Source organism: Trichosurus vulpecula, chromosome 1, assembly GCF_011100635.1.
Source record: "Trichosurus vulpecula isolate mTriVul1 chromosome 1, mTriVul1.pri, whole genome shotgun sequence".
Classification (NCBI taxonomy): Eukaryota; Metazoa; Chordata; class Mammalia; order Diprotodontia; family Phalangeridae; genus Trichosurus; species Trichosurus vulpecula.
In genome coordinates this window covers 142,517,953-142,662,131 of record NC_050573.1, presented here as the reverse complement: position 1 = coordinate 142,662,131, position 144,179 = coordinate 142,517,953, and the positions used below count along the sequence as shown (strand labels likewise).

General features: G+C 38.6%; 1 protein-coding gene across 1 annotated transcript; it reads left to right on the top strand.

Moving 5' to 3' along the window:
• Positions 1–60,143: 60,143 nt before the first annotated feature.
• ATP6V1C1 (ATPase H+ transporting V1 subunit C1) lies at positions 60,144–123,336 on the top strand. The gene is made up of 13 exons (XM_036736409.1): positions 60,144–60,304; positions 91,137–91,304; positions 92,211–92,278; positions 93,875–93,960; positions 95,238–95,332; positions 98,472–98,563; positions 101,539–101,637; positions 103,498–103,566; positions 106,742–106,834; positions 106,918–107,011; positions 115,028–115,125; positions 116,292–116,418; positions 122,387–123,336. Exons 2-13 carry the CDS (start codon positions 91,173–91,175, stop codon positions 122,480–122,482), a joined length of 1,149 nt encoding a protein of 382 aa, XP_036592304.1. The 5' UTR covers positions 60,144–60,304; positions 91,137–91,172; the 3' UTR covers positions 122,483–123,336.
• Positions 123,337–144,179: the final 20,843 nt, after the last annotated feature.

The window sequence follows — 144,179 nt, the reverse complement described above, 5'->3', positions numbered from 1 at the left end:
TTACATGCACACACACACACACACACACACACACACACACACACCCTTGTTCAAAATTAAGGTTATACACACTTTTTACAAGTTATGACTGATCATAATTTTTATGTGGAGAGTGAGGCAGCATTAAAGTACTAATTAAATTGGAAATTATCAATAGACTTACAAAGTAGAGAGACTCTGCCATGGGGTAGGAGTGGGGTAGAAAATTAAAGCTTGTCACCATCCTTCTTCCCAGAGAGAAATGGTTCAGTATTTTCTCAGTCTGTTCCAGCTACATCTCTTATCAAGGACCTGGCAGGGAGAGACAGCTGATGGGACCAAGCAGCAGCACTCATCCAGCTACCCTTCCTTCACTAAGATGAAACAATTTTCCTTACCCCATGCCCATCTTTCAGTTCAAAAGCCTCTTGGAGTCCCATTCAAACTCCTAGGCTGCAAGCCTCTTCAGCTGTCTTTGAAACTGAGTTCCCAGAGTCTCTCTCTGCTTAATTGAAAAAAAATCTCACCAGTTCAAAATTCCTACCACTTGCAGTTCTTCTCAAAGCTCAAGATACTTTTCAGTCTTTCCTAAGATGGAACGAAACAACTCTATTTCTTTGAAACTGTGTTTCCAAGAAACCAGCAGTTAGGCTCTGAAAGATTCCTTTCATTGCCTACAGAGCAATGTCTCCAAAAGCCTGCTACAATACCATTAGTATTAATACTAGTCTTCATGCCATGACCAAGTTATAGAGTGTCAGTAAGGTAGAAAGGACTTAAGAGATCCAACACTCTTCATTTTACACATTTAAACATTTTACACACCAGAAAAATGAGGTGATGACTAAAATCACAGAACAAATAAGTAGCAGAAGCAGAAATTAAACTCCCTAGATTTCAAGGGTAGTATATTTTTTTTATTTTGAGTGCATAGCATTTCCATTTTCACTAGAAGCTGTGATGCACAGCATGACTGGCTATAGTGAGGTACAGATTCATTTTCTTCACATGGCCTGGATCTATTCATGAATTTACTTTGTCATCACTTATACAGGGCCTTTTTTTTAAAGCAAAGAAATTAATTTATCCACATTGATGTTGTGTTCTTGCCTCAGTACACTAGTTCAAAAGTGTAAAATATTTATTGAAATTAGATAAAATGTAGTACAACTTGTTACATATTAAAAAAGGATTAGTCCTTGTGGGAAAACAGAAATATTAATGCGCCACTGGTGGAACTGTGAAGTGCTCCAGCCATTCTGGAGAGCAATTTGGAACTGTGCCCCAAAAGCTATTAAATTGTACATACCCTTTAACCCACAAATACCAATACTAGGTCTGTACACCAAAGAGATCAAAGAAAGAGGAAAAGGACCCATATGTAAGGAATGTTTATAGCATCTCTTTTTGTGGTGCCAAAGAATTGGAAACTGAGGGAATATTCATCAATCAGGGAATGACTGAACAAGTTATGGCATATGAACGTGATGGAATACTATTTTGCTATAAGAATTGATTAAGGACATGGCTTCATAAAAACCTGGGAAGCCTCATATGAATTGATTCTGAATGCAGTGAACAAAAGCAGGAGAGAACTTTATATCATAGTAATATTGTAAGGCCAAACAAGTTTGAAAGACTTGAGCACACTGATCAACACAATCACCAACCACAATCCTTCAGTACTCAAGATGAAACATGCTACTTACCTCCTGACAAAGACTAATCAGAGACTGATGAATTCAGGGTACAAATTGAGGTGTGTGTGTGTGTGTGTGTGTGTGTGTGTGTATGTGTGTGTGAGAGAGAGAGAGAGAGAGAGAGAGAGAGAGAGAGAGAGAGAGAGATAACGTGGCTGATACAGGAATTTGTTTTGCCTGACTATGCACATCTGTAGCATGGGTTTTGTTTTTCTTGCTTTCTCAGTTGTGGGGGAGGAGGAGAGGAGGTGAGAGGGAGAGAAGGCAGACATGAAAGTAAAATAAAACTTAATTTAAAAAAGAATCCATTCTAACTTGCTTGCTCCACTAAGAAAGGCAGGAATATAAGAGGAAGAGGCAGCTAATTCTAAAATACTTTTGCAGAAATTTTGGAACAGACAAGAATTATGTGCCTTATCAGGTATGTTTTACATCTAATTTCACGACTCAGCTCTTGTAAAATTAAAATATCCTTGTATCAAGGCTGAAAGGTGGGAGAATGATATTAGACCATGAAGAAATACTTATATTAGACAATAACTTTACTATAATGAGGTGATTGAACCCACAAGATGTTCCCACCTTATCAGTTATCTTTTATTCTCCTATGTCTTTCTGTGCCTGCCAACTCGAGCAATTTCTCAAAAGCCAAAGCTTTCTAGGAAAATGCATGTGAACTGATGCAAAGTAAAGTAAGAAAAATTAAGAAAACATCATACACAATAACCACAGCAATGTAAATAGAAACAACGCCAAAACACAGTTATGATTACTAACTCTATTTCCCTTGTTTATCCTTCTTTCTTTCTTTCCTTATACCCCATCCCTCCTCAAAAGTGTTTTGCCCCTGATCACCACTTTCCCCAATTCATCCTCCCTTCTATCAGCATCCCATTTCCCTCATCCCCCTCTTCTCCTACTAACATTTGGTATAAGATAGATTTCTGTATTCAGCTGAGGGTGTATGTTATTCCCTCTTTGAGCCAATTCCAATAAGAGTAAGGTTTAAGCATTGCCTGACACCCCCTCCCATCTTCCTCTCCACTGTAAAACCTCTTTTGTGCTTCTTTTATGTAAGATAATTTACCCCATTCTACCTCTCCCTTCCCGCTTCTCCCAGTGCATTCCTCTATCTCACCCCTTAATTTTTTTTTAATATCATGCCATAATAATCAACTCACACTGGCACCCTCTGTCTATGTGTACTCCTTCTAACTGCCCTAATAATGATAGGAGTTACATCTCTTTTGTCATTTCTTGCAATATAATAATATTTCATCATATTTATATACCACAGCTTATTCCTCCGTGACCCAACTGGCTAAACCTCCTTAAATTCAATTTTTTTCTTTTTTCTTTTTTTTTACCCACTTTCAGGTCCAGGAAGTTTGTTTTACTTGTGTCTGTTCTCCCCAAACAGCTTGTTTTGTTTCTGCTTGTTTCCCTGCTTGATGTCTTTTTATACAAACTATTTAACTTTATGTGTGTATGTTCAAGTCTCTTTTGTCTATTCAGATAAAAGTGAGGTTCATCTAAAATGCCCCCTCTCTCTATTCCTTCCTCTATGTCTGTATAGTCCTCTCATACACTGTAATTATGAGAAATAGCAAGCTCCACCCTCTACCTCCTCCTCTCTACACTAAGATATTCCTTTTACTCTGCCTTCTATTCCCCTTCTTACAACCCTGAGAACACAACCAATCCACTCCTGTTTTTCTTACTTTGAAGACATTAAAGTCTGAAGAGACACTTGTTTCTTTTTCCACTATTAAAATATTAGCCCCACAACATCATACAACTTTCAGTTGCTCAAATAAATTCACCTTTCTAGGATTCTCTGGTCCTCTATTCCATTAAAGATTCATTTTTTCCCATTAAAGGTATACTCATATCCAGTAAGAGTTTAACCTTTTGCAGGGTTATTCTTGGTTGTAAGCCTCTGTCTTGTGCCTTTTATAATACTGTACCCTAAGATTTCATTTTTAGTAGAAGCTACTACACCTTATGTGATTAGAGAGGACAGGAATGAGAGTAATATATACTGAGTCTGGGACCAGGTTGTAAAGTGTTTCACAAGCCAAGCAAAGACATTTATATCTTATCTTAGAGGCAATAGGGAGTCATTGAAATTTTTGAATAGGGATCTGACGTGGTCAGATTTGTTCTTTAGGAATATTGGTTCATTAGCTTGAATTGGAGTAGGGTAAGGGATGGTAGAGATTTGAGAAAAGAACACTTAGGAGGCTTTACAAAGAGTCCAGGAAAGAGGTGATGAGGGCCTTTACTGATAAAGAGACAGATGTGGAAGACATGTGAGAGACATTAAAATGACAAGGTACAGAAACACTGTGCCTTTGGGGTGAAGGAAAGTGTAGAATAGATGTTAGTGGAGGTTGAAATCTGGGAGATTAGAAGGATGCTAGTGCCATCAACAGAAACAGGGAAGTTTGAAAGAGAAACAGACTTGACAGACTTGGAAAGAGCTCTTTAAAAAAAAGCCCATGTTCCTAGGTTGGAGAGTAAAGTAGTAGATGTTTCTGTGATTGATTTATAGGTATAGATGATATGAGGAAATGTGGAACTGGTCAAATGTGTTTTTCCAATGAAAAAACTAGCTTTGGGAACTAGTTTTAAGAAGCTTGCCAGAGTCACCTGCATAGTAGCTGTTAGAGCCAGGGTTCACACTTAGATGCTGATATGCATCTGGTCACACATACTTTGTCATATATATGCTTTTGTAGCCCAACGTGAGAAAAAGAGACCATAGCTAAAGCTAATAGGCTTTTTCAAGTATCTCCAGAGCCAACCAAAGATCATCCTCTTCAATATGTGGTTGACTGACCCGAAGTAGCTACAGAACATCTACACCTGCTCCATTCTCTCCAAAGTACTTCCTTTACATATTATCATTGTTCTGGAAACAGTTCCCTAGCATCTGTCATTCATGTAGAAAGATACCATCTCAGATAGTATAGACATGTACCAAAACCCCATTACAATGACAACTACTACTAATACTAGTACTATTGCTGCTGCTGCTGCTAATTATCTAGCATTTATATGGGGTTTTAAGTTTTGCAAAGCACTTTGAATTTATTATCTCATTTTATCATGACAACAACCCTGGGAGGTAGGTGCTATGGAAATTGAGTCTAGATGACTTTAAGTGACTTGTTCAGGGTTGCACAGTTAGTAAATGTATAAATCTGGATTTGAACTCAGGTCTTCCTGGCTCCAGGTCCAGTACTCTATATACTACACTACCTAATTACAGTGTATAAAGTGCAATATATGTGAATGATATGTATGTATGTGTATTCTTTATGTATTTATTATATCTCTTTATATTTTAATATATGTATAAATCATATATCTTTGTATGTAATATATGCACATATATTATATCTTGATATCTTCATATATAATATATGCACATATGTATACATACACATTTTAAAAACCAAGCTGTTCATAATACAGCTCGTCAGTGTCATTTACAATCCTTTTTTTTCCTGTTCTACTGTGTACATGGCAATTCTAATTTTATCTTATGTTTATTAAGTTCTGAATTCTAAAAAGTGAAATTGAGAATTCAAAAAAACCCAGTAAAAATAATACTATCTCTATGAACCATAAGTATGCCTTTTGTGGTTAGATTGTCAGCTCCTTCAGAGTAGGGACTGTGTGCTCATAGCCTGCTCTTGATAAATTCTTATTTACTGACTAATTTTGACAGAGTGGGAAGAGTACTGAGCTTGGAACCAAAAGACCTGTGTTCAAGTTCTAGTTGTCATTTATCAGTTGTATGACCACAGCCTTGTCCAGTGGTGTGCTGGTAAATGTTTACAAACCAGCCCTCAGAAAACCAGGATACACATTTAAGTTTGATCTCCTTTATTAACATCACTTTCTTAGGTCTAGACAATCAACAAAACAATAAATCAAGACTTGATTTGTAGTGTTTGTCAATTTCCCAATGTGTAAATGCTGACACTGAAAATTTAATAACTGGTTCTCAGAGCTCTATGAACTGACTGTAGCACACCCCTGCATGTCACCCAACCAGTCTGAGCCTCAGTTTCTTTATATGTAAAACAAAAATAATTATACTTGCGCTGTCTATCTCACAGGGAAGTTGGGTAGAAACATTTTTATTATCATAAATGTGCTGTATAAATGTGAGTCATTTTCATTATATACTTTATAGGCTTGTTGTGAGAAAAATGCTTTGTAAAACTTAAAGCATTATAGAAATAGAAGATATTATTAATTACCTCTGCCTGATCTTAGATAACAATGATTTTGTAACTCAGGGCATTTTAGGTACAAAAGAAAGATTTTTCTTTTCTATGAGTACATACAGTCAATCTGGCATCAATCCAAAATGAAAAACAATATATACGATTGGGTGTATGCTGAGAAAATGAGGAAGTATTTTGGTTACCCTCTTTACATATTTCTAAGAGTACTGGTTGTTCTGAGTAACTTAGGAACTAATTATAGGTTGGGGAAGCAGAGGGATAAAAGAAGGGGTAGCATTAAGTTTAGTCTGTCAGCCAAAGTTTAGATATATTACTTTTTTTTTCCTAGTTAACTCCCGACTCTTTCCTATGTAGAAGGCATTGTCAATAACTAATTAATAAGGTAAACTCTTTCAGTAATTACACAGCTGAAAGGCAGCAAGAGGTAGTGAATAGAAGGCTAGCTGTGGAGTCAAAAAGACCTAGGTTCAAACCTTGCCTCTGACACGTATCAGCTGTAGAATTATGAACAAATCCCTTAACTTCTCAGAGTCCCCAAGCAACTAAGACTCTATGATGTAGAGGATTTTCCTTTTTGCATTGTTGGAGGGACTTTCCACTCTAGAAGTCTACTGGCTCCATGAAATCACAGGTCTGACCCTCCCTTCCCCTCTCTCTCCCTATGCATTCATTGTTAAAACAACACAAGGGGCAAATCAGGGAAAGGACCCTGGCATAGTTCCTTGCAATGCATAGAAGGGATCTGTCCAGCCAGAAGCTTTCTGTAGAGCTGGAAGTGACCTCATGAAGCAGTCATTTTAGTGCATTCTCCTCTCTAAAGGAAGGAAATGGGCATTGATTAAGCCAGACAGGCACTGTGCTGAGCACTTTACAACTATGACCTCTTTGACCTTGACAATAAACTTGGGAGGTAGGTGCTATTATTATCCTAATTTTACAGATGAGGAAACTGAGGCAGACAGCATGACTTGCTCAGGATCACACAGCTAGTAAGTATCTGAGGCCAGATTTGAATTCAGGTATTCCAGGCTTAGCAATAATGGCCTCTGTTAAATTAACACTATTCTTGGAGTGGGAAAATTAAATCAAGGCAGCAACATAAAAGCCAGGTAGCAGTGCACTCATGACTACATAGAACGTGCAGAGCTATTGATTTCATATTGTAGGGAAAGCAAATGTAAAGCCTAAAACACTGGAATTACCGGGAAAGGCCCATCACATGTGGCTATCTCCAAGGGACTTGGCTGCTACTTATGTTAGGATTCCATACATAGCACAGAATAATCCTCAGTTGATTTATTTGTCCAAACGAATTAATCACCACATTGAAGTCAAGTTCGCTTTAACTTTCTAGCTCCCTTCATTGCTGCTCACAGACTATTCATTTCTGGGTCACAAAGTAAAAGATATTTTCTTTTAATAAGAACATGATATTAGATTTGGATTTAGGATTTCACCAAGACAGGGAGACCATTGTACACAGACCCAGATATTTCTCATGAGGTTGGGCTGTTGGACAAAGCTGTCAAGGGTAGCTAAGTGCTACCATTTTCCTACCCATTCTCTGTAATTTAAAAAAAATGTATATATACAGTCTGCTGAGCAAATGCCTGATTGTTCTCTGGAGGATTTATATAGATATTTATATAGCAGTTACCTATAGTACTTAGAATTTAGAACTGTAAGGGATCTTTGATCCCATAACCCAGGGATAGGGAACCTGCACTTGAAATTTGAATTCAGTCAAAGGGCTGCACTTGAGGACCTAAAGACCACATGTGGCGTTGAGGCCTCACTCCTGCCATAACCCAATTTCTAGCAAAATGAACTCACTAGCCCTTCCAGTCTCTATCAGCACCTCTTCTTCAAGCTTCCTATTCTCTTTGGCTCTAAAGGCTTCAAGCTCCTAAGTAACTTTGTGTAAGTCATAACTTCCAAATAGAGATATAAGACTTATAAATTTATAAAAACAAATTGAATTGGTGAGAAAAAAGAAATAAGTACAATATCTTTTTCTTTAAAAAAAAATTCTTTATACATCCACAGTCACTTTAGTTAAAGAGCATATAAGTACTGTATATAACATGTATTTGGATCATAGGATCATTGATCTAAAGCTGTAAGGGATGCTAGAAGTTATCTGGTCCCACCCTATCAGTTTTACAAATGAGAAAATTGAGGCCCAGACAAGCTAAGAGTCTTGTCTATGGGAATAACTGGCAGAGCCAGGACTCTTTCCATTACACCACACTGGTTTATATATAAAATGATTAGGTCTAGTATATTTCTAAATGTGAAAAATGAGAAAAAACACCCAGGAAATTTTTTGAGAAACTTTTTTGGAAAATGGTATTTTTTTTTCAAATTTGGACAGAGGAAATTCCCTCTCAATGTTGTTTTGTTTGTTCTGTGGCTACCATTTTACTTAATTTCATTTATTTGTGTATTTGTTTGATTATTTTAAAAATACTTTGTTAATGCCTTTTTGTTTTTATACAAACACTTCCTAATAATCTATCTTTTCTATAATAATAATAATATGTCAAGCAAAACTGATATAACTGTAATTAACAGAGAGGTGTAACATTTCATAGCTGTAGATATCACCTTTCTACAGAAAAGAAAGAAGAGTGTTTCAGCGTTAGCTATTTGAAACCAATATTGATCATTGCCTGGTTTGAACTCCTGATGGTTTGAGTGGCATGGCACTACATTTGTACATTAGGCAGCTAGGAAGCACGATGGATAGCTGCTGGCCTTAGAGCTAAGAAGATCTAAGTTCAAATTTGACCTTCGACACTTTGTCGTGTGACCTGGGACAAATCATTTAACATTTCTCAGACTCAGTTTTATATTCACTAAAATAATGACAACAGTAGCATCTACCATATGTAAAATTCTATTTATTAAATTAGGTAGTACCATAATTTTTGGCATCTCATCTGAGTATAGTTGCTATTTGAAATATCCATAAGATCATAGATTCAGAATTTTAAGAGACCTTAGTGATCATTTTGTTCAGTTTCATTTTACAGATGAGAAAACTGAAACTGAAGCCAAGTAACAGAGTCATTGCTTTAACTTTCAATGCAGTGCTCTTTCTTGTAACCCACACTACTCTTAGACCTCTACAAAGTTCAGGTTCCTAAGATCTAAAAATGGATCTAGGGTTACCCTTTCTTTAAATACCACTAAGTACATGAAGAAAAGCAGAAGTCACACCTGTTAAGTTTTGTATGTTGGCAGTCTCCATGAGGTTTATAAATTCGTCCAGTGATTTTTGCAGTGGGTTGGGATTTGAAATCATTGAAGCCTCCTAAGTTCTAGGGCCATATTGAATGGGTTGGCTATTGCTCTGTATCAGTGTAAAAGTAGTTGCTACTACTTCTAAAAGAAGTTTAGTATTAATGAAGCCCTGAGTTCAGAAACCTGTGTTTGAGTCTTAGATCTGCCACTATCTGACTGTGTGTATGATCTTAAGGAAACAGAGGGCCTGTGAGGTTATCTGTAAAATGAAGGGTTTTGGCTTAAACAATCTCTAAGGTCCCTTCAACTGTAGCAACTTATGCATCTGAGAAGCTGGAATCATGAGAGTTAGAAGCCTGATTAAAAGCAAGGTGTGTTTTTGGGGGGATGGGTGGGCAGGGAGGGGCTTGGTATAGTTGTTAAAGCCCTGATTATCCTTCCCTATTTTGCTATGATTTTCTTGATTTTCTTGTCAAACAAGTATCATTGTGAGCAAATAGTTCTGAGGGCCCACACCTCCAGGAGGCTGAATGTATCTACAGCAATGCTTTGAACTGCCAATAAGATAACTTAGCTGGGGGCTTATAGCACAAAGGAATGATGCACCTGCTGCCTCTTTTAAATCATTTCTGGAAGGACTGTTGTGCATCTAGGAGCCTCTGGTTTGGTTTTACAACATAACTCTTTGATAAAATCATGTATAAGAAATCACTAAAGGCTGAGAGGCATGTCTGATGATGTCAGTAGCATGTGTGTCAAGGTATTTTACAAATAACTTTACAGGGTCTCAGTGGTACTTGTCCTTTAGCAAGAGGCCAGGGGGCAGCTCACAGAACTGCTTGGGTAAGCAGTGGGCAAAGGCTCATGCTCAGCTCCATGGGATATGCTTCAGTCTATCTCCCACTACACTTAATTTTAGCCACCTTATTAATAAAACAGCCTCTATAATGAGTTCTTGATAAGAAGTATGCTAGGCTGTTGAGCAGCTTAAAAACTAGTGCTATCTCTAGGAGAAACGGACCAGCTAATAGAGATCATTGGTGGAAGGAGAGTCACACCGTGGAGAGAAGAATCTAAGACTTAGACGAATTGATAGAAAGTAAAGTGAGTAGAACCAGGAGACCATTGTACACAATAACAGTAATATTATATAATGATCGACTGTGAATGACTTAGCTGTTCTCAGCAATACAATGATCTAAGACAGTTCCAAAGGACTCATGATGAAAAATGCTATCCATATCCAGAGAAAAAACTGATGGAATCTGAATGCATATCAAAGCATACTTCTTCTTTACTTTTTTTTCATTTTTACCCCTTTTGGACTGTTCTTTCATAACATGACTAATATGGAAATATGTTTTACATGATTATACATATATAACCTTTATCAAATTGTTTACTTTCTTAGGGAAGAGGGAGGTGAGGGAGGAAGGGAAAAATTTGTAACTCAAAATTTTTAAAAATTGAATGTTAAAAATTGTCTTTACATATAATTGGGGGAAATGTTATTTTTTTTTTAAAAAGAGAAGAATCTAAGGTACAGAGAGATCTCTGTTGCTAAGTCACCAGCTCTGAACAAGTGGTACTATATAACTCAGTATATAACTCAGTGTCCTACTAGGAACCTATTCCTCTGGACTTTTGAAACTTGGACTGGTTTTTAAAATTTAATTTTATTATTCTTTCAAGTAACAACAATTTATTTTCTCTCCCTCTAACCTAACCCCACCCCATTCAACACAACAACAAAAGAGTCTCATGATAAATATGCACAGCCAAGCAAAACAAATACTTGCATTGACCATGTCTAAAAATATGTCTCATTCTGAATTTTGAGTTGATAACTGCTCAGTCAAAAGTTTAGTAGCATAGTTAATCTTCAGGCCTTTGAAATCATGTTTGATAATTATATTAATCAGAGTTCTTAAGTCTTTCAAAGTTTGGGGTTTTTTTATGATGTTATCATATAAATAATTCTCTTCTCCTGCTTCTTGTTACTTCACTCAGCATCTGCACACAGGTCTTCCCAGGTTTCTCCTAAACCATCAATTGCATCATTTCTTACATTGCAATAATATTCCATTACATTCATCTATTCTAATTTATTTAAATATTTCCCAACAGATGGGCACCCCCTCATCTTGCATTTGTTTCTACTACAAAATGAACTGCCATAATTTTTTTTAACATCTTGATTTTCCCCTTCCTTTTAAGAAATATTTTTGAGGATATAGGCATAGCAACTCACCTAGACCTACTTGAGACCCTTAGAGAAGTCAACTCAGGTCAGACCCTGGAGCCTTCTTTGAGTTAGAAACATAACACCAGTTGGATGCTACTGTGAACATGAGCTATGCCTCTGGTATGCAGCAAGCTGGTACACTGATCCAAAATATGCTGCAAAAAGCTTTGGCTCCCCTTCTGAATGTCATACAATTAACTCTCAATTATTTGCAAAAAGACTATCTATTTCCTGGATTATCTACTATGATCTTTTCATTCCAGGTCATCTTCAAGTCATCTTTTCTCTACTATGAAATTTCCTTCCAGGCTTCCTCCTTTGGCCTTAAGGATTTGTGTGTTCAGGGAATTAAAATTCATTTTAGTATCAGCTTCATGCAAACATTGCTAGAAGGAAGAAAGGGAACAAACATTTATGAAGTGCCTACTGTGTGCTAGGAACTGTGCCAAGTGCTTTACAAATATTATCTCATTTGATCCTTGAGAATAGGGACAATTTAACTTTTGTCTTTGTATGCCTAACACCTAGCATGGTTCCTTGCATATAGTAGGCATTTAGTAAATATTTGTTGAATGGAATCAAACTGAACTCCATATGTAGCCTTTCTGTGTCATGAGACAGTGACCTTTCTCAGAAGTTGTCACCTTACCACAAAAGTAACATTGCCAAAATGATCATTTCCATTATACAATAAAGAACAGAAAGATTTTAAGCAAACATTCAGTTCTGAATTCTATTTGAAGATAAGGATTCTTAGTATTTATGTATAGCTCTCCTTTTGCTCAAGGGGCTGAATAAAACAGGGATGGAAAGCTCCTGGGCAGAAAAAAAAATCAGTGTGTTCTGAACCAAGGACCACTGGGGGCTGTGACTGCCTCAGGATAAGACAGTCTTCCTCTCTACTCATCTTGAAATATGTTGAGAATGGAAATCTTACAAGTGGCAAGAGGTGAGAAATAAAGATGTGCCTCGTCTGTTCTATGAATGAGAAAGAGAGAGTACAGCTAAGTAGCTACCGCCCATTATCTCAGCCAACCACCACTCTACTCTGGCTTCACTGATGGTTAACTTTCAGGAAAGATAGAACTGTGACAAAAAGAAGAAAGCTCTTCCCTGGTTCCTGAAAATAGGACTATTGAAATTTGTAACTCCTCATTTCCTACTTTGTGGTATTTCTCTCACTAAGCCTCTTTTCCATTTCTTGTTTCTTAAAAAAAACAAAGAAAAAATCCTCTTAGCTCTCTGTATTTGTAAAGTGTTCTTAAAAATAAACTACTTTCCCTAAGATATTGTTCCTCTGTGTGTGTGTGTCTGTCTCTCCATCTGTCTCTCTGTCTGTGTCTCTCTCTGTATCTGTCTGTTTCTGTCTCTGTCTCTCTATCTCTGTGTCTCTGTCTCTCTCTGTCTCTCTGTCTCTGTCTCTGTCTCTCTCTGTGTCTCTGTCTCTATCTCTCTCTCTGTATGAGTAGTTTCAGGAGACTAAAAACAGCAGCAGTAGAGTGAATATTTACACTCACCCCGGGGACACACAGAGAGAAAAGAATTCTCTTTCCAAACCACTGGGGAAGTTCTCTAGCCTGGGGACTCAAGAAGAACCAAAGAGATCACTGAATCCTAAATATTTAGCTCCCCCAAAGTAGAGAAGTTCAGGCAAATCCGAATCTAGGCAATGAATGAACTAAGCATTAGTGTGGGTGGAGTGGAGGGAGCAGGCTAGAGAAGCTTTCTCTCTAGGCCCTTCTGAGGTCAATTGCTTTGAGCAACTCTTTTGACCATTGTTTGATTTCCTGGGCAGGTTCATGGAAAGCCTTCTCCTGAAGGGCTGAGTGATGGCATCAGCAGAGGAAAAGTGAAGCCATGAAGGGAAGAACTAGGAAAGAGTAACTCCACCCACAGGACATGGGGGGCGGGGCACCCAAAATCTAGTAGTTAACTTTCCTGCTAAAGCAAACAAGTTCAACCCCAGCCACTGTTAGAGATACATGAAAGGAAAAGGGAAATTATTTAGATTAGAATTCTTGGCTTAAAATGCTTTCCTCAAAACAATTTCCTAAAGCCCTGCCCTTCTTGCCTGAGAGGTCATTCTAATTCCTCTTTCTTTGTTTCTGAGGTTAGTCATTCTTTCTGGGTTCTCCCTCTAGGCAGTTATAATAGTTGGCAGTCTCTGGTAGGTTGAAAGTCTGTGTATCAAAATCTCAGCTACCTGGAAGCTTCATGGGTGGGAGCGGCTAATTGGATGAGTAGCGTCAAACTCAGATAGAAATAGGAGCCACTAAACCATGCATAAGGATCCCTACAACAGCATATTGATTAGAAAACTACATCAACATCATTTATGTTCTAATTCATTTTTTATTAATTTTATTAATGATTTCCTAATTACATTTTAATCTGGTTCCAGTGTGTTTGACACCTCAGGTCTAGATTACCTGAAGTTAACCCTCCAAGGGTTGAACCTTTTGGTTTTGACTTTTAAAACACTAAACTATTTCCCAAATGTATTAGAGGGAGCTTGGGGTAATAGATTGACAGTGGACAGTTAAGCTTGGAATCAAGAAGATTGAGTTTCAATTCCAGGCTCTAATACAGTGTAGCTCTAGTAAATTAATTTCCAGACTCTTCAGGCAATTTCCTAGGACTTACTTGTTAAGTCAGAATTGTGGTCTGAGGCTCTTGGAGAGAGTTTTCAGGCCAGGAGCCCCCGCTGATGAATATATTCAGCTACACTTCCCTTCCTTCTGAAACAGTATATACTGGATGTAATTTCACCTTTTCTTATCATCTCAGGGTCTTTATGAACATCAGTTATTGTAACATGCCAGAAACACAGATGCAGCTATAGATGCAGATGGTGTGGTATGTAGAACCGAATAGATACTGATCTCAGAAAGTACTCTGGAGTTTGTTTTCTTTAAGTGTCCTGTTGTAACATTGTAAAGACAATTTTGAAATTGTATAATAGAATGTGTAATTGTATATAATAATACATTGTATAATACAATGACCAGGAATTATTCTAGAGAACCAGTGATACTGCTCATCTCCTGACAGAGGGGTGATGAGCCCAAGATGCAGAATGAGACATACATTTTTGGATGTGGCCAACGTGGGATTTTGTTTCGCTTGACTATGCATGTTTGTTACAAAGGTGTTTTTTGTTTTCAATTGTGGGGTAAAGGTAGGAGAGAAAGAAAACAAATACCTGTTAACTGAAAAAAGAAAATAAAATAAAAGTTACATTAAAAGGAATACCTGCTGTCATCTTAATTCTTTTTATTTGTCTCTTTCTCATAAAGGTGGAGTGAAGTATATGACATGTTGGCCAATGTAACCTGACTGTCTTTCTACAAAGCTCATTAGGGATCCAAAGGATGAAGCTGCCTTCTTGCAAGTGATTTTTTCACTCTCTGGAAAATCATCTTTATTTTGGTAATCAGTGTCCTTTTACTTGTCAATATCATTCAAAGCATTACCCTTCATCTTTGCATCTTTAAAACAAGAGATGACATATACCTCTTAGTGAGCTTCTACCAATTGTTGCATCTCACTAAAAAGAAGCATGTTTGTAGTATGGAAAGGAGAAGCATCTTTTATCATTTCTTGAATTTATGTCAAGGTATTTTGGAGGAGGGCTTACCGATTTTTCTTTATCACTAAGTCAAAATATGCTCCAACTTCTCCTAAATATTTGATATTTAACAGTCATTTAAAATGAGATTTCAAGCACCATATAGTACCAGCAGGATTGATCATCTTCCCACAAAATTTCCCCTGTTGGGATATTTCACTCTGAATAATACCCTTGTCCATAGGTTGCATCATGAGGATAACAGTAGTGAACAAAGAAGTGGTTTACAAAACAAATTCCTATATACCAACACTGCATCTTTCTTGTAAAAGCTAAAATTGTCTAGTAGTAAAATAGGTTTTCTATACTCGAGAAAACCTGAGGTTTGAAGTGGTTTCTCACTGAAAGTCCAAGGAGATGAAAAAAATAAAAAATGGAGTGGGGGGTGGGAAGGTGGGAGGCAACAAATGGTAGTAGAAAGAGGGATAGCACTGGATTCAGAGGACTGGGTTAGAATACCAAATCTGACCCTTTCTATCACTTGTACAGTGTCTAATCTAATAAGTGCTTAACAAATTCTTGTTACTTGACTGATTAATCTTCCTGGATCTCACGTCCTTCATCCGTGAAAATTAGGGGATTTGGATTCTGAGGTCCCTTCCTGCTCAAAAGCTATAGTCCTATTCATTTACTTAGGCTCTTTAATGAATAGGTAAATATGTGAAGCCTTGGAAAAATCTGGCATGATACTTGTTTTCATCTCCAAAGGGCCTGCTAGTACTGTTTGGTACTATATTAGTAGGGGCCTGAAACATTGGCACAAATAAGAACAGTCCTAATTCTGCTTAAGCTCATAGGGCACTTGAATCACAGGCACCTGCTAGAGTAGGCATTAGCAAGAACCATGAAAATAGATTGGATTCATCCTCACTATAAAACTGTTCACTGACTATATCTCAATGTCTGACACAATCACGCAGTTTGAAACATCCCGGATCAGGTGATGAGGCTTAATCAATTGCAAATACTCAGAAAAATCCTTTTCCTTTTCAGTAATGATTAGACCAGAGATAGCAGCATTATTAGACATCTAAGAAACACTCATAAAAAGCATGAGCTAAAAGCTCCAGCTGGTAGAGTCATAATATGGAACTGGTCCATGGTTTGGGGTGACTCAGAATCTGAAAAAAAAAATGAGATTAGCTGCCCTGTCTAAGCCCTGATATCACACTGGTGGAGAAATGAATTTTTTACTGAGTTCACTATGAGGCCTGAGATTGTATTAGAGCTAAGCAGTACTCTTCATGAAGCAGGTACTTAGAAATGTTTGTTAGAAGAATGAGTGAATCCAATTAAATCCAGTTTAAATTCAATACACGTTTATTAGATGCCTACTACATGCAAGATGCTAGGTACCAGGGATACAATGATGAAAATATTCCCTTCTCCCCATCTCTTCATGTGGCATATTATATTCTACTGGGGATGGAAGAAATAAAACATATTAATATACCACAAAGAAGGGAGTGGCAGAGCAAAAAAAGAACACTAGACAAAGCATTCTAGGAATATCTGAGAAGGAAGAGGACATTGTTGGCTCAGAAAATCAAGATAGGCTACATGAAGAGGGTGCCATCTGAGCTGAACTTTGAAGGAACATGAGGATTCTGAGAGGCAGAGGGGAGAGGGTGTGTTCTAGACAGGAGGGTGCAAATGTACAGAGGCAGGAGATGTCATGTCAAGTTGAGGGACTAGTTAGTGGTCCAGTTTGGCTAGAATATCATGTGTGTTAAGAGTAGTGATATCAAATATGAATGAAAATGTAGATTGTTTCAATTACTGAGAATGCCAAGCTAAGGAGTTTGTATTTTATGTTGGAAGTAATAGAGTGCCATTGAAGATTTTCCATCCTAATAGTGACATGGTCATATCTGTGCTTTAGGAATATTATATTATAGGATGGATTAGAGAGGAAAGAGACAAACCAATTAGCAGGATATTATAATAGTCCAGGTAAATAGCGATGACACCTTTGTTATAGTGGTGTCCATGTCATTGGAGAAGGGAAATGCTGAAGAGGTGAAAATTGACAGGATTTGGCAACTAAATGGATACAAGAGGTGAGAGAGCAGAAAGAGACAAAGCTGAGTAAGATTTTGAACCTTGGTGACTAAGAAGAGGATGGTGCTAGAAAAAAGATTGGGAAACTGGGGAAGGAGCAAGTTTATTGGAATGCCAATTAATTAAGAGTTCCAGTTTAGAAATGTTAAATTTGAGATATCATTAGGGTATATCCATGTGGAAATCATAGGTCCATAGCTATGATATTTGACTTTTCTTGCTTCTGTAGTGATTGTTTTTGCTTTTGCCTTATAATTTAGTAAATGTTTTGTGTTTGAATTAATGGTATTGAAATATTTATAGTTACACATTTGTGGTAGCAAAGAACTGAAAACAGTATATGCCTATTGGTTAGGTAATGGCTTAACAAGTTATGGTTCACAAATGTAAAGAAATACTGCTGTGCTATAAGAAATGACTGATGTGACGAACACAGAGAGACAGGGAAAGACTTATATGAACTGAAGCAAAATAAACAGAGTCAAGGAAATAATATACATAATGACTCCAACAATTTAAATGGAAAAATTGACACTCACAAAATAGTTTTTTTAAAAAAGGATCTTTCAAAATTACAAAGGACAAGCCTGGGAAAGATATGAGAAGACACCTTCCTACTCTTGTATAGATGTGGAATATTGTATATGTCATCAGATTTTTTTTCAGTTCATTGTTTGTTTTACTTATTTTTTTCTCTTTTTTCTCTTCTTGTTTTTCCATATAAAATATTTTTTAATATGGGATAGCTCTTTAGGAGGGGGAAGGGAAGAAAGAGAGATAGAGGAGGGAAATTAGGTGATATAAAGAAACCCCTAAGAGATATTAAAATATATTTTTAAAAAGTTAATGTTTTCATTGTGAATGGTTTTGTGTTACTGAGAAGGAAGGAAATAAGCATTGATTTAAGCACTTGCTATGACCAGGCTCTGTGCTAAGTGCTTTACAAATATCATCTCATTTGACCCTCATAATAACACTGGGAGGCTATCACCCACATTATGCATTTGAAGAAACTGAGGCAAACAGAGGTTAAGGGTTACATGGCTGGTAAGTGTCTGAAGCAGGATCTGAATTTAGGGCTTCCTGACTCTAGTCCCAGCTCTCTATCTTCTACATCACCTAGCTACCACTAATGGATACCAGTGAGAGCTCGGGAGCTACAGTGGCGGGGAATTGAAATATGTCCCCACAAACCAGGATTACCCCTAGGGCATAGAGAGAAATTGAGTTGAGGCCTTGAAGCATCCCTCCTGCCTCCCCTGCTGGGAACCCCAGACCTGCCAACTTGGGTTCAGGTTCTGTTGATGAAGTCAGTTCCAGGGAGCAAGAGGGAGAAATCGGTGTCACACTAATCTTGCAGACATACCATGTCCACTGTGCTAAAATACACACACACACACACACACACACACACACACACACACACACACACAGCATTGGTACCAGTGTACTGCACTATCAAATTAAGGGATTTCCTTTCCCCACTCCTAGCATTTTCTGGGTGGCAGGCAGGTCATGCCAAGAGCATGTACCTCACAGAGATATGAAGAACAAATGGGATAATGTATGAAAAATGTTTTATGAATTTTAAAGCACTGTGTAAATTGTTGATTACTACTACCGCAGCTCTTCAATTAACCTGGACCTTTTGTGGCCCTGGTGTCTCAAGCAGAAGTATGGCATCAGTTCAGTTCTTCCTTAATCATCTTTCTTCTAGTGGAATGATCATTTTCATCAGGAAACAAGTAACTCTTTTTACATCCATTGAAAAAAAATTTTTTTACTGATGTATTTTGTTTTTAGATTACCTACAATTCCAAATATATCCTTTCCCCACCCCTGCTCTGAGAACCATAATGATTGTCCCTGCTCTCAAGGAGCTCACATTTTTCTAAAAGGCAAGACAAGCTGCAATCAGCTATGTACATATAAGATATATGTAATGGGATGGAAAGCAATCACAAATGGCAGACACCAGAAGCTGGGGGGAAGTGTAGAAGGAACCTGGAGAGATTTCTTACATAAGGTGGACTTTGAGCTGAATTTTAAAGGAAGCCAACAGTAAGCAGGAAGAGGTAAGGGGGGGAATATTTCAGGCATGGGAAACAGCTAGTGAAAAGGCAGGTCATCCTGACTCCAGACTCAACCCCAGGCCAGCATTGTATCCACTGTTTCACTTAATGCCTCTAGGAGAGTAAAGGATTAAAAAAAAAAACTGGAAAGGTTGAAAGGGACCAGGTTTTGAAGAACTTTAAAAGCCAAACAGAGGAGTTTATGTTTGATTCTGGAGGAATTAGGGGGCCATTGGAGTTATTATGTGTAGTGGTGGTGGTGGTGGTGGTGGTGGTGGTGGCAGCAGTGTTGGGGTGACTTGGTTAGACCTGCACATTGGCAGCTGAGTGGAAGATGGACTGGAGTGGGGAGAGAGTTGAGTCGGGAAGACCAACCAGAAGGCTACTTCAGTTGTCCAGGCATGATATGATGAAAGAAAGCACTAAAATGGAGGTCATGTGAGTGAAAAGGAGAGATATCTAAGAGGTATCAGAAAAGTAGAAAGGAAAAGACTTGACAGCAGATTAGCTATATGGGGAAAGTAAGGAGTCTAGGATGACACGAGATTGTGAGCTTAGATCACTGGGAAGATGGTGGTACCCTCAGCAATAAAAGGGAAGCTAGGAAGAAAGAAGGGCTGGGAGGAAAGATATTGAATTAAGTTTTGGACATATCAAGTTTAAATGTCCATGGCACATTCAATTAGAGGTGACCTATAGGCAGTCAGTGATTGAGACTAGAGGTCAGGCAAGAGATAAAGTTTGGATAAGTACATAGCAACGGCTATACAGCCAGAGAAGAGATTCACCTGTCTAGAGACAGCCACAGAGCTTAAGAACTACCATTAATATTTCAAGAAGGGATTCTGCCTTACTCCTCCAAGGAGCCTTCCTATTTGGAAACATCAATTTGGCAGTGGCTTGTGCGTGCAATTTTTTCTGAGCTGAATATGAAGGTCCTAGCTGCCTTTCCAGTACCCAGTAAAGTATTGCATAGTCCCGAGTTTGTGTGCATGTTCCTCTGGTTGAAATCCTCCACGGGTTTTATTCTAATCTACTCCCAGCTGTTGCCCTCTCTGCCTTGAGACTCCCTTTGATGGTGGCTATTTTGAGTGGGCTGCTTCTCTGCATTTTTCGGTTTGCAGCAACTTGCTGCTTTCCTCGCTGCTCTCTGCTGCACCCTACTGGTAGATTCCTGGTATTTCTCTTTGCAAGGTCCTCCCTGTGGGGTCATTTCTGATTGCAGCTTCTCAACCATTAAAAAATCACATGATCATAGGATTCAGAGTTGGAAGGGACCTTAGAGATCACTTAGTTCTGCCCCTTCATTTTATAGAGGAAACAGGGCTCCAGAGAAGTAAAGCTACTTGCCCAAGGTCACAAAGCTAATAAGCCAGGATAGTAAGCATAACCAGGATACAGGCAACAGCAAATAGTCTGGGGCCCTCTATTTAACCTGGCAAATCTATGTGAGTTTACCAGGGTAAGAGGAAAATAAGGGAGGACTAGGGGTACGGCAAGTAGTGAAACAGTTCTCAAGGAATAGCAGAAGGGACAGATAGGTAATTTTGGAATAGCAAAGGAGGTAAAGGTTTGGTATCACAGATTCAATCATTCTATCTATGGGAATTTATTAAATTAATTACAATAATAATAGCTGGCATTTACGTAAAGCTTTAAGGTTTGCGAAGAATTATAATGTGTCTGTATATATATATATACATGTGTGTGTGTATGTATATATATATATGTATATGTAGATATTCTCATTTGCCTGGCAAATTGGCAAAGATGACAATAGATCATAATAAGAAATATTGGAGGGGTTGCAGGAAGGCCCTTCACAACCATTTTGGAAAGTAATTTGGAATTAGGCAAATAAAGTGGCCAAAATATCTGTATCTTTTGATGCAGAGATTCTGCTGCTAGGCATATATACCAGAGGAGGTCATGGACAAAAAGAAAGTCTTCACATACATAAATATATCTACAGCTTTTTTTGATAGCAGAAAATAGAGAAAAAGTAGATTCACATTTCTCAGGAAATGGCTAGACAAGTTGTAGTATGTAATGGAATGTTACTGTGGGATAGTAAATGACCAACACGATGAATACAGAGAAGCACAGAAAGACTTATATTATGCAAAGTGAAGGAAGTAGAACCAGGAAAACAATATATAGAATGACTACCTATTCAATCATGTCTAACTCTTTGTGAACTCATTTGGGGTTTTCTTGGCAAAGATAGTAGAGTGGTTTACCATTTCCTTCTTCAGCTCATTTTATAGACTTGGAAACTGAGGCAAGCAGGGTTAAGTGACTTGTCCAGGGTCACACATCAAATAAATGTCTGAGGCCAGATTTAAATTTAAGAAGACTAGTCTTCTGACTGCAGGCCCAGCACTCTATCCACTATGCCACCTAGCTGCCTATTACAAAATGACTATGAAAACGTAAATGGAAAGAACAACTAAAAGCAATGTCACAATAAGCTTAGTACCAAAGAAGATGTATGAGAAGACTCGTCTCCCCACTCCTTTGCAGTAGGGGGCAAGGATTGGAAAGGAGATTGTCTACAAGTGCAGGAAGTTGTACATAACATTAATTGTTGCTGTTGCTTTTAAATATATGGATTGGTTTTGCTGAATTTTTTCTCTTCTTCCTCTTATTTTTTCTTTTAAAAATTCTTTGTCATAAGGGATGGCTCTTTGGAATGGGAAGGGAAGAATACAAGGGGATATCTAGACAAGGTAACAAAATATATCAATAAAATCTAACTTTAAAAGTACAAAAAAATATTTTCTCATTTGTCTTACAAGTCTCCAGTCTATTCCATATCCATATTCCACACAGCTTCCAAACTAATCTTCCTAAAGCACAAGCCTGACCATGTTCCTCTCCTATTCAAGAAATTTCAACGGCTCCCCACTGCCTCTAGGATAAACTATAAACTCCTCACCTTAGTGTTTATTACCCCTTACAAAATGGTTTCCAAGCTGCCTTCCTAGGTTTATTTCATATTATTTCCTTTCACAAATCTGGTTCCAGGCAGGCAACAGGTAATAAACATTTATTAAGCATTTACTATGTTCCAGGCATTGTGCTAAACCCTGAGAGAAGTAAGGAGGTTACATTCTAATGGGGAAGACAGTACATAAAAGGGAACTGAAAGGGGGAGGAACCATCCTTCCTGGTGTAGAGGAGCTATCATGGTAAAGTTTGAGGGGTCAGAAGTACACTGAGGGGGGGGGAATAAAGCATCTCCTGCCTGGGCCTGTTCCCAAAATGGAGGCTGCAGAAGGAACTCACCAATGGTGGAATGATCAGCATGACAAAGGAGATTGCTGAGTCACGGTGCAAAGGATGAGTCCAAGAAGTAGAGCCTGGCCTGGACCCAAACACAAAATGGAGGCGGGAAGGAACTTACCAAAGAAGTTCCTGCCAAAGGAGAATATACTTGCTGTTCCCTGAAATTAGCACTCTATCTGCAATCTCTTTCCCTTTGTTGGTACTCTTCCTCATGCATAGAATGCATAGCTTCTTTAGCTCCATCAATTTGACTTCTTAGGGGTGTATTGAATCAAGCTTACTTTTTAAATTTTTAGCACAAATAATTATATTTGGGGAATTGCTTCAAATCAGGGCTTGATATATTGTTTTCATTTAAAGCTAAAGTGTTTTCATCACTAAGCTAAAGCAAGTGATGGAGAAAGTGTTAATAATGCAGATTAAATAGAAAAGTGAGTCCCACAAACACATATTTTTGAGAGCCCATTGTTAAAAATTTACCAACACATTCCTGCCTGTCTTCCTTCAAGAATCAGTTCCTGTCATCTCCTATAGAAGTCTTTCTTGAGTTCCTTAGTTATTAGTACTCACTCACTCTACAAATTATCATGCATGTTTATCTGTTTACATGTTGTATCTCTCTAGTACAATACAAGCTCTTTGTGGGGCAGAGGACTATTTTTCCCTTTTTTTTTTTTTCCTTTTCCCAGTTCCCAGCATAGTATCACGACTTTGGTTGGTTGTTTGTTTGTACTTGAACTGCAATTACAATGGCTTAAGGAACCTTCCTAGCAAATTTCCTTTATCAATGCAAATCAGCAGCTCTCTACTTGCACTTGCTGTAGCTTTAGAGACTTGTTTGGGTACACTGAGAAGTTAAGGGACTTGCCCTGTTGTCATCTGCTCAGTTATTACCATCATTAGGTGGTGTTTTTTCCTAATCTGTTAATGTTCTGATTGGTTTTGCTGAATTTTTTCTTCTTCCTCTTTTTTATTTAAAAAAAAAATCTTGTTGTAAGGGATGACTCTTTGGAATGGGAAGGGAAGGATTGGAGTGGGGGGGGGGGAGATCTAAGCAAGGTAAAAAAAAACCAAACAATCCAAGACTGAAGTAGGACTTCAACCATGTTTTCCTGATTCCAAGGTCAGCTCTTTGTCCCCAGGCCTCTTTGCCTCACATCTTGAAGCTTCTTAATAATTAGCTACATAATTATTCAATACATCTCCTATAAATAATAGCTTACATAATACAGAATTAGTTACACAATATATTAATAAATATAAATAATAGTTTATCTTACATAATGCTATTAGTACATTAAATATGTATGTGTATATGTGTATGTATACATGTATATGAATGAGATAAATGATTATAAACAATGTAATATGTATTCCATGGCATTTAATATATGTTACATTTTATGTATTACATATATGCGAATGAGATAGACGACTAATAAGTACTTGTTGCATTGGATTGGATTGAATTGGATTTACACCAATCTGGAAGCCCAAAGACCTTTCCCTTTTTACACTCTTCTTGATGTAACACTTGTTTCATTGACCTCTCCCACAAAGATTGTAGATATTATTACTCTATTTCTAAGAGCCAAATGTAATGTTACGCAAAAGGAAGTCTGTGCCAGCAGATGGGGAATTACAGTTGCAAAATGTCTTTCTGTGAGGTCAAAGAGAGTAGAGTGTGTGTGTGTGTGTGCGTGTGTGTGCGTGTGTGTGTGCGTGCGCCTGTACTCATTTTGTTTTTTTGTTTTTTTTTTGTACCTCAGCTGTGATTACTTTGGATTAAGGAACTTTCCAAGGAAATTCCTTTTGCCAATATAAATCAATTCTCTTCTTGCAAGTTGATGGAATCTTAGAGAGTAGAATATTTGTAGATATGATATATACACACCAATTATATATACAACTGTACACACCCCCACACCTTGATGCCATTTTCTCCAAGAGAAAATGATGTAAAGGTCAGCTACTGCACAGAACGTAAATTATTTAACTTGAAAAGGCTACAAGCCAAGAGTAAAGTGGAGGGAGAGTTAGTGTGCCTTTTGTTCACAAATGACTGTGTACTCAGTGCAGCCTCTGAGGCTGAGATACAGCAGAGTATGGATCAATTCTCTGCCACTTGTGCTAATTTTGGCCTGACAATTAACACCAAGAAAACAAAGTTCTCCACCAACCAGCATGGCACCATCCATACATGGAATCATCAGTTAGAACAAATGGAGAAATTTTGAATACTGTGAATAAATTCACTGACCTTGACAGTATAGGTTTCAGGGGTGTACACATGGATAATAAGGTTGATGCATGCATTGCCAGTTAGTTCGTTGTTTGGGAGCCTCCGAAGGAAAGTGTGGGAGAGAAGAGGTGTTGGGCTGCTTACCAAACTGAAGAGCTGTTGTGCTGACCTCATTGCTGTATGCCTGTGAAACCTGGACAGTCTACCAGCACCATGCCAGGAAACGGAATCACTTCCATCTGAATTGTCTTAGGAAGATTCGGAAGATCACCTGGCAAGATAAGGGACCAAGCATTGAGGTCCTTTCTTGAGCTGAACTGCCAAGCATTCAAACTCTACTGAAGAGAGTGGAACTCTGATGAACTGGCGACATTGTTCAAATGTCAAATGTATGTTTGCCTAAAAGACTATTTTCTGCAGAACTCACACAAGGCAAGAGCTCACATGGAGGTTAGAAGAAGCCATACAAGGACATTTTCAAAGTCTCTCTGAAGAACTTTGGAATTGATTTTGAGTTATGGGAGACACTGGCCTAGGACCACTTAGCATGGTGAGCCCACATCAAAGAAGGTGCTGTGCTCTATGAGCAAAGCAGAAGTGCAGTAGTTCAAAAGAAAATTGAGATGAGCAAATTTAGAGACATCTCTGCTCCAAATGTTCATGTGAATTATTTGGGCCCAATCTGTGGTAGAGCCTTCTGAACTGGTATTAGTTTGAGCAGTCACAGTCAGACATACCATACCTTGATCCCAACTTAGTGGTGTCATTTTGGACATCTTCAAGAATGGAGAACAACCACCAACACACACACACACACACACACACACACACACACACACACACCTATTAAGAATAATAGCTTAATAGTGGTACTGTTTCTTGCCAAAAAGAATGGGGGAGGGGGGAGGGAAGGAGAGAAGGGAAAGGAGAAGGAGAAGAAGGAGGAAGAGGAGGAGGAGAAAAGAAAGAAAAGAACATCATTGAACCATTTTTAAAAATGCGCAGAAGAGAACAGATGGAATTCACAGGGAGTACAGACAAGCAGAACAGTTTTGAAAGGAACATGTTGAATATATTCTATGCTTTTTTAAAAAACATTGACCTCACCTACCCAGCAAAACTGAGTATCATGTTCCAAGGCAAAATATGGATTTTCAATAAAATAGAGGACTTTCAAGCTTTCTCAGTGAAAAGACCAGAACTGAATAGAAAATTTGACTTTCAAACACAAGAACCAAGAGAAGCATGAAAAGTTAATCAAGAAACGGAAATTGCAAGGGACTTACTAAAGTTGAATTGTTTTGTTTACATTCCTACATGGAAAGATGATGTGTATGATTCATGAGACCTCAGTATTAGGGTAGTTGAAGGGAATATGCATATATATATATATATATATATATATATATATATATATGTTTATGTATATATATAAGTGAATGTGTGGGTATGTATATATCTATGTGTATGTGTATGTATGTATATATATATATACAAATATATGTATATATATGTATATATGTATACAAATATATATATATATGTAAAAGAGAGAGAGCAGACACAGGGTGAGTTGAAGATGAAGGGAAGATATCTAAAAGAAATAAAATGAAATTAAGGGATGAGAGAGCAACATACTGAGAGAGGGAGATAGGGAGAGATAGAATGGGGTGGATTATCTTGCATAAAGGTGGCAAGAGGAAGCAGTTCTGTGGGAGGAGGGGAGAGGGCAGGTGAGGGGGGAATGAGTGAACCTTGCTCTCATCAGATTTGGCCTGAGGGGGAATACCATACATACTCAGTTGGGTATCTTACCCCACAGGAAAGAAGAGGGAGGAAGATAAAAAATAAAAATAAAAGGGGGGGGATGATGGAGGGGAGGGCAGATGGGGGTGGAGGTAATCAAAACAAACACTTTGGAAAGGGGACAGGGTCAAGGGAGAAAATTCAATAAAGCGGGATGGGTTGGGAAGGAGCAAAATGTAGTTAGCCTTTCACAACATGAGTATTGTGGAAGGGTTATACATAATGATACATGTGTGGCCTAGGTTGAATTGCTTGACTTCTTAGGGAGGGTGGGTGGGAAGGGAAGAGGGGAGAGAATTTGGAACTCAAAGTCTTAAGATGTTCAAAAACAAAAAAAGTTTTTGCATGCAACTAAAAAATAAGATACACAGGCAATGGGGCGTAGAAATTTATCTTGCCCTACAAGAAAGGAAGGGAAAAGGGGATGAGAGGGGAGTGGGGTGATAGAGGGGAGGGCTGACTGGGGCACAGGGCAACCAGAATATAAGCCATCTTGGAGTGGGGGGGAGGGTAGAAATGGGGAGAAAATTTGTAATTCAAACTGTTGTGAAAATCAATGCTGAAAACCAAATATGTTAAATAAATAAATTTAAATTTAAATTAAAAAAAAAGATTAGCAAAATGATATACCTGCTAGAGACTGGAAAGGAGCAGTAAGAGGTACAGAGCAGCAGAAGCATAATACCCATCACATAACAGAGATGCATAATCCAGTGGGAGAGCAGCAATAATGCAAAGAGATAGGCATAGGCCCAACAGATAGTATGGCCTTGAAGGAAACAGATTCAGAGAGTACCACAATGACAATAGCAAAAAAAAAAAAAAAATGCTAGATCTGCAGCATGGGATTATGCAGACCTTTCTAGACGCTTTGATCACATTTCTTGTTTATATCTGTATCACCTCATGCATGACTCCACCTCATACAGTGGCCACTTTTCCTGTTGATATAATTTGCTTTTTTGCCAAGGTGTGTCCCAGATATGTGGGAGGCAATGTTTGATTGCTATATTCAATGTTTTTTCAAATTGCTTGCTTTTGAATATATTTGGTTTAAACAAATTGTGTCAGCTAGCTGATAAAGAAAAAAAAATAGTAAATACATTGAATTCACGAGCAAAAAAAAAAAAACATTGACCTGCATATAATAGAGATTTATGGTTCCACATATAAATTCCCCTTTCTATTCTATTTTATATATGAAGACTTATTTGTTTAGTGTTTAAGTTCAAAATGTAATTTTCTTACCAGTAAAAAGGAAAAGATAGCTTCTTCCTGATGACAGGACCTGATTTCATCAAAGGCTGGAAAAAGACAATCTTTCTCTACCCTAACATAATGGTGACTCAAAACTGGTTCAGGAAGGGGGAAAAAGATGATAGCTCTATAAAAGTTAAAAAGAATCTCATTTTTGCTGGAGAGAAGCTGGAGAAGACAGGGAGAAAAGAGGTAGAAAGATTTTCTTTTCTGGTGAAGCTGTTTTTGCTTTTATCTTGCGAAGAGGATCTTTGAAAAGAGACTTTACTTGAGATAAACTGAATGATATAGGACTTTTCAAAAGTGAAAAGTCACCTGCTATTGGTAACCCTGGCTATGATGTTTCTCATAGTCAAAATATTACAAATAATTATCTATGAATTTATTTTTATTTATTTAATTCATTAATAAATTATATATTTAAAGATTTAAAGCATAGAACATTAATAATAATGTATTATTTTGATAATTTCAATAATTATTTAATTATGTAGAAATAAGTAATTGCTTATTGGGAAAGGAGGTTTTTCCAGATTGTTAAATGAATATTTAATATTTATTATATATATAAATATACAAATAGATATTGATGTTTAATACACTGGTATGGGGACTTAAGCTAATTAATGAAGGGTTGCAATTTTATTAATTAGAAAGAAAATATATACCATTGGATTTATGTAGAGCTCTGAATAATAAAAATTAAACATGGAAATGAGTACAGTAGTAGGCTGAGGGAGGTTACCTACAAGTGAGCTATGATATTCTTTTATAGCCTGCCCTTTTATAATTTTGAGAAGATATTTGAATGAGTCCTTCTTTCCGTAATCTCTACTCATCTTTCCAGAGGCTGACTTGGGAAATATAGGATCTTCTGGTCAGCAACTCCTGTTACTAATATGTGGTTAGATTATACCAAAATAAAACAATTTTCACATGAGAGTCATGAGTTATTTCAGAATAAATGAGTCACATACACATAGCTGAACTAGACCAGCCTCTTCACAAGGACATGAAATTGTTGTCAAGGACTACACTGACACAGTTATAGAGTTGGGAGTAAACATAGAGGTTGCATCCACTACCCACCTCATTTTAAAGATGAGAAAATTGAGACCTTGAGCAGTGAGGTGACTGCCTCGGGTCTTATGGTTGGTTAATGATGCCACTGGAAGCAGAATCCTGGTTTAAATCATAGTATCTCAGAAATGGTAGGGACTTCAGAGACCCACCTATGCCTAAACAAGCTTCCCCTCTATAACATACAGAAGCATCTATCCAGCCTTTGGCTAAAGGCCTCAAGTAAGGGACAACCCATAATTTCAGAGGAAACATTTCACCTTTGGAGAGTTCTAATTATTGTGAAGTTTTCCCTAGTCCTCTCAGTTGTCAACAGTTTGTCCTTAAAATATTGCTTCTCACCTTCATAGCCTGAAGGCCAGACCATTTTGCCCCTCTCTGAAGGGTTCTTCAGTACCCTTAAGGAGGATTGAGTGTGACTAGGCTGTCTGCCATTGGATCCTGGCAAACCACTCCAGTATCTTTGCCAAGAAAACCCCATGGACAAAGTCGATAGAGTCAAACAACAACAATAGTGAGAATAAACATACAAATATCCTCTCAACACCTGGGAACTTAATTCCCTGCCCTCCTTGTGTCACCTTATCCTCTGGGGAAGGGAAGAAAAAGGGTTAGATTCACAGTTTAGCTCAGTTCCTAAATAGGACAGTCCCAAGTTCCAAGTCAAAAGCCTCTCTTGGACTTGATCCCCAGGTATCCTGGCTTCTCAGGGCTTCTCTGCTGGACTGGTTTGCAACAAATCTGGCCTAGCTAACAGCAAATCTGGCCTGAAATCCTGGCTCCAAGGTCGCCATGGCTCAGTCTCCTAGGTTCAGTGGGGATTCAATCTCCTGTACTTAGAAGAGTAAAGTACAAACAGAACAAACCAAATCGAAACCCCAACTCCAAACCCATTTTTTGGGGTCACAAGATAGAAGGTAGCTCTTTCCCCCAACCCAGTAAGTTCATGGCTCTCATGCTGTGGGTAAGTTAGGGTGTGGGTGGTGGTGGTGGAAGAGTGTCCCAGCCTGGTCATTTTAAAGATGTTTTAAAGACAGCCTGTTCTAGCTACACAACCAATGGAAAGAGGCTATCCCATTGACTTGGTAGGGGAACACTGGGTGTCTTCTCCTTGAAGTAGGTCCCTGGCTTTCTTGATTTTAGGTGATCTGGGCATGAGCAAAATAAACTTCCCATTATACTTAGATGTTTGTATATTTGTTTATTCCTTCTCAGGAATGTGTTGAAGTCGGGGGACTGGTATGTTTGTTTGTTTGTTTTCTATTTCTGCATTTGTATCCCTCATACCTACTAACATTCTTCTCTGTTCCTAGTAAATGCCTATTCAATTGGACTTAATTAGATCAAATCTAAATTCACCCTCTCTGTAACTTCTAACCAATACTCTTATTTCTGCCAAGTAGAATAAGCGTAAAAACCTCTTTCAGATGAAGATCCTTTAGCAAACGTAATAATGACTTTCATTTGTATAACACTTGAAAGTTCATAAAGCAGTTAATATCTATGAATAATAATGACAGCTACCATATAGAGTTTCAAATTTTGCAAAGCATTTTACAAATATTATCTCATTTTATCTTCACAACAACTCTAGGAGGTAAGTACTATTTTTGCCCTCATTTTACAGATGCAGAAACAGGAAATTTGGAGGTTAAGTGGTTTGTCCAGTGTCATGCAGCTGATTAATATCCGAGTCTAGATTTGAATCTAGGTTGTCTTGACACTAAATCCAGCACACTATCCATTGTGTCTCCTAGCTGCCTATATCTTATCTCATTTGAGTTCCATAACAACACTCTGAGGTAATTATCATTATCCTCATCTTACAGATGAAGAAACTGAAGTTTAGAGGGCTTAAATGTCTTGCCCGTGGTCACACAATGAGTGTCCAAATTAGGATTTCAGCTTAAGTCCAGGGCTAGTTTTAGACACACACACACACACATACACACACACACGTGTATCTACTATATTATATATCTATGTATATCGTATATCCATATCCTACATCTACATGTATATCCAGATCTACATATCTATGTATCTACTATATCTACGTATATGTCTGCTATGTCATGCTACCTCCTGAAAACATAAAGATGGCTATCTGTTCTCCCATTAACTCTTCTCTTTTCCCCTGTAAATATCCCTCCAGATCTTTTAACTGACCTCCAGATGGGATGATACCAATGACCTTCCAAGGGTAAACTGGACTCAAAGCAGTTCTGGAGAACTGATTGTTAAATTTTCAGTGAGAACATTTACACCTGGGAAATTAGCAAATGCTATAAATTGGGACTGGATTTATTGTTTTGTTGGTTGTCTGAATTTAAGAAAATGATGAAGAAAATGTTGGCGATGCAGACTAAACTCAAAAGCAAGACAGTTGTATGTTTTTAGGGGAGGGGTGAGCTAGTTGTTAAACATTTAGCAACCTATCCATGTGCCTTTACCATCTTAGTTATGTTACACTTAGACACTCTTCAGCCCATTAATGTCTTTTCTGAAATGTGGCACCCAGAACTGAATATGGTACTTCAGATGGATCTGACCAAGGGAGAATAAAGCAGAACTCCAGTATTCCCTAGTCTTAAGACAGTATGACTCTTTCTGTAGCCTAAAATTGCATTAAATCTCTCAGCTCCCTATAAATGATGACATATTAATGACACAACACTACCTCTTGTTAAGAAGGAGAAAGATGATAACCATTGCACAAAATGTCTGACAATAGTAAATGAGTATAAAGCAGAGGGATATAAAAAAAAATACTTCAGAGATGCAAAAGTCTATTGTCATTACTAAGGAAAATTCTTGAACTGTCATTTTCAGTGTTATTAGCATTAAGTGAATAGAATTCACAGTAACCCAGATTCTCAGAGATGGAAATGACCTTATCAACCATGTAGCTCAAACTATACATGAAAGGGAATTCCTTCTATAACATACTTTTTTTTTTTTTGGTGAGGCAATTGGGGTAATGACTTGCCCAGGGTCACAGTAAGTGTCTGAGATCAAATCTGAACTCAGGTCCTCCTGACTCCAAGGCTGGTGTCCTAGCCATTTCACCACCTAGCTGCCCTACATCATACTCTTGAAATGGTCATTCAACGTCTGTTGGAAGACTTTCAGTGAGGAAGAACACACAACATCCTGAATAGTAGGCACATTCTATTTTGGACTAGCCTTAATTGTTAGGAAGGGAGAACTGTTAATTTGCTAGTGAAGGAAATGGGGCTTTTAAATTTTTATTCTATAAGCAACCATTAAGAAGCAATGTGATAGTGGAGTGGAGTGGAATGGAGAGCTGACGTTAGAGTAAGGAAAACTAGGGTTCAGGATCTGCCTCTGACACAAACTGCCCATATAAAGCTGAGCAAGTTACTTAACATCTCAGTACTTCTAGACAACTCTCTTAAGACAAGGTTGCAGAACAGTTGTTGATCTGCATTGGCAATGATAATAGTAGCCAGCATTTGTATAGCATTTTAAAGTTTGCAAAGCATTGGTTTGGAATTTGAGCTCAGATCTTCCTGACTCCAAATGGAATGTTTTTTATCTACTGTGCTACCTGGCTGTTAAAGAAAGTTTCTTTACCAGGTGCTTCCTACACCAACGAAATCAGAGATCCAGTTAAAAAATCCCCAAACTTAGCAATTGTTTGCTGTATTTTCATGGTATTTAACCTATTTAAAGTAAATTATCCCTTTTCACCACTACAATGTGATACTATTTAATTAGCACTAATCAGTTATGGGAAAGTGATCCAGTTAGGAAACATGGAGTTTCAGAGGACCCAAAGGGATTTTAAGAACATGGAAAGATATAGGATGTGCTTCATATACAACTGACTGTAATACAAAGCATCATTTAACAAGAGCTATAGAAGAGGTACCAAGTTCTGTGAGAGTAAAGAGGGATAAGTGAGTGAACTTATCTGGCTGGGGTGAACAAGATGGAGGAGGTGGCATTTGATCTGGGCTCTGAAGGCTGGGGTAAGGAGAGATTGGCAGAAGATGAAAAAAAAATTTCATGTAGAAAAAACACAAGTGAGTTAGGCAAAGAAGTAGAAAATTTCAAGGTATTTGAGGAAATGGTGGTCTGGTTGGGCTGAAGTGTAGGACATTGGTAGGGAAGTACTGTGGATAGGGTTGGAAAGATAGGCTGGGGTGAATTGTCAGGCACTTAAATTTGAGGTTAAGGAGCTCAGTGTTATCCTGCAGGCAATTCTGTAGACAATGGGGAGTTGTTGAAAATTTTAGAGGAAGGCAGTCAGTCATCAGATTGGTGCCTTAGGAAGATACGGTATACAGAAGATTGGACTTGCAGTTGAGAAGATCTGAGTTTGAATCTGCCTTGGATACTCACTAGCTATGGGGCCCTGGGTGAGTCATTTAACCTTTCAGCTGAAGTTTCCTCATCTTTAAGTGGGGATAATGATAGCATGCACCTTACAGGGTTGCAAAGATTAGATGAGATAATACATGCGTAAAACACTTTGTAAGCCTTCAAGCACTATATAAAATTAGTTATTATTACTTCTCTGTAGTCCCTTCCAGTTTTAAATCTATGGATCTACAATTCTATAAACTTTACATGTAAGCAGAACAGGTGGCTGCCTGTGTTGCCTCAGACATGAATTGTGTGACCCTGGGCACGTCCCTTATCCTTTGCCTCACTTTCCTCATCTGTAAAATGGGAATAATAATGGCACCAACATCACAGGATTGTCGTGAGGGCAAAATCCCTTAGTACAATGCCTAGCACATAGTAGGTACTTAATAAATGCTTATTCCCTTACTATTTGTGGGACCCCAAAAATCTCCTATCCAAAATGTCTCTCCAACTGATTTGCTATGATATTTAAAATCCTCAGCACCAGTCACTCCATTGGGTTAAGACACCTAAAACCCTAAAATGCAAATCTGTTACCTGGGAAGGATTAAGCCATTAACACTATTTTAAAAACTAATTTAGCCAAGGAACACAGGTAACCTAGTACTCTAAAGCAAAGATCACTGATTTTGAATTCAGGAAATCTGGGTTCATACACTGAGTCTGAGTTAATTGAGCCTTCGTTTCATCATCTATAAAAATATGTGATAGAATTTGTGTCTCACAGAGTAGCCCATTAGAGGAGAACCAGCACCTGTGATTTCATTGGTGTATAGAACACTTAGTGAGGGGACATCTACTAAAACAGATCAGTATCTGCTCTGCCACCTTAGAGTCTTAGAAGAGTTGCCTAGTGCACTAAGAAGTTAAGTGACTGTCTTATCAGTGGAATTTGAATCTCTGACTTCCAGACTCTGAGGCCAGTTTTTGATCCAATAAGCTGCTTTTCCCTCCTAAGATCATTTTGTATTTATATTTATCTATATACATATGTATTTCCCCATTAGTATGTAAGCTCCTGGAAGACAGAAATGGTTTCCTGTTTTGTCTTAACATCCCTAGGACATAGCATAGTACAGTATACATTCATGGTAGACTAAGCCGATACCTGTTGAGTTTAATTGTAAGCAAAGGGCTCTGTAAGTTAAAAAGCTCTATATTCAGGGCCCTAAAAGAATGAGATGTAGGAATAAGATACCTCAGTTTTGGTCATAGGGAGGAAAAGGAAAACTCTGGAAAAGGGAAAGCTACTGGAAAAGGTAGGCCTAGGCTAAGACTGCAGAGAAAGCCTCAGATCCTGGCCAAGCAAAAGGCCTTTGTGTGCTTGGGTGTTGGATAGTGAATGAAATGAGAAGACTGGTAAAGACGGGAAGAGGATAGATGAATTATAGGGGGGATAAACCTTCTGCCCCCAAAATAATTGTGAATGGAAGGAAGGACACCTCCAGAGAGGGTTAGAGGTATACAGTGGTGTTTGAATTATTTGGGATAATAGTAATTTTAATGTGGTTTCACTTTGTGACAGCAGTGATCAGGCCTGTGTGCTTCTGGTGAAGCTAGGCTGACTCAGAACATTCTAACCTTGATTAGATGAAACTGAAGGGAGTGACGTGAACAACAAGTTAGTGGACTAGACATTTTCTCTGATCCCTATAATCTCTCAATTATCCCCCAAATGGAAATTATGTACCAAGATAAAGCAAGTTTAGCTGTCTCCTGGTCTAGAACAACCAAAATCCAGAAGGTTAAAAAAAAACCAACAACAATTCACTGACCCTGAGCTTACTCAGCACCCCTCCCCCCTTTCCACACTACTGTTAGCAAGGCTGCACTAGCAGACCAAAAAACAACACAGGCTTACATAAATCCCACTCCTGCTCCTTGTTTCCTACCCCCACCCCCTTTCTAATGCTGTGGAGGCCCTGGTTCCAGCCTGTGGAGATTTGCTTGGGCCTCAATAACCAGCTTAGCCAGAGCCCTTTAGGAGCAAAAGTCTGGCAAAAGAAGCAATCTGGAAATACTAGCACTGCGAAGTTCTGAACTGCTGGTGCCAGGGGTAAATGAGCTCTGAGGTACTAGAGCTGTGCCAGAGAACTGAGGAACAGAGGGAGGAGTGGGACAGGTCACCAGTACATGTATGTGGGAGACTGTGCAGCATTCTACCAAGCCTGAGGGAAAGAACACAGCATCTAGCTGGGGCCAGTTCTGATTATCCAAATGTCATTTGGGACAGAGATCAGGCTGGTGAATCATTACTGCCCAGTGTGAGAGGAAGCTGAGATACTTTGGAATTCAGCCACTAAGTAAACCACAGAGGGGAGGGAGTCAGGAAGTGAGTGATAAGGAAAATAAGGAGGAGGGGAGAAGTGGGGGAGGGGGAGGAGAAGAAGGAGAAGACTGAAAGTACCAGAGATTTCAGAAGGAAGAAAACTCAAAGACTTTGAACACATTTGGAGAAATCAATAGGAAAAACAGTAACAACATGAGGAAATATGGTCTTCAGATCTAGCTAATGAGTTCAGGCATCTGTGAATAAATACTGCAGAACAAACAAAAATGATCCAACAATTGATGAGACAGAGGTCCCTGTGTAATTTGAGGAGAACATGCAACCACAACACACCATTCCTGAATGGCTTAAAGGAGAAATAATTATGAGAACAGAATTTTCTGTGCCCTGCACAGCAAAAATAATGAACGTAATAGAAAATCTTGATTGAATGCAAATACGCAGGAGAGGACAGCCTAGAAGACAAGCAAAAACCAAGAATATTAACAGATGTGCTCACTGTGCAAGCAAAACACACACTTTGAAGATAAGATGCACAGAGATAAGCTATGGATCAGAAGACTACCACAGGACAAAAAATCCTTAACACCATAATAAAGGAAATAATAGAAGAGAACCATTCAGAATGTGGTAAGCATAGAAAATGAAATTCCAATGGAAAGAATCCACAGATAGCCTCTAGAAAAAAAAATCTAAGGTTGAAAACTTCAAGGCATAAAGCGGTTAAATTTAACAATTCAATTCAGAAATAACTAGTCCTATAAGCTATCAGGAGAAAGATCTTCAAAGATGAAGGAAAAAATATTAGAATAATGCAAGACTGTTCTAAATCTACTTGAAGAAGGAGAAGGAAATGGAATAATGTGTTCTGAAGAGCAACAGAGCTCTGGATGCAGCCTGTGGTCAAGTATTCTGTAAATCTGAGTTTTCTCATATGGGACCAAAGATGGACATTCAATAATAAAGAAGAGTTTGAAATAGTTTTAGAAAGAAAACCAAAACTGAAGAGTTTATTTGCCTCTCAAATATCTTAAACAGCAGAAATGTAAGAGGAGTAAATAAATGCAGCAGATAAGGAGAGTCACAGCAACAGAGTTAACAACAGAGAGACCAGTAACAGACTTCTTTCCACATGCACACAAGGAGACAGAGACAAAAGTGGTGATCTGGTAGAAGTAATAGTAAAGAGGTGGTCAGGGGCATCATGGACAGAAACTGGTGAAACCCTGCCAACAGGTAAAGGCTTCTTTTGTGGGACTGCATTACAACATGAGAGGGTACATAAAGGGGGAGAGTGAAGCAAGGGGATAAAGAGGAGTAAGAGAAGCACTAGGGTCAAACTGAGGGCTACGATGAAGTGACAGAAAGAGAAGAGCCTACAAGAGAGTGGGTAAGTGTGTTGGTAAACAAAATGGGCTCTTAGCAGTCAGTTCAACCAAGTGCTCTTGAAGAGTTTGGCCTTTGTTTCCTTGATTAGATTTGGGAGTCCTTGGAGTCCTCCTTGCCTCAGAGGAGGGCCTAGTTTACACATGAGTTTGAGTGACATGTTTGGGATGCCAGAGGCTTTTAGACCATGTGGGTTTAAGTCACCTCTTTGTGACAGTTTTAGGTCATGTGGGTGAGTCGCATGTGTGATTCACCCTTGACCCTGAAAAAGAAATAAAACCAGGGGTTGGCTTTCTTTTTTTTGGAGCTCTTACCCACAGCTGTGGTGGTGTGCATGACTCTGGGCCAGCCCTTGTTATGAGCTCCCAGGCTGAACTTAGATGTTGGTAACTATGAATTGTATTTGGTCTATCTGTCAATGTTTGTAATTCATTTGTATTTGTTCTGAAGTTCAGAGTGCTGGCTTTTTCCCCTGGACTAAGTGAATGGTATTTGTATGCTGAATTAAAGTAAGCTTGACAACCCCTTAACGTTGCTTTCCTTAGTAAAGCAGATCAAAAGAACCTGGGCTTTTGCAGCATACTGGTAGCATGCTTGTTGTTGGGCTTGCGTTGGTCTTTCACCCCCACAGCAGCTGCTAGCCAGATTGTTGAAACAGTAAGGAGAAGGGAAAGACTGAAAAAGGAGGAAGGAGATCTTACTTTGGAGGTGGGTGGGGTTCCACTGATGAATGAAGAGAGATGATTGGTGAAGGGAGGAGATGGATCCTGGGGGATTTTGTGCTTGAAAGGTCTACTTCTCCTGGGCGGGGGAAGGTTGGAACCCCTGGGGGCAACTGGCAACTGGAGGAGTGGGAGAGCACGGACACAGGGAGGAAATTCTCAGGCAAACATAACACCTTCATAGAGGTGGGAGGTCCACAAGTGTTATGTTGTACATGTTTTTGGACTTTTTCAATGTATTGATCAGTTGTGCTAACTTTTTCCCCTTTCCAAAAACTTCTGTTTGTCATATAGAATGGGAAGCACAGAGAGGGAGGGATACATGGAATATGGTGAAGCAAAAAGTATCAATAAAATTTTTTTAAAAATAGACTTTTACCACTATTAGTGAATTCTCACTAAACTAAGGGCTTGGTGTCATGCCTTACTGGTTTCATTGACTCTTTTTATTGTCTTTTTAAAAAAATTCTATGGCTTTAAAAATTGTTATTACTTCAAGGAAATATGCAACAGTTGTCACTCTTAAAGAACATCCTTCAATGACTATTAGATTGCAGCAGCTGTGGGTGTGAGTAGGACAAGCACTTCAATGATGGTCCAAGGTCACAATTCAACAGGATTAGCCATACCTAACCACAAAAGAGCTTCGAAAACCAACAGCCATGAACTGACAAGAGTTGTGTTGACTCAACACAGCCTCAAGAATCCTTAGAAGATAAGTAAAGACTTTCGGAAGGACATGGCAGCTCTAGAAGCTGTTACTGATTCCTTTACAATGCAGTGTTGGTTGGCTTCTTGAAGTTAGAAGAACAGTAAGATGAGCATTTTAAAAAAAAGACAGCTGCTAATCACTGTTATGAAGAAAAAAATGCTTGTAATGGGCAAGACAGTTCAAAGGAGGGAGTACTGAAGATTGAAAAAGAGGTAATTTTTGCTGCTTAAATTAACTTTTTCATTCAAGCTATGCCAAAAACTGTTATCAGAATAGATCTAGGTAAGCTTTGGAATCTTGGTCAGACTGCAAAACAAACATCCCTAAAACACCATAAAAATGGTTTAGCGATTTTTGACTTCTAGTAGGGCTGAAAGTTTTATTTCTATTGAAGGAATGATGAACTCTGATAAACATCTAGAAGCAGAATTGTTCCCGAATTACAGAAATGCCCAAATAGAGAGTGAATATTTTGATACCATCTTCACCCTGCCACATGTCACAAAATATAAAGAAACTTATCCTAGAGATAGACATAAAATGCATCAATAACCTGGGTATCCACGTGAACAATGGCTTGAATCAATCAATCAACAAGCATTTATTAGGTGCCTATTACGTGTCAGGCATTGTGCTAAGAGCTAGGGATATAAAAACAAAACTGAAAACAGTCCCTGACCTTTCAGAGTTTACACTCTGATGGGAAAAAAAAACATGTACATCTATAAGTATGCATTTAAGATAGGATACAGGTAATCTCAGAAGGGTCTAACCCTAACAAACTGAATTTTCTAAAAGTGGGATGGACTGCTTTGCTATCATTTGAAGATTTCAAACATACACTTGATGATCAGATAGACAGATGATATCTAGATAGATTGAGGCCCTGTGCTAAGTACTGGGGCTACAAATACAAGCAAATAAAACAGTTCCTGCCTTCAAGGAGTTTACAATTTAACGAGGGAAGACAACACATAAAAGAGAGCTGGAAAAGCTAGGTGGTGGTGGTATGGTATTGGCCAGAGTAGAGGTGGCATGGTTAAGAAATCATGGGTGGGGAATGAAGTGGAAGCCTGGTTGCCTTCAAGATAAAGTGAGAGCTCACCTATCAGAGTCCAAGGTTTCTTCAGAGAAGAGGTGGGGATGATGACCAGAGTGGAGGTAGGATGGTTTGGAGGCCAGGAAGTGAGACAGGGACCTGGGTTGGAGTAAGAAAAAGTGAGAGCTGGCATGTTGTTGTGGGCTTCCTTCACTGGTGAGGGTTGGTTTAGATGATTTTTGAGATCTTTTTCAACTTGAAGGTTCCAGGAGTCTATGAATTTATCATGTTGTATGGGAAGACTAGCTGAAACTTCCCAAAGCAAGATGTGTCATATGCTGTTATAATATTTGAATGATTGACTTCTCAGAAGAGAAAATGGCAAATTCTGCTGGCTGCAATGGATTCATATTGTGTGAGGTAAATAAATGAAATGTGAAGACTTCACAAGGGAGGATGTGTATAATATTCATATCTATTCATATCTATATACAGGAGTATTTAAAAGAATCAAGATATATGGAAGGGGAAGATTTTGAGGCTGTAGGAATCTGTTTATTCAGCAGTCAGCCTCTGGGAAAGTTTCTTTATTTTTTTAATCTGAAACTTTTTGTTCTTTTTCATGGTTCTGGTTTCAGTAAGAACAGGGTCATAATGACCTGTTTTCCTTTACTGTAAAGAATGGAAAGGGTTCCCCCTCCTCTTTATTCTATTCTCCTTCCCCAGATTTATAGGTGTTACCCGCCTGTAATCATTAACTAAGGGAATGGGAACTGGAGTTTCTGTGCCTTGATTTCCCAGTTCTTTGTTTAGCTGTTTGCATTTAGATTGGGAGCCCACCTCCCAATACATGGTGAGAAGGGTCAGAGGTGGACGGGGGATTCTTTTGCGTTAGGTATAATAATGATGCTTTGCCCTTTGTATTCTCCCTCCTTTGCTGGTTCAGCTGGTAGAGGATGCCCTATTCTCGTAAGAATTGAATAAAATTTCTGTTACTACCTTGAGATGGCTTCTTCTTCTTCTTCTTCTTCTTCTTCTTCTTCTTCTTCTTCTTCTTCTTCTTCTTCTTCTTCTTCTTCTTCTTCTTCTTCTTATTATTATTATTATTATTATTATTATTATTATTTGGTGAGGGTCAGATTACCCCACACAATATCTTTGCCAGGTTCTCTGATGCCCAAGGCAGAGTTGTGAATAACTGAAGGGATATTTGTGGGAAAGTGATGCTATAGGGGAGGGGGGCTTTGAATGGTGACTGCAAAAAAAGTTAGTAAGTGTTCACAAAGAACCAAGCTGAAGATGCCTTCAGTTTTGGGGTAGCCCGTTTGACTTGGAGAAGGGAAGAACTGGGTTCAAATCCTACTTCAGACCCTGAGCAAGTCACTTAGACATCTTTCTCAGCTTCATTTTCTTCATCCTTAAAGTAAAACGGTAGGACTTAATGACTATTAAGATCCCTTTCAGCTCTAAATCTATTGTCATGTGGTTGTAGTTTTGCCTCAGATTTATTCCTTCAGACCCCACCTTTAGTGGGCTGAAGGTCAAGTTTCCTAACTCGTTTTTCAGTTTATCTATAAGAGTAAATTAAAACTCAAGACAAACTCGCTGTAACTCTCTTTCCTTTCATCTTCTACAATTATTTTTATTAACCTGGTATTCTCTTAAACTTCATTTAAAGCACAAAATTCTAGTTTAATCTAGTTCTCTCTTCTATTTATCTATGCAATAGAAAATACTTAGAGGAAGGATGAAAAACCAGTAAGAATTTCCAATAATACAAACATCCCAAACCATCTGACTGTGTAAAAGATATGAATAAAGAAAGGTCTATATAGGAATTTTGCTATGTTGTCTGATGGTTCTTTGTGAATTGTCTTTCAAAGCCCCAGGTTATTCCTTCTATATGGTCAACAGATCTGAATTTTAATCCCAAGTCTACAAAGACTATAACTTATTCCAAGTGTCTAATTTGTCAACTTCCAAAATTACATGCTAAGTGGAAATTAATAATAATATTTAACATTTACATATCACTTTAAGGTTTGCAAAATGCTTTACATATGTTAACTCATTTGATCCTCACAACTACCATGTGAAGTGGGTGCTATTATCATCCCCCCCCCTTTTTTTTCAATAGATAAGAAAACTGTGACCAAGAAAAGTTAAGTGACTTATACAGGCACTTGGAGCAGGATTTGCCCTCTGATCTTCCAGACTCCAGGCCCAATGCTCTTTTCACAATATGCTTGAAATTCCAATTGCTGGTTTACCATGGCCACAATGCAATAAGGAAACCTAACCTATTTAGTAGGAAAAGCAGGTATTAAAATTTATGTCAAGTAGACAAGTTAAGTGTAAGGGACAATCATTTTCTTCAAAATTCCATTGCTGGCTTAAAAAAAAGGAAGAGAAAATTTAGTAAAAGGGAATTTATTGGCTTAATGTAAAAACACCTGGGAAAGAGAATGGTCCTTAGCAATAGATGGATTGGTCCATCTTTTTAGTCACTCTGCAGAGTTTTTCACTACAGCAAGAGAGATTTTTATTAAGTCATTCATGTGACTTTGCACCTCTAGTCAAATGGGAAAGAACATCCTTTCCAACAGTTATTGAGTTCTGCATTTTGGTGCGTCCAGAAGACGGAAGTGAAGCAATACACAAAGAACCTCAGAAAATTACAAACGAAAGAGGACAAATATGTAATCAGTCTACATGCCAATTTGCAAGAGCCAAAGCACTAAATGTCTGAATCATTTTGCTAAGGATCAGAAGGCTTTGCTTTAGAATATTTTATTTGAGGGGTTTCTGAGAGAAATAAGGAATTGGTTCTGATGCCTTCCTCTTGAGCAGTGTGGTCTGAAGAGTCTTCTTCCAGCTGAGAAGGAAGCTATCTATCCTTTGTCACATGCACCAAGAAGAAGCAAGCTGTGTAGTTATACAGCAGCAAATGGAAAGTTCCCTAAGGTCAATTGCATTTCCTGGTTCTTGGTAAAATCTGAAATGGACAGATAGAGTACCTGGTCATCCTGTAGATACACTGTGTAACATCATGGAAGTTGTTTGATATTCCTGGTTTGTCTCTCTATCTGACCTTTGGCTTGTAGGTGGTAGATAGTCAGAACCAGAAATTATTGCACCACCTTCTTCTTCAGGCTTTTCTAAAACTTGTCCAAAAATTGCAGCCCTTAGTGTAAGATAGGGGCTATATGATTAGCCCCAGGAAACCAAGATTTATAACCTCTTTCAAAAATTATTAGGTTATTTGTGGCATGGATGGCAGTTTTAGCCAGGGGATGAAATGATGGTCTGGAAGATGGATTGACTTACTCCTATCCTATACTTCAAGGAGGTCAAAGAAAGATCCAATATATATCAAAATTTTCATGGCAGTGTGTGTGTGTGTGTGTGTGTGTGTGTGTGTGTGATGGTGAAGAACTGAAAACAACGTGGGTGTCCATTGGCTGGACAATGACTGAACAAATTGTGCTCTATGAATGAAGCAACATTATTTCACCATGAGAATATGAGGTATACAGGAGAACATGGGAACATTTATATGCAATCACCACAAGAGTGAATTAAGGAGAACCAGGAAAATTATATGCATTATACAGGAATATACACTGTATTGTATACAGCACAATACAGTATATATACACACCATACAGTATATACAATACAGTATATATACAGTAATATAATGAAAATGACAACTGAACAAAGCTTAATACTGTTAATTCACATGAATAATCTTAAGGAAATAAACCTCTCCCCCATGTTTGTCAGAGAGGTAGAGGACAATGTTTACAGAATATTGTATGCACTGTCAGGCACAGTTGCTACATCAGCTGGTTTTGCTTAGCTGGTTTTTGTTTGTTTGTTTTTGCCTGATGGGAAGACTCACTGCTGAGGTAGAAGTGGGACTAGAGAAAGAATATTTCTGGAAATGATTGCAATGTAAAAACTTAAGGAATCAATACAACTACTTTTAGAAAGTGGTTAACCAACATGAATATAGTAGTATAGTCTTCAAGACAGAGATAGATCAATTATGAAATCCATTCTTACACGTTCAATGGCTGTGGAGCAATGGTTAGTAATGATAGGAGTGTCATTGTTCCCATTGGGGTCTCTTTGTCCTGTTGTACCAGTTGCAGTTATGGATTTACTAGTGGACTCCTGAAGCCCAGTCTGGTCAGAATGGGATAGTGGGTAGAGTGCTGGATCTGGAGTCAGGAAGACCTGGTTCTGCCTTTGACACTTGTTAGCTGTGAGGTTGTCCCTTAATCTCTTTAAGCCTTAGTTTTGTTATTTGTAAGTTAAAGACAGTAATATCACTAACATATGTTATACTGAGTTGTCATGAGGCTTAAATTGGAAGATGAATGTAATGCATTTTGCAAATTGTAAAGCACAATGTAAATATCAGTTATTAGTATTTTTATTAATTGGTTGGGAATACCCAGCCAGAAAGACTTTGTGCCATGCTCAGAGACTTCTACTATGTACTGCAGAAGCAGTGTGTCCTTAGTAGCAGGTAGCTGGAGCTTGCTTAGTTCTACCCCCATGGCCATTTATATGTGGGATACGAGCAAGGCTCTGTTCTCATTTCCATCCTTTGCCTCTTAGTCTGTGAGACAGAGAGCCCACTCTTGCGTTCTGGGTCTTAAGTAGGTACACCTTATGTAGAAAGAAAAAGGGGAGGTAAGCAGTGCCCACTGTACATGACAGCCTTATGGGATATAGGCTTCTCTATAATGTGGAAGGCTCTGATGATCCATTTTGACTGTGACCTAGTACTGTATACCTGAAGGTGGTATTGCCAGGTCTCTAAGATGGCTTTGACAGATGTTCCACGTTCCATGACAGCAGAGTTTCTGTTGATATCAGCTAAGGGTAATAGTACACCACCTACAGGTGGAGTTTCAGGCCTAAGACCTTTTCTTCCCCTGGAAAGCTTTTGCATGGTCACAGAGGCATTATTTCTAAGTGAAATAGCTGTAAGTCTGGCAACAGACCTCTCTCTCTCTCTCTCTCTCTCTCTCTCTCTCTCTCTCTCTCTCTCTCTCTCTCACCTCTCCCTCTCTCCCTCTCTCCTTCTCTCCCTCTTTCCCCACCCCCTCCACTCTCACCCCCACCCCATCTATGGTGACTATGAAGAGTGTGGTGTCTATTATGTCTAATATGCACTTGAGGCTATGTAACAGCAGGATATTTAAGGGATTGTTATAGGTGTATAGTGAATATAAGTATTACAATCTTAAACAACAAGGGAAACATAAGCACTTTAAACTTTCTCTGCAATTCACCTTCAAGCACTGTGATATAACCATGGATGTCTAGGAAACAAGAATAGCTGGCTGGCAAGCATGATGTCTGTAGTTGATGAGAAATAGAAGTCTTCCTTTTAAACAAACACTTTCAGCTCCCTATAAGTACAGTGACAGAGCCATGAGTAGCAGCAGGGTCTTTCATTCAACAAATATTTGTTGAGCACTTATGTGCAAGGCACTGTGAAGAATACAAGGAATAAAATTCAATTTAATAAGCATTCATGGAGTGTCTATGGAAGGCACTGTCCTAGGTGCTGAGGAAATTACAAAGATAAGTAAGATACGGTTCCCGCACTTAAAGAGCTTACAATATAGCTGGGATAAAAGGAAGCTGTACAAATAAAACAAAGTACTATTGGAAAAGTGCTAGAAGGAAGGCACAAATTGTTATAGGAGGCAGAAGCAGAAAATAACTCTTCTGGCCTAAGTCATCAAGGAAGCTTTATAGATACCAAGACATTCTATCTGGACCTTGGAGAATGAGTAGATTTTCAATGGAAATAGAAGAAATAGGAATCTTTAATAGAGGAAATGGTTAGAGCAAGATTACAAAATTTGGAAAGCCTAAAATGAAGTATAAGATAAACTCTTGCCTTCATAAACTTATAAACTGGTTGGAGAAATAAAGCATCCAAATAACTGCAACACAAGCTGGTATGAGTTCCATATAAATAGCACAAACAACAAAGGTAACAGGAACCCAGAGGCAGGAGAGTATTATTTGGTTGGCTTGATCATAGAAGATTTAGAAGGATTTTAGTTAGATATTAAAGGATTTGGATAACTGAAGATGGAAGGAAAAGGAGCCCTAGGCCAAAGACAAGAGTAATAAGGAGAGATTTTTATTAGGAAAGGCCCAGAAGCAGCAGTTCAAGGTGTGTTTGGGAGATGGTAAGTAGAAAAGAGCAACTGTAACACAGAATACATAAATGGGAAAGGTAGGAGATGACTGGAAAGATAGGAATTTCTTCTTGGGATTCTTTTTTTGAAACTACTTCTTCTAATCACTCCCAGATGAAAGCGTAGTGGTCACTTTTAGGCCTCCTCCCACTACTGGTTAGCACAAAGTTTTGACTTGGTACCAGCCTTAGTGTGAACACCTGATTGGCTTTAGCCCTACTGTAGCACAGAATTACTGAGCTCAAACAACTCACCAGACAGCCCAGGGAGTGGCAAAGATTACAGGCACGCACCATCATGATGAGTGGAAAGGTAGGTTACAGACAGTCTGTGAAAGGGTCTTCAATGCCAGTCTTAACAGTTTGGATTTTATCCTCTGTGCAGAGCTGCTAAAAGTTTAATTCCCTCATTCTACATATAAGGATATTAAGACACAAGAGAGGGTAATGATTTGCTCAGGGTAACAAAGTCATTAATTGAGTCAGGATTTGAACCTAGGTCTTCCTGACTCAAAGTCTAGTCCCTAAAAATTGCATGATGCAATCTCTCTAGAGATGCTTGTGACGGAAATAAGACAAGAAAAAGAAATTAAAGGTGTAAATATTGGGAAAGTACACAAAATTTATCTCTTTGTTGACTGCATAATGGTTTACTTAGAAACTCCCAGAGGATCAGCAAAGAAACTAGTGGTTCAGAAAAGTAGTAGATTACAAAATAAACCACAAAAATTATCAGCAATTTTATATAACCATAACAAAATCCAGGGGAAAATAAGACGAAAATTCAGAATAATGACAAAATTCATAAACTATTTGGGCATATAAACTTCCATACTTTCAGACTTCCACAGCTGGAGAGCTGCTATACCACTGGCTGGCTGGCTGTGGTTGCTCCAGCAAACTTCTGCTCCCTGGAGCATTGCTACAATGCTGGCTGTTGTGACCCAAGCTAGCCAGGACCCCAGGTCACATGACATGGGAGAGAGGAAGAGGGGCTGGGGTGTAGGGTTTTATGGCAAGGTCATGTATTTGATTCTTTGGTCAAATATGCTGCTCATAGCATGGGAGTGTGGAGAAGGATGCTGAGTTAGCTGTGGGTAGATATCAGTTCATTTTTTTATTGAATTCCAGTTGTCCTAGACAAGAAGTATCAAACATACTAGCTTGCAGTAGGGCAATACTCCCTAAGGACAAGAACCAGATTAAAATGTAATTGAAAAATGTTTAATAAAATAAAAATACAATTTGTTGCTGTATACTCATTTTCAGTTGTGTCCAACTCTTCCTGACCCCTTTTGTGGTTTTCTTGGCAAAGATACTGGAGTGGTTTGCCATTAGCTTCTCCAGCTTATTTATAAATGAAGAACTGAGGCAAACAGGGTTAAGTGACTTGCCCAGGGTCACATAGCTAGCAAGTATGTAAGGCCAGATTGAAATGCAGGTCCTCCTGACTCCAGGCCCTGTACTCTATGCACTGTGACATGTACCTTTAAAAATGTATAATAGAATATAGATAATGTTAATATGTGGTTTTCTAAGTCAATATACATCCCACAGGGGTCCTTACCTATAATTTAGTTTAGTGGGGCCCCTCTCTTTTCTATTTGAGTTTGACATCACTGTCCTAGATCACAGAGACAGCTGAAGTTGCTTTATTTTTAGCACATAATTTCTGTTTTGGAGAGATATGAGAGATGACAAAGATCAGAGAAAATGTTTAGTCTTCCATCTTGTTCATATGACCCCAATGACTGTCTTGATTATTAAAGCCCACACTATTTAAAAAAAAATTAGAAGAGAACAAGATCAGCTACACTTCAGAATTATGGTTAGGGAGCATAGGCCTTCGTAGAGTATGGACCAGGTGGCGCAACAATCCTATCCATAACTTTATGCACAATTATGTCAGGGAAATAGTTCTTAACCACACAAGTACTATGGAAGATCACAAATGAAAAAATGGATAATTTTAATTACATGAAATTGAAAAACACTAACAAAATCTATTCAACTAGGATAAGAAGGGAAACTGTCAATTGGGGGACAGTTTTTGCCTCAAATATCTTTGAAGAGGGTCTGATGATCAATATATATAGGAACCTACCAAATCAATTCTGAAGTTTTACTTCATAATCAGCAAGATGGTGAAGATGACAAATAGATGGGAATACTTAGTGTTGGAGAAGCTTTGGAAAGACAGCCTCACTAAAATATGGTTGTAGGAGTTACGAATTAGTCTAAAAATTTTGGAAAGAAATTTGGAATTGTGCTAAAAAAAAGTAATGAAAATGTTTCTACCTTTTGATGCAGAGATTGTACTGAAAAGCATATTCTCCAAGGAAGAATAAAATAGAAAGAAAAGTCACATATACACCAAAATATTCATATCAGCACTTTTTGTGGCAGCAAAACACTGAAAATAGATGCTTGTTAGGGAATGATTAAGGAAAATGCTACATGAATGTAATGTAATTTAACTGCATCATAAGCAATAATAAATATAAGGAATTCAGAGAAACATGAGGAGACAAACATACTAATACAGAGTGAAGTAAGCAGAACCAGGAAAACTATATACTCAATGATAGCAACAATGTAAATGGGGAAAAAAATAACAAAAAGCTCACCTAGGACTAAACTTGTCCCTGTAGAAGAGATTTTCTTTGCAGAGATAAGTGAAAAATTGCATAAATGGTCAAACCCAGTTTGTATGTTGATTAATTTTTATGAACTGCCTTCTCCCCCCAACTTTTTTTTAATTCTTTGTTACAAGAAATGACTCAATAGATAGTTATGTCTTCTGAAATGAAGGCACTGTGTAAACAAAAAGACTATTCTGGCAATAAAAAGCAAGATGAATTAGAGTAGAATGAGACTGGGGGGAGGTAAATCAAGAAACTATTGTATTTACCTCTAACATGGAAAACTGACAAAATGACAAAATGTGGAAATAGTTAATATTGGAGGGATTGTGGAAAAGATGGGTAAGTTAATGGTGTTGTGTGAATTGTTATAATCATTCTGGAAAGCAATTGGGATTTAGGTAAATAAAGGAGTAAAATATCATTCCCTTTAACCTGGTAATTCCACCACTGGGCAAATAGGCCAGGGAGGTCATTGATAAAAAGGAAGTTCCATATGTAGTACTTTTTTTGTGTGTGGTACCCAAGAACCGAAAATACCCCAATTGATTGAGAAATGGCTAAACAAATGGACGTAATATAGCACCTACTTACCAAAGTTGTTGTAAGTAACAAATGAGATAATATTTGTAAAGTGTTTAGCGCAGTGCCTGGAACATAGTAGGTGCTTAATGAATGCTTATTTCCTTCCTTCCTTCACAATTCTCTATTCTGGTAAAACTGGTCTGCTAGCTATTTCCAGTAAACAACATTCCATCTCTTGCCTTCATACTTTGGCACAGTGGTTCCACATTTCTGGAATGCACTCCTTCTTCATTTTGACTTTGTAAAATTTCAACTTCCTTCAAAGTATAGGCCAGATGTCACTTCCTGAATAAGATCTTTCCTGATCTGCCCTGTTTTTAGTGCTCTCTTCTTGAAATTATCCATTGTTATTATTTTTGTCCTTCATGTGAACAAACCCTAAAACCTGAAAAAGTTTTAGAAAGAAATATATTTGATCATTGGCAGGGGAGAGCAAGCCAGAAAGAGGGAGGTTCTCTCTCCTACAGGCTCTGGAAGATTTATATTATATAGGATTTAGACTAGGGTACCAGGATATGAACCTCACATACTTGGTTAAAAAACTTTGCAGAGAGGGCAGTTTGAAAGCAAGGTTGATTGGGATGGATATTAGTAAATGTAAACATTTTTAAAATGCAAAGGGAGCCCAAAACACAAGCTTGGAGGGACCCAAAACAAACCTGGGTGAGAAAATCCAAAATATAAGTAAGTGGTTTCAGAGGACCCAGGACCTGGAGTCAAAATTCCTTGTAGCCATCTCCAGCATTCTTGGAGAGTTCCTGAGGTCAGGGTGATATTCTGGCTTCAAACAATTGCTAGTCACTTAGATTTAAACAGTATAATAATTAATAAGTTCCCAACAATATAATAAAGCATTTCCACACTTTGCACAGACTTTGAATTTATTTGTGTAACATTTGGTTACTTTTAATTGTATAGATGTTTTTATTTTCTAGTAAAATGTGGCTCCTTGAAGGGAGGGATGGTTTCATTTTTTATTCTTTTATTTACAATGCCTAATACAATACCCTTCAATTGGCTGCTCCTTCAGAGTTATAACAAAGAGAATTCATCATCTGGAGGCATTTGTAAGCACAATTAGGTCCCACTCACCCACCAGTTAAGAAACTTTTCACCATTACATAGTACACAAGTAGGAAATGGTCAAAGAATACCTGTTTGTGTTCTGAAGCAAGGACAGAAATGGTCCCTCCTTCATATATTTTTGTAAGAATACTTACCAACCCTCCAGGTGTATTAGCAAAAGACAGAGAATAATATTGAGCACGCTCAGGGGACTGGGCCCTTATTGGCCAGTCCCTCCATTACATACATATGTAGTAAATGCTTAGCAAATGTTTGTTGAATTCAATTGAATTTTTTTCAATTAAAGGAATAGGGGCAGGAATTTTCAGGGAACGTTGAGTATACTGGTTTGATTCTCATGAAGAAATAGTGGGAGTGAGACAAGTGAAATAGAGCCATGAAAATCAAGATGTTATGGTGAACAAGGGGTAAAATTGGCTAAAGGCTAAAGAGAGATAGTCTTGGAAAAAAACTGACAAAGATTAAGGTATATAAATTCTGATAAATGTATCTGATCATTTAAGGTAAGCTATGGGGCCATTCTTCCCTCTTCTCAACCTTTACTTGGTGGATAACGTGGCTATGTTCTAAGGACAGATGGGTAATTATCTAAGTTAGTCTAAGAGAGGAGAGGAGGAAAAAAAGAATTATAGCTACTACTACTAATAAAGTGCAGGAGCATCTAGATATGAACTCAAGGATGAGTGACATCTGCTTGAAGCTAACTCTTTCCCAGAGACAGGACAGGGGTTATGCTGATGCATGTTAATGAAAGTATAATGAAGGAATGACCCTCTGAGTATTAATATCAAGTGAGTCATATGATCACCAAATAGAGGATATATTGTGCAGAGTACAAATGGAAGAGGGATTCCCTAGAGATAGCAAGTTGTTCCAGATGATATTGTCCTGATTGCATCAAGCCCCAGATTATTGCAAATCATTCCAACCATAATCTACAATCACTAAAAAAAGGGGGTAAACTGTTTTATAACAAGTGTCTTTAGATTTTTGGGGGTGAACACCTAAAATTGTCAGCTTAGAATCTAATGTGGGGGGACTTAATGAGATGAAAAGGAGATAAAGGGAAATCTAATCTCCCTAATCTGAGCAGGCTTCACCAGGAATGAAGCTGGTCATATTGCATGGCTACTAGGATCTGTCCTGGTATATGGGTCCAGCTGAGTGGGGCCTAAACTAACTAGATTAGTAAATAAAAAATATATGCATGTAATCTAAGTCCTATTGGTATGGGACTGTCTCTTCATTGGTGGAGATCAATGCCCTGTATCTGTGGGAAGGGCAACTCAGAGTTGGTGAGAATGGGAGAAAGGGAAGCTTTAGGTTCTTCAGGGCTTTTCAGACTCTACAAGTTGCTTCAAGAACTTCCGGCTTCCGGCTTTGAGAGAGAAGATGAAAGAGGCCAACTCCACTTCAGGCTGCCCAGGGAAGAGTAGAACTCTAGGAAGAAGCCAACATGAGGGTAACTGACAGTCTCCAGTGTGTCCCTGACCCAGTTTGTCACACTAGATATTTCAGGGAATTTCACATTAGGTGAGATCTGGGATTCTCTCTCTTGGTTGAGCTGTTACTTCACTCCCAATGGGAGAGCTCCTTCATTCTATATTGCCTGAAATATATTCTCTTATGTATACCTTCTCTGATTTTCATTTTGATACCATTTTGGACAAATGGGTTTCTTTATTATCTCTTCCGTGTTTTCATTATGGAACTGGTATTTGGTGGGTAGGGAGTCAAACCTTGGACATGAAGCCAGAGGTCCTCCTTTCCCTCAATTAATTAACAATGGTCAGATGTTTATCTTGAATCTGAAAACCACATCCCCTAGACTAATATTTAAAGAGCAGATAGATATAATTCTAGCCTGGTATCCCCTCTCTCTGAGGAGAGCACAGTGGCTAACCCAACTCCCTGATCCTTCTCCTGGCAGTAATTAAAGCAATTAAAGGATGAGGAGAGAAGAGGCTAGAGATGCCAATTCTTTTTACCTTTAAGTCACACAATGACACCGCCATGTTACATGTGGGGAACAGTCTTCACTATATACAAAGTAAATATAAAGTAGTCAGGAGTATTTCAACAACTAGGGGTATCAAGAAAGGCTTTGTGTAGGAAATGGCATTTGTGCTGAGCCTTGAATAATAGTATGGATACAAAAATACAGAGATGGGCGTATGGATAGTGAGAACAGTGAGAGTTATAGAGACTGTATTGTATGAGAATTAGTTGAAGGGAATGGGTATGTTTGATCTAGAGAAGTCTTGGGGAGGACAGTTCAGGGTGGGGCAGAAGAGGGTGGTCACGATAGACTTATTCAGTTATTTGAAGGCTATGTCTGCTACTGTGATGGAGGAATTAAACTTGCTCTCCTTGTTCCCTGAAGGCAGATATATTAGCAACTGGGTGGCAGGGAGCTTAAGGGAAGTAACAGGGACCTTTTAAATATAGTTTTATTTTATGTATTTAATTTTAAAATTTTATTTAGTATTTCATTTTTCCCCAGTTACATGTAAAAACAACTTTTAACATTTGTTTTTAAAGCTCTGAGTTCCAAATTTCTCCTTTCCTCTCTGCCCTCCTTGAGAAGACAAGCAATTTGATATAGGTTATACATATGTAATCATGTAAAACATATTTCCATATTAGTCATGTGAAAGAAAACACAAACCAAAAAAGAAAACAACTCAAGAAAAATAAAGTAAGTTTTAAAAAGTATGCTGTATTCAGACACCATCAGTTCTTTGGTGATGGATAGCATTTTTTTGTCATAAGTCCTTCAGAGTTGTCTTGGATCATTGTATTGCTGAGAATAGCTAAGTCATTCACAACTGATTATCTTACAATATTGCTGCTACTTTTTACATAGTACATTTCACTTTGCATCAGTTCATGTAAGTCTTTCCAGGTTTTTCTGAGAGCATCCTGCTCATTATTTCTTATAGCACAATAGTATTACATCACAAGCACATAGCACAATTTGATCAGCCATTCCCCAATTGATGGGCATCCTCCCAATTTCCAACTCCCTGCCACCAGAAAAGAGCTGCTATAAATACTTCTGTACATAAAGGTCCTTCCTCTTTTTGATTTTTATCCCTTTCTGGATACAGACCTAGTAGAGGCACTGATAGGTCAAAGAGTATGCATGGTTTTATAGCCCTTTGGGCATAGTTCCAAATTTCTTTAATGAATGGTTGAATCAGTTCACAACTCCACCAGCAATGCATTAATGTCTCATTTTCCCTACACCCCCTCTAGTAGTAGTTACATTTCTCTACTATTAGCCAAAGTAATAAGTATGAGGTAGTACCTCAGAATTGTTTCAATTTGCATTCTTCCAGTCAATAATGATTTAGAGGACCTTCTCATATGGTATAGATAGCTTTGATTACCTGAAAACTGTTCATATCTCTTGACCATTTATCAATTAGGGAATGGCTCCTATTTTTATAAATTTGACTCAATTCTCTATATATTTGAGAAATGAGGCCTTTATTAGACAAACTTGCTTCAAAATTTTTTCACAGTTATGATTGTATTCCCTCCTCCCCCCTCATTTATTTTATTCTCTCTCTCCTTTCACCCTGTCCTTCCTCAAAAGTGTTTTGCTTCTGACTACTGCCTCCTCCCAATCTGCCCCCTCTTCTATCATTGCTCCCCTTCTTTTATCCCCTTCCCCTCCTACTTTCTTATAGGGTAAGACAGATTCCTATGTCCCAGTTGAGTGTATGTTATTCCTTCTTTGAGACAATTCTGATGACAGTAAGGTTCACTCACTCCATTCCCCCCACATCCCCCATCTTGCCTCTTTTATATGAAATAATTTACCCCATTCTACACTCACTTTCCCTTTCTCTCAATGCATTCTTCTTTCTCACTCCTTAATTTTATTTTTTAAGATATCATCCCTTTATATTCAACTCAAACTTGTGCTCTCTGTCTATATATACTCCTAACTGTCCTAATAATGAGAGTTTTTGAGTTACAAGTAATCATCTTTCCATGTAGGAATGTAAACAGTTTCATCTTATTGAGTCCCTTATGATTTCCCTTCCCTATTTACCTTTTTATGTTTCTCTTGATTCCTGTATTTGAAAGTCAGATTTTCTATTCAGTGCTGGTCTTTTCATCAAGAATGCTTGAAAGTCCTCTATTTCATTGAATATCCATTTTTCCTTCTGAAGGATTATACTCACTTTCACTGGGTAGGTGATTCTTGGTTGTAAGCCTAATCTCTGGAGTATTATATTCCAAGACCTCTAGTCTTTTAATGCAGAAACTATTAAATCTTGTGTCATCCTGACTGCAGCTGCACAGCACTCGAATTGCAATCTCCTTCTGATCAATTGTTCAATGCCCTTACCAACTGTGGGTTCAGAGCTCCAGGAGTACCTGCTGCCATTGCCATTTCTGTTTCAGTGGCTCCCAACACCTGCTCCTAGTTTGCTGGGGCCTGGGTGTGTGCTGGCATGGCCTGTGCAGGACTGTGCTCCACTCTCACCTAGGCGTGACAGACCTACTTTCTTGATGACCTACTAGGTTGTCCTTGGCTGGAAAATTATTTTACTCTGTCCTTTTGTGGGTTCTGTCATTTCAATAATTGTTTTATGGCATTTTTAAAGGTGTTTGGAGGGGTTTTGGGGAGAGCTCAGTTGACTCACTGCCTTTTCTCCACCACCTTGGCTCCACCTCCACAAAAAGAACTTTCTAACGGTTAGAGCTAACCTATGTAAAGTTTTTTTTTGCATAATTCTGTCTAAGATTCTTAGTTACAGAGAAGGTATCATTTCTATTAATAAAGGAATGTCCTCATCAAGGGCTCCCTCTATCAGTCAGGGGTAATAACCAAAAAAAAAAAGTGCAAGGCCCTGAGGACACAGAGATATAATTAAAATAGTACCTGCCTTGCCTTCAAATAGCTTACATTCTATAGGGAGAGGCATATACACATATGCATGTAATGGGAGGTTGGTCACTGAGCCTAGTCCTTAATACTATGCATAAGATGTTTGCCACTGATGCAATTCCCTTTACGAAAGAGACTGGGGATCCTACTTCCTGTAGAGGTGTAATGGTAGGTAATAGAAGCACCATGGAGACACTTTGCAGCACGCGTAGACCTTCTGTGACTGACTGATCTGCAAACATGTGCTGAGAAGGATGCTTTGTGATTGTCTAATTCAAAAGGCACTTATCAAGCTCTGCCTCTTTTTTTGGTTTGGACTTTTTCCTGCTTGGTAGCATTTGGGTTAGAGGAGAGAAACAATGTCATAAGAGGAGAGGCCTCAGTCCCTCTGCATTGAGGTACATATGTGGGCCAGCGCTAACTTTTCAAGGAGCAACCTTTGGAACCTGGGACATCCTGCTAAATATTTAGCAACTGGCTTGGGATGAGAGGGCAGTGATTGCATGCAGGACACACTTGTAATTTAATCTATATTATAAATGTTTTCTCCGTCATTTTCTTAAGCCTAGATAATCAAGAAAATAATAAATCTCTGATCTGTAGTTTTTGCCAATTTCCAAAGTGTAAAATGCTCACATCAAAAATTTAACAAGTGGTATGACAGCACATCCCTGTTGGGGCACAGGCCAGTGGTAGCTGAGACAAGGACTCATCCAGGAGCAATGCCTTGAACTTGGTGAGACCAATGCTATGTAAAAACTGTTAAGACCAACCCCACTTTCACCCAAAAGAGTGAAGTAGTATAGGAGAGACTGTGTCCCTTGGGGTATTAAGGGAATTTTTGTACTTCTGTTCTTACAGTATCTTTGAAGTAAATATTCCTTTGCAAAAACTAATTGATGCTGTTTAGGACACTAGTCACTGGTTGTCAACTGTGAGGAAATTATATTGGAATAGAAGGTGGAATCTATGGTTTAGCAAAGACACTCAAACGCCTCAGGGGTACCCGCTAGAACTCAGAGTAGATGTAACTGGTCTGACTCTGGAAGAGGAAGGCCAGGGAGTACTTGCTATAGGTGGGATGTCATTTGGGATAAAATTTGGGTCCTTTGCATTTGTAAACACTTCTGGAGATTTTCTCTACCCAGATCTTTCATTATAAATACCCTAGTTTGCTATCCTAAAGAACTGGCAACTTCCGGCCCCCGCCCCCACCTCCGTTTTAGGCTGTAATTGTACAGTCATTTTTGGGGTATGTGTTTCCCTTACAAGTCAGTCCTTTTTCAGGTATTTGTTGACGTTAAATGTCTAAATACTGATATTTGCTGAATTACTGAATTCTGTATAAGTAGTGATATTGAGGTGAATGAGTAGTTTAAAGCTTGGATTACTTAAAATGATAGTAGCCAGTTAAGAAATGTTCTTTTTTTCTTTCTGTGTTTAAACAGAGCTAGATTGTTTCTTTATCGTGAGATCTTTATGCACTGTTATTTTCTAGAGTTAGATTTGATTACTCAGCCTCACTCCAGTTATCAACTCTTCATGTTTAATTCTTTTTCCTTGTTTACTATTTTCTCTGCCCCTCCTTGTCCTGTTATTGGTTAAATTTGGAATTCTAGTAGGAATGCCTTTTTAGTGACAGAGATCTATAAGGGGAATTTTTGCATGTCTTTCGTAATAAGGACTCAGAGGAAAATTTCCAGGAATTGTAAGAGGATTTTTTTCAACATAGAGAAATTTTGGTTCTGTCTCATGTAGAAAAGAACACCCAGAAAATTTTGTCCAGACACCGGATGGATGGTTCTGTGTACTGAGAGAATCATGGAAGAGTTTTTGCCCATGGCAGTTGTGTTTTTTGCCAGAGGGTGAGGGGCTGACTTCTAGTCAACCCCCAGGTCCCTGATCAGTGTCCACACTCGCTCTGGGATTTTTGTTGAGACTCAGCTTTCCTTTTGAAATGAAAAGCTTAGTTTTCTTTTTTGTTGGAATTAATGATTAGACCCACTCTGTGAATGTGGGTTCAGAGCAGGGAGTGTACTAATGGAAAAGGGAGTGCCCAGCCCCCCAGGACCCAGAGCTGCTTCGTAAGCACTGGGACAAGTGATTTGTCTAGTCTCCTGAGCATAAGGGAGAGAGTAACTTCTAGCCTCTCCCAGGTCCTAAATTCTACAGAGAAAGCCCCACATGGTCTGAACAGCTCTATAGGAATTCTAAGATAAGAAACTGATTATCTTTTTCTCTTTTGTTGATTGAGGAAGGCTATTTTGAGTACCGAGAAAGGCACTACTTACCAAATAAGTACCACATAAGCAGTATTTTTTGTAAAATATTCTTTGTTGAATCTGCATAACCTTGTATTTGGGGACAACTGTAATTTTCATCTGTATATTGGGATTGTACATGATCATGTCTCAACTGTTTTGAGACTCTTGTATGGCCGGGCGAAGCAAGTGAAAGGACAATCAATTGTTCCTGCTTTCTAGGGAATCCCAGCATTACTCGGGATTGGGGACAAAGACAGTGTGTTCAAAATATATCCTGGCTGATTTGCTTAAGACAGCAAAATTTTCAAACCAGGGGAAACAGTGAAAAGAGAGACTGACCACTAAGCGTAGGCCTTATGAGTATGTAGTGTGCCACTAAAGAAATTCTCCTGCACAAAGAGGCCGGGGAGCCTCCTTCCTAGAGAGTATAGATAACACGTAATGGAAGTGCCTCAGAGATTTATCCCAATCTTTCAGGGGCACCCCCTACAATCCTAGGGGAAGATCTAGAGGTCTGACTTTAGGATGGTTAGCCCAGAGAAAATTCATTTCATAATGTGAGAAACGTGGTTTTGGCGATCACTGGACTTCCTAGGCGGGCCAAAGTCCTGAAGAAGAACCCTGTGATAATCCCTAGGGAAGGCTGTACAGACCACAGGACTCCCAGAGGAAGACCAAGTGGTAGCCCCTCCTTAATCTGTGGGGATCACAGGGCCTCCTAGGGGTCAGACCTTAAGGAGGACCCAAGTGATGGCCCCTTAGGATGGCAGTAAGATCACAAGGCTCCCGAGACAGGGCCGGAAGTCCCATGTGATTTCCCCTTAAGAAGGCCGTGCAGACCACAGGGTTCCCCAAGGGAATCCAGAGTGGTAAGCCCTCTTAACACCACAGTGGGGATCACAGGAGTAAGCCTGGCAAGCTTCCGCTGCCTGTTGCTTCCCCTCACTTGACCTTAGGAAAACCCATGTGATTTGCCCATTCACACCCAAAGAATTCAGGACCAGAGCGGGCAGAGGAAGGCATTTTATTACGCTCCCGGGAGAGCGGGTGTAGTGCTCACGGGAACACTCACACCGATAGAGCTGCAGGAGCAGGGGTAACCATTCCCTCCACTCCTGCTAGAGTCATGGTTAGTTTACAATCTTTATTTTTTACATAGTTTTCCTAGGTTATACAGTTTATATAAATAGGATAATAAGGATACGGAAGCAAAAGTGAAGTTAATTAGATTTTCCTTGTCCTAGTTTAGGATTAAACTATATTCTTTTACTTCCCCTACTTTCCCTCTTTAACATATGCAAATGACACAAATCAGTAGGCCTGGATTCTTGACCAAGACCAGACCCTAGATAAGCTTGAACAGGTTCAAGTGGGTTTGGCCTCTCTAATTCCCTAGACTGCCTTCTCAAAAAGTATGTACATGCGTACAAGCCTCTGACCTCTCACCTGACGGACCTTGAGGCCTGGTCTCTGCTAAAGCTGGGATGGGGGAGGGCGGGGAAGCACACCTTTAGTTCTGTGGAAACAAAACTCCTCCTCCCATTTCTTACAATAAGCATATATAAAATATATAAAAATTAATACAATATAACTGGGGGAAGGGTGGAGAAGAGGCATTAGTGGCAGGAGGTGGGGGCGAAAATGGCTTTGCATAAGAAGGAGAATTTGAGCTAAACCTTGAAACAAGAGATTTTTTGAGGTGGGGGTATGGAGTTGTAAAGTAGAAATAAGTACTTAGTATCTCTTTTAAAAAAAAATTCATTTTCGCCCATACTAAGATCCATTAGAAAGCAGGATCATTTACACCACATCATTCAAAACAGAAGCATTTACAAAGTCTGTCTGTAAAGTGTAATATGCTAGGCTTATTACCAAATGCTGCTGCCCAAAATTTTACAATGAGGCTGATTAGAACGAATGAATTCTCTTAAGTGGTGTCAATCAAATTTGCATTACATGTTTCATATATACATAAATTATAACTTCAAATAGTGCAAATTTGAATACATGCCACTTCAGGGGATTCATTATTTCTACCACAAAGTAAGAACTTCGGTCTTTTTATTACATAAGTAGAAAGGGCTTGTGAACTGCAATCGAGCCAAATGTAGGTCAGTTCAATAAACATTTTTTTAAGTGCCTACTATATGCCAGGCACTGTGCTAAGCCCCGGGTCACGGGTATTCAATGTGGATATTCCTGGCACCGGTGTCACCTGGAGCAAAACACTCACATTTGGAGGACTCTGGTTGAGTAGAGGATAAATTAATTGATTACTAGTTTTAAGTCCAACCATATAGTAAGGTTAACAACACGGCTCCTGGCGTCTGGTGGGTACTTAATGCTTGTTGACTGACTGTATACGTAAGTATCACAAAGACAACCAGCGTGGTAGAATGGACTGAGGGATTTAGGACCCCCAGGGCCCTGATGCTGCCACTAACAACCAGCAGGTCCCTCACCCCTGTGCCTCGGTTTCTCCATCAGTTAAAAAAAAGTCCGGGCAAGATGGCCAGCTCTTCTACCCGGAACATCCTCGTCTCCCAGCAGGAAAAGCGGGTTCAATTCAGGGCACAGTTTCATAAGGATGGAAATGCCCGGTTCCGGAGAGTGGCGGGCGCCCCTGCCCCCGCGCGTCCCGGGGCTCCAGGACGACGGTTAGCGGCGCCACTGGGCAGGCGTTGGCTCCGACACCACGCACCCGCGAGAGGGGCTCTGGGAAGGTGGCGCTTGGCCAAATTTGGGCCTGCAGAGGGGGTGGGCCGGGAGCAAGCCTAGGACGGAGTAGAAGGGTCACTTTCACAATGGCCCTCTGAGCTGAAGAGCAAACCACCAGCTGACCCGCAGAGTCAGACCAGACTGCCCTTCCCTTCTCTTTGGTCCCTTTGCCCCGCCCCCACCTTTTTTTCTCCCTCCCACCCACTCCCGCCCCCTCATTCTCCCGAAGCCCCGCCCCTCCCTCGGCCGCAGGCGCAGTTCTGTGCAGCGCGCGGGCGGGGCGGTGGCGTCGGCCGGCGCGAGGGGTCAGCTGACTTGCTTGGGCTTGGCACGTGACTCGCGTCGGTAGGTGCTAGGGCTGAGGGAGCCCGAGAGCGGGGAGATGGAGAGCTGAGCTGCCAAGTCCTCCCGGGTTTCCCGCCTCCGTCGTCTTTTTTTTTTTTATCTTGCCAGCGCCTCCGGTGAGTGATGGGCGCCCCGGCGGACGGAGAGGACCGGAGCGGGGTGGCGGGGGGCCGTGCAGGGTTGGTTGATTTCTTCGGCTGTCAGGCGGGGAAGACACAGCGGGGACGCTGGCCGCTTCGCTCTTCCTCGCCCGCAGCCCAGAGAAGCAACCGCCCTGGGGCCGTATGTCGTCTGTTGTCTGCCGACCTGCTTCCCGAGCTGCGCTCTCTGAGCAGGCATGCCTCGGACCTGGGCCCAACCTTCTCCCCATGCCTGTCGTCTGCCGCTGTGTACGGTGAAGAGTAGGTGGAGGGCGGGGGAAGACTGGAAGGCAGGCCTTATACATAGGTCACTGGGGGCGCAGGGCCCTTCACTTGCGGAGGCGGGGGGGAGGGGCAGAGGTCACTGGGGTCCTGGGGGCCTAGCTTATAAGAGATTACAAGGTCATGGTTCGGTCACTGCACACTCAAAGCCCCTCATTTTGTGGGGGTGCCGGGTCACAGGATCGTTGGGGTAGGGAAATGAGAGGCGCAGAAAGCCCATCCGGGGCCCCTTCGCTGGACCAAGGCCGGGCCATTTTGTTCCGTAACTTACATCTATTCATTCTACCTCTGAAATGTTTCTCTAATGCCTTTTCGTTAGTTCTTCCCCTGTACTGTACCTCTTCCTTCTCACCTCCACTTCCTGGCTTCTCTGGCTTTCTTCAAGATTCAGCTCAATCCCACTTTCTGGAGCCAGTCTTTCTCGATGTTGCTCCTCCCCCACCCCTTTCCCTCTGTGATTATTATGTTCCATTATACTGTATATATTTTGTATGTGCAGTTTTTGGTACATCGTATCTCCAATGTCAGCTCGTTGAGGGTGCAAGGGCCAGGTTTTTTCCTTGCTTTGTATCCTAGCCCTTGGCACCTAGTGAATGCTTAATAAATGATTCTCGACCGACTACTGTTATCTGTCACCTTTGTTGGGATCGTCTTTACATATCCTTACGAGTATTGGAGTAGAGTAACATTTTAACTGGTCTCCCTGCCTCCATTCTCTTAGAGTGGATAGACCATTGTCAGAATGATTAATGTAAAGCCCTGATCTCATTCAAAAAGCATCTATTAGGTAATATGCCTGTTCACGGAGCTTATTTTCTTTGCTGAAAAGCACCTAGTGGGTTATCAAATAAAGTCCAAATGATAATTTGGAGGCAGCTAGGTGGTGCAGTAGATAGAAACTTTTGGGCGTGGAGTCAGGAAGACCTTAGTTCAAATCCAGTCTCAGATACTATGGCTGTGTGACCCTGGGCAAGTCACTTAACCTCTGTTTGCCTTAGTTTCCTCAACTGTAAAGTGAGGATAATAATAGTTCCTACCTTACAGGAATGTTGTGAGGATCAAATGAAATAATATTTGTAAAGTACTTATAAGGTACAGTGCCTGGCACTTAGAAGGCTATATAAATTTATATTCCCTTCCCTTCCTCTAGTTAAAGGCATCCTACAATCCGGCCTGAACCAGCTTTGTCTCTCATTATCCCCGTTCACATAATCTATGTTCCTGCCAAACTGACTTACTAAACTATTCCCTGATATTCCTGTGTCACAGTCTTTTCTTGTCTACTTTCACCAGATTCTCTGCTCAAATTCTTTGTGTATTTAAGTGCCTACTAAGTATAGATTAACTGTGCTTATATACTGTGGATATAAAGATGGAAATTCTTAATTCCTTAGAAGGTACAAGTGGCACACAAAGAGTGATAAATTTGGAGTTGGAGGGATGCATTTGGAGTTAGAGGACTGGTTTGAAATCCTGGTTCTGTTACTTAATATCCATGTAGTGTGCATGTCACTTAGCCCCTCTTCCCCTCAATTTCCTCATTTCTACAATGACTTGGTTAGATTAGAAATTCCTTCCAACTCTAAATTCTGCTGCTATAATATGTGACCACATGTTCTAAGAATGACTTCTTTGGGGGATTTTCTATGTTAGAGGCTCATGAACCTAGAGGACAAATCCTGTTGTCTTTTGTTTCAAGTTAAGTCAACTGGTATTTAGCTCCCATCCCTCTTTCTGAAGCCCAGTTCTGTGCTTGACCTTTTACCTAGCAAAGTACCATTCATGGATCTTAGGTCTTGCATTGAGAAACAGTGAGCTTGTTTCTTATATTGACTTGTAAAGGGAGAGAATTTTAGACTGAACTCTTATTTTGGGGAGCAGGAAAATAATGATCACAGTGACTTTAGCTCTCTTTTTTCTATATATTTAGCTACCATTCAAGCAGCCCTTGAATTCTGTGGGAGTGGTGGCAGGGATCCCAGAGATGCATGGTAGGAGTCTTAGAGAGGGAGAATTGGTTGAAAGACACTTTTGCAAAGGTTTGCTTTGCATCTTTTAACTTATTTATTTTTTTTTGTCACAGGAACTATTTCAAAAGTTGTGGAAATAGTTAGAGGGCCGAAGATAAGTTTTGCAGGCATATGACAAAAATAATACTTCTTGTGATAAGAGTTGGTATGAGAAATTGACAGTTGTCCAGAACACCTTTCCTTCCTATGTGTTGGTTAGGGAGGCAGGAGAGAAAATAGTGTTAATACCTTTTATTGATAACAGATGCTAGGTTTTTAGACAACTTACATGCTATTCATATCTCTTATTTCATTTGTTTCTAATTATAAATTCCCATGTGCTAGGTAGTAGCATATGTAATTCAGTTTATAGATATGAAAATAAGTATATAAAGGAAAATTGATTTATCTAAAAGTGGGATTAGAATTTAGGTCTCATATCTCTTGCTGTTGTCCCACATATGATACCATTATATATTCCTGGAGAGCAGGGGTTCTTAACCTTTTGTGTGTGTGTCACGGACCCCTTTGACAGTCTAATGAAACTTATAACCCTCTTCTCAGAATAGTGCTTGCTGCCTACATTCCTAATTGAATGAAACGCTAAATTTCACTTAGAGGTTAGCGAAAATAAAGGTTTATTTTTTCCTCCAAGTTCATGGCCTCCTTCAAAGGTCTTAATTGATACCTTGAACCTTCGTGGACGTTAAGTTAAGAACTCCTTCTATAGTCTAGGCTGTTGTAGTTTATTTAAATATGTGTGTGTGTGTGTGTGTGTGTATGTGTGTGTATATGTATATATACCACATATATACATACACATACACACACATATATACATATACCTATACACATATATATGTATGTATTTATACACACATATGTGTATATATATTAGCATCTTAAGACGCTAAGTCCCAAATAATTTTTTTCTTAGGGAAATAGCATAGTATAGTAGAAACTGGATTTGTAGTAAGATTTGGACATGGGTTTGAGGCCTGTCTCTACTTTCTACTCTGGGACTTTAGACAAGCTGGTTCTCTGAGCATCAGTTTCTTCATTAAAAAAAAATTATAATAATACATGTACTGTGTACCTCTAAAGGTAGGAAAGTGCCCTGTATATCTTCAGCAGCACTATGTAAATGGAATTATTGTTGTAATATTTGACTTTGGGCTTTAAAAGGTGGCAAGTGAACATCTGAAGCTGGGCAGCACTCGGGAGTTGGCGAGGAACTGCTTTTAAAGACATTTTTTCCTAGACATAGGTAAAGTGAGTCCAGTCAGTACCCAGAACATTTGGAGCAAGTGCTAGGAAACAATATGGTCTAAAAGCAGTTGGAAAATGGCTGTTCATCACAGTCCCTAGCCATGTAAGGTATCTCAAATTATATTGAGGATTGGGCTTAAGATTGCATATCAAAGATCTTTTTCTCTTTAGGTATATCTTGCACAATCTAGATAAAATCTACAGCAAAAATACTAAAGGTCTGACTAATGTTACTGTAAATTCTGTGTGATAGGTGATTAATGTAATACTGTACTTCCAAACACTGAGTGGAACACTTTGGCTTTTATGAAATTTCCAGTATAGTGGGAATAAATATATCCATTTTTAGTAATGGCTTTTGAAATCCTGAAGCTAAATATTAGAATTTTACTAATTTTAAATGGATTTTTGCAGTATATTTTAGATTTGCAGGCCTATTTTAGATTTAGAATTTTTCCCTTGTCTTTTTATAGACCTGAATAATCATCAGCATTTTTAGTCAAAACCTGAGCCACTGTAAAACTTGTATATCATCGGTGTTTTCAAGATTTCTGAGAAACATGTATTATTGTATTCTGGGCAAGCTAGTACTGACTGTCAACCAGGGCTAGTTTGAAATTTGTGATTGGCAAAAGTGACCTGGGAACCGATCATTTCAAGCTCTGTTTTATAAAATTAAACACTTATTTTTTAATTGGGCTTCTCAGGTGTTATTTGTTCCATCACTATGATTAGTTGTTGAAATCAATCTGTCTATTTAAAATAAGATAATGTGTGAAGTGCATTGGAAGTAAAAATGTCACATAGATAAAAACAATGCTCTCCTTTCAAAAATGTTTAAATAAAATGATGTCTAGCAAGTGATTTGAAAAATACTGACTCAGTAACTTGCAATTTTCCTTCAGCTGACAATTAAGAGTGATATTTTTGCCATGGGTCTTTCAAAAAAAGTTGAGTTTGCAGCATTTGAAGCCCTGTTTTCTAGGGTCTCGATTTTGTGCTTATGTTTTTTAAAAATATGAAATTGTAAAATTTATTATTAAAGGACCTTTGATCACATATTACAGTAATGTGCAAATATAATTAATTTCTGAAACATAGGCATCCCTCCCTCTAAATCAGGTTATATGCACAATTTCAGATTTACCCAATTGATAGAGAAGGGAATAAATTCATTTTTAGTAGGCTTTAAAATTGTTTTTTTATTAAGTCACTTTTGTTTTTACATAATCTTTCTTTCCCTTTTCCTATGCATGGAACCATCTGTTGTAACAGAATAAAAAGGGAAAAAAAGCAGTTCAGCAAAACTAAGTCAGATATCAACTGGACTTTTAACTTGAAGAATTTTACTAGAGTATCCTGTGATGATGACAACACTTACCAGTCTAGTGAAGGGTGTTATTGCAGTGTCATTCTGATTGACATTATAAATTCCCAAAGATATAAAGAAAAGGGATAGTAATCAAGGAGCAGCAGATATGAGTCCAGAGACTCACTAGGCAAGGGAAAAATTGTTTAAGTCCAGGAATATCCGTTGGCAGAGGGAAAATCCAGGACTCAGCAGAGTGCTGACTGTGTAGGAAACGAAGGAAAATTAGGCTGCTGGGTTGTTTGCAGTTCCTGGCAGTGGATTAGCATGCCATACAACTTCACTAAAAATTCTCATTTGTTTTGTTGGGGAATTTTTTTCCCCTCTCCCCCTTTTATAATAAAAACCAAAGGGGAATTACATTTCAGAAATTCATATTAGAACTACTGGGAGTGGGGGAGGAATGAAGTTGAAATTATATGAATTAAGTATACTTGCCAAGTGTAGAGTAGAATTTTTCTTTAACATTAAATACAATAATTTATAAAGTGAAGATTTATTTACAAAGTGAGTTATTTATAAAGTGAAAATCAGCAGGTATTTAATAAACCTACATAACATGTAAAAATATTAAATTTGAAACCAAGAAGAATACATAAGAACCATCTTGATTTGTAAAATGTATATATTTTAACGAGTAACCTGAAAAATTTCGTTATGTAAATTTCCAAAATCATTACTTGAGAGAATATATTAAGTCATCCTCCAAGTCATCAGAAACATTTAAGCAAATTAATGGTTTATGAGCAAGGACAAAAGAAAAAAGATTTCTCACAAAGGGTATCATTTATAAAGAATCAAATAATAAAAACAATATATATTTGATCTTCATACATTACCATGTTTTGTAGCAGTCCCTCCAGTAGCATGCCTTCTGCATTCTTTAGTTATGATAAATGATTCATAATAAGCTATACTGTTACAGTTGTGCCTTGTGCCACAACTGGAAAGCAGTGTGTTATTATTTCATTTACAATTTGAGGTCATGCAGCTTCTACTTCATTTTGTCGTGCTTTGATAAGATCTTAATCATCTGTTTGCTACCTTGGTATTAGCAAAGCTTGAAGGGAAGTTATGTGCACACAGGCAGTTTTTAAAAAATGTAGACACTTGCCTTCCCCACCCCAATTCTCTAAGCTGAAAATTGGCTTGCATTTCAGTCAGATGAAAGCATCAAAATCAGTGATATTTTGGGTTGCTGGTTTCAGGAGGGATTGTTTGAAACCTTCGTGGATATTCTAGAACAGGGGTCAGCAAACTACAGATGCAGCCTGTTTTTGTACAGCTTTTGAGCAAAGAATGATTTTTACATATTAAGATAAAATTTTATAATTATGCAAAACATTTTAAAATAAAGTTTTATGCTTAAAAATGTAAAAACCATTCTTAGCTCATGGGCTGTACAAAAACAGGTGGCGAGCCATAGTTTTGCCTACCCTGCCCTTAGCATGTAAGTTCTTTGAGGACAGAAGCTGTTTCAATTTTTGTCTTGTAGCCCCAGGTCTTAGTGCAAGGTCTGGCATATGGTAAACATTTAATAAATACTTCCTGATTGGTTGCCTGGAGATGTTAAACAATCATGAATGCATATAATAAATAGCTTGTATAAGTTGCTTTATGCACATCCGCGAAAAATAGCATGGTATAATAGTGGAGAAAGCACTGGACTTGGAAGTAGGGAAGATTTAGATTTCACTCTTGCCTCTGATACTTTCTGAGTGGCCCTAGGTAAACTATTTAATTTCTCTGAGCCTTAGTTTCCTTATATCTAAAATGGGAATAATATATAGGAACCGTCCCCACAGGGTTGTTACGAGAATCAGATGAAGTGTATATCAAGCACTTTGTAAACATTAAAGTACTTTGTAAATACGAGCCATTGTTCTCTTTTGAATTGCAACAACCCTCTTTGGTAGGTAGTGCAGGTATTATTATCCTTATTTTATAGAAGAAGAAATTTGAGGCTTAGAGAGATGGCGCAGGGTCAGACAGTGATAGCAATGGGAGCCAAATCCAGGTTAACTAGGTAACGATGCCCTTTTCACCATATCATATTGCTGCTTGTAATACTTACAGGAATGTGTTAGCTTTTAGCACTTAAACTAGTGAAATGAGGCACGGTACCCCATTTCAGTTAACTTATCAATTCTTAGGAGAAGAAAAAAGAAGCAGCCTTTTGGAAATCTCATTTGTGGAACCAGGAAAGGCACATGGGATCAGTTCTTTTGATTTAGTAATCTTGTGTGAGTATTGTATGGCAAGAAAGAAAATGCCTCGAGTTGGGAAAGTTCTAAAGGAATCCTGGCTGAGGAGAGAGGAAGCTGTCACTGGTGAAGAATGGGTAGAGTTAATCAAGGAAAGCTTTTTGGAGGAGGGACTTCATGGGTTAATTTAAAACAGAAGGGAGTTTGTTTCTTGCTTATGAGAGAGACTAGGCAAAATATTAGGAATAGAGATAGGAGATCTGGGACTGTCACAGTAAAGGAATATTGACTAAAACAGTCTAGGAAGGAAGTACAAAGTAAACAGATTGGGTAGTGGAGGCAATAAGAACTGGTTGATTTTGTTCCTAGGATCATAGATTTAGAGCTGTAGGGGACCTTAGAGCCTATCCAGTCCAACCCCTTCATTCTATAGATGTGAAAACGAGCTCAGGGAAGTTATGTGACTTGTTTGTTCCAAATGACACAGGTTATAGAGTTAAGATCTGTATCCATATCTTCTAACTCTGAAGCCAGAGAGTGCTCCTTCTACTGTAACACCCAGCCTCTCAGCAAGAAGGAAGCAAAACTGTAATGATGACTGTAATGACATTTATATAGCAGTTGCAGAATGCCTTACATATGGTATTTCATTTGATCCTTTCAATATCCATTTGAGGTAGGTAATACAGGAAATTGAAGCTTAGAAAATGTGTGACTGAAGCTCCTGGGGGCGGAGCCAAGATGGCAGCTGAAAAGCAGGGACTAGTGTGACCTCCCCACCAAGTCCCTCCAAAAACCTATAAAAATGGCTCTGAACCAATTCTGGAACTGCAGAACCCACAAAATAGCAGAGGGAAGCAGGGCTCCAGCCCAGGACAGCCTGGATGGTCTCTGGGTGAGGTCTATCCCACACAGAGCTGGGAGCAGAGCGGAGCAGAGCCCAGCATGAGCGGCGCGGACCAAACAGACCAGGAGCCAGGCAGAGTGGGCCCTAGCGTCCTGAACCAGGGCGCTGCAGCAGTTACCAGACTTCTCAACCCACAAACACCAAAGACAGCGGAGAAGCTGCAGGAGTGGAAGGAGTTCGGGGTTAGGCTACCGCCCCCCGGGGCAGCGGAGGTGGGGCAGCTACAGAACTACAGCTGCAGTTACTTCCAGCCCCAGGCCAACCTGGTGGGAGGAATTAAGTGGTGGATCAGAGCAGGAGTGAAGAGCCTGCTGAAGATCTAAGTCCAGTCCGGGTTAGGGGTTCTTGGGGAAGGAGGAGTGCTGGTGTGGCAGAGCTGGCGCATCCCCCCAGGCTTGGAACATAGTTCTCTCAACTCTACAAGCAGTCATACCCTGCTGAAAAACTCAAGGGTTAAGTTAGTTGGCTGGGAATATGGCCAGGCAGTGAAAACGCGCCCAGATTCAGTCTCAGACTCTGGAATCTTTCTTTGATCACAAAGAAGACCAAAACATATAGCCAGAAGAAGTCAACAAAGTCAAAGAGCCTACAACAAAAGCCTCTAAGAAAACCGTGAACTGGTCTCAGGCCATGGAAGAGCTCAAAAAGGATTTGGAAAAGCAAGTTAGAGAAGTAGAGGAAAAATTGGGAAGAGAAATGAGAAGGATGCGAGAAAACCATGAAAAACAAGTCAATGACTTGCTAAAGGAGACCCAAAAAAATACCGAAAAGTACACTGAAGAAAACAACACCTTAAAAAACAGACTAACTCAAATGGCAAAAGAGCTCCAAAAAGCCAATGAGGAGAAGAATGCCTTGAAAGGCAGAATTAGCCAAATGGAAAAGGAGGTCCAAAAGACCACTGAAGAACATACGATCTTAAAAATGAGATTGGAGCAAGTGGAAACTAGTGACTTTATGAGAAATCAAGATATTATCAAACAGAACCAAAGGAATGAAAAAATAGAAGACAATGTGAAATATCTCATTGGAAAAACCACTGACCTGGAAAATAGATCCAGAAGAGATAATTTAAAAATTATTGGACTACCTGAAAGCCATGATCAAAAAAAGAGCCTAGATATCATCTTTCAAGAAATTATCAAGGAGAGCTGCCCTGATATTCTAGAGCCACAGGGCAGAATAGAAATTGAAAGAATCCACCAATCGCTGCCTCAAATAGATCCCAAAAAGAAGTCTCCTAGGAATATTGTCGCCAAATTCCAGAGCTCCCAGATCAAGGAGAAAATACTGCAAGCAACCAGAAAGAAACAATTTGAGTATTATGGAAACATAATCAGAATAACCTGAGATCTAGCAACTGCTACATTAAGAGATCGAAGGGCTTGGAATACGATATTCTGGAGGTCAATAGAGCTAGGATTAAAACCAAGAATCACCTACCCAGCAAAACTGAGTATCATGCTCCAAGGCAAAATATGGATTTTCAATAAAATAGAGGATTTTCAAGCTTTCTCAGTGAAAAGACCAGAGCTGAATAGAAAATTTGACTTTCAAACACAAGAATCAAGAGAAGCATAAAAAGGTAGTCAAGAAAAAACAAAAAAAAGAAATTGCAAGGGACTTACTAAAGTTGAACTGTTTTATTTACATTCCTACATGGAAAGATGATGTGTATGATTCATGAGACCTCAGTATTAGGGTAGCTGAAGGGAATATGCATATCTATATCTCTCTCTCTCTCTCTATATATATCTATATATGTTTATGTATATATATGTGAGTGTGTATGTATGTGTATATGTATGTGTATGTATGTATATATAGAGAGAGCGCACGAGCGTGCAGGCACAGGGTGAGTTGAAGATGAAGGGAAGATATATAAAAGAAATAAAATCAAATTAAGGGATGAGAGAGGAATATATTGAGAGAGGGAGATAGGGAGAGATAGAATGGGGTAAATTATCTCGCATAAAAGTGGCAAGAAAAAGCAGTTCTGTAGGAAGAGAAGAGAAGGCAGGTGAGGGGGAATGAGTGAATCTTGCTCTCATCAAATTTGACCTGAGGAGGGAATACCATACATACTCAATTGGGTATCTTACCCCACAGGAAAAAAGGAGGAAGAAGTTAAAAAAAGGGGGGATGATAGAAGGGAGGGCAGATGGGGGTGGAGGTAATCAAAAACAAACACTTTGGAAAGGGGACAGGGTCAAGGGAGAAAATTCAATAAAGGGGGATGGGTTGGGAAGGAGCAAAATATAGTTAGTCTTTCACAACATGAGTATTGTGGAAGAGTTATACATAATGATACACATGTGGCCTGTGTTGAATTGCTTGACTTCTTAGGGAGGGTGGGTGGGAAGGGAAGAGGGGAGAGAATTTGGAACTCAAAGTTTTAAAAACAGATGTTCAAAAAAAAAGTTTTTGCGTGCAACTAGAAAATAAGATACACAGGCAATGGGGCGTAGAAATTTATCTTGCCATACAAGAAAGGAAGGGAAAAGGGGATGGGAGGGGAGTGGGGTGACAGAAGGGAGGGCTGACTGGGGAACAGGGCAACCAGAATATACGCCATCTTGGAGTGGGGGGGGGAGGGTAGAAATGGGGAGAAAATTTGTAATTCATACTCTTGTGAAAACCAATGCTGAAAACTAAATATATTAAATTAAAAAAAAAAAGAAAATGTGTGACTGAACATGCATGGATGTTAAAAGGCACACATGCCTTCAAGGGAATTAGGCTGTTAAAATCCAGGCTTTTAGAGCAGTACAACTATGTAGTTTCCAACCTCTCTCCTGCACTTCCCCCTTTGTAAAGAAATAGTTAAAATATCTATGAGAAAGAACAGTAATTATCTGAGTAAATAAAGCATATTTGTTTGAGATCGAATAAGATATTTTTGGACTCAAAACTAATTTTGGCAGAGTGCTCTCATAAATTCACCTGCAATTCTTGTTTGGCATTTGTGATTCACTGTTCTGCTTTCCCAGAAGTCATGTAGTTACACTGTTAATTTCCTAGGAAAAGTAGAATTATTAATCTTTATTTCGTAGTTTCTGTGTTTGATCTTTTATGTCTTACCAGGATTGGTTGATTTGCTAGCTGGTGAAACTATAACTATTTTTGAGGATTTGCAAACAAGTGTAGAAGGCATGAAAATGAAGGAGTGGCTATAGTTTAAGAAAATGTTTTTTTAAAAGTACACGTATGTACTTGTACATTCCTTTATAATAGCTTTATACTTCAAATTACCAGACTTTTCTATAGGTGAGGTTAAGTAAGAGATTTGCATGGACTTCAGTACCTGTTGACAACCTATCTCCAATTTACTTCCAGCCCTTATGTTGGAAACATTGATGTCTACTCAGATATTCTAACTTCTCAGTTATTCATTCTCTTCAATTCACATGACCTACTCCTCCATTTGAGCTTAACTCCACCCAAAACCATGAAACCATGATCATTGCCTTCATCTTATCATCCTATGAATATTCTGCCTCAGTCATCAAAAACTCTGAAATCTCATTTTCTGTCTCTCTCTGTGTATTAACCTTCCTAAACACTATTCTTTTTTTTAAGTTAAAAATTTTAAAACAAAAATCTACCTCCTTTCCCCCCAAGAGGGAAAGCAAGAAAAACAAAACTTCTAGCAGAACAAATTCTTATATTGACCAAGTTTGAAAAAAAAAAAGTCAATCTGCGTCCTGATTCCATCACCTCTCTTATCAGGACTAGCATGCTCCACTATGAGGCTTCTGGATTGGTGTCCTAAATCTGTTCTTTGGCTTCACTGGGACTTCTGACCTCTTGGTCCCTCAGTATTCTTCTAACACCACTTTCTTTCTTTTCTAATCTTGACCATAACTAGTTCTGCTCTTTCCTTTCAGTGCTCATGTGTTGCCAAACCTGGACTCTGGATTACTTTTGCTCTATCTCCACACACTCCTACTTTTGTGTGCTGAATATATCTGGAAGAAACATGTTACTTAGCCAACTGGGTCTACTACAGATTTTTTATCTAAGCTTAACTGGGCCCTCACTGTAGCAAGATAAACCTTTTACTCACTTGTTCTCTATATCACTCTCCACAGAGTCTGTTCTAAGTCTTCTCTTTTTTCCTTAAACCTCTCACATCATTCCCTCTTCCATTCTTTGAATTGAGGACTTCACATCATACTTATCAAGAAAGTAGAGACCATTTGCTATGAGCTCTCTCTTCTGCCCTTTTCTTCTTTTCAGAACCCCTTATTGTCATCCCTTATTCTCGAGACTAGTCACAAATAAATGGATGACCCTAAATGCTAAGACCAACCTCTCTATATGCATCCTCCATCCTGTCTCCCAGTTTTTCCAGCAGATTGCTTCTACCATCTTCCATCCTCTCATTCCCCTCTCCTCCCATGTTCTTCCACTGGTTCCTTTCCTACTTCTACCGACAGACCAACATCTCCCCAATCCTGGAAAAAAAAAAAAACCGTCACTAGAAAAACCCTACCACCCCTTTCAAACTGTTGCCCTCTGTCATCCTTTTCACAGCCAAACTCCTAGAAAAAGCAGTCTATACCCATTGTCCATGCTTCTTCTTTCACGCTTATCTAAACCCTTTGCCATCTGGCTTCTGACCTCATTACTCAAATGAAGCTGCTCTCTTAATTGCCAGATCTGATAGCTTTTTTCACTCCTCATCCCATTCAACCTCTCTGCAGCATTGGACACTGTTGACAACATTCTTTTCCTTGGTGCTCTTTTCTCTCTAGGTTTTCATGATACTACTTCTTTTGGTTCTCCTCCTCCTCATCTGACCTTTCCTTCTCAATCTGCATTGATTTCATTATTCATATTGTACCTCTGACTCTAGGTGTCCTCTAAGACTCTACCCTGGACCTTCTTTTTCCCTCCCAAACTTGGTGACTGCCTTAGTTCTCATGGGTTTGATTGTTATCCCTATGCAAATGCCTCCCAGTCTATATATCTAGGCCTAGTCTTTCTGCTGAGCATCATTATTGTATTTCTATCTGTCTAATGGCTATCTAAAACTGACTGCCCCTTCAGCTTCTCAAACTTAGCATGTCCAAAACAGAATGCTTCTGTTTCAGCAATCCGGGTAGCAGCTTCTGTGGGGTGTAAGATCCACCCACAGCCAGCACCTGGAAAGCTGCCGGCACGCTGGGAAAGCACAGGTTCTTTTGATCTGCTTTAATAAGGAAAGCAAAGTTGAAGGGGTTGACAAGCTTACTTTAATTCAGCATACAAATATCATTCACTTAGTTCAGGGCAAAAAGCCAGCACGCTGAAGAGCAAATTACAAAGTACAAATATCAACAGACAGACGCAATACAATTCATAGTTACCAACATCTAGGTTCAGCCTGGGAGCTCAGAATAAGGGCTGGCCCAAAGTCGCGCGCCACCATGGCTGTGAGTAAGAGGGCTCCCAAGAATAAGCAGCCAACCCCTAGTTTTTATATCTTTTTCAGCATCAGGGGTGAGTCACACATGCGACTCACCCATGTGACCTAGAATCGTCACAAAGAGGCAGACTTAAACCCACATGGTCTAAAAGCCTCTGCTCTCCCAGACATGTAAACTAGGCCCTCCCTGGAGTTAGCCCCACCTTGGGCCCCACCTTAGTTGCCAATCCACACCCACCAAGGTTTTACACCTAATAGGGGTTTGGGCCTGGGGCTTAGCACCTAGTAAGGCTCAATCAAAGACACTGAATTAATCAAAGGAAACAAAGGCCACACTCTTTAAGGGCACTTGTTGGACTAAATGCTAAGGAGCCCATTTTGATTACCAACACAACTTCCCTTTTCTTTCCCCTCAGATTCACCCTCCTCCACTCCAAAGCTCCTTATATTAATAGTGTGTACCATTGCCTTTCCAGTTAGGTTTGCAACCTAATTTTTTTTTGACTCCACAGTTTTCCTTACCACACATAAGCCAATTAATTGCCAGATCTTGTTGCTTTTATCCTCACAACACATCTCACCCTTTTCTTCTTCCTACTCACATAGGTACCCTCAGTTCAGGTACTTATCACCTCTTGCCTGGATTATTGTTGAACTAGCCTCCTAATTGAGCTGTCTGCCTCAGATCTCCCATTATGAATCCATTCTTCACCCCCTGCTAAAGGGATTTTCTTCAAGTGCATTTCTGAACATGACATTTCCCCTACTTATTAAGCTCTAATAGTTTTCTCTTCCCTCCAGGATCACATATAAGCTCCTGTGCTTAGCTTTTAAAGCCCTTTACAACCTTGCCCCATGTCTACCTTTTTAACATTATTATACATTACTTCCCATTCTGCCCTCTGTGGCCAAGCCAAGCTATTCCTCACACATGACACTCCATTTCCCATTTCGTTGGCTTTGTCCTGGCCAGCCCTCCTGCCTGGGTTACACTCCCATATCACCTCTGCCTTTTTGTAATCTCTTCTTTCATTTAAACTGCCGAGGTGCTACTTCCGTGGGAGGCCTCTCATTCCTCCTAACTGCTAACGTCCTTCTCATAAACTTACCTTTAAAAATAGTTTGCATATACTTATTTATGTATGTCTTGTCCCTTCGAATAGAATGCATGCTCCTTCAAGGCAGAGGCTGTTTCATTTTTGTCTGTGCCCCCAGTCCAGTACCTGGCTTACAGGAGGCATTAAAAGCTTTATTGATTTTGAAGTTTTCATTTCTGCCGCGTCTTAGCCATGTGGCCATCATCAAACTTTTCTGAGCCTAAATTTTTAGTGGAAAGAGATAATGATGTCATAGCTTATATTTTCCTTTCCATCATATTTTTTGTCTGCAAAGCAACTTATAAAGTAGATAATCCCCATGGGACAGACAGGCTTTCAAAGTAAACTAACAATTGGTATAGTCCGATAGCTTTTGCCTTCTTCTCAACTTATTAATATCTCATCTTAGCCTTGAATACTACTTGCTTTTTAAACTCACCCTGAATACTCAGTCAAACCTCTCCTCATATATAGCTGGTGTGTGAGTCTCACACTGTTTCACAGCACTGTCCCTTTAAGAAGCTGTAGAAACTGGTACATGTACACTAAAGAAAAGTTTCATCAGAGAACTATCAGTTAATGATAGTGGTTCTTCTGACTTGTTCTCAGTGCCCAGTTCTCTAAGTATCACATCTCTCCTGCATCTGTATTGAACTTTATATTAAAAAAATTCAGCCTACATGTTGAACCTCTGATGCTTTTTGTTTTCTACAGAAGCTTGGATGATATTCTCACTCCTCAGTTTAATTCAATACACGTTTAAGTGCCTCCTGTGTACATTCAAAGACAAGACAGAAATAGACTTGGCCTTCAGGATTTTGTATTCTAGACAGAGGGACAAAAGGGGAGGAGGATAACATTGCATACACAGATGAGTAAATTCAAAGTAATTTTGGGAAGGAGATTGTATTAGTAACTGGGGAGTGGAGTGCCCCCTTTCTGTGCTTTGATTCTCTGAGAGAGGTGAGGAAGGAATGCATTTTGGGAATTTGGGGCCACTTATGAAAAAGTATGGAGGTCGGATGTTTGGACTGTCATGTACAGAGAACAACCAGCAGACCAGGTAGAACTGGAATGGAGAAGACATGGAAGAGGGGGCTAGAGTGTAGTTTTCTACACTCTACAAAAAGAAATAAGATTTTAAGTTAATGATAATTCAGTTGCCAAGTGAGGATTTTGTGTTGAAGATATTTGAGCTGAAGGGATAAAGGATGTGCTTGGACTGGTGCTTTAGGAATTTGCAGTAGTGTTAAGGATGAATTGGAAAGGAGAAGGATTGGAGGCAGGGAGATTAATTTAAAGTGAAGGCTATTTTTTAGTAGTCCAGTTTAAGGTGATGAATCCCCAAACTGGTGGAGAAGGAAGAGTCAACTCCCAAGTTGCCAGTTTAGGTTATTGAAGAATGGTGATACCAGCAACAGACATGGAAAAGTTTGGAGAAACACTCGGTTGAGGGGAGATGGGGGCAGAATATTTTAAGTTCTGCTTTGGACATGTTAGTCAAGTTAGTAAACATTAAAGCACCTACTTTTTGCCAGGTACTATGCTAAGTTCCAGGGATAAAAAGAAAGAGGAAAAACATCCCTGATCCCAAGGAGCTAACTATCTAATAGGAGAGACAACATACAAATAAATATAGGCATACCTTGGAGATATTGTGGGTTAGGTTCCAGACCACTGCAGTAAAGCAAATAATGAAATAAAGTGAGGCACCTGAATTTTTTGGTTTCCAAACATATATAAAAATTAGGTTTACATTATACTATAGTTTATTAAATGTGCAGTAGTAGTATATCTAAAAAAGTACACATTTTAATTAAAAATACTTTATTACTAAAAAAGTTAACTATCATCTGAGTTTTCACCAAGTCATGATCTTTTTGCTGGTAGAGGGTTTTACCTTGATGTTGATGGCTGCTGATCAATCAGGGTGGTGGTTTTGGAGGTTGAGGTGGCTATTTGCTGCGTTGATTGACTCTTTCACTTGAACACTGAGAGGCCATTTTTGGGTTATTAATTGGCCTAATTTCAATATTGTTGTCTCTTAGGGAATAGGGAGGCCAGAGGAGAGGGAGAAACACAGGGAATGGTTGGCGGAGCAGTCAGAACACAGATCATTTATCAATTAATGGGATTTTAGTTGGGAACTTAAAGGAAACCAGGAAGTGGCAATGAAGAGAATCCCAGGCGCAGGAGATTGTCATGAAAATTCTGGGAGTTGGGAGATTGATTGTCTTGTTGGAGGTAGAGCAAGGAAGCCAATGTTAGTAGATCACAGAGTACATGGGGTAGGGAATATGGTATAAGAAGACTGGAGAGGTAGGAATGAGACAGTTTATGAAGGTGTTTGAATATCAAACTGAGAATTTTATATTTGATCCTGGAGATAATTGGGGTTCACTGAGTTGATTGAAATGTCGGGGTGGGATGTGTGCCATCTTTAGACCTGGGCTTTATAGGAAAAGTATTTTGACATCTAAATGGAGGATGGATTGGATTGGAGAGAGACTAAGCAGAAGACCAAACAGAAGGCTTTTGCAATAGTCCAGATGTGAGATGATGAGGGCTTTGACTCTTGGTGGCAGTGTCAGAGGAGAGATGTTGTAAAGGTGGAATCAACAGGACTTGGCAACAGATTGGTTATGAAGGGTGAGAGAGAGTGAGGAGTGGAGGATGACACCTAAGTTGCAGGCCTGAGTGACTAAAAGGATGGTGGTGCTCTTGACAATATAGAGGAGTTCAGAAGAGGGGAGGGATTGGGAGGGAAGATTATGCGTTTCATTTTCAATGTGTTGGGTTTAAGATGTCAATGGGACATTTAGTTCAAGATGTCTAATAATAGAGTGTTGGAAATGTGGGACTCGAGGTCAGAGAGGTTAAGTTTGAATGAGTAGACCTGAACATCATCTACCTACATATTATGATTGAATCCACGGGAGCTGACAAGATCACCAAGTGAAATACTGTGGAATAAAATGTGAAGTACAGTGGAGGAAAGAAAGAAGGCCCAAGACCCAGCCTTGGGCTAGTGGGTGTGGCCTGGATGAAGATCCAGCAAAGGAGGCTGAGAAAGGGAAGTTAGAGGCAAGAGGAGGGCCAAGAGACAGCAGTGTCATGAAAACCTAGTGAGAAGAAAAAATCAAGGAGAAGAGGTGATTGACATAACATTCTGAAAACTTGTACTTCTGAGGAGATCTCCCTTTTTGATCTCTGCTCCCAAGCCTCCAATTATCTCTAGGCAGGTCATTCTTTGATCTGAAATCCAAACCTAACCTCTTGTCTTGCATCACCAATTGCCTTTTGGACATTTCAAATTGACTGTCCCATAGATGTGTCAAACTTACTGCGTGCAAAACACAGGTAATCTTTTTTCCCAGGGCCTCCCTTCTTCACTGATTTACTTCTTTCCTCAGAGGCTTAATCCCTCATTCTTTCTTGCCTCCTCCAAGGACCTTGTATAAGCAGTAATCTTTTCTCATGTGTCTTCTGTCTTTCATTCTGTCAATGAGCATGTTCCGGTTTCTTAAGTCCATTAAAAAAAACCTTTTACAGGGTCATAGATCTTGCCTTGGCCTCAAGGCCCTCATTTTAATGATGAGGAAATCAGACCCAGGAACGTTAAGTGATTTGCTTCTGGTCACTCAAATAGCAATCATGTAATTTGATCCCAAATTCTCTTACTCAGCAGCTTGTGCTCTTGCCACTGTGCCATTGTTCTGATTGGTGACTTGCCTCGCTTGCCCACTACTTCTAATGTCAGTTCCCAGATACATCCTGGCTGGATGCTGTGACACTTCTTTACCCCCCATCCCCCAATTTAGGAGCTTTATTTTGCTTCCAAAACTCTTAGAATCTCATTGTTAGTATTTGTATAAAGTATACTCTGTATATAAACTTGTTAATATTTATTTTATTTGCAAGAATGACTCACCATTAACGTCAGACAGGGCCACAAACACAAACTTACAACATGGTGACAGTTAAAATTATAAGCAAGATGGACTGATTAGAAGTTGACTGCTTCTGTTCTATGTTCTCCTGTCTCAGTTCCCGGAAATCTTGACCTTAACTTTTGACTCCATTTTTCAGGGTTTTCTCCTCTTTTGAAGACAGTGGATTACTTCAAACCAGTAATTGTTGATTGATTGACAACCTTTAATGCCCAAAGGAGAACCACAACACATTTTTCCAACTTAATTCATTTTTTTTTTCAGGATTTAGGATCAGGAAAACACTTAAATTTCCCAGGAAATTCTAGGAAGCAGTTCCCTTATGGAAACACTGTTGTGTAATTAAGATTAAAAAAGAAAGAAAAACCAGTTCAGCAAACCTAAGCAAAACCCCTACCATGTCAGAAAATTTATGAAGTATATAAAACATTCTGTATTCAGAGTCCCCAACTTGTGTAATGAAGGGAAAGGAGGTTCTTCTGTGTGTCAGCCATGGTCATTGTACTTCTACAGTATTCAGTTGTTGGAGATGGTAGTGGATTTTTTACTCTTTCCATTTATGGTATATAGTATTTTTCTGGTTTTGCTTACTTCATTCTGTATCAGTTTATATGAATAAATCTTCTTGTGCTTTTCTGAATTCTTTACATTTATAATTTCTTATGACACGGTAATATTCCTTCGGTTTCACATACCATAGTTGTGTTTGGTTTTTTTTTAGCTATGCACTCAATTAATGAATACTTTTTCACCCGGTTCTTTAATACTACAAATTGCTGCTATGCATATTTTAGTATAGATGGGACTGTTCTCTCTTTGACTCTTTGGGGTGGGGGTGGTTATATACCAATCAGTAAGATCTCTAGGTCAAAGGGCATGTACATTTTAGTTACATTTTTGAGATAATTCTAAATTCCTCTCCAGGAAGGTTATAATTCACAACTTTACCAACATCTTATTAGTGTTCTGGTCTTCCCACAGCTCTAACAATAATGACTGTTTTCTTTTGTCATCTTGTTGAACATACTTTGTGTGAAGTGAAACCTCAGAGTTGTTTTGCTTTTCATTTCTGTTATCCTTGATTTGGAGTAATACAAAATCAAGTAATACTAAATAGTAGCAAGTGATAGTTCGCATTCCTCTTCAGAACTTTTTGTTATATCCTTGGACAGTTTGTTCATTGGGGAATGGTTCTTGGTCTTATATTGCTGCTAATTCCCTGAATATCTTGATATCAGACCTTTAGAGATATATGAAACCAAAAAAAATTCCCACCTATTTCCCTCTATTTACATTGATTTTCTTAGTACAAAAACTTTTCAATTCATGAAATCAGAATGATTTATTTCACGATCACCTCTTTTCCCCATCTGGTCTAGAATTCTCTTGTAGGTTGTAGAAATACATTCATAGCAATATGTTGGAGCAGTGAATTTGGTCTGTCCTTTCTGGAAAGCCATTTGGAATTAAAGTGACTAAAATGGCCGTTCCTTTTGACTCAGAGATCCCACAGCTAGGCATATACCTAAAGGGAAGTCACTGTTTTGTTTTGGTTGTTTTAAGGGCCTCGTATTCACTAGAGTTTTTTTGAGAACAATTTTTTGTAGTAAGAAAACTACAAAGAAACCCAGCAGATACTCATTAATTGGGGAATGTTTGGACCAGGTTGTAGTGTATGGAGAGAATAGAACTGTACTGTAAGAAATGATGAATGTGATGACTGCTGAGAATCATAGAAAGAATTTATGAACTGATTGAGTTGGAATAAAGAGAAAAAGGAAAACATCCTTGATGAATTACAGCAATGTAAATAGAAAGAACACCCCCACTCTAAACTGAATCCTTTGAAATGATAATGACAAACCTTGGCCCCCAAAAAGAGGAATGAGAAGGCACTTCTTTATTTGCCAAGATGGAAGACTATGAATATGCAGCCCTGGTTATAATGTCATACTTGTTCAATGTGTCTGTGTTGAACTATTTTTTTTTTTTCAAATTGGGAAATGTTGGTAATATGAAAACAAGCAATCAGAATTTTTTTAAGAAAAAAAATTCTCTTAATTGGAAATTGTGGGGATGCCCATTGGTTGGGGAATGGCTGAACAAATTGTAGTATTTGAATGTAATGGAATACTATTGTGCTTTAAGAAATGATAAACAGATTTCAGAAAAACCTGGAAAGACTTATGCTAAGTGAAGTGAGCAGAACCAGAACATTGTACACAGTAACAGCAACATTGTGCTATGATCAAATATGATAGACTTAGCTCTTCTCAGCAATCCAGTGATCTAAGACAATTCCAAAAGACTCATGATGGAAAATGTTAACCATATCCAGAGAAATAACTGTGGAGGCTGATTGAAGATTGAAGTGTATTATTTTCACCTTTTTTTCTTCTTTCTCGTGGGTTTTCCCTTTTGTTCTGATTCTTCTTTTACAACATGATTAATGTGGAAATATGATTAATATGATTGTACATGTATAGCCTGTATCAGATTGCTTGCTGTCTTGGGGGGGGAAGGGAGGAAGGGAGAAAAATTTGGAATTCAAAATCTTGCAAAAGTGAACGTTGAAAATTATCTTTATATGTAATTGGAAAAAATACTACTAAATGGGGTTAAAAAAATTCTCTTGTAGCCATAGTTACCTCCATAAATACCTCTATCCATTTTTGTCCAATTTTTAAAAACTTAAATGTTTATGTTAAGTATCCATTTGGAACTAACTGTGATATGTGATATAGGTTACTGGTTTAAATGTACTTTTTGCCAAATTTTATTCATGTTTTTCCAGGAGTTCTTAATGAATAAGGAGTCTTGCCCCCCAGTTTATGCTCTTAGATTTATTGAATGCTGGGTTATTGAGTTGCTGATGCTTGCTTACGTATGTACTTTACTGGTCTACTTTTTTAACCAGTGCCAAGTAATTCTGATGATTCTTGTCATGCTTCTACTTCTGCATCACCCATTTAGCCTTTGCAAACTGACTTCTATCTGTACTATGCTTTCGAAACTCTTCTCCCTATGATTAATGACCTCTTGATTACCAAATCCAGAGGCCTTTTCTCATTCCTCTTTCTCCATGACCTCTGCAGCTTTCGATTTTCTTAACCACTTCTTTCCTCTTGGTGCCTTTTCCCCCCTCTGTGTCTGAGATACTACCTCTCTTGCTTTTTCTCCATCTCTTCTCTTCCTGACTCTTTCATTTCATTCAGTTCATTAGGATCTGTTTGGTAAGGCTCCATGCTTGATTTTCTCTTCTCTATACTTTATTTCTTGGCAATTTCATTTACTCCTTCTAATGCCTAAACTAACTTTTCTATGCACATGACTTTCACATTTCTCTCACTACTTGACCTTTCTCCCAAAGAACATCTTCAGTGGTATTAATCCGTGACCCTCCCTTCGTTGTGAGGTTCAGTCAGGAGAAAAATAGAAGAGACCTGCATTTATAATGAATGATTTATTTGGCTCACATACCTCCAACTAGCAATTATGGGAAGCAGGCTTGCAGCTTGCAATTTAGCTAAGATTCTCCACTTCTTCCGCAAATACAGGATTTCATATTCACTGGGACACATCAGTTAAAAGACATTTATTAAGCCCATGTTTTGTGTCATGAAGAGAAGGGGGAGAAAGGGAGTAAGCATTTATATGGTGCTAAGTATGTGCCAGGCATTGTGCTAAGCGATTTAGAGATATTATCTCATTTGATCTATCACTTAACAAACATTTATTCAACACTTACATTGTTCTGGTAACTGTGCTAATCACTGGAGATACAAAGAAAAGCAAAAACCTTGTTTCTGCCCTCAAATAGCTCATATTCTGACAGGGGAGACAACGTGGAAATAGCTATATACATTGTGAATGTGAAATAATCCCAGAGGGCAGGCACTTGGGGGGTTGGAGGGAGACTTGGGCTTGTCAGGGAAAGACCTCTTGAAGAAGGTGGGATTTGAGCTGAGTCTTGAAGGAAACAAAGAAAGCTAAGAGGCAGAAATGAAGAGAGAGCGTTCCAGTGCTGGGGGACAGCCAGTGTTTGAGGAAAAGCAAGTAGGTTCGTGTAGATGGATCTTATTGTGTGTGTGTGTGTGGAGAAGAGTAAAATATGAAAACCCTAGAAAGGTAGGAAGGGGTCAGGTTATGTATCAAGAGTTTTAAGTGCCAAACAAAGGACTTTACATTTGATCTTGGAAGTAACAGGCACTGAAGTTCATTGAATAGGGGTGGGCAACATATTCAGACTTAGACCTTAGAGAAATTACTTTGGCAGATCAGTGGAGGATGAATTGGAGTGGGGAGACAGTGGAGAAGTCAGTTAGAAGGCTATGATGAGGTGATAAGACCCTGAGCTGAAGTAGTTGCTGTGCAAGTAGAGACACAGGGAAATAAGAAAGTAGAAATGTGCAGATTATCAGTGAATTGGCTATATGGGGTGAATGAGAGTGAGGAGTTGGAGATGATACCAAGGTTGAGGGCATGAGTGACTGGGAGGAAGGTGGTGGTGCCCTTGACAGTAATAGGGAAGTTTGCAGTTGCTCAGTGCTGGATACTAAGACAGAGATCAAATAGTCCCTGACTTTGAAGAATTTATATTCTTTTTGGGGCAGACATGTTGCACATATAAATATATTCAGAATAAAAGGCAATTTGGGGAGGATCAGGAAAACCCTCATGTAGGAGGTAGCGTTTGAGCTGAGATTTAAAGGAATTTAGATATTCTGAGAGACAGAAGTGAGGAATTTGTTTCAGCCACGGCAGACAATCTGTACCACTGCACCTTGGTACAGGCACTAGAGATACGAGATGTAATATTTTTTGTGATGATCAATCAGCAAGAAGGTCACTTTTATTTCCACTTTCAACTGCCCTATTGCAGACTCTTATTACCACCTACTTAGTCAGTTTTAACAGCTAACAGGTCTTGCTGCTTCTAATTTCTCTAGGTTCTAAACTGCCCTTCACTTTATTGAATAATCTTCCTTATTTATTGATCTGATCAAATCATTGCTTTTTTTTCTTCAATGTCTTTGTAATGCCTACTACATAAAATTCAAACTCTGTACTGTGGAATTTAAGGCTTTCCCCACACCACCCTACTTCGTAGCTTTCTGTCTACCTCTTGTACCAGACCTACCTGCTTTTACTGACGCTGTTCCTATATGGGGATTTCTCCCTCCCAGTCCTCTGCGTACACACCCCCCATGCAGTTTGCCTTACGTGCTGTTTTCTTCCATATTCTTCACTGACAATGATTCTATCTTCTCCCCTCCCCCGTTTGGTGTAATGAGCTTTCACCTTGGACTTGAAATTGTACCTGGTACATACCTCTTATGAACTTATGAGAAAGGATATATAAAGTCTTTTGAAAACCTTAGAACACTATATAAATATTAGCCATTATTTGTCATTACTAAACTTTTTAAAGATACCTTTAACATACACACACATGCATGTACATCCACACATGTATAAATTTATCAGTTATTTCCTCCCCCTGTGATTCCTTCCTTTGTTTCTCTTTGTACATTTTCCAGTTAGATGATTAAGGTTGATGTGCGTGTATGCTCATCTTCTAATTCTGCTTTCTTCATTCAATCACAGAAAGCTAGAGCCAGAAGGGAACTTGGTGTTTCTAATTTTTCCACAATTTCAGATAATGCTGTATAAAAGTAATCTTTTTTTCCTTTTGATAATTTCTTAAGGCATGTGCCTAGTAATGGAATTGTTGGGAATGATTTTTAGAATTCTTGCATTGAATTGTCACATTGCTCTCCAGAAAGAATCTATTTGAAATTCAGTCATCAAGTGATGAATTTTGTGTCTTTACTTTTGTTAGTGTGGGGAGTTTTATAGGTGGTATTTCTGGTCTAATATGCATTTCTCTGATTATTGAACATTTTTTCTAGTAATTGGAAGATACAGATACTCTTTTGTAAATGCGTATTCCCATTGTCTCACTTTTTAATTATAGATATTTTATTTGTCCCATCCTCCATGAGGGTGGGAGCTGTGGTTTATTAATTAGTGGTGGTTGTATCCCCAGAGCCTGTCTGTTGAAATCGAGGGAGTAGAACCTTTTCAGGAAAAAAAAAAATGAGAGCACTGTAGTTAGCCTTCCTACCTGTTTCCCAGTTAAAGAGAAGATTGTTTTCTTGGGCCCATGGAAATGACCAAGTCCATGACTTGTTTTAGAATAAGGTTACCCTTTCCAGGGTACTGTGGGGAAGAGGTTCTGGAAGAAACATGGTATGATGGGAGGAACATCAGACTTAAGAGACCAGAAACCCTGGTTCTAGTCTTGATTTTTGCCTTAGCTGTTTGATCTCAGACAAATCATTTAACTTCTCTGAACCCTAGTTTCATCTTTAGTAAAATGAAGTAGTTAAAAAAATGATGGCTCAAGCTTCTTATAAGCACTGACATTTGAATCTTGCTCTCATAGGGAAGAACAGTTGTTCTGTCCTGGGAAAAAGTACAGTCTTGTTTCTTGGGAGCTCTTTGGTTGAAGATCTTTTAGTTTATTTGGTGCTGAGCTTTGAGGACCTTAAATTTAACTAGGTTCTGGGTTAACTAGATTATCAGAGCATCTACTGTTTATAAAATACTAAACTGGGTATTGTAGGAGATTAATATTAATAGCTGGGGATGAAACAAGGATGTCCATTATCACCCTTATTATTCAATCTGGTACTAGAAATGTTAGCTGTAGCAATAAGAGAAGAAAAAGAAATTGAAGGAATTAGAATAGGCAAAGAGGAAACTAAATTATCACTTTTTAGCAGATGATATGATGATTTCCTTAGAGAATCCCAGAGAATCAAGTAAAAAACTACTTGAAATAATAAACAACTTTAGCAAAGTTGGGGATATAAAATAAACCGAAATAAATCCTCAACATTCCTATACATTACTGACAAAGCCCAACAACAAGAGATAGAGAAATTCCATTCAAAGTTACTGTAGACACTGTAAAATATTTGGGAGTCTATCTGCCAAGACAAACCCAGGGCCTATATGAACATAATTACGAAACACTTTTCACACAAATAAAGTTAGATCTAAATAAATGGAAAAATATCAGTTGCTCATGGTTAGGCCAAGTTAATATAATAAAAATGACAATTTTACCTAAATTAATTTATTTCTTTAGTGCCGTACCAATCGAACTACTGAAAAATTATTTTACAGAGCTGCATAAAATAATAACAAAATTCATCTGGAAGAATAAGAGGTCTAGAATATCTAGGGAATTAATGAAAAGAAACACTAGGGAAGGTAGCCTAGCCATACTGGATATTAAACTGTACTATAAAGCAGCAGTCATCAAAACTACCTGGTACTGGCTAAGAAACAGAGTAGTAGATCAGTGGAATAGGTTAGGTACACAAGACGCAGTAGTCAACGACTATAGCAATCTACTCTTTGATAAACCGAAAGAATCCAGCTTCTGGGCTAAGAATTCACTATTTCACAAAAACTGCTGGGAAAATTGGAAAATGGTAGGGCAGAAACTGGGCATAGACCAACGTTTTACACCATATACCAAAATAAAGACAAAATGGGTCCATGATTTAGGTATAAAGGCTGATACTATAAGCAATTTGGGAGAACAAGGAATAGTTTGCCTATGGGAAAGGAAAGAATTTATGACACAAGAAGAGATAGAGAGCTTTACAAAATACAAAAGGATAATTTTATGTTAAATTGAAAAGTTTTTGTATAAACAAAGCCAATGCGACAAAGATTAGGAGGGAAGCAGAAAATTGGGAGAAAATCTTTACAACTAGTGTCACTGATAAAGGCCTCATCTCTAAAATATATAGGGGACTGAGCCAAATTTATAGGAATACCAGTCATTCCCCAATTGAGAAATGGTCAAAGGATATGAACAGGCAGTTTTCAGAGGCAGAAATTAAAGATATCTATAGGCATAGGAAAAAAATGCTCGAAATCATTACTGATTAGAGAAATGCAAATGAAAACAACTCTTAGGTACCACATCTCTCCTGTCAGATTGGCTAAAATGACAAAACAGGAAAATGATAAATGCTGGAGAGGATGTGGGAAAATTGGAACACTGTTACATTGTTGGTGGAGTTGTGAACTGATCCAGCCATTCTGGAGAGCAATTTGGAACTATGCCCAAAGGGCTGTAAAAATGTTCATACCTCTTGACCCAGCAATACCACTTCTAGGGTTGTATCCGAAAGAGATTACACAAATGGGAAAAGGACCCGTATGTACAAAAATATTTATAGCGGCTCTTTTTGTAGTAGCAAAGAATTGGAAATCAAGGGGATGCCCATCAATTGGGGAGTGGCTGAACACATTGTGGTATATGAAGGTAATGGAATACTATTGTGCTATAACAAATGGGGAAGATACAGACTTCATAATAACCTGAAAAGACCTACATGATATAATGCTGAGCGAGCGGAGCAGAACTAGGAGAACATTATGCACAACCGCAGATATATGGATTCTGGGATGACTAACCCTGATAGACTTAGCTCTTTCTCAGCAATACAAGGTTAAAACACAACTCCAAGGGACTCATGATGGAGCGAGCTATCTACATCCAGAGAAAGAACTGTGGAGTCTGAATGCAGGTTGAGGCAAACTGTTTGCTCTCCTTTTTTTCTTTGTTTTTTTTTTCTCTTTTGTTTTTGTTTTGTTTTGTTTCTTCTTTCTCATGATTCATTCCATTGGTCATAATTCTTCTTTACAACTTGACTATTGTGTAAATAAGTTCAATGTGAAGTTATATGTGGAAGATATATCGAATTCCATGCCGTCCTGGGGAGGGAGAGGGGGAAGAAAATCTGGAAATCAAAATCATGCGGAACTGAGTGTTGTAAACTAAAAATAAAAAATCTTAATTAAAGAAACATGTAAAAAATAAAAAAAATTATTAGCTGATATTTATCATGCTTTAAAGTTTGCAATGCATTTTACATACTTTATCTCATTTGATATACAGATGAGTAAGAAATAGTTCCTGTCCCTAAGGAGCTTATAATTTCATAAGATGATTAAGGCAAGTATAGAAGTAAGCAGTATATTATACTACTAATTGTTACTGGTATTATTATAGAGTTACAAAGTGCTGAGTAAGCTAAAAGAGAAAGATAAAAGGAAGTTCACACTCTAGGTTCAGAGGGTATGGGGCAATATCCAACATCATTTATTTATTAAATAGATTCCCTCAGCTAAAGCAAAGGGAGATGGTTCTCTGAGAATTTCCCTTCCCACCTCTGCAAAAAGTAGAGCTCAGGTTGACTGGGTTGGAAGGTAAATATATAAGCATAGTTCAGGGGTGGGGAACTTGTGAAGTTTAGATTCAGTCAAAGGGTTGCGCTTGAGGACCTAGAGGGCGCACAGGTTCCCCAACCTTGGTAGTCTTAGAAGGGAGAACTGGAGCATTCATCTCTTTGAATTTCCTAGTTACATAAGGGAGTGGAAACACATACTTAATCTGATTAAATCATATCCTATATAAACCTGCTAACCTCCCCTCTTCTTTTCTTCCTTCCCCATCCCCCCTCCAGAAAAAAGAAAGAAAGAAAAGAACTTTTCCAGAACTTCCAAAAAAAAAAAATGTGTTATACTTCCTATAGTAGTTGACTGGAACAAAAAATTTCCACTTTTGGAGACATTGCATCTTTAATATTTTAGTCCTTCCTTGTGTGAATCTGAGAGTCATAGATTTAAAAAAATATCATAGTGCCAACTGGATAGTGAGCTCTAGAATCACAGAATCTGAGAGTTGGGAAGCATATTAGAGATGATTTATTCCAGTCCACATCTAACAATTCCTCTACAGCATTTCTGACAGAGTCATCTGTCCTCCCTTGAAGCTCTCCAAAGTTCAGAAGGGGATTTGGATAGGGTCATTTTGTCACTGTGTTATTAGATTTAGTATATACTTAAAAGAAAATCCTATACATAACAAGTTCACATTTCATTTAAAGTGCTATTTTTTGTTCTTTGTATGTTGAAATATTTGTATTTTTTATTATTTATGTTTAACAGTCAACAACTAAAAATATTTTAAAAAAAGATGTCTGGTGATCTTGAAACTACTTACTACCTTCATAAGCAGTCCATTCTACTTCTGTACAGCTCTAGTTGTTCTCATTTTCTATCAAGCCTAGATCTACCTCTCTGAAATTTATTCCTTTTATCCCTCCCGTCTCTTGGGTTCATGCGGAAGAAGTCTAATCCCTGTACTAGCTGTCCATGGAATGCTTCAAATACATGCCCCTCCTTAAATCATCTTCCAGACTAAAGATCATTGGTTCCTTTTACCAGTCTTCATATGGCATTAACTACCAACCCCTTTCCATCCTAGGTTCTGCCTAGATGCCCTTCAGTTTATCAGTATCTTCCCTAAAATGCAGCACCCGGAATTGAATTCCAAGGCAGAGCAAAATCAGACTTTTTCTGACTAAATACCACTTTTAACTTCTTATATTTTCAAGTAAATTATTACTCTTGATTTTTTTAACCCACTTAAATCTTTTGCTCAGTGTCTTTCAGATAATAGTTATTTTTAAAGAAAATGAAAAAAAAATAGCCTTAATCACCCCTTAGAAGATTTAAAGTCAAGTCAGGAAGCATTTATTGAGTGCCTCCTCTGTTGTAGGGACTGTGTTAAGTGCTAGAGATAAAAAAAGGCAAAACCAGTTCCTGCTCTCAGTCTAATGGGGAGGCAACACGCAAACAACTATGTTGTTGAGGTGTTTCAGTTGTGTCCAGCTCTTTGTGACCCCATCTGGGGTTTTCTTGGCAAAGATACCCGAGTGATTCGCTATTTTTTTTCCAGTTCATGTCACAGAAGAAGAAAGTGAAGCCTACAGGGTTTAGTGACTTGCCCAGAGTCATACAGCTAGTGTCTGAGGCTGGATTTGAATTTAGGAAGATGAGTCTTCCTGACTCTAAGCCCAGTAACTCTTTCCACTGCACCACCTATCTGCCCCAAACAACTATTGTCATTTGACAGGGAAGACATTAGCATTAAGAGAGACTAGGAAAGGCTTCTTGGAAAAGGTGGCATTTTAACTGGGACTTCAAGGAAACTAAGGAAGCTAGGAGGTAGAGATGAAGAGGGAGAGAATTCCAGACATGGAAGATAGCTGGTGAAAATTTATATCAAGGAGGCTAGTGTCTCCCAAAATTTGTGATGGGGAGTAAGGTTTAAGAAGACTACACAGGTAGGAAGGGGCCAGATTATGGACAAGAGGGGTCTGAATGACAAATTGTCTGGGTAGGGTAGGCTATGCAGTTTTCAGGGCTGGGTAGGCCTCTGATGTTCTTATGAATAGCCTGATGGGATGTAAAAAATCATATGGGAGCATGCTGCACATAATGATGTGCCAAACATAATTTAACAATATTATTGTTAAGATTTCATAGCTAAACCTTACCATAAGATCCCTTACCCCACCTTAAATTGGTAGGCAGGTTCCCTAGCTCAGTAACTCCTCCCTGACTTAGTCTTATAGGGTTAGTGCTGCCATGAGTTTGGTGTCCTGGGGTCTACTGCTCATTCTCCATTGTTCAGCTTGCGCCCTTTTCCATTCAGCACTTCCTGTGCATGAAATTTTAGTTTGGCTTCACTTATCTCTCTTCCTGTGGACCTGACTCTCCCTTGTATGAGAGAAACGTATTTCCTAACGTTTTTCTGGAACCAGTGAACATGTGACCCAGGGTGCATATGAATATTGGTTGCTGATGCATGAGTTCAGTGAGATGTGTTGATTAAATTTAATTTTTTCCCAGTGGAAAAATGAAGTCTATTTGTCTTCGTGGTTCCAGCTGGGTGTTAGTGGAAAATGCACTGGCCCGAAAGTCAGGAAATTCTTTGTCTGCTACCAGAACTAAATAAGTGACCTTGGATAAGTTACTTTACCTCAAGGCTTGTTTCCTCATCTGTAGGATGAAAATATTGGACTAGTTGACTTTTGAGGCCCTTTTAACTTTCTTGGTCTATGATACTGTTTTCTCAAATTTGTGGACTGTAATTATTTGTATGAATATTTTGATGTAGTTTTATGTGTTGCTCCCATATAGGAAGTTTTGTTATTTCATAAATTTGGTACCTTAGGTTTTTCTATCTTTTATCTTATACTTAATCTATAGATTTTTCTTTAAACAGTCCCTTTCTTGGGGAATATATTTAATCAACATTTATTATTTAGAGACATTGACATTTTGTATATATTCAGACTGTGAAGTTCTTATACTAAGAAATGGATATAATTTAGGAATAAATTTTATATCATTGTGTCCTTTTTCTATTTCAGTATCAATCTTATTTTTGGAAAAATTCCTTGATAAGCATGAGTGAGTTCTGGCTTATATCAGCCCCTGGGGAGAAAACATGCCAGCAGACATGGGAGAAATTACATGCAGCAACAACCAAAAGTAATAATCTTTCTATTAATTCAAAGTTCAACATTCCTGACTTAAAGGTAAATGAATGAATGCATGCATGCATGAACTAAATGCATGCATTTAAAAGCTTTTATTAAAAATTTATCTTGGGCCAAGTATAGGGGATTCAAATAGAAAGCACACATCTCACTGTCAAGGAGCTTACATTCTAATTGGGGCATTGGGGGTTGAGGAGACACCTCACAAAAGGTCAACTGCAGGACAGATGGAAAGGCCCTGGGGGATGGAGTGCATATGTAGTGTGCAGTGCCAAGTGCTTCATTTTCTGAAATAGCCATATAGTATGAACGAATGTTCAGGCACTGTGCTAAACACTGGAGATACAACAAAAAGGTGAAAACAGTTCCCGCCCTCAAGGATCGCTCATTATAATGGAGAGACAACATTTACATGGATAGGTGTATACCAGATATGTAGAAAGTCAGTCAGCATTTATTAAATACCTACAACGTGCCATGCACTGTGCTAAGCTCTGGGGATGCAGAGAGAGACAAAAGATAGTCCTTGCTCTCAAGCGGCTCACAGTCTAACAAGGGAAGCAACATGCAAATGACTGTACCAACAAGATATATACAAGATAAATCAGAGATAATCAAAAGAAGGAAGTCACTGACCTAAGAGAGAAGGCACTAGCCTTAATGGGGGTTAAGAAAGCCTTCTTGTATGAAGTAGATTTTAGCTGGGACTTGAAGGAAGCCAAGGAGCAGAGGAGAGAAGGGAAAGCTACTTGTAAGGGACACCCAGTGAAGTACATAAAACCAGAAGACGGAATGTCATGTTGGAGCAAGAGCAGCGAGGCCCATGTTGCAGGGTATCCCCAGTGCTTAGCACAGTTCCTGCCACACAGTAGGTGCTTAAGAAATATTTATTGATTAATAGAAATAGAATGAAACTTAACATTGCTTTTTATCTTTATCTTTTAGGTTGGCACACTGGATGTTTTAGTTGGATTATCAGATGAATTAGCCAAACTGGATTCATTTGTGGAGGGGTAACTAGTTTTTTAATCTGCATATTACGGAGTAAAATAAGTCTTTGAAATTTTCGTCATTTAAGTTTAACAGTATATAATGCTCACCTAGAAAATTTGGAAAGTGCTTATTTTTTTAATACACAAATTAAAATGAAAGGCTACCAGCAAAGACCATTTTAGTAAAGCTTTATTTCACATATAATTCTTTGAATTCTGAACTTCAGAATTATACTGTAACTTTGGGTTAGGTGAACTGAGAATTACAAAGAAGTCTCTATTAACCTTACACACCTATCCTTTTATGAATTAGCAGAACCATTGTCTAGAACTTCTGTGATTTCTCGGTCATCTCTTGGGATCCATAGTCTTTCAGGATTACCTATTCTTGCAAGGTATTGGGGGTTTTAGTTTAATAGGCAGCATTTTAAAAATTCAGAACAAGAACATTATACCCTGGTCCTGAACAGTTATAGCTATCACCCAGGCATTTTTTTTTTCCTGAGAGAAAGGGTAGTTCTGTTCATTTTGTTAACTTTCTGTAGTTATCCCTTTTTGGATGAGCAGAGCTAGTGAAGGTGTCTATTCCCAACTGCCATGACTTCCTCGTCTACAGAAAATATACCCTTGTTCTCCAGGCTTCAAAAAATTTTATAAGTCTGCTGAGCAACCAAGGCTATTAATGATAAAGAAACAGTTCAATAGCAAATCTGATTCTTAAAAACAAAAAGTAAATCACCTAACAGGCCACGTAGTAATGGAAATAGCATTGGTTTTTCTACTATCTGACTTTCAGTTCTGGCACTAACACTTAATACCTGAGGGATACTAACCAGATTTTAAGATCCATTAGAGTAAGCACCATGCCTCATATCACTTTGTATGCCATAGTACCTAAAAAAAAGTTTCTTATGCCTGAATTTAATTCAGCTTACTTCAACTAACATTTATTAAGTGATCATTAAAGTGTTTCTTAAATTAATGAATCATTTAATAATTCTTCATCCTTCACTTTTTAAAAAATTTACTTATTTTTAATTTATGGAATAAAGTATTTCCATAATATAGTATAATAAAAAAAGGTAATTGCACCTGAAACTGCAAATTCTTACCAACTTTGCTCTATGATTCTTGAATGGTCTCAGAGCCATCCAAAGAGGTTAGATAATTCATCGGAGATAGAGCTAGAACTGGAAGTTTCTCCTGCCCAACAGTTCAGTGCTCTTTCTTTCTAGAAAAGATACCTCTCCTACTGGCCTTCTACCTTCTTTACTTTTCCACTAATAGCAGACACCTTAGCTAATGTCCCTTTATTGTTCATCTTTATGTATTCTTAAAACTTTAGTTCATGATTGCATCAGATCCAGAAATTTACTTGTAAGAAAAATCAAAGCAAAAATCACATGGTCCATCTTACCCTTGAAATAGAGTTTGTAGAAGGTAAGAGATAGATTTATATATCATGTTGTCCATTATGGGCACTGCCATATTAAAAGAAGACATGTGATTTATGATTATGTTGTCATTATATAAGTTTATCATTTTAAGTCTTATTTGTACTGTCTTTATTTTTCTAAAATAATTACCTTTATTTGGGTTTGTTTTTTCCTCACCAAGAGTTGTTAAGAAAGTGGCCCAATATATGTCTGATGTACTAGAAGATAGTAGAGATAAAGTTCAAGAAAACCTGTTGGCCAATGGAGGTAAGCCAAGGATTTTACACATACTGCTTCATAAATTAGTTACGAATCATTATACTTAAAAAGCAGATGATGAAGTTAGCATGCAACATACGTATATATCCTATACATAGTTGATTGTTAAAAGAATTTAGATGAATGGGCCAAATTATGCCCCTTGAAATTTAACTACTTAAAATGGATATCACAGAAAATGTTCCCTATGAATGCTTTTATACCTTTCCTCTGCCTATTTAAAAGTAAAACTCAGGTTGTGTTTGAAAGAGCAAAGTGAAATGCCTCTTCATGGTCCTGATTCAACACTCAGTACTTAACTGTTACTTATTCAAGATATACAATACTATCTGTGTCTAAAAGTGTAAAACTATTCTTAGCCTGAGGGGAGCTGCATGTCACACTTTGGGCTTCACCAAAGGCCAACCAGCTACATATAGCAGGTAGGCCAAATCTGTCCCCACTGTGTTTAAAAATGTTAAAATTGTTCTTGGCTAGCAGCAAGCCGATTTAGCCAGTGAGTTCGCTGACCCTTGTGCTAGGTCGTGGAGATACAAAAGTAAAATACATCTTGCCCTCATGGAATTTACAGTTTAATAGGCGTTCTTCTGTCGTATTAAGATAAGTGATTGTGCTTAAAATCTGATATTCTCTAACTTAATTTCTTCTTTACCAGTGTAGATACTTAATTTATCCTCTGCTACAAAGATACCTTGGCTAAAATGTTGGCTCTCTATTTCTAGAGATAGATGGATTTGTTAGTAGAGGGGAAAGGAATAGATTGGAAAGGAAGTACATGGAACAGGGTGGGCATCATTGGAAACTTATGGGAGGAAGAGAGTGGACTGTCTATAATTGTTTTGGTTGGTTAAGGTAATTTGGTAAAGAGGGGCCACAAGCTACCCAGGGCCTACTTTTTGAGACTATATCTTATGATAAATATCTTGTTTATGATTCTACTTCACCTGCCTAGGGCTTATCATAAAAAAAGACTTGTCAGCAGATTAAAAGATGTCTTTTTGGATTATTAATAAATAGTTAATAGGGTAGTAATTAATGGGGCCTTAGGTAAAATGGAGAAGCCATGTAATTAGTTTGTTATGAGATTGGAATCCTGATTTCTGCATTTTTTTAAGTGTACTTAAATAATAATTTATGGTAATGAAATATGTGTTTTCTGTTAACTTTCTCAGATCCCTTTTTCTTATTACGATAATGAATATTAAGCTTCTTAAAGTTTCTTTGTTGAATTTAGTAGCTAAATTTAACTTATTCCTACCTTTCAGTTGACTTGGTTACATACATAACAAGGTTCCAGTGGGATATGGCCAAGTATCCGATCAAGCAGTCACTGAAAAATATTTCTGAAATAATTGCCAAGGTAAGATCAGAGTAAAGAGAGAGGACTTTAAAAATTTTATTTATCATATAGATGACTAACTGTGATACCTTTTTGTCAAATTAATTTGCTCATGTCACTGATTGAAATGCTAAATAACATTATGACTAAAGAACGATTATATTTCTATTTCATCATATGAAAGTACATAAAAATATACTTTTCCTGTCTTTGTTCAGGCTACATGGTATGTTCAGTAAGTGTAATTTTTGCTTCTATTGTAAATTACCAGCTAAATCCTAAAAATCTTTAAAAATACATGAAGAAATATTACTGAAATTGTCTCTAAAATAAATGGTTTCCTAGAAGATTTCCCCAGAAATTTCAGTGAGGAAGGTAGTTAAGAAAGAATCAAGAAGAATTTAACTCAAGTTCCCTTAGTATTTTAGTAAAAATGAACAGTTTAGTGTTTCATCTAAAATAGGTCCCTCATGTGTTGATAATAAGTAGCTAGCATTTTCTTTATATAAGACCACACTATGTTTAAAGAGGCACTTTATAAAACATGAAAATAGATACCTCCCTCTATGGTCAACTCTGTTGTTTCTATGGGAATTATCCACTTTGTGAACTGTTCATGGCAAATTTGTCTCCCAAGCTGGCTTCTCCTTGTCATACTTCTGTTTTGGTTCCCGTTAAACATCCCTGACCTTTGGTTAGTATATACCCAGTGTATGAAACAGATTTTATTATCAGCTTGAGAGACACATAATCCAAGAGGTAAATATACCAGAAGAAAAGGTATAGAATAAATTCGGAAACCAAAAAGAAAATTGGGGGCAGGGGGGAATTTTTTTAATGGACCAGTTTTCTCTTTGGTTACCATAATATAGTATTTAATTAAGTTGGGAAAATTTATATAATCGACAAAAGAAAAGGAGATAATAATAACAAGGGGCATAATTCTTCAGGAACCAAATTTTGGTAGACTTGAATCAACTTTTTGTTATTGGGATCAATTGGTCTATCATATTCAATGCTCTTGAGGCATTAAATCTATTTGCAAACTTGTAATTGTACACAGTGGAACTTTAGTAATGCCATAGTGGGTACTTAGGATTTTAGACAAAGTGTGTTTTAGAAAAAGCTGTGTTTTTTTTTTTTCCAAACCCTCCTCATTGGGACCATCCTAGCATTTTAGCCAGGTGGTTGTTTTTTTTTTCCTTCAGGATATCGACTAGGATTAAATTCAAAGTGATAGGTCTTTTAATTTGACAAAATCCATATTGAAAAAATTTTGCTTCATAGCATATGAATGATGCAAAGTACAAGTCCATTTAAAGCAATTTTAATAGAATGCTTAAGTATTTTGCTTAATATACATAAAGAACTTGTTAAATTTGGCCTTTTTTTAGCTTGTGAAAACATCCAGGATAGGGATTATTTGCAGAAAATTTCATATTCATTATCACAGTAGTCAGTAGATTCTAAATTTGATGGCAATAGCTACAAATAAAGTAGGGGAAATAAAACTTGATGTAAATTAAGAGTAGAAAAATTGCCCTGGAGAACAACTGTAATTATGACCATAGTGCCTCTCAATACCTGGTTACTGCAGGTATATTGAACACCCTTCTTCCTCTTGCATAGAAGATAATAGAAGCAAATCTTCTTTTTGAATGCTGAACCAGTGGGTTGTTGAAAGCAGTGGCAGGAACTTTCTGTTTTTGTGTTAGTGTTTCAACAATCCGACTAGTAGCTGTTGTGGGGATGAAAGACCAGCACAAGCCCAAAAACAAGCACGCTACGAGCATGTTGCAAAAGCCCAGGTTCTTTTGATCTGCTTTACTAAGGAAAGCAACGTTAAGGGGTTAACAAGCTTACTTTAATTTGGCGTACAAATACCATTCACTTAGTTCAGGGGTAAAAGCCAGCGCCCTGAACTTCAGTGCAAAATACAAACAAATTACAAACATTGACAGACAGACCAAATAAAATTCATAGTTACCAACATCTGAGTTCAGCCTGGGAGCTCAAAACAAGGGCTGGCCCAGAGTCATGAGCATCACCACCACGGCTGTGGGTCAGAGCTCCAAAAAAGAGAAAGCTAACCCCTGGTTTTATATCTTTTTCAGGGTCAAGGGTGAGTCACAAATGTTACTCACCCACATGACCCAAAATTGTCACAAAGATGGGACTTAAATCCACGTGGTCTAAAGGCCTCTGATGTCCCAAACATGCCACTCAAACCCTTGTAAACTAGGCCCTCCCCTGGGGCAAGGAGGTCACTAAGGACTCCCAATCTAATCAAGGAAAGAAAGGCCAAACTCTTGAAGGGCACTTGGTCGAACTGAGTGCTAAGAGCCCATTTTGTTTGCCAGCACAGTTAGACAGAGCCAGGACATTTAGGCATTTCAGAGGGTGGCAGTTACTGACATCAAAGGAAAAGGAGAAAGGTGTCCCTGACTTCACTTATTGTTAGTAACTTGTCATAATTGACACATTTGTGTCTGATTAGGATAGAATGATAGAGGTTAGAGAACATTGAGGCTGCCTGCCTCATTTTACAAATCTGAGGAAACTGAGTCACAGACATGTGTAGTTCATTTTAGAATGTATCCATTACTGACTAGTTTTTAAAATGCAGTCCTATTGTATGATTTTTTTTCCTTCTGTCTGGTTTAAGTGACTAAAGTACATTTGTCCTTTTGCTAAAATTATAATGGTGGAATGAAATCACATGATCATTGAGTCAGACCTTGGTGGTCAGATGAATTGTCTGCTTATGTTTTTCCCTCACGATTTTGGATTCACTCTGGGACAAAGTTAATCATTTTTGTGACATTTGCAAATGGCAATTAACCATACTTTCTCAATTTCACTGAGGCCGTGTCCTAAGGTAACTTGAGGCAATAATACTGTATCATTATGACAGAATTTTTCTAAATGATCTATTTTGGAAACATTGTTTAGCCTTTTAGTAACTTTTAGCTAATAATATGCTTTTAAAATGTTACAGGAAATGAATTGTCCACTTTGTTTATGGAATAAAAATATTACAGTATTTCTGCTTAAGAGGAAACTAGGTATCTGGCTCCGAATTCTTTAATGGTACTTAGGTGTAAAAACAAGAATTTTGCTGATTAAATTTCAACTTTTTTTTCCTATTTGATTTTTGAAGGGAGTAAATCAAATTGATAATGACTTGAAAGCCCGAGCATCTGCATATAATAATCTGAAAGGCAGTCTTCAGAATTTGGAAAGAAAGAATGCGTAAGCCTGCTTATTCTTTATTTGAATGTAAACAATTGGTGGAGCATTACAGAGAGTATTGAAATAGACACGGTCACTCTCCAGTAAGCTCAGTTTTCATATTTCCATTACCAAGATGGTGTTATTTTGACTAATGTAGAAAACTTATTAAGAGAATTTTTTACAGAATTCATGAAAGCTAAAAGAGATGAAGGTAAGGTTTATGGTGCTTATTTAATAAATGATATATTTAAAGTCAGCAGTGATAGAGATTTTACAGGTAAACTGTGTAGTTATTGTCACTGAAAACTTCACGTGTCTATTGAATTTTAATAAATAAAATGTTTTAAATGTACAAGTATTTGCCACTTAAATGACTCCTATAGTATAATTTTGTGTAAAGTGAGAAAATGCTGGATACAGTAGTTCATACCTATAATCTCTGCCAATCTCAGTCAGTTCAGGCATTCTGAGCTTCAGTGGGCTAAGCCGATTGGGTCTCTGCATTAAGTTTAGCATTGGCATGGTGAACCCCCAGGAAAAGGAAGTCACTAGGTTGCCTTTTTTGTTGTTCGTTCATTTTGGTCAAGTCTGACTCTTTGTGATCCTATTTTGGGGTTTTCTTGGCAAAGATACTGGAGTGGTTTGCCATTTCCTTCTCAAGCTCATTTTGCAGAGGAGGAAACTGAGGGAAATAGGGTTAAGTTACTTGCCCAGAGTCAAGCAACTAATAAGTTTTGGAGGCCAGATTTAAACTCAGAAAGATGACTCTTCCTAATTCCAAATCCAAATCCACTTTGCCACCTACCTGCCTATCAGGTTGCCTAAGAGAGGACAAATTGGCCCAGGTCAGAAATCAAATAGATCCAAGCTCCACATTGATGTGAGAGAGATCAGTTATCTAGTAGCCCATGGGCTTCCAGGCTGGGTGAGATGACCCAGTCTTTCTTTTTTTTTTTTTTTTCTGTTTTGCCCTTTTTGGAGAGGGGAAGGAAAGGCAATTGGGGTTAAATGACTTGTCCAAGGTCACATAGCTAGTTAGTGTCAAGTGTCTGCGGCCAGATTTGAACTCAGGTCCTTCTGACTCCAGGGCCAGTGCTCTATTCACTGCACCACCTAGCTGCCCCAACCTAGTCTTTTAAAAAACAATAATAATAAAGTGAGAAATTCTTTTGTAAGGCAAATAACCGACAAACCAGATGAACTGAAACCGGTTCATACTTTTATGAATGAAGATTTTTGCAATGAAGTAAATCTGTATGTTTTTTTTTTTTACCAAATAGTATATTTATTTATTTATTTATTTAAAATTTATTTAACATATTTAGTTTTCAGCACTGATTTTCACAAGAGTTTGAATTACAAATTTTCTCCCCTTTCTACCCTCCCACCCACTCCAAGATGGCGTATATTCTGGTTGCCCTGTTCCCCAGTCAGCCCTCCCCTCTGTCACCCCACTCCCCTCCCATCCCCTTTTCCCTTCCTTTCTTGTAGGGCAAGATGAATTTCTACACCCCATTGTCTGTGTATCTTATTTTCTAGTTGCATGCAAAAACATTTTTGTTTGTTTTTGAACATCTGTTTTTAAAACTTTGAGTTCCAAATTCTCTCCCCTCTTCCCTTCCCACCCACCCTCCCTAAGAAGTCAACATAGGCCACATGTGTATCATTATGTATAACCCTTCCACAATACTCATGTTGTGAAAGACTAACTATATTTTGCTCCTTCCCAACCCATCACCCTTTATTGAATTTTCTCCCTTGACCCTGTCCCCTTTCGAAAGTGTTTGTTTTTGACTACCTCCACCCCCATCAGCCCTCCCCTCCATCATCCCCCCCCCTTTATTTTTATCTTCTTCCCTCTTCTTTCCTGTGGGGTAAGATTCCCCATTGGATATGTATGGTATTCCCTCCTTAGGCCAAATCTGATGAGAGCAAGGTTCACTCATTCCCCCCTCATCCGCCCTCTCCCCTCCTCCCACAGAACTGCTTGCTCTTGCCTCCTTTATGCGAGATAATCCACCCCATTCTATCTCTCCTTATCTCCCTCTCTCAGTATGTTCCTCTCTCATCCCTTAATTTGATTTTATTTCTTTTAGATATCTTCCCTTCATCTTCAACAAATCTGTATGTTTTTAACCTTTGTTTATTTGTGTGTGCTGTGAGTGTAATTGTTATCTTAGAGACTTGATAGACCCGAGTTACATGAATAGGTGCAGTAGACGACATAGTTAATTTTGGTGGGAGGGAAGGATCAGGAGGAAATTTCCAATAGTGAAAAGCCATGACTTAAAGATATGAATTAAATAATTATTTGAAATGGGAAGTGATTGTTTATTAGATTAATTGACTAAGACACAATTGTATGGAGTATGCAGATGTACTTTAGAACAGGGATTCCTAACCTGTGGTTTGTAAACTTATTTTTAAAGAATATTGCAATAACTGTACTTAAGTATAATTGGCTTCTTCTGTAATCCTATACATTTTATTTCATGCATTTAGAAACCCTATTCTGAGACGTACATAGGCTTTACCAGACTGCCAAAGGGTCTGTGACTTAAAAAAAAAAAAAAGAGTTAACCCTTGCTTTAGAGGGGGGAAAATGTTGTAAATGTTTGCTTTGGTGTTTATTACACAAATGTGGTGGAATGAAGTATTATAAAAACAAATTAAAGCTACCAGTGTTTAACTTGAAGCACCTGTCAATCAAGAGGATACCTTGTACAAATGAAGAATAAAGGGTAAAATAAAAACAAAGTTGAGAGGAGTGCTGAGATAAAAAAAAAAATTGGTTATAATTGTAATTCTCAGGCTACATTTTTGCTAATTGCTCTTTGTTAAAATAGTAACTATAGCTTCAGTAGAATGTTAGCCACAGTAACAAGAAATGATATAAACAATGTTATTTCCTTATTTCTGTTAGTTTTATATGTGCATGTTTCCAACTTTAATGAGTAGTTTCCTCTTCTTCCCTCCTGCCTTTTCTTTTACAGGGGAAGTTTATTAACTAGAAGCCTAGCAGAAATCGTAAAGAAAGATGACTTTGTCCTTGATTCAGAATATCTCATCACATTATTGGTGGTAGTTCCAAAGTATGTATTCATGACACCAAAGGTTTTAATTCTTAAAATGCAAGAGAAATATTCCATTTTTTTCTTTCAGTTTGAAATCATTGGATTGCTGAGTCCATAAAACTACAATAAATGTTTTTGTCTTTGATTCTTCCATGTTGCCCACCACGGTAGAATCTGTGATGGAAATATCAATTATAAATTAAAATAGTCCATTTACATAATTTTAAATGTATATTTTTAGAAGTACTGAAGAATTTGTTTAGATTTCTAAATTCTTTTCACATTTTCAAGGAAAGTTATTGTATTGTTTTCTAAGAAATCTTGAAGTTAGGATGGTTTAGGTACCTAAAATTAAGAGATGGGTCTTAAGAAGGTCTCTTTCAGTCTGAGATTACCTGTCAGACTAATGTTTTGAAGTCTAAATGAGCCTGCCTTCAATACTTAGCCGCTATCTGAAGCAAAGCTAAGTAGAATTGGGATTTAGCAGAGGCATTTATACTAGCTCCTGTATTTTACCCTATGGTCTTGCAATGATGAGATCCTCAGGGTTCAAGCTAAAGAGGGAACTGCCAAGCAGTAAGCTTCCTGTCTTTCTGCCCCATGTTGTCATCTAGTAAGAGGGAACCTCCCAGCAGTGCAGCTGATAGCTATGTGCTGGTAAAGAGAGGGAGTATACGGTGGTGGCGGCCACAGTGAGCCCGCCCGCCATGCGTTCTCCCTGCTGCTCAGGTGGAAAGTAGTTTTACCTTTGCCTAGGGAGAGTAGCTGCAGAACTCAGCATCAATTTATACAAATTAAGTTTTGTTTTTTTAGAACTGCAGAATTAGAGACTCTTTTTTTTATCAGAGCAGCACTAATCCTGGCTAAGGTCTTATGTCTCTTTATCTGCATGTGTGTCATATGTGTATAGTAGAGTTAAAGATCGGATCTGTGATTTCATCAGCATAGGTAGCCTCTAATGCAGGTAAGTACCTTCTCTGTACCGTAGAGCCCTAGAGAGTTGCCTGGAGGACTGAGAGGTTCAGTAACTTGCCCAGGGTCACATAGCCAGGATGTAATGGAACTTGAACCCAGGTCTTTTTGGCTCTGAGGCCATGTCTATTCACTGTGCCATACTGCCTCTTGCGTATGGTATATAATGTTTAAAAATACTATCAGTTGTATAACAGAAGCATTTATAACTTAATCTTGCTTTATAAATAAGTGAGTTGCTTAGTGAATTATTAAATCACTCACAATTTTTGCCGTTAAACATGTTCAAAGGCTAGAAGTTTTTGTTTTGGGGGTTTTTTGGATAGTATTTTATACTCCTTAATTGAAACCAGGATTCAAAGGTACCTCACTTGGAAAGTTAGTCTATACCTATAATTTTGTCCCTTGTGGGTCAGAAAATAGTCTCCTTTTTCTCAGAAACAGCAAAAACAATGACCTCCAGAGGAAATTGAACAACATTCATGGTGTTATAGTGTTTTTTCACTTAATCTATATAACCTTAATGTTCTTTGCTTTAAATAGCTATAGATTTTCCCAGTCCCCCAAAAGGCAACTGAAAGAAAATGGCATTATTGATATGTATAGTTACTTTATCTTAAATGAAGCACAATTAGAAAATAAGGTTATTAAAGTCAGTTAAAATGCATGCTTTCTATCATTTCTTTATAAACTTAGTTCTATGATGTTCTGCTTTTGAAACATAAAATAAAGGAATGAGTTCTCTTAATGCATTTGAGGTTCATTTTTGCTAGAAAAGTTGAAGTCTTAGTAAAGTAGGTTTAGGCATTAGGGAACACAAGCGTTCTTTATACCTCTAAGAAATTTTTAGACACTGAAGTAAGGATTTTTAACTTTTCCAATACTTGTTGCATGTTTTTTTTGCAGGTTAAACCACAATGACTGGGTAAAGCAGTATGAAACATTGGCTGAGATGGTAGTCCCAAGGTCTAGCAAGTAAGTTCTTATTGCATTGCTTTTTAAGAATTCTTGATTTTGTGAATATAGTTTGCATAATCCAGCCTCTCTATATGTTGTGGCTAAAAAAAATTAGTCATACGATGGCCAACACTGGTGATGAGCTTTTATGAACTTTGCTAGGTTGGTCCTTGGATGACAGAGAAAGGTTTTTTGCTTTATCAAGGCCTTTCTTGTATATTAGGGTCTGCCAGAGCTTGAATTCTGTGTCATAGTCTTGGAGAACTAAGAGTTGCCTCCATGCCATATTAAGGCATTGGCACATGAAACTTAAGTGAGAGTAATTGCTGGGTATTATTGCATGTTAGCACTTAAGAAAATTTTGCATTTTTCCTGTAAATTGAATATGTGCATAGTATTAGAACAGCCCTGAGTGAAATCCTTCTGTACAGCAGTGTAATTGCCATCACCAAGTCTCTGCATATCGTGTCACTAGCTTGATCTTGTTGATGAGTTAAATAAAAAAGCTACAGTAGCTTGGTTCTTTTTTTATCACTAGCATTTCATTTTATTTTGGTTCTTTTTTTTAAAGAAGCGTGTTAAGCATATTTATTATACATAATTTATTTTTAAAAGTACAATATAGTAGATGAGTAAGAACAGAGGAAAATTTATGGCATACATACATTTACATAAAAGCTTGAGCAATGTTTGTCAAGCAGAAGACACTAAAAATTTAAACTTGAAGCATTTTGGTCAAAACCATACTTAAGAGCAGAAATCCCCCAAACTTATGCACATAAAAACTTGACGTGAACAGTAGTAGAAGATTCACATGACAATCCTTTAATGAGTCAACCTACAGTTGTTGAAATGAAGAGACTACAACCTGACCATCTTTTACAGTCACCAGATTACTGAAAATTGTAAATCACCTATGAGATAGTAATTTGCAAATTCTACAAATGCGAAAAAATGCATATGATACATTTAGATTCAGTTTTATTTTCTCTTTTTGGAAGTGGGACAAAGAAATAGGCCTCCTCTTTAAAATAGTATTAATAGAAGAAAGAACCTTGGGTTTGTGTATGGAGAACCTGGGTCTGAATCCCAGCTCTCTTACCTTAGGTAAGTCACTTACCTTCTCTGAGCCTCATTTCATTATCGCTAGTCCTTTTTCGCTCTAGATCTATGCTCTCTCATCCCTATGACCATGGCCAGGTGTAACAGCAAGTACTCTAGCATACCCAGGATGGCCTACTAGCACAAGTTCTTTGATCTGCTTTACTAGGAAAGATAGCTTTTAGGGGCAACAATCTTCAGCCCCCTGAACATCAGAGAAAATACATACAGAGAAATTACAGGCAGAGAAATTAGCACAGACCAACAGACAGGGCTCTTAACTGCCTGAACCAAAACAATGTTGCTATACACTTTACATACACCACTGGATCAAGAGAGCCTTTACATCTGAGCAGTCAGAGAGTTCTGAACATACGGCTACTCAGAGTCTTGACCAGGGAATCAAAAGATCTTCTCATAAGTGAACCCTCGAGGCAAAGTACCAACTCAGAGTATATATACACTTCGCAGGGCCAGAAGGTATAACAGCTCTTGTGACTCAGTGCCTCATCAACCAAAATGCGTGAAAGCCTTCCTACAAGCAAGCCTCCCCTAAGCAAGCTTCCCTCTCCCAATGGACTCTATGTGACTTGGGATGTTAACACAGCTGTGAGCTGGGCCAGAGCTCAAAGCAGGTCACATAGACATATTAATGGATGGGGAAGATCTTATTTCATTAACATTATACCAGGTTACTTATTATGTCTGAGTCTGACCTTATCTATAAAATGAGAGATGAAAGGTAGATTAGATGATTTCTAAGAGTTGTCTCAATGTTAAATCCTCTGGTCCTCAAGGTGAGTGAGAGTTGGTGTTCAGAGGTTACCCTCCTTTTGGATGTAAGATAGCTTGGATAATATACTGTCTACCTTACCTGCTTTTCCCATTTAATATTTTCTTAGAACAAAAAAATGGAATTGCTTAGAAGTCTTAAAATGGAATTAACTGATATAATTAGCAGAGGTTGGTTTTAGAACAGCTAGTTATTTCTGAGGAATTAGATTCACTTTTCTTTCTTGGTCAAGAGCACTTAGCAGATTGGGAGACCACTTACTGGTCTGATTCATTTTGGTTTTGCTATGGTGCCTTACATGCTACCAGTCATGCCTTTGGATTAAGGCACTGAAGGTCCTTTGTAAAATACAAATATAAACTGTAACCAACCCATGAAGATAATAACTTCATAACTGAGGAGGGATTAGAGGAGAAGGCAGGTTAATTTTGAATGGAGCAGGAGAAATGGGAAAGTCTGAAGTGTGGGGTTTGAAAGCCTCCAGAGAGGGTAGGAGTAACTCATGGGGAAACTATCCATGTTTCTGAGCAGCTGGTGTATAGCATGAGGAAATGGGGTGGCTTTGGACTGTTAGAGGATGGTTCTCAAGAAAGAGGATTCTGGAAGTAATGACCTCACAATGACCTTGCCAGAGCCTTCTCACTTCTGCTCTATAAGTAATATACCCTGTCACTTGGAGTTTTCCATTTGTTTATTCAAGAATATATGGTTCCATGAAAAGGAGCATTTCTTCCATTTTTGAAGATTGGAGCCTGACTGTGTATCCTAGTAAATAGTTAAGAGTTCCCATGACTGCCCAACCTGGTGATGAACCTCTCTAAACTTACCTAGGTTGTTCTTTAGAAAATAGAAATAAAGTTCAGTACTAGGCCCAAACCTGAAGCCTTCCCAGTGTGGTGTAAGACCTCCCAGAGTTTGTGATTTCTTGACCCGGGCCAGCCTAGATCATGGATGACCCTGTGTCACCTTCATAACATAAAGCTATATCAGAATAGGATTTCAGTTGAGATTCAGTTAATCTACCTGATTTAGGTAGTTGATTAATGCATGTGAGAAGATAAACTTTTTGAGGTTTGAATTGAAGTTCCTGGCATTTGCAGGATTTTCGACCAGAAATGTTACAGAGTATAGTGGCTTGGGCTAAATGACCTTCACTGTTCCTCTCCTATTTCCAAATGCTAAGCCTTGTAAACAGAAGCGGGGGCATAGTAAAAGCAAAGATGGTCAGTCTGTGTTAAGGCGGAGCACTGGACTCATAACTGAGACTCAGTCTCTTAGCTGATTTTTTTCTCCCTTTAGAGTTCTTTCAGAGGACCAAGATAGTTACCTGTGCAATGTTACCTTGTTTAGAAAGGCAGTGGATGACTTCAGACACAAAGCCAGAGAAAACAAGTAAGAACATTTCTTTGAGTGCTTTTTATCTGTTACAGTATCTCTGCTCAGTGTGGACAGTTCTTTTCTTTTTTCAACTTCAGGTTCATTGTTCGTGATTTTCAGTATAATGAAGAGGAAATGAAAGCAGACAAAGAGGAGATGACCAGGCTCTCTACCGACAAGAAAAAGCAGTTTGTATGTGAACTTTATGATCAAGCATGAGGAAAGCTGTTATGCTGTTCTTTGACCTAAAGAGAAATCAAAACTTAGAATTTTTTGTTTAAGATAAGTTCTTTGTGCATTTATTTAGTGTATGATTTACTAAAAAGAATGAAAAGTCTATGAAGTCCATTTAGACATTCAGTGTAGAATAGAGGAAAGAACACTGAATTTGAAGGTCAGGCAGATAGGTTTAAAGTTAACATTTCCTCATTTGTAAAGTGATGGTAATACATGATGGTAATACATATAAGGCTTTATATGTATACCTCGCAGGGTAGTTGTGAGGACCAAATGAGATAAAATGTCTAAATCACTTTGCGAATTTTATAATAGTGCTGTATTTTTATTATTTTTTTAAAAGATATTTTCCTCTTGTTCAATAGAGGTCAGCTAGAAATGGTCTGGGGACAAGTCATTAATTATCTTCTTTCATTTTTTGTATTTAATGTTCTATGCACTGTCATGTAATTGGATAAAATAACTAGTAATAGGCAAGTTAGGAAGAGAAGAGTGGTTGGTGGGAAAGATGTTATGTTCAGTTTTAAACATGCTGAGTTCAAGATGTTTACAGTGTATCCAGTTTGAGATGTCTAGTAGGCTGTTTTGGAGATGTATGAATGGAGGTCAAGAGAGAGGTTAAGACTGAATAAGTAGGTGAGCATCATCTGTATAAAGATGATGTTTAAATCCGTGGGATCTGATGAGATCACCAAGTGAAATAGTATGGGGGCGGGGAGGACCCACAGTAGAGTTTTGGGAGGCACCCAGTGATAGTGGTTGCAACCTGGATCAAGATCTAGCAATGAGAGATTGGAAAGGAGTGGTGAGACAGGTAGGGGCAGATCTAGGAGAGAGCAGTGTCATGAAAATCAAGAGGGAAGAGATCATCCAGGAGAAGAGGGTGATCAACAGTGTTGGAGGATGCAGAGAGGTCAAGTCAGTAAGGATTTATTAAGCACTTACTGTGTTCCAGGCTCTGTGCTAAGTTCTGGGAATACAAATACAAGGAGAGAGAAAGACAGTTCATGTTCTCAAGGAGCTTATATTCTGATAGAAGGCAACACACAATAAATGAAGGACAGTCAGGGTTGGAGTTGGGAGAGGAATGAAGACATGGATGACCTGAACACTTTCCTTAAAACAAAGGTTCTGGGAGGAGCTGACCAGTTAAAGAAAGAGGCAGCAAGGATGGAGGGTGCTTCCAAGGTGAAGTGGTCAGGAAGGATGAAGATTGGGAAGAGGTTATTAGAGTTGGAAATTAAGAGATTATTAGCAACTTTAGAGAGAGTAGTTTTAATTGAATGATGAGGCCAGAAGCCAGACTGTAGAGAGTTGAAAATAAGAGGAAAGAAAGTAGACCAACTGTGCAGTTGGCTTTCTCAGTGTATTTATCCATGAAAGGAAGGAGAGATCTAGGCCAATAGTTAGCAGAGATGGATGGATGAAGTAATAATTTTTTTAAAGATGGGGAAAGGCATTGGCTTATTTGTAAGCCGCAGGGAAATAGCCAAGAGATAGGGAAACGTTAAAGATTAGTGAGGAATGATAGAAGGGCAATCTGCTGAAGAAGTTGAGGTGGAATAGGATCACTTGTGCATGGGTGAAGGAGGAGACAGTAGTGGAAGTCATCCTAATAGTGTGAGATGAGTAGGGGATAAGAGGATGTTCTTATTAAATGGTCTCAAATGTTTTCAGTAAAGTATGAGGCAAGGATCTCTGTTGAGAGGTGGTAGGAGTAGAAGCCATGAGAAGTTTGAGAAGGAATGAGAAGGTGTGTAAAAGCCACTGTGATGACTAGAAGGGCGTAATAGGATGGTTTTGCTGCAGCGAGGGCCCAATTGAGATTTTTGTATCATAAATTTGTAGTGGAATCAATACATAAATAGAAGCAAAGATAGTAAACAGTTTTCCTTGTGGATATAGTAGTTGTATATGTTGAATGATTACAGACAACATTTTGACAGGACAGAAATCTGACACCCAGCAAAGGCATGTAGAAAGAGATGATGATACAAATTAATATTCTTTACTTTCATCTTTCCCCTCAGTACTAAGTGCTCCAACATTTTCTAGGGAAGCCATGTCCCCACATAGCCCATAACTCTTCTTTCTCCCCCTTTCATTTTGTACCAGTGAACAAAGGCATACTTGGCATACATATCAGGTAAAACTTGTCCAGGTGAGACTAGGCCTCAGCAGTTGCTGGTGGTATTGCTCAACACACGAAAGCCACTATTATTTGGCCAGGTCACCACCAGGAACCACAGTGGGAAGATGGTAATTTAGATCATTCTTAAAGCCAATTGGACATGAGTCCACAAACTGGATGTTGTGCCTTGTCTTGATGGATGACAGTGACCTCATTCCTATCTCTTGCTACCATATTGTCATGGCACAAAAAGGAACAGTCCCTTTATTTACTGTGGTAAGGGTCATACCTCCTGTCTGGTTGGTCGACTGAAAGCCAGCATTAGTGATCTCTGCCTCAGTTATCTGTGAATTGTAGGCTTTCACAGTAGAGATGACTAAAGAGAAATGGTCAGAGGGAAGTAGCTTCAAGGATAGGGTACTAGGCTGGCTTGAAATTCTGTCCAGTGAACATTCTGGGCACTATCAAATCAGAGAGCCAGCGAGGAGCAGTTACAGTTTGACCAATAAGGCATTAGTGGAGGTTAGGTGTCCATTAAATACCAGGATTTCTATCATAGATGGCTTTTTTGTGCGTCATGAAGGCCCAGTGTGCTTCAGGGTGGTAAGAGAGGCAAGAATAGAGTTGTAGGGCTTAACTGCAGTTGTGGAAACCTGAGGAACTAGGTAAATGGAGAACTCCAGCTTTAACTTGTTCTTTCAGCAGAGAGATTGAAACTAGAACCAGTCCTACCCCCTAAATGGTGGAAAATAAAGAAGTGTTGACAGCCTGTGCCCTGGTCAGTGAGCTTCCAAACTCTGTACAGAACCAGATTGATGATTCCCTTTCTGATAAAGTAGTGCCCCTGGGTATAGTTATTGGCAACTTCTTCCCTGCTCAGGGTGGAAAAGGTGGTGATAGGTTTCAGTATGAACTTCATTAATGGCAGTTGGTTCCAGGTTTGCTGACATTGTCCTGGGGACATGCTTGTTGGTGCTTATTTCACTGAAGGATTTGAAGGAAATTGTTTCCTTCCCCCACAAGTCTCTTCATTTGACACCTACTCGACATTTCTAGGCACCAGAGCTCCCAGCAGACATTGAGACTCAGTACCCTGGCCTGGCCAAAGCGGACAGAGATGCACTCATGCATTATGAAAGGGCACAAGGGTTTGCTGGGTTAAGAAGCAGCTTGGCAACATTATTGCATAATAAATGGTGAGAAAGATAGTTTCAGCCAGGCATGGTGGCACACGCCTGTAATCCTAGCTTTTGGGGAGGCTGAGGCTGACAGATCAGTGGGCTGGGCCAGTCTGGTGTCTGCACTAAGTTTAGCCACAGTGTGGTGGAGCCCCAGGGAGTAGGGGGCAGGGGGCACCAAATTCCCTGAGGAGGAGCCAGCTGGCCTAGGTCAGAAATGGAGCAGGTCAGAGTTCACATGCCAATGCCATTGTAGTATTGGGTCCCTGAGTATCCCCGCTTTCTACTTTTGGCCTGAGTGACACAGGGAGACCCGGTTGTTAACTGGTTTTTTAAAGGATGGTTTCAGACAAATCTGGAAAGACTTGTTTGAATTGCTGTAGAGTAAAGTGAGAAGAACTAGAAGAGTTTACACAGCATGTTCCTCAAGTCTTGGTGCAGCTTCAAGCAATTCAAGCTTCACTAAGACTTCTATATTGTTTTAGAAGTCAAGTTGCATGTAACAGAAATTCCATCTTCATTACAAACCGCAGTTTTTAACCCCCCCCCCCTTTTTTTTTAAAGCAACTGCCAGTTATAGTGGATAGAGAATTGGCCTTGGAATCAGGAAGACTGGATTCAGGAATTAGTGTTCAAATCCTGCCTCTGACGTAAGCTAGCCAAGGTCCTAGGGGTAGGACGTATTGATGATGTATTGGTTTTTGGCAAAATTGCGAATTTTCAAAATTTTGTTGATAATCCTCCTTGCAAGGCTCTCCAACCCTAGGAACAGGGATGAAATCATAGAAGTAAAGGATTAGGCCAGATTTCCTGTCATATCTTATTAACAGGTAAAGATTATTATGCAGACTATAAAGCAATGTAAATGGTAAAGCCTGCTGGAGGTGAAATGAAAATGCTGTGTAATGTCAGTGGAAAAAAATGCAAATTCTTGTATCCAATATAAGTGTGCCCCAAGTACTTGAACATTTTATCTGAGTTGAGAGACGCTTCCTTTCTTCTCCTCTGTTCCTTTCCAATAATATCAAGCATAAAATGTAATATCAACCAGGAGCTTTACCACCCTGCAAGTGCCCAGGCTTGTTTGATCTCAGAATATAAGCAGAGTAAGGGCCTAGGTAATTCTTCAATGCAAGGTGGTCTGAGAATACTAGGCTATGTAGGCTCAAAAAGAGAGGCCATGTGATTTAGTAGATAGAGGGGGTAGTCTCTGAGGTTTGAGTTTGCCTTGCACTTGTGCTAGCTCTGTGAAATGTCATACAAGTCTCTTGATCTCTCAGTGTCCCAGGCAGTTCTGTAAGACTAAGTTTCAGACAAATTGTTTTGCATCAACGGAGAGAGCTTCCACATTGAAATTCCCTAGATAGAGTGATGAAATGATAAATTTCAGTTCCTTTCCCCCTTTAAAGAAAAAGACTTCAATAGTCATTTTTTATGGTAAGTCTAGAAATGTTTTTTTTTAATTTTATTTTAGAGGGGGGAAGGCAGGGCAATTGGGGTTAAGTGACTTGCCCAAGGTCACACAGCTAGTAACTGTGAAGTATCTGAGGCAAGATTTGAATTCAGGTCCTCCCAAATCCAGGGCCAGTGCTCTACTCACTGCACCACCTAGCTGCCCCCAGTCTAGAAATGTTTTAAAGAATTCCATTAGCCTTTTATAAATTGCATCTCTATATAAAGCAAGCCTTACATGTGATCCTGTCAGTTAGTCATTGAAGAAGCATATACTGAGCAGCTTCTATGGGCTGCATATTGTGATAAGCACTGGGGATGCAAAGAAAGGAAAAAAAAAACATGGTCCCTGATTTGTATGCAAACAAGAAAGATACAGCACAAATTAGAAATAATCAATGGAGGGAAGGCAGTAGTATTAAAGGGGATTTTTCATAGCTTTTCATAGAAAATGGGATTTTAGGTGAGACTTGAGGGAAGCCTGGAGGCAGAGGTTAGAAGGGAGAGCATTCCAGACATGGGGGCAAGCCAGTGAAAAGGCCTGGACTAGCAAGATGGAGTGTTCTGTGCAAGGCATAGAAACAAGGCCAGAATGGCTGGACCATAAAGTGCATGCAGGGGAATGAAGTGGAAGAAGCCAGAAAAGAGAGGAAGGGGCAGGTTGTGAAAAGGCTCTAAAAACCACAGGCATTTATGTTTGATTCTGGAGTTAATAGGGAGCCATTGTCATTTATTGACTTGGCGGGGGGGATAGGGGGTTGACGTAGACATACCTGTGCTTTAGAAAGAAAGATCACTTTGGTGGTGGTGGTGCACTGGAGTGGGGAGAGACCTGGAGACTAATTAGAAGGCCACTGTCGGAGTCCAGACATGAAGTGAGGAGGGCCATCACCAGGGTGGTGGGAGAGGAGAGAAGTGGCATGTAGAGGAAATACTCCAAAGGTGGAAACCACGGGACTGTGTACTGGTTTTGTGTGGGGGCAAGAGAGGGAGGAGTCAAAGATGGACTAGGTTGCAAGACTGAGTGACTTGGAAGGGTAGTGGTGCCCTTAGTAGCAATAGGGAACTTAAGAAGAGGGGAGGGTTGAGAGAGAGAGATAAGGAGTTCATTTTTGGACAGTTGTCAAGAGAACATCCAGTCAAAATATCTAATGGGCACTAGTGTCCACTGGTGAGGCAAGACTGGAGGTCAGGAGAGAGGTTAGGTTTGGATAAGTAGGTCTGGAAATTGGCTGCACAGAGATAATAATTGAACCTATAGGATCACCAGGTGAGGTACTGTAGTGGAAGAAAAGAAGAGGACCCATGACCTGGAAGAAGAGCCAGCAAAGGAGGCTGAGGAGAGGTCACATATGTAGAAGGAGAACCTGGAGAGAACAATGTCATGAAAACCTAGAGAGAAGGGAATATCAAGGAGCAGAGAGTGATCGACAGTACCAGAGTGTGGAGAGGTCAAGAAAGATGAGAACTGAGGAAAAAATCATAAAATCTAGCCACCAAGAGGTCATTGTAACTTTGTTGAGAGCAGTTGAATGATGAGATTTGAAATCATGTTATAGGGAGTTTAAAAAAGAGTGAGAGGAGAGGAAGTGGAGGCACTTCTTGTAGGTGGCCTTCATAGCAAGTGTAGCCATGAAAGGCCCCAGAGATTCAGGGCAATTGCAGGCAGGGGTGGTTGGATTAGTGAAGATTTTTTATGGATGGAGGAGACATGGTCATGTTTTTAGGCAGTGGGGAAGCCGCCAGTATGCAGAGATGGAGGATTAATGAGAGTAGAGATGATGGGGGGGGCGCAATCCACAGGAGAAGTTGGGATGGAATGGGATCAGTTGTGCAGGTACAGGAGTTACCCTCAGCAGAGAAAAGGGTTACCTCTTCCTGTGAGGCAAGGGTAAAGGAGATAGTGGTGGGAAGCAGTTAGGAGAGAAGAGGGAGCTCTTGGCAATTGGCCTTGATTTTTCCAGTGACATATGAGACAAGGTCCTCAGCTTGACAGGATGGGAGAAGGAGCTGCTTTGGGAAGCTTGAAAAGGTTTAGAAGTCAATGCCTTAGTGATTTCAATGGTGAATCGATTAGAGAGCTGTAATGGCAGATGACACTGTGTAGCATACACAGTGGACCCAGTCACCACAGTTGTGTGATTTTTCTCTGGCCCCATTCAGCTGCACATGCATAGAAACCAGGCAGCAAGTGGGGGGAGTAGTCCAAGGTTGGGGCTGGGCAGGGAGTGACCAATGATAGGATAAAGAGGAAAGGGCAGATGGTATGGCTGAACTGCTTTACCAAGGGGCCAGTGCAGAAGATGATAATTATTAGTGTACACATAAAGGGCTTTAAGACCTGCAAAGCACTTTCCTAATATTAATCAAATAATTATATTGCTTGAATTTGGTGGGAGTATTAGGTAGGTTATTAAAAATGTATCCCAAAATATGGCCCTTAGTCAGACTTTAATACTACATTATGATAATTGTGGGTTTATTGCCTGAGTTTACATGAAAGAGTCTTTCATTTTCATTCCAAAAAGGGGCTTTACATATCTACTCTATTCTCCTAATTTTTCAGATGAAAGACCTCAGGCTCAGAGAGTTACGTGTCTTATCCAAGGTTGCACAATTAGCTCCTTTCCCTTATTCCTAAGAAGTTGTGTGTAACTTGAAATAATTTTTTAAGTGTATTAGGGGAGCTCTATATTTAGAGGAACCTTCAGGTATTTCTTTTCCTATTTTTAACAGTCATCCCATATGACCTGCTTACAGTTTAATTTTTATACTTTGGGTCTTCAGGTGAGATGCATGTACATTCAGTATGATTTATATTTCAATTCAACAAACACTTGTTAAATACCTGCTATATACCAAACACTCTAGTAGGTATGCAAGGAAATAACAACCAAAAATGAGATGTGATTCCTATCCTTAAGCTTATCTTTTGTATAATTATAGTATAAATTAGATAAGTAAAAAATGCTTTGAAAGTTTAGTGGAGTAAAAAACATTAAATTGCAGTCCTTTCTCGTGAATCGATTTCCATATGTGAATGTCTGTTTTCAAGTTACAGACTAGCTAACATTTCAATCTTTGCTTTAAAGATCTTGCTAAGTGAATGTTTCTATGGGTTCCAGATAAGTAGCCTTTGTTTTATAAACATTTGGTCTTATTAATTACCATTTTCAAGACTAAATGACTGATTGTTCTTTCTTTCTATAGGGACCACTAGTTCGGTGGCTGAAAGTGAATTTCAGTGAAGCTTTTATAGCATGGATTCATGTGAAAGCATTACGAGTTTTTGTTGAGTCCGTTTTAAGGTAAAATATCTTAGTTGTTTAACAAGTCTAGCTCATACTGTAAACTGTAAAATTAGGGGTGGGGGGAACGAGGATATGCCAGAAGTCATGATGAAAGTGAAATGTACCTCAATGAAAACGTCTCACGCTAGCAAGGCGGATAGATTAGTTCTCTGACACCCCTACAAGATGGGGACCTACATGTACTTGTTTATTTGTTCCTCTTGTGGCCTTTGAGCTTGAAAGATCAAAAAGATCTTTTTATGGGTAAGTTCTAAATAGTTTTAAGATAAAACTAGAACATAAAATACTAAACATTTTCTGATTCTGAGGAAAATAGACAGTGAAAGCATACTCCATTTTCCTGTTGTACATGTTTGTGGTACAAGCACAAGTAAATCAAAGACTTATTCATATTTAATGTTAGGGTTCAGTTATAGTACTTTTTCTATACCTTAAGCTTGAGACCTGTATTAAATGTTGCTAATATTAGAAACTTTTTAACTGAGCTACCTCCCAGGTGTTCTCTTGTTCTTACTAGTAATTATCCAGAACATGAGAATAGATGCAGTCTCATGTTCATCCTCAAAAAGGCATTTTTTAAACAGCAAGTAGGTGGCACAGTGGTTAGAATTCTAGAACAGGAGCTGGGAACATGGAATCCAAGTCTGGCCTTGGAAGCTTAAACTCTATGGTGACCGTGGGCAAGTCCCATACTTCAGTTTCCTCATCTATAAAGTGAGGATAATAGTAGCACCTACCTTCCAAGGTTGTTATCGAGGATACAGTGAGATAATATTTATTAAAAACTTTGCAAACCTTTAGCTTTACATAGCACTTTAATGCATAAATTCTGGCCATCATCACTGTCATCATCATTATTGTGTTGTTAATCAAACACCATAATTTTCTGGGGAAGCAGAGTTTATTTCAAACATTGAATTACGCTTTAAGTATTACTAAGTTGAACCTCATCTCCGAGAGAGTAAGTGGGGTTACTAAAGGGCAGCGAGAGCTAAATTGAGCTTGTATTTACATGTATTTGTTGCTTATTTGAAAACGTTCGTTTTAATGAAATGTATTTCCTTACTCTCAGAGATAAAAGTGTGTTGTAGTCTGAGGGCATGCATTTTCTTAACATCACAAACTGTTGGTAAAATTTACCTTTTTTTTTTTTAATAACTCAGATATGGATTGCCAGTGAACTTCCAAGCAATGCTACTTCAACCTAACAAGAAAACCATGAAGAAACTGAGGGAAGTATTGTATGATTTATACAAACACCTGGACAGTAGTGCGGCAGCTATTATTGATGTAAGTATGTTTATGGCCTATCATATTAAGAATACATTTTATCAAAATCATTTCATGATTCTCAGATAAGCATTTAACATGCATCTTAAAGAAGGAAGGAAATAGAATGATTGAAAAGCAGTAGTAAATGTGGCTAGTCCTTTAAAAGCTCTTAATTTGTTCTCGTACAGAAATTATACATATGTACAATTTAATTTTGTTCATTGTTGTAAATTTAAAATTTCTTGAAGTTAACATAGGTTAAAGCTACTCTCCTTAGCCTGAACTTATTAAGCATTATTTTGTAAAACCCTTCAAAGTTATTTTGCCCTGAGCCAATATTACAATAAAATAATTTCTCCTTCTGGTCTTCTTGTATGTATTTAATGCATTGTACATTGAAACATTGTAGAACTTTAAAGCATCCGCTAAAAAGTCACATTTTTTAGGTCTCTGTATTTGTGCATTTTTGAAAATAACTCCAAAATCATACAGACATTATATTCTAAAATTTACTTTAAGTTTATTACTGCCTTAAACTGCTCTATGCTAAACTGTTTTTACAGTTAAATTCCATTGCCTATCTTAGCATAGGCTGTTCCCAGGGCCTCGAAACTACTCCTACATCTCTACTTCTTAGAATCTTAGCTTCTTTCAGAAATCACTGAGTTATCAACCCTGTAGGAAACTTTTCTTGATCCCCCTCATGCTCTTTCTTCAAATCACCTTGTATTTACTTAGTTATTATCATCCACTGATATGTAGGCCAGTGGCTGTGTTTTGTTTTTTTTTCTTTGGTGTCCATATCTCAAGTGTCTTGTATGTAGTAGGTTCTTAATTGCTTGTTGAATTGAATTCATTTGTTTGCATGCTGGCACTAAATCGGTGGCTTTTTCTTATTTTACTAAGGTAGTAAAATACCCTAACATGCCCTGCTTTAGAATCTGCAAGTTGGCATCCTGTTATTAGTTTTGTGTTTAAGCATCTGTAGTCCTTTGGGAAAAAAAAAGTCAGCTAATTATGCATTGCATGTTGGATTTTGTTACTGTTATGCTTGCAAATTTTTATGGCAGCATACACAGTACTTTGAATTCTAAAGAGATTCCTGTTCTCAAGTTGCTCTAGGTGTTCAAGGCCTAGGTAGGACTTATAACACGGTATCATGGAGATTCTTACACCAAGTTGATGTAGTATTTCAGAGAGAGATGTTAGTAAGAGGTAGTAATGAAGTACCTTCATTGTCTTTTAGTAGTATTAAAAATAATTTACATTTATATAACACATTTTCTCCTAACAGTTTTGAGAAGTGGATACTGAAGATACAGGAAACTTGGTCTCTGAGAGGTTAAATACATTTCTCAGGATCACATAGTATATGTCTGAAGGGAAAGATTCAGATAAAGGTCTTCTGCCTCCAAATCTTATGCTCTTGATTACTTGCCTCCCAAATGGGTGTTTTATACAAACAATAGTTTCTTTTTATTTGCTGAAGTGTTAGTGAACCTTCAGGGATGCTTCTAAGTTTAAATAATATTGTCTGGCTCAAGAGTACAGATTTTGAGTAAAGCAACTTTTTTGAGAAAGAGTCTTTGTGCTATAAAAAAAAGTTAATATCTGATTTTATCGGGCAGAAGGCATTTTCTTTCCTGAGATTTCCCCTTGAAATAAAGATTAGATTTTTCTTAACCATCTCAAAAGAAAGAATTCAGAAATTGCAGTCCTTGAGCTTCACTCTGTTTAATGTTTGTTGCTAAATTAATGCTCAGTCAAAAGCAGGCCAAAGCCTAAAGTAACCTGGAATAGATTTTACTTTTTTTAAAGAATGTTTTTTTTCTCAGTTACATGTAAAAACAGTTTTTAATATTCGCTTTTTATAATTTTTGAGTTCCAAGTTTTCTCCTCTTTCTTCTCTCCCCTTCCTTTAGAAGGCAAGCACTTTGATATAGATAATACATGTGAAATCATGCAGAACATGTTAGCCACGTTGCAAAAGAGAACACAGACCAAACCCAAGAAAAGTAAGGAAAGCTAAAAGAAAGTATGCTTCAATGTGCATTCAGACTCCATCATTTCATTTCTTTCTCTGCAGGTGGATGCATTTTTCATTATTAAGTCCTTCGGAATTTTATTGTATCATTGTAGTGATCAGAATAGCTAAATCATTTACGGTTGATCATTGTACAATATTGTTGCTGTCTATAGTGGTCTCCTGGCTCTGCTTGCTTCACTTTGTATCAATTCATATAAGTCTTCCTAGGTTTCTCTGAAGCCATCCTGTTCATCATTTCTTAAAACACAATAGTATTCCATCACAATCATATATCACAACTTGTTCTGTCATTCCCCAGTTGATGGGCATCCCTTCAATTTCCAATTCTTTACCACCATAAAGAGAGCTGCTGTAAATGTTTTTGTACATATAGGACCTATTCCTTTTTCTTTTTTTTGAAAGAGTATTTCGTATTTTATTTCCCCCCAATTACATATAAAAACAATTTTCAACATTAGTTTTTAAAATTGATTTCCAAATTCTCTCCCTCCCTCCCTACCTGCCAAAGGAAAGCAGTTTGATATAGGTTATACACGTGTAGCCATTCAAAACATTTCCATATTAGTCACGTTGTAAAAGGAAACATTAGACCAAAATAAAAACCCAAGAAAAATAAAGTAAAAAAAAAAAAAGTATGCTTTGATCTGTATTCAGACTCTCATCAGTTCTTTCTCTGGGGATGGATAGCATTTTTCATCATAAGTCCTTCAGAGTTGTTTTAGATCATTGTATTGCTGAGAATAGCGAAGTCTTTCACAGTTGATCATCTTATATTGTCTTGACCGTGGCTCCACAATACTTGAATTGTTTCGTTCTGGCTGCTTGTAGTATTCTCTTCTTGACCTGGGAGCTCTGGAACTTGGCTATAATATTCCTAGGATCTCTTTCAGGAGGTGATCAGTGGATTCTTTCAATTTATATTTTACCTTTTGGTTCTAGAATATCAGAACAGTGACAGTTTCTTGAAAGATGATGTCTAGGCTCTTTTTTTTGATCATGGCTTTCAGGAAGTCCATAATTTTTAAATTATCTCTCCTGGATCTATTTTTTAGGTCAGTTTTTTTTTTCCAATGAGATATTTCACATTGTCTTCTATTTTTTTTTCTTTCTTTTGGATTTATTGTTTCTTGATTTTTCAAAGTCATTAGCTTCCAGTTGCTTAGTTGTAATTTTTAAGGAATTATTTTCTTCAGTGAGCTTTTGTGCTTCCTTTTTCATTTGTCTAATTCTACTTTTTAAGGAGCTCTTCTCTTTGTTGAATTTTTGTATATCTTTTTTCATTTGGCCAATTTTGCTTTTCGAGGCATTCTTCTCCTCATTGGGTTTTTGTACCTCTTTCTCTTACTGTGTACAGCATTCTCTTGGTTCAGCTCATTTTAGTCCTCATTATTTCATGCAAGTCTTTCCATGTTTTTTTTTAAATCAACCAGCTCATTATTTCTTATAGCACAATAGACCTTTTGTTTTTCCAGATGAATTTTGTTATTTATTTTTTCTAGCTGTATAAAATACTTTTTTAGTAGTTTGGTATGACACTTGATAAATCAATTAAATAGATTTGTCATTTTTATTATATTGACTTGGTCTACCCATGAACAAATATTTCTCCATTTGGTTAGATCTGACTTTATTTGTGTGAAAAGTGTTTTGTAATTGTGTTCATGAAGTTCCTGAGTTTTTCTTGGCAAGTAGACTCCCAAGCATTGTACATTGTCTGCAGTTATTTTAATTGGAATTTTCTTTCTGTCTCTTCTTCTAGACTTTGTTGGTAATATATAGAAATGCTGATGATTTATGTGGGTTTATTTTATATCCTGCAACTTTGCTCAAGTTTTAGATTGTTTCAGCTGGTTTTTTATTTGATTCTCTGAGATTCTTCAAAGAGTGGTAGTTTTGTTTTCCTCATTGCCTATTCTAAAACCTTCCATTTCGTTTTCTTCTCTTATTGCCGTAGCTAACTTTTCTAGTACAGGAATAGTATTTTTTTTTGAATGGAATTGTTGCTAGTCCCTCAAGGTAGAACTTAAGAACCAACTTTTCAACAGACTTCTCACTAAAGCAGCCTATCCCTTGACTTCCACCCAAGGCCACATCCATTACCTGGTCACTTGCTGTCTTGTACCTTCCTGAGCAGAGTTATGAAGTGTTAAAAAGAGTGCTTACAGTACTATGTCCCTGAGAATTAGCTGGAGCTGGACTGGAGCTTGTGTCTCCTTTCAAGTAGATCTTGACTGTTGATTAAGGTCCAGTTGCTAGGTAAAGTTGTGGTTACTAACAAGTTAGCAGAATGTTGAGCCTTATTCTGTAGGATCCACTTTGTCTACTTAGAGCTCTCAGAAGGAAATAAAGTCTTTAGTCAGGAAAGTGTAAGCTTGTAGTAGTCTTATTCCCTATCTGTATCTAAAAAGATATTGTCATTTATTTCATAATCCCAGAATATTTAGAAAAAGGAATAAAACCATGATTACCTCAAAGAAGCATTGTCAACATGTACTTCTGTTGTCCGTTAAGTACTTACGGATGATTATTATTTTTATCAGAGACACTGAAGGTAGTATATATAGCATTCCTGTCAACTGGGTGCATAGAGAATAATTTCACTTAAGTTTCCTAATTGCATTTACCTGAACTGAAAATTAAATGAATGCAAAAGTTTAGGTGCAAACCATTTTTTCAGACTAAGGAGAATGCTTATGATGCTTGCTGCCTTTTCATTCTACATGCCAAGTATTTCATCCTACTCCCTAAACGCTCCCATGATTTTTAATACTGAGTCCTCATGCTAAAAAATATGTTGGCAACATTTTAAGAGCTATTGTGTCATGTTGAGCATTGGGTGTGTTGTCTTTGACTACTCACTGCCTTATGTTCTGCCCCGATTCAAGTATAATAAAGCCTTTACCCACTGTATACTGTTAAATTCTATCTTTTGCTGCTTAGCCTTTTGAAAAAACGAGTCATTATCTTGGTGTATGATCAGATGTTTATAGCCCCATAGGAAGGGCTGTAATTAAGAGAATACTTTAACACAACTAGTAGTGCAAATGTATAAAATTTGTGAATTGCAAAGAATAGACAAATAAGCAGTTATTTTTTGTTCAGTTTAGTGCCTGTTGTAGATTCCCAGAAAACAAAACAAGACAGTATTGTGTTGTCTGCCAGCCAGCATTTTTAAATGAAACATTTTTCCCTCTATTTTAAAAATCATATGGCAGGGAAAGGGAAAGATTTGTTACCATCATATTCATTGCATAGTGCTGGAATGGCCCTTAGAAATACATATAAAAATTGAAACTAGCTGATTTTACTTCTTTGTTTTTCCTTTTGATGTTACTGTGGTAGTACATTAAATATTTCTGTTAGCTTGATTCTAGTTTTTCATATTAGAAAAAAGTCAACACATCATGGCCCTGTAGATTTGTCAAGGTGTGAGAACCTTCTTCCTCTAACTCCAAGTTTGCATCCCACTTATATTTTACACTCTGAAAGAGTTGTCTGAGACTCAGAGATTTGTCCTTCATCACCTAATTAGTATGTATCAGAAGTGGGATTTAAATCTGGATCTTTCTTCCTCATTCTTTGATAGCTTTTACACCAAACTGTTTCTCTTAGAAGTAAATCAGAAAATTAAGTGCTGCATTATGGAATTGGCCAAAATATATTACTTTTATTATTAGTTTCTTATGCTACTTAAAAATACCAGCAATGAATATCTTATGGCATTCATATATAGTAAGTGAAGTCTGTGTTGACACATCACAGTTCTGAACCAAATGCTTCATTTTGTTGTCATATTGAGGGAGTAGACTGGTATCCCCAAAAGTCAGTCATTACCAGAATGTCAAAATTGAAAGTAAAAATTGTATTTACAGAAATGCAAGAGAGTATTGTTATATTTCTATTTTTAAAAGTGTTAACTTTAAATTTTTTTTTCAATAGGCTCCCATGGATATTCCAGGCTTAAATCTCAGTCAACAGGAATATTATCCCTATGTGTACTACAAGATCGATTGCAATCTATTGGAATTCAAGTAAAAATGGTCCCCAATACTGACAATCCTACCCTAGTGTTGGTGTATATGAACAGAAATGAGGTTGAAGTATGCCTATACTTTTAACTCTCTATTAATCCAATGCTTGCTTCTTATTCCCTTTCCTTCGGTGAATTTTCCCATAGTGGTCCATCTCTTGATATTTTCTTTTCAAAGAAGAATATATGTATTGTTGCTTTTTATTGATCAGGTCTGTAAATGTGTACTGAAAAAATCAGAGTTTATTTATAAAAAGATTAGTATATTTAAAAAAAGTTTTTTCTTCATTGTTGTAGTGGTATGCTTTCAGTAAACTCATTACTATTGTTCACAAAGACCTTGTTTATGTGGAAAAAGTGTAAACATTTGTACCATTTTGTTCCCTGTATTTAGTAGCTGTAACTGTTAAATGGTTATTGAATTGTGATGTTAAAAAAAAGTGACAATATTCAGGTATGTGTTTTCTGAATATTTCCAACAACAATCTGTGAGCACTGTCAACACCCACAGGAGAGAATAAAATTACCTGTGCAAAGGTGTGTGGTGGTGTGTATAACTTCTCCAAACATTGGTCGGAGAGTTCAGTAACTAAGATCACTGCTGACTAGCTGCTGCTGTACCACTTTGAGGTGTTTGTTACATGCTGCAGGGGGCAAGCTGCCTTCTATTCAGTTTGTGTTTGCTTTCCACAGATTATCTTACTGTGCCAAATTTGCCTCATAACACACAATGTGATGTTGGAGTTCATTTTTCAAAACATATGGGTGTTTATATCTGGTCACCAGACTTTTGGTATTCTTAAATGATTGAGAACTAGGTCTAATTTTGAATAAAGTCCAGCAAAACTATGCACCTTCAGTCAATTGAGTTATTTTCAAGTCATTAAAAAGTCTTGACTTTTTATTAGCTATAAAGGGATCCCTTTCATTTTTTTTTCCTGAAGCCTGATGATTGTATTGTCCTACAGAATATTGCACTATGAGAAACAATGTGGTCTAGCATTCAGAAGAAACTTTTAAAAAATCTAGTAATGGGCATTTTGTAAAAAAAAAAAAACAAAAAAAACCCCTTCAGACTTAAACATTGAAAAGATGATTTTCTTTGGGAGGAAATATGGTTGAGGTGTAGTGTTTTTATTCCCACTGCAGTTCATCCTTTTAGACTCTTGTTACTAATATGATATCTAGCCTTCCTGTCATCTCTTTTTCCTGTGGTTTATGTTTTACTCCATTTTAGCCACTAGAGCTGAAAGACAATTCTTGGGCTTTCTGTATCATTTGTCTTTGCTCATAGGTGACCTTATTATCCTTAGTTAAGTTCATTACAGGGTCATACAAAGAGCAACAGAAATAACAGCTTCACATGAAAATCAATGCCTTGAATATGTCATTAGACTGGTCTGATTTGTACACTGATTGTGAAAAATTCAGCCAATGAGTTTTGAGAACCTGCAGCATACAAAGTACTCCTTTAGGTGCTCGAGTGGGTGCTGTGCACAAGCAGAGGTGATAAGTGCCATCAAGGGGGTCATGGGCTCCTAGTGCTTCTTTTTAGGTCAGTGTTCTCAGTAGCTTGCAGCTGTCAGACTATCTGATCCACATACCCTGTCAGTTTATCAAGACTTCATTTTTGGTGATGCAGAGTCTTCTTGGTGCCACCTTCATCATCATTTTAGAGATTTGTTTTTCCTTCCTTGTATAACTCCTACTCTTTCCCATCTGAGCTATTAGGTATCAGCTTAGCAATCAGGGACAGCAAAATTGGTATTTCCTTATCTTGTAAATTTATTTGCTCTTTGGGTTCTACTTTTGCTTTCTTTATGTTTCCTCAGAAGTGGATGAGTAGTGTGATGGTGTTTGGAGTTATACAAAGGTTTTAATGTTGATGTTGTTGTAGTAGATAGAGAGTATGTCGCTCCCTTTGTTTTAAATGCCCCCATATATTTGGGTTTAATTTCAGAATTTTGAGATCCCTCTCACTGTGTACTCTGAAAACACAGTAGTACTGTGCAAGAATAACATTGTGTGTGACTGTACATACACGCAGCTATACAGGTTTATATACATAGAATGAGGACATTTCTTTGCACACTCAGTTCTACTCTAATACGTATTTCAGAAACATGAGATTGTTCCAACACAAGCAGTATATTAGGAAATATTTTGAGCGTGACACAAATTTAAATTCTTACTTAAGAAATAATGAGAGAACTCAGAAGACTGTACCACTTCACAGTAACTCACAAATTGCAGTCTTTCTAACTCCCACTTTCAAAAGCAAACCTCTGGCCTTTTTAAAAGTGAAGTGCCATGTTTGTGATATCTTTTCTGGTGCAGTAGGAGCGAGGGTCTGAGGAGGGCTGGTTGCAACACTCCCATTCCCTTCTTCCACATCCCCAACACCTTGTGTGGGAGGAGGTGGAGAGGGGCGGGGGCAGCAGCCCAAGCCAGGCCACAGAGGTGGCCACTATCATAGAAATTCTGTTTTTATTCACCATTTTATGTGTATAAAACTGTCCTGCCATTTTTTATTAGGTTCTTGTCTTTTATATGTTACTCCAATGTTTTTGAGAGTAGGGCCCTTAACCCCATTTTCTTCATAAGTTTTGTGGCATTTATTGCACATTTTTATGTAACAGTGCTTTTGGGGAATGCCCATGTTGGGTGAGAGTAGAACTACCTCTACTTTTTATTTGTTCCTGATTATTTATGTAGGAAGGCTGTGGCAGTGAGCTGTTGATGTGGGAGAAGTGCTCCTTCAATTCCACTCCCTATACTTTGCTCAGATAGAATGGGGCTCTAACTTTTTTTTCGATAAAATTTTTTGTTATCTTTTTTTTTAATATGACTTGAAATTTTTCCCAGTATCCCTCCCCCTCTCCTTCCTCTCCTATAGAGCTGCCCCCATATATAAGGCTTTTAAAGGCTTGCAAAGTATTTTTCTCACAATTACCTTATGAGATAATCCATTTTTTTAGGTGAGGAACAGAAGAATTTCAGAGAAATCAAGTAACTTACCTAGGGTTGCATAGCCAGCTTAAGTATCTGAGCTAAGATTTGAAACCTTCTGACAGTGTTTTTTTTTTCCATTACACATTCTTCCTTTCTGTTTGAACTCTCCCCAGCCTGCCGCCCCACAGATTAAAAATTTTCCCCATTATCAGCTTGTTTTTGCAACTGTTCGCTTTCCTTTCAAAATACTTATTTGAACCTTCTGTAGACTTCTCACAACAATGCTAGAATGATTGGAATTTTTGTATTTTCTACTGTAGAAAAATGACATCTGGGTGTAAGTCTCAGCTCTGCTACTTTGATATTGATAATTAGCTTGTGTCCTTGGCAAGAAGCTTCACTTCTCTGAACACTGACTTTTTTCCCCTTCACCAAATGGGAACAATGCAGCTATCTCACAGTATTGTTGTTAAGAGTCATATCTATTGGGGCAGGTAGGTGACACAGTGAGTAGAGCACTGGCCCTGGAGTCAGGAGGACCTGAGTTCAAATCCAGCCTCAGACACTTGACACACTTACTAGCTGTGTGACCTTGGGCAAGTCACTTAACCCCAATTGCCCTGCCTTCCCCCCTCCAAAAAAAACCAAAAGAATCACATCTATCAATCAGTAAACATTTATTAACCACTTACTGTGTGCCAGCCACTCTGACAAGCACTGAGGATACAAAGAGAGCAAAAGACAGTCGTTCTCAAGGAGCTTACAATCTGATGGTGAGACAACGTGTACAAACACTTTATATACAGGATCAATAGGAAGGCACTAGAATTAAGAAGAGTTGGGAAAGGCTTCCCGTAGAAGATGCAGTTTTAGTTGGGAAGGAAAGAAAGTCAGGGAAGCCAGGAGGCAGAGATGAGGAGGGAGGAACATTCCAGGCATGGGAGGCAGTCAGTGAAAATGCTCAGAGCAGAGAGTATCTCAGTCCTGGAACAGCCAGAAGGCTAGTGTCACTGGATAAGATGTAGGAGGGGGTCAGGTTATGAAGAGCTTTGAATGCCCAACAGAGCATTTAGTATTTGATCCTGGAGGACTGAGTAAGGGCTGACATGGCTGTGCTTTCAAAAAATCACATCAGTGACTGAATGGAGGATGGGCTGGAGTAGGGAGAGACTCGAGGCACGCTGACTCACCAGTTTGGTATTGCAGTAGTCCGGGGAGTGAGGTGATGAGCATCTTCACCAGTATTGGTACAGTCAGAGGAGGGAAGGGGGTTAGATATGTTGCAAGTCACATGATGCTATATGTACAGTGATTTCATAAATGTGAAGCGCCATATAAATGTTCACGTATTTTTAAAAATTAAAGCTGTGAGTTTGTACATTAAAATAAAACAAACTTCAGGTGTTGATTTTTATATTTGGCCACAAGAGGGCACCCCAGTTCTGTTAAAACACATGCAAGTTAAAGGCTTGAAGGATTCCTTTTCTCTAGCTACCTTGGTTTCAAAATGTGAAACCAATTGAGAGAATCCTGCTCTAACTTCATAATGTTTAAATTTGAGGGATTTTGTTACAAATAGATATTAATGGAAAGGTCTCAGGGAAAGTGGATTGCACATCTTTTTCAGTTTTTATAAGGCATATTAATAAGAGCCCATAATCTTCATTTGAGCCAAGAATCATTGAGTCTCTTTATCGGTAAAGTATGTCGGACCAGATGATCTCCACAGCTTCTTCTAGTTCTAAAATTTGGTCTCTATCATTCTAGTACATATATTCTATTGTAGAGAAATGCCTCAGGGTTATTCTTTCTGTAAATTCACTTCCACCCCCAAACGTTTCTTTCTCCCTCACCCTATTGTATCAGCTAATGAGAGAAACAGATTGATTCAAATTCGATTTACAGTTGACCTAACTGTTGCACTCTGGTAGTTAGCCAAAAGGACAGTGGCCTGACTTCATTCATTTTGGTTGTTCTATATGATACTGACCATGTCCTTTAGTTCCCTTTCTATTTTTGTGACTAGAATAAATAGCCTAGATGTTTGGATCTTGCACCTGGAAAACTCACTGATTGTGGAAGGAAGTCCAGCTTCCCTTAGCATACACATCAAAGCTAAAAGATTGCTGGCAGGGATTGCTGCTGAATTAGTGTGTTAGTGATTCAGGTTGCTGCTGTACGTGGTCAGCAGTTAGCTTTCATTACAGAGGACAGCTGTGTATGCTTTGTCTCTATCTCTGTACATACACATAAAACCACCTGCGATAGGAAGAGATTAAAAGCAACTTCTGATGGGAAATATTGAATCAGCCCTATTGCAAATGGCTGTGATTCTAATAGAACTAGACTTTCTTTTGTCAATCAATTTGTATTGAGTGTCTGTCACTTACAAAGCAATGTTGCAGGCGTTGTAGAGAGATAGAAAGGAAATAATAGGGACAGCCCTTGCCCTTTACGCAACATACCTTCCTGTTCACTGGTTAGTTGAAGGATATTGTAAATTAATGAGGCCCTGGCACTGCTTAGGAGCAGGATGTGGTGTAAGGAAAAGTGTTGGACTTGAAGTCTGCAGACAATTTCAGTTTGTGCTTCTGGCGCTGGCTGGCTCCAGTTTCTTCATTTGTAAAACAGGAATCCTAATGCCTGGAGCATCTATATAATAGGCTTACTGTGAAGATCAAATGGGACAATGTATGAAAGCATGACCTGAACCTTTTAAATGTTAAATAAATGTCAGCCTTTGTGTTTTTTGTATGTAGACACCATCGGCCCACTGTGAGTAGAATATATACCTCAGTTACCTTTTCGGTAGGGATTTATTTGCATTTGATTTCATCCACATCACCTGATTTTCCTTGTGATCCATAGCATTCGTTTATAAGAATTGGCCAAAGTTAGCAGTGTTGTGTTTGTCAGCAGAAATGAGCAAAATTCGCCAGAGTGCACTAGCAAGCTGTGACCTCATTAACGAAGAGCTTTAACCAGCTTGGCTAAATAGCACTTGCCCACCAAAGGGCAAAACAGGGCCAGTTTGAAAAAAGGAACAGATAGGAAAGTAAAAAGTTTGAAACCCCTTTGGAGAAAAAGGATACTGAAAAGAAGTGATGAAGAAGACAGCACAAAAATCCAGACTGTTCTCCCCCAACCCCATCCTATTAGGGACCCTAGATAAGAATAACAACCGAAGTCTCAAAGTTTTGCCAAAAATTCCCCTATGTCATTTTTCTCTAGGCCTAAAACACTTCATCTATCCATTATGCAGTAAAGGATTAAAGTTAATGATAGCTGTGAAGACATCGAGCTTGGCGATCAATGGAACTCCCCAGGCCTATACCTTCTCTGCTAAGTCTCACTCCTATCATATCCTTTATACAGCTGTGGCAGCTATGTTGCTGCAGATGATTTGGGCATGACAGCAGCATATAATAAGCCTTCTGTTACTGGCTATTCTGGCCTTGAATAGAAGGCACCCTGAGATGCTTTACATTCCTCAAATGTGATAGGTTTAAAAAAGAAATCTTAGGTGGGCCCACAAAGTATTTTACCAGTCTGTTTAATTTATATTGTTTGTAGCTATATGTATATGTGTGTAAGACACATGTATATCAGTATATTCACCCTACTCATCCTCAAATACATCAATTTTTTTCTTCAACAGATATGAAGATCCAGTGAGATGTTTATGTTATCCAGCTGATTTCCTTAGGGTCTGGCCAGATTTATTTTAGAAACAGGGACATATGCTGAATTATTTGACCCAAACTGTTTGAATTTGCACATCAAAATAAATTATATGATAATCCTTCGGTTCTATTTAGTCCTGTCTTCTGGAGAAAACCTTTTTTCCCTTTTCAGCTTTCCCTATTGAGTGTTATCTACATTCTTCCTCTCTCTTTCCCTTTGCTCTATCTTAATAGAGGAGGAATGTTTTACCATCCACCTTATTAGAGCTCCCTGCCAGAAGACATCAAGGCACCAATTTCCATATGGTTAGTAGAGTCACCAAAGCAAATTCAAACCCAGACACAGATTGCTGCAACTCAAATGTCATTCTCAATTTGGCCTGTTAGAGTTACTTTTAAGATATTTGGAATAAATTTCAGGTTAAGTAAATTGTGGCCCTTTAATTCCCCCAGAATCAATTTGAAAAAAAAAAAAAGTTCTATTTTAAAGAAGCTGTGCATGAATTGACAGGCTGAGAAGTGTTAGTAGCAGAATATTTTGAACTGGGGCCTATGTGATTATGTAGTTAGATTTGAAATAAGTGTAAATTTTTCCATAACTATAACTGCCCAGATTCCATTTGCCTGCTTATCCCAAAGTCAGTGTTCATCTTTCAAAATAAATTATTTTGGAAGGCTCTCTCTTATCTTAGTGACCAGACATAGCATTTGTCTCAATTTCTCTTGAATGGTGAAATTAATTTTTAAGCCATAGTATCCATACATAATATGATTTCTATATAATGAGACTCCCCAGACTAATCAGATTCCCACAGTAAAGGAACAAGAAACAGAATAACACCTGTTAAACTTTGGGTTTTTTTCTCTAGTTCCCAATATTCTTTCCCCTACTCCCTTTCTCAAATATTGTTTGGGTCTCAGACTTCCCTTTCTGACAATTTCAGATTGGTAAATTTTCTCATGCTTGTCCTTTCTTAACTTTTCTCTCTTAGTTTCAATGTCCCCTTTCAACAAAACTGCCTTTTTTGTAAAGATGGTCATTTGAAGGAAAACTTCCTTGCCAGAAGCTTCATTTAACAAAACAATGCTCTTCCTGTCTAGGTGGTCATGTTTCTTAGGGGCAGCTAGGTGGCGCAGTGGATGGAATGCCAGGCCTGGAGTCAGAAAGACTCATCTCCCTGAGTTAGAATCTGGCCTCAGACACTTACTAGTTGTGTGCCCCTAGACTACTCACCTAACCCTGTTTGCCTTAGTTTCCTCATCTGTAAAAATGAGCTGGAGAAAGAAATGACAAACCACTCCAGTATCTTTGCCAAGAAAACCCCAAATGGGGTCATGAAGAGTTAGCTGTGACTGAAACAACTGGACAACAACATGTTACTCAGCCTTAGGACTGCTGTTGCTGGCTATTTGCAGCAGTATAGGGAAGTTTAATAAGTTTAACATAGGTTTGGAAACTTTTTGAAGAAAATTAATCAAAACCATGGTGTTTATAGTTGTACCTCTTCCACTTCTAGACCTTCTCTACCTTTCTCACTGCTTATATCGGATGTCAGTAGGTGTAGTAGAAAGAATATTATGTTATGAGTCAGGAAAGCTAAAGTTTTCACTCCACTCTCAGCGATTCATTTGGGGCGGCCTTAGGTAAATCACTTAATGGCCCTTGTGTCTGTTTTCCCATCTATGTAATGGGGGTGATACCTGCCCTACTAGTCTGATAGGATTGTTCTGAGGATACATGAGCTATATTTGAAAGATTATAAAGTATCATAAAACATAGGTGGTAGTATTCATTCCACAATTTTTTTAGTCCTATGAGTTAGGCACTATCAGAGATATTAGAAAGTATCCATAAGAAGTTCACATGAATATGCATGGACATATATGACAAGTTAGTAGCAGTATTATTGTAATAACTAGATAAATCCAGAACTTTATTTCTCCCATCTTGGTTTTGCTTCTTTGTAATTTGCTCCTCCTAATATCAAAAAAGTTTGATATTAGCCATCTCTTCCATGGATGGACTTTCTCCACAATTCTATTTCCATCATATATTGGGAAGGACGTGTGAATTAGACCTTTCCTGTTTTGCACGGAAAACTACTGAGTCACTGGCTCCTGTCTGGAAATGGTGGCTGACCACATAGCATACAGTTTGCCTGTTGCTCTGTAAGGAATAAATGAGACATTCTTTGCTCTAGATTATCATCAGCATGTTTATAGAAGGGTTAATATGTATGGTAGTACTATGAGGGATACAACGGGTTGTTAGGTTTTTTTTTTTTTTTTTTTTTTAACGAACCTAGTCCCTGACTCTTAGAAGCTTGTACTGTGGTTGGAGAGATTATACGTGTATACCTTAAAGGTTATGGAACTACGCTTGTGATTTCGTTCATACAGGAATATCCCTGATAAGGAAACTTTCCACCCAATGGTATCTTCTTGGCAAATTAAGACTTGAGCACTTAGAGCACCTGTTTTAGTCACTTGCTCAGATTCCCACAGGCAGCACGTATCAGGATGGGACTTAAACCTAAGTTTTCATGGCTCCAAGACCAACTCTCTGGCCTCTATGCTATAGCTTTAAAAATAACTATAAAATGAGGAATTCCACACCAAATGAGAGGCAGAGACAAATGCTACAGGCGTTTGAAGGAAGGAGTTTTGCCTGGGGTGGTCAAGGAAGGCTTCATATAGGAGTTATGACTTAAGCTCATTCTTGCAAGTTGAGTAGAATACAGTAGACTGAGGAAGAAAGTGAAAGACTTCCAGGTTGAGGTACATTTGCAAAGGCACAGAGATAAGAAAGTACAACGTAATGGTAATAGCTCACATTTATGTGGTACTTGCCAGACTAAAGGTATGGAAGGCTTTTTTGTTTTCCACAAGGGAGGAAAGATTTTTTTTTCCTTTTTAAAAAAAATTGATGTAAAATAAAAAAGACATCAGTATGTTTTAAAAAAAATTAGGCAATATAAATATTTTTTGCATTAAAATTTTTTTTTCAGTTAATGAGCATCTATTATCTTCTTCTCACTCCCTAACCTCCTTCCACCTCTCCCCACCAAAAAAGGGGAAAAAAATCCTGCTAGTCAAGTAAAACACATTCCCACATTGGCCATGTTCAAAAATGTTTGTCTCACATTGTTTTAATATTTCTGGGTGCTAAGTCCACCCACTTGGGCCCTCTGCTAGATCTCTTGCTGTTGTCTTGGGCCTGGTGCTGAGTGAGATCATCTCTGGTTGCCCTTGAGCCGCTTGCTGGCCTGCCTCGGAGCTTTGGACACCGAGTCTGTGATCTTGGCCCACCCCTGTTCCACACTTCCTGCTGTGGGCACGTGCCTGTAGGTCGCCTTTATGATTGTGGGCTAGGAAGAAGATTCACCGTGGCTTCTCCTTTGAGTCCCTAATCACTACTTGGTCTGACGTTGTCCTTAGATCATTGTTGGAGTCCTGGTCTGAATTACTTCCTCCTGCTACACCATTTTGGCTGTTCTCTGCTGTTACTCACATCTTACAGATGAAAGGCCATAGCCATTAGTATATATATATCCAAGGTCATATAGTAAGTGAGCCTTGATCTGCTGACCCGAAGTCCAGGGCTCTTTCTGTTATGGATAATGCTGTCACCCAACATGTTTAGAGAAGGCAGTGAATACAACTCATTTTGGCTGAGGCAGAGGTTTCTGTGTGGAAAAATAGTGGAGATAAATCTAGAATCTAGAAAAGTAAATTTGTGCCAGATGATGAAGGCTTTTAGCTAAGGAGTTTGGAATTATTCTATACATAGTGGAGACCCATTGAAGATTTAGGTTACTTTCAGGGGTGAGGAACCTGCGGCCTCAAGGACACATGTGGCCCTCTAGGTCCTTGAGTGCGGCCTTTTGACAGAGTCCAAGTTTTACAGAACAAATCCTTTTATTAAGGGGATTCATTCTGTGAAGTTTGGATTCAGTCAAAGGGCCGAATTTGAGGACCTAGAGAGCCATATGTGGCCTCGAGGCCCCAGGTCCCCCACCCCTGGCTTGGGTGATGACAGCTTTGGCAATTACTACCTAGTATAAAATACTTCTGGAAAAATTAATTGAATAATTTAGTCATTCCAGTAACAACTTGGAGTTTTTCCATTCAAATCCTAATCCAGGGCGTGAATTCATAGGCTGCCATGGCTGGGGCTGACTAGTACCATTTCCCAGTGGTGTTTGTCATTACCAAGGGCAGGTAGGTGGTGTAGTGGATGGAACTCTGGGTCTGGAGTCCAGAAGACCTGAGTTTAAATCCAGCCTCATCTACTAGCTATGTGACCCAGGGCAAGTCAGTTAACCTCTGACTAGCTTGGTTTCTTCACCTGTAAAATGGGGATAAAAGAGTCGTGAGGATCAAATGAGTTATTTGTAAAGCACTTAGCACAGCACCTGGCACATTGTGTGCACTTAGTGTTTATTCTTTCTCCCCCTTTCCCGTCTGAAAAAGTGGCAAGATCTCTAAGGAACCCAAGGACAAGCCGCTCTCCTACTCTCAGATTGCCTCTGTCAGGTCTGTATTGGTAGGCTTTAAAGGCAAGTACCCTGAAGGAGAAAGAACACTTTGTACAAGATTCTCCTGTTGTGGTCTCAGGCACACACACACACACACACACACACACACACCCACACCACTCTAGAAGATTCTCCTGTTGTGGCCTCCTACACACACAAAACACTTTGTAGGAGATTCTTTGTTGTGGTCTCCTACACACACACACACACACACACACACACACACACACACACACCCACTTTGTAGAAGAGTCTCCTATTGTGCTCTACACACACACACACACACACACACACACACACACACACACACACACACACATCCTTCCAGAGAGATTTACTACCTTTTGACAAACCTGAAAAATTCTTCTCCATCACACATGTGCCTAACTCTCATTCCTTTTCTCTCTTACAAAGTCTCACTTTCTCCCTCAATAATCCTTGTCTCAACTGACCTCATATCAGTTGTCAGCGATGGGAGGGAGAAGGGGGTTTGCTTGCTAGAAGAGAATTTAATTTGCTACCACGGGAAACTGCTTTAGACTAGGCTTTTATATTTTCATAACACTGCTGTCACCTTGTTATCTCATTTTAGTCTCCTGCTAGCCGGGCGAGATAGATGAGGTAGGGTTTGACAGAGGAGGAAAACAGACACAGAGAACCAGTTAGGAATACAGTGGAAAAAAGCTTGGAGCTGGGTGCAGTGTCTATGCCTGTAAACCCAGCTAATAGAAAGGCTGAGGCTGGCAGATCTCTTAAGCTCCAGAGTTCTGAGTTGCAGTGGGTTTGGTCTATCAGGTACTAAGTCTGGTATTAGTATGGTGAGACCCTAGGAATGAGGAGGGAGTGGAGGACAGGATGAGGCAGGGGGTGACAGACACTTGCCTAAGGAGGGACCCAAGTTGGAAACAAAACAAGTCAAAGTCCCCTTTGCCAGTTGGTAGTGGATTGGCCCACTGAGTATCTCACCCAGCCCAGGTGAGATAAGACCCAATCTTTTTTTTTAAGTATGGAACTGACTTAGCTATGTTCATCAGCTATGTAGCCTTGGATGAGTTACTCATATGTGTGGATGTTGGATTAATTCAGGATTTAGAGTCAAAAAAGGACGTAGAGATCACCTCATTTTAGGCTGAAGTCCAGAGCAGTTTTAAGTGAATTGCTTAAAATTCTAGAAGGCAAGATTTGAATCTAGTCTGGTGCTCTTCCTTCTGTTCCACTTCTCTCCCAGTCCCAGTGCTAATGTCTGGAGTCTTGCTACAATACAGACCTAACACAGTCCTGACCAATACTGTTTTGTAATGAAACTCTGAACCCTACCATGACTTGCAGAGTCTTGCTCTAACATGGTTCTTTGTGGGACCAGTTAAAAGATATCAGGGCAGTGGTGTCAAACTCAAATAGAAAGGACCCCTGTTGGCAATAGGTTGACTTAGAAAACCACAAATGAGCATTATCTATGTTGTATTTGTATTTATTTTGTTAAACATTTCCCATTCATGTTTTAATCTGGTTTGGGCTTGCCTAGTACCTGCAAGTTTGACACCTTTAAAGTAGGGTATGCTTGGTAGAGGGTAAAGCATATGGGGGAGCCACAGATATTTGTTTATATGCCTACTACCCCTCCCCCTTTCTTGAGCAGCACTGAAGCAAATGTAGGCATGGCAGGAATCACGGAGTAACAGGAAACAAGGGGTGTGGCTACCTGGTTGCTCCCACCCCCTTAACAACCATTAAGGCTGAAATAGCAACATAAAAAGGGGACACAATTTGAACTTAGTTTGCCCCATGACTTTGGAGAGAAGAATTATTATAGTTAACCTGTTGTGTCTAGGATGGGATATATACATCTAGGGTGGCAGAATACTGTATGTGAATTGGGATGTCATAGCTCTTTGTGTACCTGGAAATCTTACAAATGGGGAGTAACTTTTCAGTTGATAGCTAGTTGTTTAGATGAATTTAAGCAATCTTAATTACAAAATTACAAAATCCTGGGGTAGGGAAGCACCTTCTCAAATACCATCTAATGCAACCAGCACCTGAACAAAAACTGCTGTGTCAGCACACTCTGCAAGTAGACGTGCAGCCTTTGCCTGAAGGACCTTCTCTGACCTGTACTAAATGATAGCTCAACTCTTCATGGAACCTGTAGATCCAGATCACCATTCCTCAGAGGACATGCAGATACTTCCTCTTCACAAACTTCAACTCTCTTTCCCGTTAAGAAGAACTTCATATTTATTATTTAGCTGTAAGGATTCAGTGGTCCTTCTTGTGCTCCTTTGTGTCACAGTCAATATTCCCCTCCTTTTTATATCCTTTTTCCTTCTGTGTTTTACATAGTCCCTTCTGGTCTTGTTCATTTTATTTTTAAGGAATGTTTGGTACTCCCAGATGAACTGGAGAACAGAGACATTCTTTGAGCCTCTTTAGCTTCCCAGAATTCTCCAAGGGAGACTACCTGCAATTTGAATATATAGAAGACTGTCATTTGGCTGTGGCATAAAAATTGACATCATGTACTCTGCAGATGTTGTAGAGCTTATTCAAGCCAATGGTAATTGCCCAATGACCTGATGTCATTACCGATGCAAGACAACTCAACTTAGGAAGAACTGGTCAAAAGATATGAGGGAATATTAACTTGTTTACTGCACTTGTAACATGCTTTTTAGATTCTGAAGCTTGGCTCAGGTGAGTTAAGAGTTAAGTTGTAAATTCGGTCCATGAACTAACTGTACCTTTGTTCTTTTTGCTAACCTTGAATTCTCTTGAGTTTTAACACCCTTTATCAAATGAGCTATAGCTCTATCTGTGTGGAGGAATAAACCCCTTGGGTTCTTAGATCCCGACCATGGCCATGGCAGTAGGTACAATCAATTTACAAAAGTCTTCTAAGGAATGAGTCAGACCCCTCCCACTTTTCTTGCTTCCTCAAACAACTGCAGCGCTCAAGAGATTCCAAAACCGAGATGCAAGAGTAGAGTTAACACATAAGACCTTGCCTTCCCCTTCCTTGGGAATCAGGTAAAACTGGTGAAACACCTTTTCCATATCAAAGGGAAAGCTGGAAAGCCACTTTTGTTGCTGGCATCTCCATGAGTCATAGTCCTTTCCCCTCCCAACACCCCCTCCCTCACTATCAGTATTCTCTCCCTCTTCAGTTTCCCTTATACTATATTTGTCTGCAGATTTTTTTTGTGGATAGCATTGGAACTGGAGTTAGGAAAATCTGAGTTCAAATCTAACATCAGATAATGAATAGCTCTTTGACTCTGGGCAAGTCACTTATTCTCTATCTACCTCAGTTTCCACATTAGTAATATGGGGATAATAACAGCACTCTACTCACTGAGTTGTGGTGAGAATTAAATGAGATAATATTTACAAAACAAAAAAATTTACAAAATATTTATAAAAATGTTTATTCCCTCTTCTACATGTATCCACTTCCTTTTCTCTTACTCTCTCTCCCCACCACCCCAAATGGATATAAAGCTCCTTGAGGCCTCTGGCACTGTCATTTTTAATTTGTATCTCTAGCACCTAGTGTGGTACCTTGTAATCAGTCAATCAATCAGCATTTATAAAGTGTCTACTATTTGTGATCTCTCTGAAGAACTTTGGAATTGATTGTGAGACATGGGAGACACTGGCAAAGGATTGCCCAGCATAATTTCTTTCTGGCCAAAACAGAAACAATTGTTATTTACATTCATTCTGAGCCAGTCAGGGCCCAGATAGTGACCAAGTAGGACTTGGTTTGGGGCCAGAGTGATTCAGGGTTAAGGTTGGTCTTTAAGAGAAAAAAAAAGTTTCGGAGATTAAAATTTACATTCCCTGTGGGCAGAGTGTGACACCCTACAGAGGTTGCTTGCTGTTTGTCCTTTGTTCTCGAGGAGGACCATGACATCAGGGAAGTGATGCCATGACATGCAAGTGAATTGGATTTAAGTGAGGGAGGGCTGTGGAAAGTCACCAAGCCTTACTTTCTCTTCCTGAGCCATCTGGGTCCAGTGGCCAGATGTGGATCAGGATAATTGGACTTGGCTCAGGATGCAGTGGGGGAACCTTCACCTTTTCAAGCTAAGCCCAGCATGGTGTGCCCACATCAAACAAAGTGCTGTGCTCTATGAGCAAAGCAGAAGTGCAGTAGCTCAAAAGAAACATGAAATGAGCAAATTTAGAGACATCTCCACTCTAAATGTTCATGTAGACTACTTGTGCCTGACCTGTGGTAGAGCCCTTTGAGCTCGTGCTAGTCATAGTCAGACACAACGTACCTTGACCCTAGCACAGAGATGTCATTTTGGTCCTCTTTGAGCATGAAGGACAACAACCAACCTTTTGTGCGGCATCATGCTAGGCTCTGGGGACACAAAGACAGAATCAGTGCTGCCCCTGCCCTCAAGGAGTTTACTCTGTCTTGAGGAGACAATACATACATAAATCACCATATATAAGATAAATAAAAGGATTTTTTTGGGGGGGAAGGTACTAGTTACTGAGAGGAATCAGGAAAAACTTCATGTGGAAGGTGATACTTGAGCTGTCCTGAAACAAGGGAAAGAGATAGGAGGAGAATGCATTACATCCATGAAGGCCAAGCAGTGCAAAGGCTCAGAAATGGAAGATGGAGGAACCAGAGAGAAGGTCAGTTTGGACCAGTTAGTCAGTTAGCCCACTTTATCATAACAGCAAGGAACTTAAAGTATCACAACATGGAGCCTCGCCATCCCAAAATCTCTCCGACCCCCTGCTGGGGTCTTCCCCAAAACAAACTCACAGTACAGTTATCACAGTCTTCTCAGGTATCATGATGACCATTAACAGCCATAACAGCTCTCTCTCAGCATTTCCTGTGGCACAACTTTCTTTTTCCTCTCAGCAAGCTCCTCCCACCACATGTGACTTAGGCCTCCTGTAATATAAGCAGGTCACATGGCCTATTAATGGGTGGGAAATATCTTCAAATCTAAATTGCTATTACATACGGTCAGATTTGTATTTTAGGAAAATCATTTTGACAAATGTGCAGAGGAGAGGTTAAGAAACTTGAAGCAAAGAGTTCAATTAGGGAGCTATTGAGGTAGTCCAGGTGAAGGGTGATGAGGGCCTGAACTAGGGTGGTGGCTATGTGAGTTGAGAGAAGGGGACAGATACAAGAAATAAGATGGAGGAAGAAATGTTAAGATCTAGTCATTGATTGGATTTGTAAGCTAAGAGAGAGTAAGAAACCAAGAGCACAGCTGAGGTTGAAAAGCTGGGTGACCAGAAGCATAGTGACAAAAATTGTGACAACATGAAATCAACAAAAATAGGGAAGTTTGGAAGAGGGGTAGGTTTTTGGGGAAAGATAATAGTTCTGTTTTGGGCTTGTTGAGTTTGGGATATCTAGGGGACATCAGTTTGAGATACCCAATAAGTAGTTGGAGATACACCACTGCAGCTCTGGACAGAGTGGGGCCAGATACAAAGATGTTGGAGTTGTCTACATAGAGATAATAATTAAACCCATGGAAACTGAAAAAGTCACCTAGGTGATGAATATGGAGAAAGAATAGAAGAGGACCCAGGATAACACAGATACCTAATGAATGCTTATTGAACACCATTACTGATAACATTCTAACCAAACCACACCATTAACTGACAAAACACTTCCGTAATGTCAGTCAACCACCTGTTTCTCTGGAGCTTTCTCCCATGTACCATTGTTTCATCTAACTTGATATTTTCCTCCAGAACCAGTGTGGGGGTATACCTGAAACCTATTTCTTTTTCCTACTTGGCTTAGTGAATTCTTGAGCAGAAACGTTTCTTCCTCTTCCTTTCTGTGTCAACTTTTGAACCATGAAAAACCAAAGAATAAGAGGCATACAGATTGTTTCTTATGCTACTGTCATGATACATTTACCTCTGGAACAAGAAGCTGGAATAAATTGAGGGGAATGAATATAGGACTTTGCCCATTCCTCAGGACTTCCATGTCACTTTGACGGAGTCACTTCAAAATAGGTCACACAAGAGTTTTCTTGGGATTTCTAAATGGGACCATTTTTATTACTTTAATTAAGGAACTAGGCAGAGACTAAATGGCTTGTCAAAGATTTCTCTTACCTCTGATTTACAAGTTACAGAATATTAAAGAAATAAATTTGGAGCTAGGATTATTTCAGATCTGGCAGTAAAGCTGTCAGGAAGGTAATAGTATATGGCCCCAGCCAAGGTAATTTAGAGGCTGAATATTCTGAACTCATGAGTCAAGGATAGCCACAAAAATATGACATTTGTTGTCCAAATGTATGGCTACATTCATTCACAGAAACCTATTAAATTGTATTTAATCACATAGAGAGTAGGACAGTTTTTAAAGCTTTTGACATGCATTTAAACACTGATCTTTTCTTTCTTGCTGTGTTTTGCTCTTTTTCTGATGCTAAAGTAAGGTGATTGTTAGGCTGCTGCAGCAGCACTTTTAAGTAGTATGCTTATGTCCCAAAAGAGTTAATGAGCTTTCCCTAAGACCATTTCAAAGAATGGGGCATTTCAAAGAATCTTATCTCCACTCAGTGGAACTAGCTGAAATAAATTTAGGAACTTGCATCAATTCTACACCTTTTCCTTATGTTTGTCCCCTTCCTGTCTAAAGAAGGGCAAACGATTTTTTGTAGGGTGTTATTTTTCTTTGTGCTGTCAAAAATCCAATTTGTCAATTCCTTCACTAAAACTGTGCATTCATTTCCATTGGTAGCACTTGTCACCTAGTCTTGCTACTTACTGCCTGTGCAGTAAGACAAGTATTGAGCACAATTGAATGTTATAACAAGACTCACAAATTCAAGTATGTGAAAGCATAGGTTTCCTTGTAGGATCTAGTTATTTTGAAATAATATTATATTGTTTTCCCCATTACATGTAAAGATACTTTTTAAAATTCATTTTTTAAAATTGAGTTCCAAATTCTCTCCCTGCCTCACCCTCTTTTCCCCTCCCTGAGATGGTAAGCAGTTTAATGTAGGTTATACATGTGCAATCATGCAAAACGTATTTCCAAATTAGTCACGGTGTGAAAGAAGATCCCCTCCCCCCAAAAAACAAGAAAAAAATAAAGTGAAAAATAAGATATTTTGATCTGTATTCAGACTCCATCAGTTCTTTCTCTGGATGTGGATCATTTTTTTTCATAATGTGTCCTTTGGAATAGGTCTAGTTATTTTGAAAAAAAAAATGTGCTATTGGTCACCAAAAAGTTCTGGAATAGAAACAAAAACAAAAGCAAATGCCATTTAAATTTATCAAAGGAATATAAGTGGGACTTCAAAGTTCTTTCAAGAAAGATGTTTAAGAGAGAGGTCAGTCAGATCAATCTTGTTTTATAGGTGAAGAAACCAAGGCCCAGCTAGGTGAAATGATTTGTTCTTGGTTAAATGGCTAATAAAGTGTCAGAGCCACAACTGGAATCTGACTCTGAACCCAATGCTCTTCCTATAATACAAGTTAAATGATTTTGCATTGCTCATTTGGGGGTTAAGAAATGAGAAGAGAACAAAATCAACCTCCATAAAGTACATTTTTGAAGGCAGAGGATATACCATATGGAGATCACTTTACATGATGCTGTTGGGAGGTACAAAAGAAGACATCCCCTTCTCTCCTGGAGAACCACGGTTGGTTGTACAGCACACAAATGCACAAAATCACCAAAGAATAATAATTAAGAAACACCCTATCAATAGGTAAGGGGGCAGGTAGGTGGTGTAGTAGATAGAGTGCCAGGCCCGGAGTCAGGAATTCATCTTCCTGAGTTCAAATCTAGCCCCAGACATTTACTAGCTTTGTGATCCTGGGCACATCACTTCACCATATTTGCCTCCGTTTCTTCATCTGTGTGACATTTAAAAAGGTTCAAGACATGATTTCTCAGTAACTTAGTCATTTTATTAATGATGCCAGCATGTTTATTAATAAAAGGATGGTCATTTGGCTGTGTCTGTCTTAGACCAAAGACAATCATGGTGGTGGGCTCATCATGCTTATATGCCAATTGGAAGAGGGGTGTTTCCAGGGATGACAATCAACTCTGATTGGTTAACAATTGGTTGGTTGTTGTTCTTTGCTCTCGAGGAGGTCCAAAACGACATCCCTATGCTAGAGTGTGGTTTCATTGTATCATCAGACCAATAGGAGCTTGGAATGCTCTACCATGGGTCGGGCACAAATAGTTCCTATGAGCATTTGGGGTGGATTCTCTAAATTTTCGCATCCCGTTTTTCCTTTGAGCTGTTTCAATTCTGCTTTGCTCATAGAGCACAGTACCTTCATTGATGTGGGCATGCCATGCTGAGTGGTCTTGTGTGTCTCCCATGTCACACAATCAATTCCAAAGTTCTTAAGAGAGACTTTGAGATTGTCCTTTTATCGCTTCTTCAGCCAAGGTGAGTTCTTGCCCTGTGTGAGTTCTCCATGAAATAGTCTTTTTAGCAAGCATTCATTTTGCATTTGAAGAAGGTGGCCAGCCCATCAGAGTTGCTCTCTTTGAAGCAGAGTTTGAATGCTTGGCAGTTTGGTTCAAGTAAAGACCTCGGTGTTTGGTACCTTATCCTGCCAGGTGATCTTCAGAATCTTCCTAAGACAATTCAAATGAAAGTGATTCAGTTTCCTGGTATGGCCCTGGTAGACTGTCCAGGTTTCACAGGCATACAATGATGAGGTCAGCTCCGCAGTTCTGTAGATCTTCAGTTTGGTAGTCAGTCTACCATACTTTTCTTCGGAGCCCCCCAAACACTAAGCTAGCTCTGGCAATGTGTGCGTCAACCTCATTATCAATGTGTACATCCCTGGAAAGCACACTACCAAGGTAAGTGAACTTATCCACAGCATCTAAAACTTCTCCATTTGCTGTAACTGGTGGTTCCACATATGGATGGTGTGGTGGTGGCTGATGGAGCACCTATGTTTTCTTGGTGTTCATTGTTAGGCCAAAATTAGCACAAACAGCAGAGAATTGATCCATACTTTGTTGCATCTCAGCTTCAGAGGCTGCACTGAGTGCACAATAATCTCAAACAGAAAATCATGCAGCAACGCTCCCTCCACTTTGGTCTTGGCTTGTAGCCTTTTCAAGTTGAAGAATTTGCCATCAGTGTGGTAGCTGACCTTGATGCCATATTCATCCTCATTGAAAGCATTTGACAGCATGGCTGAAAACATCATGCTAAAAGCATGGGAGCAAGCACACAGTCTTGTTTCATTCCATTGATGATTGGGAAGGCATAAGAGCATTATCCGTTATCTAGAACTGAGGCAAGTACGCCATCATGAAATTGATGTACAATGCGACGAACTTCTCTGGGCAACCAAATTTTGACATAATTTTCCATAAGGGCTCATGATTGATAGTATCAAAGGTCTTGGTCAGATCTACAAACGTTGTGTACAGACCTGTGTTCTGCTCCTGGCATTTCTCCCGGAGTTGTAAGGTAGCAAACACCATATGGACCATTCCTCTGACCTTTCTGAACAATTAATGAGAGGATGAATATTACAGTGAGGGACTGGACCTGAACTTTGATTATGTCATTTACTTCTTAAGTTACTCCTGGCCTTGGGCAGTTTATTTAAAGAATTTATCCCTACCCAAACCTGAGTAGAGTACCATGGCTTCCCCACCTGGGTGGGGTCTGAGCAATAAAGTTAGTCCAATCTCATTATCAGCAATGTCCTTCAAGAGACTGAACTTTTAAAATCAGGACTACAGAAAAAGGGCACAACTCCAGATCTCCCCAAATCATTGGTTATTAATAACCATTTCTGTCATCTTCAAAATGGACTGGAGAAGTAAGTGGCAAACCACTTCAGTATCTTTGTCAAGAAAGCCCCAAATAGGGTTATGAAGAATTGGACACGACTGAAAATGACTGAATAACCATTAACAGGTAAAATTACTGTTATGCTAATTGAGTCCGCAATTACTCATGGGAAACCAATGAAGAAAGGACTAGAAGCAGATGGAGTCTTTTGGGGGAAGAAAGAGGAGAAGGGCACACATTGGAAGAAAGGATCTGGTAGGATTTATTTCTAGGCAGAAGGAAAGAGGCAGAAATAAGAGGTTTGACTAGAGAGAAAGAGTCTTCCAGGTGATAAACATACACCTTGGTTGGTGAGATAAACTGGACGATTCAAGTTGAGGGGGATGTTGAAAGCTTCTAAGTTTTCATTTGATACAAGGCAGATGACTCGTAGACCTATATATCTAGCCCTCTCTCCTTCCATAGACATCTCAGATTCAACATGCACAAAAGAGAATTCATTATCTTTCTTCCCCAAATCTACTCCTCTTTGGAATTTCCCTATTTCTGTCATTATGCCATCATACTTCCATCTTTGGAACCTCAGCACTACCCTTGACATCTCATTCTTCCCCACCCTACATATCCAATCAGTTGCCAAATCTTACCATTTCTACCTTCGGAATACGTCTCACATATTCTTACCACCCACACGGCCACGTCATAACCTTCCTAATA

Coding starts and splice junctions, on each gene's coding strand:
- ATP6V1C1 (XM_036736409.1), top strand. CDS start 91,173: ATGAGTGAGTTCTGGCTTATATCAGCCCCTGGGGAGAAAACATGCCAG. Junction 106,835..106,917: donor CACAAAGCCAGAGAAAACAA/GTAAGAACATTT, acceptor TTTCAACTTCAG/GTTCATTGTTCGTGATTTTC. Junction 116,419..122,386: donor GTGCGGCAGCTATTATTGAT/GTAAGTATGTTT, acceptor TTTTTTCAATAG/GCTCCCATGGATATTCCAGG.